At 48.3% G+C, this 141,858-nt stretch overlaps 4 protein-coding genes across 24 annotated transcripts; 2 read left to right on the top strand and 2 right to left on the bottom strand.

Moving 5' to 3' along the window:
* Positions 1-75: 75 nt before the first annotated feature.
* Pif1 (PIF1 5'-to-3' DNA helicase) lies at positions 76-9,395 on the bottom strand. Of its 10 annotated transcripts, XR_015626877.1 has the most exons (14): positions 9,266-9,395; positions 8,145-8,942; positions 7,414-7,546; positions 7,207-7,332; positions 6,943-7,096; positions 6,725-6,839; positions 6,494-6,600; positions 5,804-5,896; positions 4,409-4,581; positions 4,017-4,123; positions 2,961-3,048; positions 2,713-2,858; positions 1,579-1,770; positions 76-1,402 (listed from the first exon to the last, which is right to left on the bottom strand). XR_015626877.1 is itself a non-coding variant. In XM_087563236.1 (13 exons), exons 2-13 carry the CDS (start codon positions 8,688-8,690, stop codon positions 1,343-1,345), a joined length of 1,914 nt encoding a protein of 637 aa, XP_087419362.1. In that variant the 5' UTR covers positions 8,691-8,970; positions 9,266-9,395; the 3' UTR covers positions 76-1,342. The 10 variants fall into 10 exon arrangements, 5 of the variants coding, with proteins under 5 accessions (XP_087419362.1, XP_087419360.1, NP_001037718.1 ...); XR_015626876.1 differs by having other exon boundaries at positions 8,145-9,395; XR_015626880.1 differs by lacking the exon at positions 5,804-5,896 and having other exon boundaries at positions 8,145-8,970.
* Positions 9,396-15,180: 5,785 nt separating this feature from the next.
* On the top strand, positions 15,181-46,522 carry Plekho2 (pleckstrin homology domain containing O2). Of its 2 annotated transcripts, none has more exons than XM_087562105.1 (6): positions 15,181-15,297; positions 21,133-21,282; positions 29,516-29,632; positions 34,883-34,987; positions 37,239-37,337; positions 38,096-38,375. In XM_087562105.1, exons 1-6 carry the CDS (start codon positions 15,286-15,288, stop codon positions 38,279-38,281), a joined length of 669 nt encoding a protein of 222 aa, XP_087418231.1. In that variant the 5' UTR covers positions 15,181-15,285; the 3' UTR covers positions 38,282-38,375.
* Positions 46,523-77,718: 31,196 nt separating this feature from the next.
* Positions 77,719-102,699, top strand: Ankdd1a (ankyrin repeat and death domain containing 1A). 9 transcript variants are annotated; one of them, XM_087560026.1, is made up of 15 exons: positions 77,719-77,960; positions 81,333-81,436; positions 83,359-83,457; positions 84,925-85,023; positions 87,162-87,266; positions 87,958-88,056; positions 88,991-89,089; positions 89,583-89,681; positions 90,008-90,106; positions 94,199-94,294; positions 95,092-95,190; positions 95,510-95,605; positions 96,116-96,320; positions 97,400-97,531; positions 98,308-102,515. In XM_087560026.1, exons 1-15 carry the CDS (start codon positions 77,927-77,929, stop codon positions 98,367-98,369), a joined length of 1,527 nt encoding a protein of 508 aa, XP_087416152.1. In that variant the 5' UTR covers positions 77,719-77,926; the 3' UTR covers positions 98,370-102,515.
* An 8,876-nt stretch (positions 102,700-111,575) lies between these two features.
* Spg21 (SPG21 abhydrolase domain containing, maspardin) lies at positions 111,576-140,580 on the bottom strand. Of its 3 annotated transcripts, NM_001413543.2 has the most exon segments (9): positions 111,576-112,194; positions 114,504-114,644; positions 117,327-117,434; positions 118,931-119,039; positions 124,311-124,456; positions 126,976-127,056; positions 133,373-133,534; positions 136,343-136,429; positions 140,387-140,580. In NM_001413543.2, coding segments are annotated over 8 exon segments (927 nt in total). In that variant the 5' UTR covers positions 136,406-136,429; positions 140,387-140,580; the 3' UTR covers positions 111,576-112,077.
* Between the last annotated feature and the right edge of the window lie 1,278 nt (positions 140,581-141,858).

Genomic DNA, 141,858 nt, shown 5'->3' with positions numbered 1-141,858 from the left:
CTGGGTCCTTGAGGTGGTTGGACAAGCACCTCTGTGCATCCCCTCAGTGAGGGAGAGACCAGGCAGGAGGCACAGTGACACAGTTCACAGTTTTATTTGGCCCTAATAAATACAACAGGGAACATCCATTTCTAAACATGGCCTCTCCCCTACAAAGGGCACAGTTTGCAGTGTCTGTTCTCAGTCAGGCTCAGGATGATGTTTACGTGGGGCTGTGTTAGGCTGAGCTCAGCTGTGAAGATAATTAAACTTCTATCTTGGGCTTGTGTCTGGCCTGAATCCCCTCTAGGCTCCTGCTGTAGTTTGGATGGTTTTCCTTATAGGTTTATGTGCTGGAAGCTTAGTCCCTAGTGTAGCAGTGTTAGGATGATGTAACCCTTAAGAAATGGATTGCGGGTTGTAGAGATGGCTCAGTGGTTAAGAGCACTGACTGCTTTTCCAGAGGACCTGAGTTCAAATCCCAGCAACCACATGGTGGCTCACAACCATCTGTAATGGAATCTGCTGCCCTCTTCTGGTGTGTCTGAAGACAACTACAGTGTACTTATATATAATAAATAAATCTTTAAAAAAAAAAGAGATGGATTGCATGGAGGGGGTCTTGCCCTCATGAATGGATAAATGCCGCTCCCCAGAATCACTGTCTCCCGCTGCCTGTCTCATACGATCCTGCTGCACATGTCCCTGCCATGTACTGCCAGCTACCGTCCAACCCCAGCAAAGCTGGGCGTAGGCCGGTTCCACATGTTTAGTCTTCTAGAACTGTGAGCTTATTGTACAAATAAATCACTTTTACATAAAGTGCCCAGCCTTATATATTTTGTTATAATAACGAAAGGAAAATTACTACCCCAGTAGCAAGTTTGCTCACCTGGGATAAGTGCCTGATAACAAGCCCTATGACCTGAATTTAACCCCCAGAACACACATGGGGAAGAGAAAACTAACTTCCTCAAGTTGTCCTCTGACCTTCACATGTGCACTGTGCTGTGCATGCACATGCACACAAGACAAACACATGCAGTGTAATAAGACAGGCTGCTGAAGCACCTGCCCGCACTGCCTCTCTCCAGTCTGCAGCTAAGAACTCTGTGACTGTCCCAGCCTCTGTGGAGAGCTTTGTCCTCTGATAACCATTACCATTTCTAGTTTCTGACCCTGGAAGTCATTTCTCCAGGAGAACAGGTAAAATCGAGGCTAAGCTAGTTAAGTAGATAGGAGACTGTGTCCCTTAACCCTACCAGAGGCTGAATGAGGGAAGAAACAGGGGCCTCTTCCCAGTTGATTCCTAGGGCCTTGACCCATGAAAGAACTAGAAGCTTGTCTTCTCTTTCAGCCGAGGTCAGAGGTTTGGGTCCATGTTCTCCAGATCTGAGCTTGCCTCCTCATCGTCTTGCGACTCCTAGGTCAGAACCAGAAAGCCAGTCACAGGTTTGTGCCAATCCCCAGGGCCACAGCCTGGGGACCAACACCTCTTTCCTTCTGCCTCCACCAGAAAGGAATCAGTAAAGATTCACTGCTAGGCCTCCTTCTCAGCCTGCCCACACCCAGGAGGGCCCTCTTTAGGTGACTTCTTACCAGACTGAGGCCCCTGCCCTGCCGCAGGGTGGCATAGAATTGCAGCACTCGGGAGTCGCATCGAACCACAGTGGGGTCGAAGTCTAGCACACGTAGACCCTGGAGGCTACGGGCCCGGGAGAGGGCCACATAGGCTTGACCACTGGCGAACACACGGCCCAGAGAGATCTCTACACAGTCCAGAGACATGCCCTGGGTGATGGAGGAAGAGTTAAAGCCAATTTTGCCTGAAGTCCCTTACATTCAAATGACTTTCACCAACCCAGCTACTGTGCCTGGATGGCCTCATCAACCTAGAGTCTTTTTTTAAAGATTTATTTATTTATTACATATACAGTGTTCTGCCTGCATGTATGCCTACCAGGACTGTAGAGGGCACTAGATCTGATTATAGATGGTTATAAACCACCATATGGTTGCTGGGAATTGAACTCAGAACCTCTGGAAGATGAGCCAGTGCTCTTAACCACTAAGCCATCTCTCCAGCCCCTATCCAGAGCCTTAAACATAGGAGAGCTTAAGGGGCAGACAGAGAAAGCTCAGACAATGGTCAGACGGGTGCAGGGCTAAATCTGTACAGAGCTAAACTCTGCCTCTCCACTAGCTGTGACACCTGGGAAGCTTTCTCAGCACCTTTGTTTTCTGCCTGTGAATTGCTAACTCTTCAGTTATATCTACGCCTGGTATGGTTGTTACAGAGATTAACCTGTTCTGGTCATGGTCAGGAAATGGCAGAGGAGGGTCTAGAAAGGGAGAGAAGAATGTGGACCAAGAGGTATGCTAAAGAAAAGTTTAGGGGATTGGGGATTTAGCTCAGTGGTAGAGTGCTTGCCTAGCAACCGCAAGGCCCTGGGTTCAGTCCCCAGCTCCGGGGGAAAAAAAAAGAGAGAGAAAGAAAAGAAAAGTATAGGGCTGGGGGTGGAGCCTGACTGGTAGCATGCCTAACAGGCAGGAAGCCCTGGGTTCAGATTGAATGGAAGCATCCACATAACCCAGGCGGGTGCATACTTGTAATAACAGCAGGAGATCAAGGCCAGCGTCCTCCACAGCTACATGATGAGTTTGAGGCCAGCCTGGCTCAGCATTGCCTGCCCACTCTGTCCTATTGTGCTCACCCCTGCACTGGATAGTCACCTGGCTTTTGTGGATGGACATTGCCCAGGCTAGCTGTAGGGGAAGCTGCTGCCGGCTGAGGTACTGGCCCCCAGTGACCTGTACTGTCCAGCGGTCGGTGCGGATGACCTCAGTGATGCCACACAGGAACCGTACCCGGGGAAGCCCTGAGGAAGGCATGGAGAAGTCCCACCTTTTAGCAAGCCTACAGCTTGTCCTGCTGTGAAATGAACCCAAGCAGCATGACCTCTCCCTTCAACATCACTCACCTCTTCCTTCTGACTCAAACCCGACTACCACCCCTCGGGCACCATTCACCAGGCCCCGAGACACTGCTAAGTTCTTCACCAGCATGACCTGCAGAGGAGGAAGTGCAGGGATGAAGAGGGACCCTCCCTGGGCCTGACTCCTCTAGCACTTAGGGTTCAGAGAGAGGATGGGGGAGTCTTAGCACAAGACCTCTGTGACAAGATACATTATTTTCCTGGAAATATCTTGGCCTTATCTTGTGTCAAAGGGGCTTAGGAGTCATCAAATTGCCCAGAGAGAAGGTGATAAAACCAGGAGGGTAACCTGCATCACAGGACTTTGAAAAGAGTTAGACCTAGCTGGGTTTGGTGGACATGTTTTCTATCCCAGCACTCAGGAAGCAGAGAGGCAGGTGGATCTCCAGAGTTCAAGGCCACCCTAGTCAACAAGTTCCAGGCCAGCTGGGTCTACATAGTTATCTTGTTTTTAAAAAGGGGGGTAGGGAATTAAGGGATTATGCCTGCCTTGGAAGACCACAAAATTTGAGGAATGACACTAGCGTCTGCCACGCCTCTTTCAACCACAATGCTTGCATTTCCCACATGTGCCCAGTGGACCCTGAGGAGAGTCTTACCATTCTTGGCCATGCCCACAGAGGAGGAGCCAGAAGCTGCCCATCTATAAGGAATACTACTATTGGGGTAGTATACCTCATATCATGAGGGATATTACCATGGGGAGACATTTCACCTAAGGACTGAGCTTCAGTAAGGAAGAGACTTGTCCAAAGTGGAATCGCTTGACAGGGCTCTTGATGTTAAAAGAAGATAAGAGGGTGGAAGAAGACAGGAAAGGGGGTGGGGAGTGGTCACAGTAGGTCTCAACTATCAAGGGACCTTGGTAGAGTGTTTTCTTTTTTTCTTTTTTTTTTTTTTTTTTTTTTTTTCGGAGCTGGGGACCGAACCCAGGGCCTTGCGCATGCTAGGCAAGCACTCTACCACTGAGCCAAATCCCCAACCCCTGGTAGAGTGTTAATAGTCAGGGATTTCCCCACCCCACCCCCGTTTCCCACTCACTTGAGCCCCCAGCTTTAACTGAAGGACACGGCCTACAGGGCACTGAGCATCCAGGGTCCGGCTTAGCTCAGGGTCACTGTCTATAGCCTCAAAGCTGTGTACATCACCTGGAAAAGGAAGAGTGAGAAAACATGTTATACATTGACTTGTGGCTCAGTTTCCACAAATGTATTAGATCAAGATGGTTGTGGGGGATGGACTGGGGACAGCTCAGGTCTAGCCAGGGCCTTGGAATCAGCCCACTACAGCCTTTGGGTAATAGTTTCATCTGTGAATGTACACAGAGCTTGGGCCCGGTTTTCCAGGGATGTGGGGTGGGGTTGGAGGGGAGGGTCACACCTGTCTGATGGCCCCTCCCAGCTGGTTTTGTCCAACCCAAGCATTGTATTCACCTGGTAGTTCCTTCAGCCGCTTCTCATTGGTAAGGGCCACATCATCCTGATGGGTGCACAGTCTCGTGGCTATAATTCCATCTCGTCCCACCTTATGGGCAGCTGTGGCCCTGAGCTGGCGGGTCACTTCATCTGAACATCTGTGGGGGCTTCAGTGTCAGACCAGAGATCCCCTGGACACCAGAAAAGGTGGGGACAGTATGGCCTGCTGCATAGGCCAAGTCTTGGAGCCCAAAAGGGGCACCAATGTAAGATTTGCTGCTACCCAGCCCCTAGCCAGTCTGCTTGTCCCTAGGTGTGAACAGTGAGCATGGGGACAGGGTGCTGGACTCTGAATACAGGTGGACCTGCTGCTGTGTCTGCCCCGAGGAACCCACAGTGTTCCTGAGGAAGCAGTATATCATGAGTGACCCCAGGCCAGAGGTTTGCAGGCCTCAGTAGGATGCTGGTGTTGATACACTGGAATACTGACTATCCCGTCATCAGATCCGCCTTTTAGCCATCTGCCTACTGCTTTTACTGCAATAGCTAGCCTGAGTATTTTTTTTCTTCTTTTTTCTTTTTCTCGTGTGTGTGTGTGTGTGTGTGTGTGTGTGTGTGTTTGCGCGCATGTGTGTGCACGTCTCTTTTTTTTTGTATTATTTTTTTTATTAGATATATGTCTTTACTTACATTTCAAATGTTATTCCCTTTCCTGGTTTCCTGTCCATAAGCTCCCTATCCCTCCTCTTCCCCCTCCCCCATATGGGTGTTCCCCCCATCTATCCCCCTTACTGCCCCCACCATTCCCCTGCACTAAGGGTCCAATGTTGGCAGGATCAAGGGCTTCCCCTTCCACTGGTGCCCCAACAAGGCTATTCTCTGCTACCTATGCAGTTGGAGTCCTGGGTCAGTCCATGTCTAGTTTTTCAGTAGTGGTTTAGTCCCTGGAAGCTCTGGTTGGTTGGCATTGTTGTTCTTATGGGGTTGCAAACTCCTTCAACTCTTTCAGTCCTTCCTCTAAGTCCCCCAAAGGGGGTCCTGTTCTCAGTTCAGTGGTTTGCTGCTAGCATTGACCTCTGTATTGGACATGCTCTGGCTGTGTCTCTCAGGAGAGATCTATATCCGGTCCCTTTCAGCATGCATTTTTTAGCACGAGCACTTCTACAAGCTAGAAGTCAACTTCCTCAGTTTCCTTTAGCCTTTGTTTTTGTTTTTCGAGACAGATTCTCACTATGTAGCCCTAGTTGTCCTGGAACTCACTATGTAGACCAGGTTGGCCTTGAACTCACAGAGATCCACTTGCCTTCAGAGTGTTGATTTAAAGTCATGTGCCTCTATACCTGGCACTTTTTACCTTTTTTATTTCTTTGTTTTTTGAGACAGAGTCTCTTACTGAATTTGGAGCTTACTCACCAGGCCAGCGAACTCAAGAATTCTCCTGTTTTGACTTCCCTAGCACAGGGGTTTACAGGTATCTGCTGTCAACTTCAACTTTTCACACAGGCACTGGGGAATCCAAACATAGGTTCTCAGGCTTCTGTAATAAGCACTTTCCTGACTCAACTGTCTCTCCAGCCAGCTAGCCTGTGTTTCAATGTGAGGTATGCTGTAAGGAGTGTTTGGTGTTGGTTTCTTTGAGATAGTGTCTTCTTCTTCTTCTTCTTTTTTTTTTTTTTCGGAGCTGGGGAAATAGTGTCTTCTTAAACTGCCCAGGATGGCCTCAAGCTCACTATCCTCCACCTCAGCCTCTTGAGTCCTGTGGTTGCAATTGAGTGCCACAATGCCCAGTGCCATAACGTATATTGATTGATTGATTGGTGTTATAACATTCTTGACTACATTCTATCCTAAGTTGTCCCAAACTTGTTTTCCTGTACAAACTGCTCATTCCCAAGGACAAACAAGCATCTCTCCCTCTTCCCTGAACTAGGTATGGTTACCAAAAGCCTGTAAATCCTAGGACTGATGAGATACGGGTAAGAGGATCAGGAGTTCAAGGCCATACTGCAAATTCTCGACCAGCCTCAGCTATATGAAGCCTGCCACCCACAAACATAACAATACAGACTCGTGCATGCATCCTTATCCCATTCCAGTACCCACCTGCCTAATCTCACAGCCTTCAGGAGAGAGATGAAGGTCTGGTCTGCTTGCCTCCACACCTCAGTCAGCTCCAGAGTCACTGGTACACACTTCCTCCAGCTCTTGGCCTGGTGGGGAAAGGGTAGGGGTGAGTTGGGTAATCAGAGAAGACTCCCCCACAAGCATAGGATCAGAATCAGGGTGTAAGTCCCTCCTCACAAGCACAGGTCAGGGTTAGGATGTGACCAGTACCTGAAAGCAGAATCGAGGATGCTGGGAACCTTTGGTCACTGGCGGCAACTGTAGGAAGTCCCCACAGATAATAAGCTGGATCCCTCCAAATGGTTTCTTCTGTTGCCGGACAGCTCTGGATGGGAGCAAGGAGTGCTTTAGAGATAGATGCTGGGTGGGCAAACCCCTTGGGGAAAATAACCAGACTCAGACCTCATGCCCTTGCTCTACGTACTGACCTGGCCACAGCTTCCAACTTGTCAAAGAAGTCTGCCTCTACCATGGAGATCTCATCAATGACCAAACGCTGGCAGTTCAGCCAGCCCTGCCGCACACCAGGCCGATGGGCCAGAGCCACACACTGGGCCAGGGGAGCCTGGCCTGAACCGATGCCTAGGAGTGACACTATTCAGTCTGTGCTGAAACCCCGGCGCCCCCTCCCCCCATCTCTCCTTCCACAAGTCTGGCGTGCTCTTAACCCAAGCCCAGGGGTTCACACTTACCTGCAAAGGCATGAAGGGTGGTGCCCCCAATGTGGCAGGCTGCCACCCCAGTGCTGGCAGTGGCCACAGTGCCAGTAGGAGGCAGGGAACCCAGGATATGTTTCAGCAGGTAGGACTTCCCTGTCCCTGGTGGGTAGACAAAGTCAGAGCTGCCTGCTCCCCGGTGCCACCCTAGAGCTACCCACCACGCCATTCTTTCTCTATTACCTGCACTCCCGGTAAAGAATATGCTCTGGCCTTTCAGAACCATCCGCAGCACAGCGGCCTGCTCTTCGGAAAGCTTCGGTTTGCTGGAGGGCATGCGTAGCTTCTTCACAGGCAGGGGCCACCTTGGAGCTTCCTGGGAGGAACAGGGCTGTGTCAGAACCTCCTGCCATGTTGCTTGGTCTGTATGCATTGCAAAACAGCCCTTTGCTTTGTTCTAGGCTTCACTTGGAACTTTGAGCAGGTCTGGGTCATCTGAAGACAGTCCCAACGGATACTAGCCTCCACTTCTGGCTTTTCACCCGTTCAATGCCAGGCGTCTTAGACTGGCGACCACACCTGATTGCATCTAAAAGCTTTGTCAGACTCTCCTGACGGGTTTTCTCCTCAGGTGATTGGATTATTGCCTGTTCCTGACCCGCTCCGTTCCAAAAGCTCCTCTCTTCTGGGACTCTAATACTCTTTCTTCCTTCCTAAGTTTCCTTGCCTGGTCTTCTCTGCCACTATCTCTTTGGATATGGCCTGGATGCTATTTTCCTGTTCTCAGCTTATCTAAAGAATTACTGGAGGGGAAGCATGGGTGATTTACAGCTCATCATCACCGTTCTCAAATGATGGGCATTTCAGATCACCAGCTGTCTCCTTAATACTGCTGACTATCTTCCCCCAACCTCGGACCTCCTGGGTTTCCTTGATCCTCAATAAAAGCTCTCCACTCCCTTTCTGGTCCTCACCATACTAGGCTGGGATTCCATTGGCCGCTTTTCCAGCGCTGAGTCTGGAGCCTTGGTGGCCGCAGCACGGCGCAGTTCCTCCGGCTGCACTGGACTGATCGTGACAAAGTCTCGGGGCCGCGGACCGAGCAATTGCGCACGGGCAGAGGCGGGTCCCGGCCCAGGGGCGACCGCCAGCTTCAGGCGCAGGGTGCGCAGGAAGCGGCGCAAGCGCTCCGGGGGACAGTCAGAGAGCAGCAGTTGCACTGAGCCAGCCCGGGGCACGCCATCGGCCGGGAGTCGCAAAGTGCTGCGCCCAACTGCGGCGAAGCGGGTGAAGAGGCGCACGGCGCGCAGTGGGAAACAGCGTGGCCGCCCTTCGGGTCCGGGTGCCTGCAGTCGCAGCATCAACTCGCGGCGTTCATTCCGACCTAGGCTCAGCTCTGCGGCGCGCAGAGCCTGGCGCTTGCGAGGTTGCCCTCCAGGACTCAGCTCCTCTACGGCTACCCGGCACCGCAGCTCGGTGTCATCACATTCATCGGTCGCCACCTCAGTGCTAGAAGGCATCTCCAATGCCTCTGCAGGCGTTCAGGGACCGAAGCACACAAGTCACAGAAAATCGGGGTGTAATAGGCAGTATGGCTGCCGTGACAGAAAATCCTGTCCAGATCACTTAGGGTCAAGCAGGTTGTCACTGGTAACAGGAGGTGCCACCAAGATATTCCAAGCACTCTAGAGCGAGGAGAAACGTCCTCTGCTGTAGCTCTCGGAGAGGTGGAAGGTGGCATTAACTGCACTTAGGACTGACGAGCAACTGTCCTGCAATGGCCACATTAGAAAGGTGTTCCTGAACAGAAAAAAAAAAAAAAAAAAAAAAAAAAAAAGACCCACCCAGGCCAACACCGGACTCATCAGGGACTTCTACCCAGGAAGCAGAACAATAACCACACGTTGGGCGATGGGAAGGAGACTGGCTGGAGGTGAAAACAGGCTGAGACAGGCACACCCCCTTCATAAACCAATTAGTAGGTATCAGGGTCAGTGTGATTCCAGTGCTTTGGAAAGGGTGAATTCTTAGGGAATGTATGGAACCTCCGGGCCCAGGAATCCATTGTCCCTCCGTCTGACCCACGAATCAGTACCTCTCCCAGCGAGGATCACTAAAATAGTCACGTTCTTTGCCTCCCACCTCAAGGATCCGACAGACTCACTGGTTGCTTTCGGATGAAAAGGCAGATCTGAACCGGCCGGCAGCAAAGCCAAGGCACTAAGAACTTTCAAATACTAGGAATAAAAAAATTACCCAATCACCGGCCTGGTCTTTAAATTCTCTAGCCAATCAGGGACAGGAGCGGGGGCGTGTCCAGAGGCGGGCGTTTCTTCGGCGTTCCAACAGTTAACCAGAACCAGCCTTTTTGTGTTGGGGGAGCGTGCGTTTTAGAGTTCCACGTGTGGGCGTGGCGGGGTAGGGAAGGGGCTGCGGTTCCAAGGCTCGTGGTGTACTGTCGCCGAGGCGGTTCTGAAGATTTGAGAACCGTTTTATTTACACGGCCTGCTTTTCTCACACCCACCACCGCCACCTGGCTGTGCTTAGCCTTGGGGAGAAACTACCTAGTCCTTTGCACACCCTGTTCCCACCCACAGAACCATTGTCTCCTGTTCAGGTCATTCCCTGGGCCAGCCATGTCCGCTTCCCTGTTCCCTTATTTATTTATTTTTCCCCTTCTCTTCCCCCCTAAGAATTATTCTATACATTTGTCTCTTTTACCGTGCTGAGACCAGTGTCAGATGTCCAGTTGTTATAAAGGAAGCCAGTGAGTCCTTGTTCTCAGGGAATTCTTACTCCTCTTGTTGCTTTGATTGCGCAGAGAATGTATTTTTTTTCAGCTGGGGCCTTGTTACCTTGTGTAGGCTGGTCTTAAATTCCTGGCCTTAAGGGATCCTCCTTCAGCCTCCTAAATAGCTGTGACTACAGGCACCTGACAAGATCCAGCTTTGGAAACTTATTTTTAATTATTATTTTTCCTTCACTGAAGTTTGAAATTACATAGCTGGAAGGGATCTTCTGGGTGGGTCGAGTCACCTCATTTTACAGATAATGATAGCCACTACAGACTAAATCCTCTTCTTTCTTTCTTTCTTCCTTCCTTCCTTCCTTCCTTCCTTCTCCCCCTCCTCCCTCTATGACATTATGTGTCCAAGGCTGACCTCAAATATCTCTAGGTTCTACTTACAGGATATAACATTGAGTTTCTGATCTTTCTGCGTCCACCTAATGTTATAATTCTATGCATCTAGCACTGTGGCCAGTCAGTTATGAGGACCAGAGTGACAATTCTCAAACTCAGTATTCAAAATAAGAATTATAAAGAATTTTTAAGAATTATTTACCTTATGTGTATGAATGTTCTGCATGCACGTGTATCACTTGTGTGCCTGTTGAATCCCTTGAAGCCAAGGCTTGTGAACCACCATGTGGATTCTGGGACTTGAAGGTTCTCTGCAAGACCCACATGTGCTCTTTACTGCTGAGTCATATCTCTAACCCTGAAAGTGTTCCCATTGGAACTGGAAAAAGAATGGCTCAGAGATTAAGAGAATTAGCTCTTAGCTATTATAGTGTCCCACAATCTTCTGTTCCAGGAGGTTCAACACCTTCTGGTACACATTCAAACATGTGGGCAAGACTCGCTTGAACATATAGATGTGTGTGCATATGCATATGTATTTAAATAAATATTAAAAATTTAAAAACTTTTCACCATCGGGGCTTAGCAGTTAAGAGCACTGACTGCCCTTCCAGATGTCCTGAGTTTAAATCCCAGCAATCACATGGTTGCTCACAACCATCTGTAATGGGATATAATGTCCTCTTCTGGTTCATCTGAAGACAGCTACAGTGTACTCACAACATTAAATAAATAATTTAAAAAAGAGCTAAGTTTAAAAAAATCTTTCACCACCTCACATAAAAACTATGTACTCACTGAGATAAAAATTTGTAATTCTTTATTCTCAGACCATGGTACCCTAACATTTTATTATGAAAATATTGAAGGAAATACAGTGCAGAAAGGTTAAAAGAATTTTACAGTAGGGCCCAAGTGATTGTTCAGTAGTTAAAGGCACCTACCTACAACCAAGTCTGACAACCTAAATTTGATCCTACATACCCATTTTGGTGAATGGATAGAATCAACTCTCCCAAGTTGTCCTCTATTAGTACCTTCTCTCTCTCTCTCTCTCTCTCTCTCTCTCTCTCTCTCTCTCTCTCTCTCTCTCACACACACACACACACACACACACACACACACACACACACACGTTTTGTTTGTTTTGTTTTGTTTTTCAACAGGATTTCTCTGTGTAGCCTTGGCTGTTATGGAATTCACTCTGTAAGCTAGCCTGGCCTGGAACTCTTCTTTTGGGTTTTTGAGGCAGGGTCTTCCTAAACAGTTCAGGCTGGCCTAGGAAATGCTATGATACAGCCCAGGTGGCCTTATACTAGCAACTCTCCTGCCTATGCCTCCTAAGGGCTGGGAATGCAGGATGCCAACATACCTGGTTGTGGGGTGTGTGTGTGTGTGTGTGTGTGTGTGTGTGTGTGTGTGTGTGAAATTTTGGAGTTTTTTATTTTAATGATTAGACTGATTCATTTTATTTTGTGTGTGGGTGATTTGCCGGCATGTATGAATGTGCACCATGTGTCTGCCAAGGTCAGAAGAGGGCATTGGATCATCTAGAACTAGCTACAGATGGTTATGAACCACCTGATGGGTACTTAGAATGGAATCCAGGTCCTCTGTAAGAGTCATCTCTCAGGCAGTGATTGTACGTACCTTTAATCCTAGCACTCTGGACAGCAGAGGCAGACGGATCTCAGAGGCCAGCCTGGTCTTCTTCCAGGTAGCCAGGGCAACACAGAGAAACTGTCTTTAAAAAACAAAAACAAAAACAAAAACAAACAAACAAACAAAAAAACAAGCCATCTCTCCAGTTTAAGCATCTAAATTTTCTGACTTATATTTTAATTTATTTTAAATAAGCACGTGGGCAAGGAACTCTAAACTACAGAGTGGTGGTACTATTTGATATTATTCGAATGTGTTAGATATTTTTCCCACCTAAGTTTTTGTAAGAGCAACAACAGTGAGTTCTTGTAGGAAAAGAAACTCAGAGCTCAACTTGGCCACTCTGGTGTTTCAATGTTTCTTGGATTTTGCCGTCCTGCCCGGCGCCCTACCTCTGGCGTTCTTTCATTTCGATTGGCAGATGCAGAGGGGCGGAGCCAGAGTGAGTCCCCACATCTGCCATCCAACTTCCTTTTTTTGCTGCCGGGTTGTGTGCATACGCAATTCTCTGCTTGCTGCTGCCGCTTTAAAGCTGCTTTTGAACTTCTTTTTCTAAATCCAAATCCCAGATTGGAGGCAGACATTTGGAGGGAAGGGTTTCTTATAAAAATTTTCTCTTGTAGAACTCTTTCCTGGTCTGACCCGTTCTCTCCTCCTGAAAGGCCCCAATGCATTCTAAAGAAGTAACTGTAACTTTATAGCAAAGGGCGGAATCATGTGTTACTAAAGGGAGCCACGCCTCTCCACCTTAGGATCCTCTCTCCCCAAGCTTTTGCCTTCCTTCTTCTGCAATCTGATTCTTGCAAAGAAAGTGTGGTTAGAAGAGATGAAGGAGGAAAGGTTTTATGATTTCCTAGCTTCCAGAACACAAGTCAGGCCTCTCATCTCCAAACTTCCTCACGCTGAGGTAGAAGCCAGCCAGGCCACAATGTGACACCCACACCCCCACACATAAACACTCCCAAACAGTAGGACCTCACCTCAAACCGTTTCCTTACCTTGCTTGCTGCTCACTCCCCCCTCTCCCTCCCTCACCTTCTCTCTGCTGCCCCCGCCATTTACGGGTCCAGTTGAATACCTACATCCTACCTTTGATTCCCTCCTCACCTACTGCTAAAACTTTATCGTCTTCCAAAACCTATAGAGTGTATTAATGTCCTCCATTCTCATGCCATACCCCCTGGTTAGCATTCTGTCACCTTGTCTTAGTTAGGGTTTTACTGCTGTGAACAGACACCAGGACCAAGGTGTTACAACATTTATAAGGACAACATTTAATTGGGGCTGGCTTGCAAGTTCAGAGTTTCAGTCCAGCATCATCAAAGCAGGAACATGGCAGCAGCATCCAGTCAGGCACGGTGGGTGCAGGACGAGCTGAGAGTTCTACATCTTCATCTGAAAGCTGCTAGCAGACTACTGACATCCAGGCAGCTAGGATGAGGGTCTTAAAGCCCACGCCCACAGAGACACACCTACTCCCACAAGGCCACACCTCACATAGTGCCACTCCCTGGGCCAAGCAAATTCAAACCATGACACACCTCTACCCTAAATCACAGCAATGGACAACTAGTTACCTGGAGTCCTGGCTTCTACTCTCATTATAAACCATTCTCCAAACAGCAAGAAATGGGGTTTGTTTGCTTGGTGGTTTGGTGGTTTGGTTGTTTGGTTGGTTTTTAGAGACAGGGTTTCTCTGAGTATCCCTGGCTGTCCTGGAACTCAATCTATAGACCAGGCTGGCCTCAAACTCAGAAATCTTCCTGCCTTTGCCTCCTGAGCTCTCAGATTAAAGATGTGGTACAAGTGGAATTTTATTTTGGGTCGTTCATCTTCCTGTCCAAGGAAATCTAAGCAGGATTGAAATCTTGGAGGAAACTTATGCAACCTTGTGGCCCTGGCACATTGTTTTCTATATCCTTCAAAAAATGAATTATTTTATGTGTATGAGTGTTTTTCCTGCAGGTATGTCCATGCACCACTGGAGTTACACACAGTCGTGAGCCACGATGTGGGTGCTGAGAATCAAAGCCGGGTCCTCTGGAAGAGCAGCCAGTGTTCCTAACCAATAGGCCATCTCACAACCCCTCTCCACCCTTTAGGTGTAAGGACCTGGTCCAGGCACGAGGGGCAGTGTGTTCCACCCTTTTCCATGTTGAACTGAAAAGGACTCAGGAGCCCAAAGGCCAGCAGAGGGCAGTGAAAGAGAAGTTTGGTCAACTGGAGTAGCTGAGGCTATGACAGCCAGAGTCAAAACAGGTCCTCATTAATCCATCCCACAAGCACAAAATTCTGGGTGCTGTGCCATGCAGCACACCTGCCTAGGAAAGGTCGTGCGTGTGCATGCGTGTATGGTGCTGGAGGTTAGGATGCGACAGCCAACCCTCCGAGCCTGTTTCTCCAAAATAAAAATGAAAAGTACATGGTAGACCTTAAAGGCTTTCTCCACTCTCCAGCAACATGGTCAGGGCCGAAAGGAGTTAGGGTGATGGAGTCGGCTCATAACATGAGAACCAGAGAGGGGTTGAACGAGGGAAAGGAGAGCCAAAATCAGACCCTCTATAAAGGAACCGAGTCCAGAGTCTGATTCTGGTCATACATTCCAAGCTCATGGCTCAGACCCTCCCTGAAGTTCCACAGACCAAAGACCATCGCCACTATTCCGACCTGGGGAAAGAAAGAGGACGAACCTCTTTGTGCACTCATTTCTGAACTGCCCTGGCAGCCAGATCCAGGCCCACTGAGTTAGGCAACCTCAAAGGCATCAGCTACCCACCGCCTCCCGGGCTTGCTTGGTCAGCCGCGCCCCCGCCCCGCCCCCGCCCTACCCCACCCCGCCAGCATCCCTCTGCTCAGCCTCTGGGCCGGAAGCCCCCTCCCTCTCCGTATCCCCCACCTCCCTAGTCTCTACCCCCTCCCAGTCCCTCTCCCTGCTTTGGTCCGGGAAACCTCTCTCCGCCCTCTTCCTGCTAATTCAGCTCCGCCCAGGTTCTTCCGTCCATTCCCGGAGCTCAAGACCCGCCCCGCCCAGGATCCACCCCGGCCCCGCCCCTGCACCCCCACCCGGCCACGCTCCTTACCGAACTGCGGGCGGGGGCTTGGAGGCCGCTGCTCCCCTCCCCGGCCCCGCCCCCAGCCCCCGGAAGCCCCTCCCCGGTCCCAGCCCCGCCCCCGAAGTTTCTTGGGCCCCGGGCGCCCGGCGGGACAGAAGACAGCAAGCCGCCGCCCGGCTGCGCGTAGATGGAGCAAGCGGAGCCCGCGCAACGCGGGCAGCAGTAAGCGGCGAAGCCGCCGGACCTCACAAACTCGCCATGGAGGAAGAGGTGAGGGCGAGGGTTGGGCCAGACGGAACAAGAGTGCTGGGCTCAGATCCTGCCCGCCCTACTTCCACGGGTCTCTCTGCACAGTCCTTCCCTTCCTTCAAGCAGAACCTGGACCGATGGGGTAGGGACGGGTTGGAGGTCTCGTCTGCATCTCGCCAACAGCATCCTCAGTTTTTCTCACCAACTGGAAACAGTGCCTGTCATGGTTCCCATTGGATTGATGGGGAGACTGAGGCTCTGGAGAGTTGGGTGACTTGCTGAAAGTAGACTGGGTTGCTGTGCCTGAATCCCGTTACACCCTTTCTTGGCTTTCTTTGCCTGCTTCGGCCAGGTCTGCTTCTGAGGGGTGTGTTAGGGAAGGGAAGTTTTTCAGGGTCCTGGGCCACTGTCTCAAGGAATCTGAGATTGTAACGGAGCCTGGTGGCAGGAACGAAGAAATTGCTTTTGTCTTCCTTGTGTATATATCTCAGAGTCCCCGGTGCTCTTGAACTGTGTCTATTCGAGGATGTTAGTTGAAGGGTCAGGTCAACTGAGTCTCCCAGTAGCAAGGGCTGGATCAGCAACGCCCCTTGAGCCTCCTCTGCCCCCTGCATACAAACTAAATTCTGGCAGCATTCTGATTATCCAAGGATCCAGTATACAGCAGTCACTTACTGCATGAGTAGAAAGAAGACGTTCTTATCCCATGAAGGGTGGGGAAGAAAGATGAAGCCTTCCCTCCTGGAGCCACCCAGACCAGCTGGGGAGCCTTCAGTGAGGTCAGCCATTCTTATTCCTGTCAGTGTTCACATGCGTATTTCCTGGAGCCACTGCAAGGCTGTCCGTTCTCTCTAGGCTAGACCCTGAGTTTCTGTGGGGTGGTAGATAAGTCACTTCCCCTCTCAGCCTGTGTTTCCTCTTCTATAAAACACAGGGCCTAGCCTCCTCCCCTAGACCTCATTGTGGTCCCTGCACCCAGAGTGGGTATAGGTAGGGGGCAAAGTCAGGCCACTATGTTTTGCCTTGGTTTCTTTTCTTGCTGTCACGGGTGGGGCGGCTGCCTGCCCTCAGTTCCACTCCTGCAATGGCTGTGCTCTCTGTCCACGGCCCCTCCCCGTGCTCCCAGAGGATGTGGATCAGGATTACTCCAGCTCCTGATCTGCTCTGGTCCCCAGTTATAGGAAGTTCTCCTGGGGCTTCCTGGGCTCAGTGAAGGCAGCCCTGTACTCCCTCTGCTCCCTAATCTCTAACATGGCTACTTTGTGACTCCCAGACACCAAAAGTATCTGGGTCATTAGAATCTTGTCCATGTTACTTCCTCCCTGGAACTCCCAGGTCTCACCCACACAGTCAGGGGCTCTCTGTGCCGGTCTTCTCTTTGATACCTCTGACTCTTGTTGCTTCCTGCTTATAGAGTTCCCGTGTTCGCCTGTGCCTCTGTGTCCATCCGTCTCTAAAACACATCTTAATTATGGTCACTTATCTGCCCTTGACCTCAGGCTACCTCATCTCCCTTTCACGTAATTGTCTTCAGCCTTCCTCCTTTGCACTTCCTGGATGCCAGCCACCCCGGGGCCAGCCTCCCTTAGCCTCTGTATAGGATGTAGGATGGTGGTCCCTGTCGGGCTTTGAGAAGAGCTAGTTTGGGTTCGAGCATCTGCCTATCTGTGTTTTCTGATCCTCATTTTCCAGTTCTAAAATGAGAAGGGGAATCTAGAAATTTGATAATGTGTATACAAAAGTTCTGAAAACCAAACACATCAATGGAGGTGTTACTGCTGCCTGTGGAGTAAGGTTGGAAACCTTAGCTCTGCCTCATTGCCCTCTCAAAGCCATGCCTTTCCTTGACTAGACTGCCTACTGTCCTCCTCACCTTTACTGAGACAGGCACGGCAGTGGGCTAAATTCTTGTTCTTTCTGTTGTGCCTTTTCTTTCTGTAGTAAAGGAGTTAAGAATGTGAAGTCTTTTTTTTTTTATTTTTTTATATGCATGGGTGTTTTGCCTGTATCCGTGTCTGTGAACCACTTGCCTGTGGAGACTAGAAGAGGGCATCAAATAGCCTGGAACTGGAGTTAACCATGTTTGTGAGCTGCTGTGTAGGTGCCAGAAATTGAACCCAGGTCCTCTGGAAGAGTAGCTAGTGCGCCTAAATCTGAGCCAGCTCTCATGGGAATAGGAAGTCTTTGGTCTGTTTTTGCCTTTAGTTCTCCACAAACACCTACCTTCCTAAAGAGCTTCTTCACCAACCCCAGGCCCTTGCCCCAGCAGAAAGCTAGGATGAGGGAATTCTTCAGGGTCAGAACCATGAACTTCCCAACAGACAAGAGCCCCCTCAAGTGGGGAATAGCCACCTAGCCCTCTGAAGCTTCTCACAGGCAGACTTTGTTCTTTCTGTCTTCATTAGCCTGGAAGATCCCTTGAGGCAGGACCTGAATTATTTCTTCTCTCTGTATTTTTTTTTTTTTTTTTATCTGAGATCAAGTCTCACTATATAGTCCAGGCTGGTGGCCTAGTACTCCCCATATAGACCACACTGGCCTTGAACTCAGAGAGTTGGCTTCTGTTGGCTTCTGTCTGTTGTAACTCTGTTGTAGCTTTTCATCTAATCATTTCCTACACAAGGTCAGCATGACCTGTCTCCTTTCCCCCTTGCTTTTTAAAAGAACAGCCCCGAGACACTCCCGTGTCAGGCCTACAGAGCCAGGCTGATGCCATTGGGTACTTCAGGAGCTGCTTGCCCTGAGGTAGGCTGGAGAAGGCTCGCTGAGGATGACTGGGAGGGGAACAGAAACAGTGGTCAGCTGGTCAATAAGAAGAGAGGAGCTGGAGAAACTGGGCTGAGCAAGACAAAACCTCCCCTGTGAACCCTGCCAAGGGGAGGGGTGCCTTGTTAAAACTTACTGGGGTGTAGCCAGACCCCTGGTGGGAGGAGGTCTAAGGGGTGGAGACTGAGTTGGGTGGAGGAGAGTGGAGGCAAGGAGGACGCTGGCGTTTAGCCAGGCCTCCCATAGGATAGCTAGGTCTTGCTTTCCATCTTCTGCAGTGCCCTCCTGCCCAGTCCCTTCCTGGTTCCACCCATCCATGCAGACCTTAGACTAGCTTCCCTAGCTTCACTAGGCCCTGTGGTGCATTCCTAGAGTTTGAAGGTGACAGCAATCAAGGCCTATGTCCCAGCTGTGGCCCCTAGAGCTTCCAGCTGATGTAATGTTTTGCATGTCAGGCAGTGGAAGTGGCAGGTAGGGGAGATCTTAGGGATATGAGGTCCTTTTAAAACTACGGGGTGGGGGGTTGGACTCCTTGGAATCAGAAGAGGAACTTGGAGCTTAGAGGTGGGAACCGTGAGCAGCAGCTTTGTTCAGGAGACCTGAGAACTGAGGGCTTAGGAGGTGACCAGCCGTGCTGGCATTGCTGGTGTTGCTGGTAGAAGTGTTTGTGTATGGGCATAAAGGCTCCTATTCCATAGTTTTCCCCTTCCAGTCCTGGACCCTGTGATAGCCTGCCCGGGTTGCTGAGAGATTAGGTTCCTGGGCATCTCATAGCCTCTGGGAGCCTAGCACATCCCTATCTCTAGGGAGAGGCAATTGGGTCTATGACTAAATGAGAGAACTACCGTGTTCCTGTCAAAGAGCCCTGAAGTCCCTTCCCTCTTCCCCTGGTAGGGTAGCTCTAACTGTCCTGCATCCTCACTTCCTCATTCCTGCATCCAGGAAGGTCATTTGGAACCAGCCCACTTCCCCATTTCTCTCGTCATCCACAAGTTAGAGCGAAGATTAGAAGAGACATTCCACGTTCCTGGAGATCTGAGGCCAGCAGCTCTAGCTCGGCTGCTCTCCATCTAAACTGAGAACCGCCAGATCTGGAGAGAAGGTCCCTGAGACTCCAAGGAGGGCGGGCAGTAACAGGCAGTGACAGCAGTAACAGGAGTGACAGCTGCCAATTACCAAGCTCAAGGTATCCTAGGAACTGCTCACACGCCTTGTCCTCATTTAGTAACAAGCATGGATCAAGTCCTTGCCGGTGTGCCAGGCACAGTCTAGGCCGTGGGACAGCAGTTCACAACAAAACCCCCCACCCTCAGGGAGCCCTATATATACTTGATTGTAGTCAAAAGGCAGAGAAGCAAGATGGATCCCTATTCCTTACAGGAACTGTTAGCATCTCCATCACCCAGTGAGCAAACTGAGACATAGAAAGAGGTGATGTCATTTGCCTCCGGCTCCAAAGCCTATGGTCCCAGTGAAGCAGAATGTGTTCCAGGAGACAGAAAGGCCACAGCAAGAAGCGGGCTGGATTATTACTGCCATGACAGAAGAGCCAGGCCCTGCCCAGCTCCTGACAGATCACCACACTTACGTCTGCCTGGGCTTGTCCTTCCAAAGACATCTGTGGCCACAGGGTATCTCTGGGGAGAGGCGTGCCTCTTAACTGGGGCCCCTTTTTGGAGCTCTATGTAAATTATAACGTAGCTGAAATTAGTCAGTGTTGATTTCCTCCTCATGTCTTCTAGATTCTGATGCTGTCTTGATCCTTTCTCCACCACCCTCTTCCCTCTCAGTGCCCCAGTACCTGTAAGTTTGGCATGGTGGTTAGCAAATAGGGCATATTTAAATTTTCGTTTGTACACAGATGTCCTCAGCTCTCATTAGGTATTAGAGAAGAAGGTTAAGTGCTTAGTACTCAGGTGAATCTGACCCCATCTCATAGGCATGCAGACATGTATACCCTACACCCAGCCACCTGAGCAGGTCATGGATGGGGCATGAGATGTGAGTGACAGGCCCTGAGACTGCAATGCAGCCCCCTTGTACAGAATGGTTTGAACTCAATTCCTATACCAGCCTGTGATGGAAGAGACCGTTCTCCGAGCACTCAACAGAGGAAGTAGCCACTCCACAGCATGGGGATGAGATCTGAGGAGTCCCCACTTCAGGAGAGGGAGCTGGATTGGGTTTTCAGGGAAGTCTAGGGTCGGGGGCGGGAGGGTAGGGAATCCTGTTGTTGCCTTACAGCCTGCCTGGTTTCTCCTATCCTCACAGGCCTTGCTTAAACATTCTCTATTCCGGGAGGTCTTTCTTGGCCACCGAACCACAGACCAGGTTCCTAGTGTCCTCTTACACACCAGTGCCTGCTTGTGTCCTTTTCTTAATTTTTTTGATTGCACTTATGTGCATGGAGGGGTACAAGCATGTGTGTACATGTGCGTATAGGGAAATCAGAAGACAGGTTATGGGAGTTTGTTTTCTTTGTCCACCATGTTTGTCCATCGAACTCAGATCGTTAGGTTTGGTGGCAAGGACCATTTCTGGATGAGGTACACTTCTGTCCCTTCTTCATAGCTTTTGCAGTAGTTAATGTGTGCATTTCTGGGTATTTACCCATTTAGCTGCCCTGTCTTTCCCGATGTGTACTCTATGAGGGTAGGTTGCGTCGCTTTTGTTCTCCTGTGACATGTGACATCACTTGGGCTCAATTCATTTGTTAACCGGTTTAATAAACACCGGGAGGCACAGGAGTGGGAAGAAAATGGGTTCAGAGAGACCTGCTTTGAATTTTGGTTCTGTCTTTCTAGCAGCGTGACATCTTTTTTTTTTTTTCTCGAGTTTCAGTTTACTGTGACTTGTGGCTTTAATAGCGATTGTAAAAGTTAAGAGAAACCATGAGTGAAATACAGTACAGTGGCTCAGTGTAAGGGGGAGGTTGCTACTGTTACTGTTCTGTTTTTTAAATACCTGCTTTGAAGGTTCCTGGGGAAATGTCACGTAGGCTGCCGCACTAGATGCATTCCCCATATGGTCTGCGGACCGTTTGGCTTCATGGCGACAGCCCTCACGATACGTTCTGGTGCTGTCTTACAGAGTATAAAGGAGGGGACCGAGAAACCTCGTGGAGCACGGACTGCAGACAAGGCTGGCTGGATCAAGAAGAGCAGTGGGGGGCTTCTGAGTTTGTGGAAAGACCGCTACTTGCTTCTCTGCCAAGCCCAGCTGCTGGTCTACGAGAATGAGGTGAGGACTTGCTTGGCTCTGAGAGCAGCAGTCAAGTGAGGCAGGCGGGCCAGCAGGAGCCCCTAAGACTGGGGCTGGAAGGCTCGCTCACCGTTGTTGTTTGTTTATTTGGTTGCTTGTGTGTTTGTTTTAAACAGGGTCTAACTATGGGTAGCCTTGGCTAACCTGGAACTTGCTCTGCAGACTAGGCTGACTGGCTACAAAACAGAGACTCACCTGCCTCTGTTTCCTGAGTGCTAGAATTAAAGGCGTGCACTACCACACTGGCCCCCACTTCACTGGCATGCTGTGCCACCCTGGGCAAGTGTCTCATCTCCTCTGGTCTCTATGTGTAGTAGTGGGGATGATACTTCTAGGGGCAAAGTTAGGGTTCCTGGGTAAGGGTTCTGTGCCAGCCATGTATAGCATTTGAGTCTCCTCAACTACTTACCTGTGTACTGGAACTTCCTGTTTTGGGCCAAGGTTTCATAGATGAAGTATGTGAGCAAACTGAAAGTGTTCCAATCAGCATTGGCACTAAACATACCAACTAACCCTCACAGAGACCCACTTGCTTCTGTCTCCTGAGTGCCAAGACTGAAGGTGTACACCACCATGATGGGGCCTATGTTACATTTTAAAGAAAGGATTGGTAAGGGTTGGGGGCAGGGAGGTGGGGATGGTGGTAGTGACTTCACCTTCTCACAGAGAGTGGAGGGCTTGATCTAGAGGTAAGCCCAGTACTCTTTCCACCAAGAGACAGCAGCGAGTAAACTTCAAATTTTACTTTTGGTTGAAAAATTTTAAATGTTAATTACATAATGGGAGTGGTAATGCTCACCTTTAATCCCAGTACTTGCAGAGGCAGGAGGATATCTGTGATCAGAGTTTTTTATCCGACTTTGGAATTGCCAGAGTGCCTTCAGCTTTTCCCTTTTAATAAACAAGTGTTATTAAACACTTGTTTGTGCAAGAGTTCGTCTGTGAGTGCTCGTATGTGCCAAGGCACGTGTGTGGAGGTTGGAAGACAGCCTTGGGTATCAGTCCTCACCCTCTCCTTGTTTGGGGCAGGCTGTCTCTCTGTGTACTCGAGGCTGGCTGGACCACGAGCCTCCTGGGGGCTTTCCCATCTCGCTTCCCATCTCACAGTAGAAATGCTGGGTTTACGTGACCCTGTATCCTGCTTTCTATGTGGGTTCTGGGGCTGTGGACTCAGCATGTCAGGCAGTGTAGCCTGTGCTTTTCCTCGTCAAGCCGTCACCCCAGCCCCAGTCAACACTTCTGCTGTCCCCATGCCTCCCACAATCCTCACACCTTCCCACTTAGATTCTCGCCCCCCCTCCCACTTTCAACAGACTTTGGACAACTAAGAACAGTAAAATTGCCAATTTTACACCTATAATCCCAACACTCAGAAGGCTAAGACAGGAGGATTGCTCTGAGTTGGAGCCCAATCTTGACTATAGTGTAAGACCTGGTCTCAAAAACAAAAAACAAAAAACAAAAACAAAAACAAAAAAAGCTAAAATTGTTAGTTAAGGAAGCATCAGAAATGCTGAAGACTTGGAGGGAGGGTGGCTTTTCCTCTTGGTACTGGGGTTCAGGCTGCCAGAGGGCCCACCCACTGAGAATGCGATGATATTGTCTGCCTTTGGCAGATGGAATCTGTGAATGGAAGGGGCTTGCATCTTGCCTATCGACCCCTCTCAGTCCCGTTAAGGCAGCTTGGCAAATTCCTGAGTGCCTTGGGCCCAGAAAGCCTATAAACCCCCCATCTAAGGGTTTCAAGGAGTTGCCTTTGAAAAGCATCTTGCTTCGGGGCTGGAGAGATGGCTCAGTGGTTAAGACAGTTTTTCCAGAGGTCCTGAGTTCAAATCCCAGCAACCACATGTTGGCTCACAATCATCTGTAATGAGATCTGATGCCCTCTTCTGGTGTGTCTGAAGATACTTATATATAATAAATAAATCTTTAAGAAAGAAAAAAGAAGGGGCTGGGGATTTAGCTCAGTGGTAGAGTGCTTACCTAGGAAGCGCAAGGCCCTGGGTTCGGTCCCCAGCTCCGAAAAAAAGAACCAAAAAAAAAAAAAGAAAGAAAGAAAAAAGAAAAAAGAAAAGCACCTTACTTGTCCTAGGTGAGTCCCCAGGAGTCAGGACAACAGAGATGCTGTGGGAGAACAGCAAGGAATGGCAATGTGCAGACAGCCACCCAGATGTTCTGTACTTACCAAATTAGGATGTGCCATAGCTGGGAAAGCGGCAGCCAAGGGATATTTTTATTAGAGAAAAAGTGTGTATGTGTGTGAGTGTGTGCGAGATGTGGCTTTTTCCGGTGCCAGCTGCCGTAGGAGTTGAGTGACTGGCTCTCAGCTGTCAACCCACCAGGCACTGCCGTCCATGTCCTAGACTGCCTCTCCACATCTGGCCGCAGCTGGGAACCAGGGAGGGTTTCACATTCCCTAAACATGAAAATTCCAAATCACACTTTAAAAAAAATTGTATTAAAAACTTAACTGTTCCAAGAACCTAGTACCCAGGGATGGGAGCTTGGCCCTGGAGAAGGAATTGAGGACTGCTTATTGGTTCAATTCCTCTTTCTAATGTGAGGATTGAGGCAAGTGCAGACGATGGCTCTTGGCTGTCTCTTTGGTGTTCCAAAGAATGCTGCCCCCGCCCAGTGCCTCCCGCTTTATCCTTTCCTCTGAACTGCAGAAGGCCCCGGGATGATTCAGCACTTGGAGTGTTGAGTTGTCCCAAGCCAGACAGCCCTGGGGAGCTGGGTGGTAAAGATGGACTGAATGTGTTCCTAAGAGAGTACCTTTGGCTGATCCACTGGGGAAGCCTGCAGATGGGTGGTGCCAGTGCTGTAGCTTCTCTTGGAAGCCCAGGAAGACTTCGGAGGTCTTACTCTAGGCTGGGCACCATTCTGGCAGCCTGGTCCTATGTACTATTTTTTTAAAGGCAGGGTTTGTGTAGCTGGAATTGGCCACTAGCGGAGGATGTCCTTGAATTTCTAATTCTCCTGCCTCCCCCTCCCAAGTGCTGGGATCAGAGGTGTGTGATGCTGTGCCAGCTAGTTGTTATGTCAGCTTGACAGAGGCTAGAGCCATTTTGGAAGAAGGAACCACATTGAGAAAATGCTGCCACCAGACTAGCCTATGGACACGCTTGCAGTTCATTTTCTTGCTTGATTACTGATGTGGCTGAGGTCATCCCTCAGTGGGTGGTGCCACCCAGGGCTGGTAGCCCTGGATGCTATGGAAGAGCTGAGTAAACCATGGGGAGCCAGCCAGGAAGCGGCGGTCCACCGTGGCCTCTATCAGCTCCTATGTCCAGCTTCTTATTCCTACCTGACATCCCTGAACGATGGACTTCACGTTGTAAGATGAAGCCAACCCTTTTCCCCCCAAGTTGCTTTGGGTCACGGTGTTTATCACATGATAAACTAAGATAGCTGCCTAGCTTGGTGACCTGAATTCAGTCCTCAGGACTCACAGAAGGAGAGAAGTGACTCAAGTCATCAGCCCTTAAGGTGGCCAGCATGCCTGGTTTGTGTGGTGTTGAGGATTAAACCCAGGGCTTTGTATATTCTAAGCAAGTGTTCCAAGCACTAGAGTTGTAGCCCTAGTCCTTGTATTCCTCTCTTGAGACCTACTTCCTGGAGAGTGCCATTCGGGGAGCCTAAAGGAGACAAACACACTGAGAATAGGGTAGAACCGTCCAGGCACGAGATAGGACTCTGCTCTCTTGTGTCGGGGCTCAGTGTTCCTGGCATCTAACATGGTATTTGTACCTAGTGGTTTTATAGATGTTCTCATTCCCCCAACAGTGGGTAAGACACAAGAGCACTAAGGTACTAAGGTTTGGAGGATCATGGAAGGTAGCAGGGAGCTTCTCACAATAGAACTGTCTCAGAATAGAATATTTCTGCTGTGTATGTTTCATAAAAGAACCTGGACAGGATTGAGCCTCAGGGGTCAAAAGAGAAGTGTGCAAGCAAACATGGGAAATGACACCTGATGGGGCCAAGATAGAGAGGTCAGACCACCCTGGCCATGTAAATCAGTGGTTAATTACCTTAGCCATATAACCATCTGTCCTGAAAAGTACTGAGGTCTGGGCCAGCCTCACCCCAACATTGATCATGATGTTACCTGGGTGTATGGATTCTCATAAGTCTTTTTATCTTATTTATTTACTTGTGGGGTGGAGGGACATATGCCATACTTCAACTGTGGCAGTTGAAGGACAAATTGGGGACCCTCTTCTTCTGTGGGTCCTGGGGACTGAGCTCAGGCTATCAAGCTTGGAAGCTAGCACATCTACCCATTAAGCCATCTCGCTGGCTCCCTGCTGTCCTCTTTAATTCCTTTTTTAAAAGATCTATTTATTTTATGTGTGTGAGTCACTGTCTTCAGACACACCAGAAGAGGGCATCAGATCCCATTACAGATGGTTGTGAGCCACCATGTGGGTGCTGGGATTTGAACTCAGGACCTCTGGAAGATCAGTCAGTGCTCTTAACCACTGAGCCAACTCTCGAGCCCTCCTTTGTGATTCTTATGTATTTAAGTGTACACACACACACACGCACACACACACACAATTTTACTTTGATCACACCTCTCCCTTCCCCCATTATCTGTATATCTCTTTCTTCCTCAGAAGTCCCTCCTTTAGCCAGGAAGGGGTGGCGAACATCTGTAATCTCAGCACTCAGCAGGCAGATCTCCATAAGTTTGAGCCAGCCTGGTCTACAGAACAAGTTCCAGGACAGCCAAGGCTACACAAGCACTCTGTCTCAAAGCAACAACAACAACAACAACAACAACAACAACAACAACAACAACAACAACAAAAGACCTTCATTTACTTCCATGTTTATGTGGAGTTTGTTTGTTTTTGTTATGAGACAGCATCTCACTGTGTAGTTCTGGCTGTTCTGGAACTCACTATGTAGACCAGACTGGCCTTGAACTCAGAGATTCACCTGCCCCTACCTTACAAATGCTGGGACTAAAGGCATATGCCACCACTGCCCAGCAGAATAAATCTCAACAACAGCAGCAGCAACAACAACAGCAACAGCAGCAGCAACAACAACAGCAACAACAACAGCAACAACAGCAGCAACAGCGTCTTGCCAAAGACCATGCTGGGGAAGTCAGGTCCTGGTTGGGAATTTACTACAATTGTTTTGCTAAATGGACATGTTGTCAAACTGCCTTTTAAATATATGTTTATGATCCACAGTTAAGTGCTGCTCTCAGCCTTGGTCAGGGATTTTCTGTTTACAGTGGCACATGTTAATGCAGAGTCAACACTGATGAAGTGTTGAGAATAAGAAACTGTTGAGTGCTCAACCGGAAACAGGGCATCTGTGTCCATCCCTTGAAGGCTCAGAGAACATCATGGAAGTGAAAGAATGTAGGAGGGAGAGAATGAAGGAGTGCTATGAAACACTGACTTCTGGACATGATCCGACTGTCGCAGCCACAAACTCACAGCAGCAGTGCCTACCGGGCCCACCAGCGTTCTGTCATGGATGGGATAGGCATCATAGGCCCCACCGAACCCTGAGGAGCTAGGCTGGGCAGGGAGAATTCATATTCCCGGGTGGTGTAGCTATTGTTAATATATTCTTGCTCAAGTAAATAACACCCTACTATGGCCATGTAAACAACCCTAGTTAAATGTAGTGGGACACATGTATACATGTATACACACACAAAACATACTGGATATGGTGGCACACGCCTTTAGTTTCGTCACTTGAGAGGGGCAGAGGCAGGAGGATCCCTGAGTTTGAGACCAGCCTGATCTATACACCGAGTACCAAGCCAGCCATGGCTACACACAGAGACCCTATCTCGAAAAACAAAAAAGAAATCACGAATTGTGCATGAATTTTTTTATGTGCATGAATGTTTTGCCTACATGTCCACATGTTCATGCCTGATGTCTGTGGAGTTCAGAGGTCATCAAATCTCCTGGAACTGAATTAAGGTTGGTTGGGAGCCACCATATAGATGCTGGGAACTAAACCCAGGTTCTCTGCAAGAGCAACAATTGTTCTTAACCTCTGAGCCATGTCCGATTTATAACACCCGGTGTGAATTCTCGTCTATAGAGCAGGCTTCACATGCAGTCAGAAAGAAGTCATACCCATAGCAGCCATAACACTGTTACACCAGTGAGCACGTCTTGCCTGGCAGACAGATGTATAGCTTGCAGGTTCATAGCTGGAGAAGACCATTGATGGCTGTTTTCTCCCAGCGGCCCACATAACACCTTCTAGCACAATGGGAACTAGCCAGCTTCACGCTCGGTTCCATGATTTCTCTGTCCTCCAGCCAGAGTGTTTCGTGTCTTTAACAGGTTTGGATATTCTTAAAAGCTTTGAGACTGCTGGGATTGAGTATTCTGGCATAAAGCCATGGTTCTCAGGGGTTTACTTATACCAGGGTCTCCTGGAGTGATAGTTAAAATGCACATTGTCCCCAGCACTCTGGGAAGCAGAGGCAGGTAGATCTCTGTGAGTGCAAGGCTGGTCTGGCCTACAGAGCAAGTTCCAAGACAGCCGTGGCTACATGGAGAAACTTGAAAAAAAAAATCACACTGTCAAAGTCCATGCTCCCCAAGTTTGTGATTGGTGCTCACAAAGTTGCATTTTTAGCAAGTTATCAAGTGGCACTAACGCACCAGCAGATCCTTTTGTAGACGTTCGGTGACTCTGGTGATCAATGATAGGGTACCTCGGGGGCATGAGAGCACCAGACCCTATACTGGGAGGGTCATCGGCACAGAGCCACCAATTAAGAAGGCATCAATCAGGGGATTGGGGATTTAGCTCAGTGGTAGAGCACTTGCCTAGCAAGCACAAGGCCCTGGGTTCGGTCCCCAGCTCCGAAAAAAAGAAAAGGAAAAAAAAAAAAAAAAAAAAGAAGGCATCAATCAGCCCTGTGTGCACTCTTTCAATCTCATTGCTTAGGGAGCCAGCCTAGTTTACATAGCAAATTTCAGGCCATCTAGGGACACACACACACACACACACACACACACACACACACACACACACACACATACACACACACACACACACACACACACACACACTTCTGCTTCCCAGGAAGTTGTACCAACTGGGTCATCTCCAGAAGAGGAACCAGTTGACCACTATTAAGGGAGAGAGATTATTCTAGGCAGCTTGCCAGAGAGGTATCCTACACCCCAAACCTTCTAGGGTCAGGGTTGGCAGACAGGAAGTATAGAAGGCAGCCTGGTGTGGTGTGACAAAGGTTTTCCTGGGGAGACAAAACGCACTCATCTATCCACCCCAGATAGGGAACCCAATGGCAGAGCAAAGTACGGATACCAGCAAAGTCCAGCTTGGTTAGTTTTATTGGGGTTACTTACAGGCATATGGGTGAGAGGTTATTTACAGAGGCAGAAATGGCTCAAAGACAGCTGAGTTACCAAAGCCGTCCCAGCATTGGCAACAGCTCCCAAAGCTGGAACCTGGAGCACACAGCACAGCCAATAGGAGGCAGCTCAGCAGGTTGGAGAGTGTCTAAACCTAAATCTGGTCAGTTTCAGGGAGTTCTTGAAGCTGGCTTGTTGTTATTTACCTCCCCGAAGAATGGAATGCTTTGATCTGGGAGGAGTTGACCCCCAGACATTGTGTGGCCACTAACCTGCATAGTGAAGGAGCTGGAGAGGCAAGCTGACAGGGGGATGCTCTTATGCTCTGGCCTTCAGCCTGGGGTGAGGGGCCCCTCTGCCTAGCTCGCAGTCAGGAAGGGGAGCTGTCAAGTGAGGGAGCCAGCTCAGGATCACTGGGCTGAAGATGGGGCATGTGAGCCCATGTGTGTCTGGTTCATACACTTCATGGGAAGCTCTTCTCACCGTGTTTCATGACATCTGTATTCTCTGCCTGGCCACTGACCCTGCACAGACCCTCAGGCATCCTTTTCTTTCTATATCTGCTTCTGGTCTCAGACACTGGATACAACCCTTAGGCACAAACCCACTTCCATTTTGTATCCTATCTCTTACCAGGATGGTAAACTCTGTGGACACTTGCCAGCTAGCACACACTGACTGACACCATTTCCGTGCCGGGATCTGAATACCACATCTTGGTAATGCAATGTTCTTGCTGAGTAGGATCAGAGTCTGGAATGCATATTCAATGATTGAGGTTCTCAGTGGGACTGGCTCTCACCAGCTCACTCCTTTTGTATCTCTTTCCCCAGGACGAGCAGAAATGTGTAGAGACGGTGGAACTTGGGAGCTATGAGAAGTGCCAGGACATCCGTACTGTCCTCAAGCGGAAACACCGATTTATCCTGCTTCGATCCCCAGGGAACAAGGTAAGGGCGATTGTGAAGGCTGCCTCTCTCGAAGCCAGGACCTGCTGGGGAAAAGGCAGGCTAGGCTCAGATGGAGGACAGCTATGAATGAGGTCTCTACCTCACCAGGCTTTCCGGACCCTGACGGAGTCTGGAGCAGAGGCAAGAAGAGTATGGCATCCCCTGCATCCCACCCTCCAGGCTCTCTGGGGCCCAGAGCTTGGAGGCTAAGCTTCCCTCTCTTTGTGATTTCCTTCCTTTCCCGAGACTCTGTCCCTTGGGTGCAGGTGAAGTTTGCTGTTTGTACCACTTACAATTTTATGTGTCTGAGTGTTTGCCTGCACACCACAAGTGTGCCTGGTGCCTGCGGAGGCCAGGTCAGATCCCCTGGATCTGGAGTTACAGATGATTGTGAGCTACCCTGTGGGTGCTGGGAATCAAACCCGGGTCTTCTGCAAGAGCAGCCAGTGTTCTTTTTCCACTGAGCATCTCTCCAGCTCCTGTACCACTTTTCCCTGGAGGAAGTCAGTCAGCTGGGTGTTGACACGTGCAGTTTCGTGGCTGTCAGGAGGGAGTGCAGATGTGACCCTGGTCAAAGTGCACAGTAGCAGCTCCTGCCACACCTCACTCGAACCTCTCCACATTGTGGGGAGCCTATCGAAGGGAAGCTTCAGCGAAGAAGCTGGGTGAGGGGAACAAGCCTGGTCTGGGCCTACTGGAACCATGCTGTTTCTCTCCTAGTTTTGAAGTTAGGAGCTAGTCTCCAGTGGTGCCTGTGGTCCTAGGTGCTGGAAGAGATTACAGCGCTGTAATCCTTAGTCCATGCTACCCAAGTGTATATGTCACCAAGACAGGAGCACGAGGCTGAGCCCAGGTTCATCTGACATCTGTGGCTCAGCGTACTTTGAGGACAAGAGAATGGTCTGTCTTTCGGACCCTGCAAACCTTTCCTTATCCGAGAGACCTGCTGCCCCTCTGAGCAGGTACAAAGTATGCATCTGTGTTTGAGAGGCACAAAGTACATCGAACACAAAGGTCAGTGCCTTTGTCTGCCATGCATATGTGCAGATATCACTTGCTATGCCAGGGTCATTGTGTGTGTGTGTGTGTGTGTGTGTGTGTGTGTGTGTGTGTGTGTGTGTGTGTGTGATGCGGATGTGGGGTGACAAGAGACGTTGTTTCTTTGTCCTCTACCCATGTCACCTACTTTGCCAGCTCTGAGAATCAGCTAGTGGTGTGCTAGGTGGGTCACCCAGCTTGGGTGGGACAATCCCTTCAGAGAAGTCTGTTTATACAGCTGCCCTCTCAGCTTCTGTGGTCACAGCTCTCTCCCCTTCCACACCCCCCCCCCCCCACACACACCCTCTAGCCCATCCTAGAGTTGAGATTGGTTCTGGGTGACTGGAAACATGGGCTAGAGCCAGTGGTGATGGCGACAGAGACGAAAGATACAACCAGGCTCCTGCTCAAGGGCCCTTGACCCTCCTCATACCACACCAGAGTGGGGCTCCCAGAGGTCCTGCAAATCCTCCGCCTGTGCCTGCTTTTCCCATCGCCCTGGGTGTTCCCCAACTTCCTTGTGGCCTCTAGCTGGCCAGGAGGTCATGTGACCCTGGCTGTCTGGTCCTGAGGCTGCCTTTTTTTCTCTCTAATCAAATAAACAAAGACTCCAGTGTCTTGTGTGCCCTACTCCCCCCTGCTGCTACATCCCCACGCCCCTGTCCATGAGGTCACAGACAGTGGCTGCCAGGAAGCAGGGTGGCCACTGCTGGGCCCTGCTGCCCTGCTGGTCTCAGCCAGCTTGGCCCTTTCCTCTTTCCGGCCTCCTCTTCCCCTCCCCCCTTTTCCTCTCTGCCTTTCTGCCCTTCCCCCTTTCCCAGGCATTGGCAGCCCGTTCTACAGTCATTCTTATTACCATGGGTTCTCCTGCTAAGCCTGTGTTCTTAGAGCTTCTGTAGAGAGCTTGTGGCAAGGAGCTGTAGCCTGAGCCCACCAGACATAGCCTCTTGGTGTTTATTCTAATTGCTCTTGTGACGGTCATCCCTGTGGAATGCCCAGCTCATTGAGGAAGGATTACACAGACGTTATAGTAGAACTGGATCCCCATGACCTTGTGTTCTCGAATCCTGGTGAACCCATTGGTCAGTCCAGTAGGTTTTTTCCAAGGCCATATCTCTCCCAGGGAGCCAATGCCCTTAACTGCAGCCTGTGGCTGGTGGACCGGGCCAGGAGGGAAGGGGAAACTGAATCCAGTGGTTCTGTTCTCAGCCCTTTGAGCCCAGAGTTGTGAAGAGAGAACTCAGCACCTGAGGCTTCTCTGTCCAATCCTGCAGCTACTGACTTCCACTGTGTGTTTCTCAGCTCCAAAATGCCAGTCTGTATCAAGGAGGGGGCCCCACTGACTCGGAACCCCTAACAGGTGCAACTTCAGGGCTGGCCTAGCCACCTAGCACATCATAGGACTGAGTGGTCTATGTAGCCCTCTAGTATGTAGTTTGGTCTCTCCCTGAGCTCCTGCAGCCCTGAAGGCCAAGAGGAAGTTGCCAAGGTGCCCTAGGGTTTTTGACTTAACTGCAGATCTGCTGCCAGGATCTAATTTAGCCTGATCATGCAAATGAGCATTTGGCTATGGCTGGCATGGAGGGGACCTGGGGTCCTGTATGAGGAGGAGGTAGTGCTGCCAGCAGGAAGTTATATAATGAGGATGCTAAGGGGGCCGGGCCAGCGCACTGTACTACGGTATTACATAACTGACTGGTGGAATGGCAGGAGGCGCTATCTAATACTGAGGTGGGGGATGGGCAAGCTGGCCACACCAGCAGAGAGCTAGGGCTTCTTGAGGTCAGAGAATAGGCAGTGGCCCAGGAACGGAGTAAGGGAAGTAACGTAGGGCCAGTTCATTCATGTATCGTCTCATTCACCCACTAACTAATTATTGAACACCTACTATGTGCCTTACTTTTCATCATGCTTAATTGCTTCATAGTAAAACATGTTATCCCATTTTACAGATCAGAAAAGTAAGACTGTGCAGGCGAAGGCTGGGTTACTATGCACTATGCACACTCATTCTGGTCAGCTCCAGACTTAGTTCTTTAGGTACTTTTTTTTCTTTTTAAAGACAGTCTAATATTTACAAGCTGACATCAAACTTCTGATTCTACATCCCAACAGCTGGGATTTCAGGCATGCGCAGTAGCACCTGGACTGTGTGGTGCTGGGGGTTGAAGGCAGGGCTTGGTGCTTGCTCTGCAAGTTCTCTACCAATCACTAAGCTACATCCCCAGCCCTAGAGAAATCTTTTGAAAACAATTTTGTTGCTGGGGAGATGGCTCAGTGGTAAAGTGCTTTCTATGGGGTGCACAATAATTCAGATGCCCCATAAGCCTGTAAACCAGGTGGGTGTGATGCTCTGCTTGTAATCCCACTGCATGGGAGGCAGAGACATGGAATCCCCACAGCAAGCCAGTTAGCCAAATCAGCCAAATCGTCCAGCTCTGAATTCTATAAGAGACCCCTGTACATAAGAATGAACAAGGAAGACACTGGATCTCAGGCCTCAAATCAACCTTTTATACACATACACACACACACACACACACACACACAGACATATACAGACACACACACTGACACACATAGACACAGACACACACACACAGAGGCACACACACAGACACACAGACATATACAGACACACACACTGACACACATAGACACAGACACACACACACACACAGACATATACAGACACACACACTGACACACATAGACAGACACACACACACAGACATATACAGACACACACACTGACACACATAGACACAGACACACACACACAGACACACACACACAGAGGCACACACACAGACACACAGAGACATATACAGACACACACACAGACACACATAGACACAGACACACACACACACGCAGACACACATAGACAGACACACACAGACACATACACACACAGATACACACAGACACACATAGATACACAGAGACACACAGACACACACATACACACAATTCAACACCCATGTGAGCATGCAGTACACATACCATGTATGAAAGAAAATAGTAAGAACTGTCTATGATCAAACATGCTGACTGAAACAAAACAAAACAAAACAAAACAAAACAAAACAAAACAAAACAAAACAAAACAAAACAGGGTCTCACTATGTAGCTGGCCTGGAATCTATGTAGACCAGAGTGGCTTCAAACTCAGAGATCTGCCCACCTCTGTCTCTACCTTTTGAGTGCTGGAGGTATAGACATGCTCTACCATTCCCGACCAAAATTTCCCAATTTTTTTTTGAGCAAATAGTTTTGAGCAATAGTTTGAGGCATTAAATTCACTCTTAAGGTCATTCCATCTCTACCACCTTTCTTCAGAAGTCTTTTTTTTTTTTTTTTTTTTTTTTTGGTTCTTTTTTTCGGAGCTGGGGACCGAACCCAGGGCCTTGCGCTTCCCAGGCAAGCGCTCTACCACTGAGCTAAATCCCCAACCCCAAATGTAAGAGTTTTTTTTTTTTTTTTTTTTTTTTTTTTGGTTCTTTTTTTCGGAGCTAAATCCCCAGCCCCTCAGAAGTCTTAAAACTTATGAAACTGGGTTGGGGATTTAGCTCAGTGGTAGAGCGCTTGCCTAGCAAGCGTAAGGCCCTGGGTTCAGTCCCCAGCTCCGGAAAAAACAAAAAAAAAACCAAAAAACTTATGAAACTGCAACCAAAATCCATTAATCCTGGGTCCTGTTGTTCTTCCAGTCCCGGGCACCCAGGCAGTCCCCACTCTACCTTCTGGCTCTGGTTATGGCTTTTCTAAGTGTTGTAAGTGCACACACTGTGTGTGTGTGTGTGTGTGTGTGTGTGTGTGTGTGTGTGTGTGTGTGAGAGAGAGAGAGAGAGAGAGAGAGAGAGAGAGAGAGAGAGAAAGAGAGAGAGGTATGTGTGGTGTCAGTCTCAGGCTTCTTGGAATTTTATTTCACCTCACATGGTTTTATTTATTTATCTGATCCTGAGACAGAGTCTTATGAAGCAGGACCATACCAGAACTCTTTCTACAGAGCAAGGCTGATTCCCCCCAAACCCCCGGAAGCTGCCGGCTGGAGGGTGCCCTTTCTTGATGTATGCCCTCCCCACTTAAGCCCAATAGCAGAATGCTCTGGGGCATTTAACTACACTTTGGAATCTGGGTTGGGATGCTTCCCAAAGACCCCAAATGTCAGTCCTAAAAATATCTGCCATCCACCCCACCTGTCTCTCACAGGTCAGTGACATCAAATTCCAGGCCTCCAGTGGGGAAGAAAAGGAATCCTGGATCAAAGCTCTCAATGAAGGGATCAACCGAGGCAAGAACAAGGCTTTTGATGAGGTATGGGGTGTGGTCTCTGCTTGGTTCTTTGTTTTCCTCCGACCCAGCAGTCTAGGAGAAGACTGTGCCTACCTCTCTCCAGACTACCCTTCAGTTCTGTCATCGCTTCAAACACAGGGACATACTTCATTTAATCTCCCAAAAGACCTTCAAAGTGGGTACTAGTGTCCAGTTTCTACCAGTGAAACCGAGGCGTGAGTAAATGAAGTGACTTTTTTTTTTTTAAAGATGGTCTCACTGTGTAGCCCCTGAAAAGCTGAGGCAGGATATTTTCTTGTGTATTCTGGCCTGAAACTCACTGTGTAGCCAAGGATGACCTTGAACTTTTTTTTTTTCTTTTCCGGAGCTGAGGACCGAACCCAGGGCCTTGCGCCTGCTAGGCAAGCACTCTACCACTGAGCTAAATCCCCAGCCCATGACCTTGAACTTCTAATTTGCCTGTTTCTGCCTCCCAAGTGCTAGGATTACAAGCCTATGCCACCAAGCCTGGTTTTACGAGGTGCTGTAGGTTGAAGCAGGAATTCCTACCTGCTAGACAAGCGCTGTACCAGCTGAGCCACATTCCCATCCCTTAAGTAATTTTGTTTTAAATTAAAAAGCACACGGGCTGGGAGCATATCTGTGGTAGAGCATCTGGTCTTGGGCTCAGTCACCCACACTGACGGGGAGCAGAACGCATGCAGGGAGTGGGTAGACTATCCCTGGCTGCACTACATATCGTTTCAGGGCAGCCTCAGTGGGTAAACAGTAGCAGTGTGGCAGTCTCGAGCCAGGAGAGCTGGGGGTGAGCTTAGTGCCCATGAGTGGCACACACACACACACACACACACACACACACACACACACACACACACACCGATTTTTGAGACAGTATTCCTCTGTATAGCCCCAGACTGTCCTGGAAACTCACTCTGTAAACCGGGCTAGCCTTGTACTCAGAGATCCCCTGCCTCCACCTCCCAAGTGCTGGGGTTACAGGTCTGTGCCATCACTGTCCAGCCCATGAGCTCCTTTGTCCGTTTGCCTACAAAGCCCAGGCCATTCAGGGTTTCCCTGGCTGTCTACAATGACCTTCCATTCCTGAGGCTCCTGTGCTCTAGTAGTAACTATGGCAATACTGACTTTAAAAAGTGAGGCTTGAAATGATGTCCTGTGGGCTAGGGTCTTCTAGGAAAGACCTGCCTTTGACATCATGGGTCCATAGCTGTTTGGGTTCAAATGTATTTTAAGGACAACTTGAATGGCGGGAGATGAGACTTGAGTGGAGCCTCCTTCCTCAGCAGGTCTCCTGGCTTCTACCGTGAGTCCTGCATTCACCAGAGTCACTGAATCACTTTATGGGAAAAGTTCCTATGTGGGAGAAGACATGTGGTCCACATCATGGATGCTAGAGCGGCCACAGAAGCCATGGCCTCATAGGCAGTTTTGGCAGGTTCCCTCTCCTCCTCTGTGAGTCATAGGAACAGGCTGTTCTAGAGTTCAGAGTCCAGCTCTCCCATGTATTGAGACCACCTTTCCTGACTTTGCATACAGATGCATGCTATCCTCCACAGAGTCAGGCCCAGCCATAGAGGCCCTGCCCTTTTCTGGCCTGGACACGGCCTTGGGAGAGTAAGTGAAGTCAGGGCAAGACTTAGTGCACTCTAGGTACCAGAGGAGCATGATCTGGCACCCCCCTCTTGCTTCACTGCTCTAGCTGAGCCCCAGAGACCTCAGGGCTGCTCATCTTTGGGCAGGAAGACTGAGCTGAAGAGAATAGCTGCAGACAATGAGGATGCTTCATACTCAGTAGAGAGAGCACCCATGACAGTGCAGACAGAGAGGGGAGCAGAGGGAGCACCTATGATGGGGCAGACAGAGAGGAGCAGAGGGAGCACCTATGCCAGTGTGGACAGAGAGGAGCAGAGGGAGCACTTATGCCAGTGTGGACAGAGAGGAGCAGAGGGAGCACCTATGCCTGTGTGGACAGAGAGAGGAGCAGAGGGAGCACCTATGCCAGTGCAGACAGAGAGAGGAGCAGAGGGAGCACCCATGCCAGTGTGGACAGAGAGAGGAGTAGAGGGAGCACCTATGCCAGCATAGACAGAGTGAAGCAGAGGTCCCCCATATGGAGGCACATGGAGTGGTGAGGTGCTGCCCCTGCTGAGTGAGGATGTGAGATGCAAACCTTGACTCTGAGTTTGGGCACAGTGGGTATTTCCTACTCTTCTAAGATCTGGCAGGAACTCACCTGCTTCTAACTCCTTCCCAGGTAAAAGTAGACAAGACCTGTGCCCTAGAGCATGTGACACGGAACCGGGTACGTGGGGGCCAGCGGCGACGGCCACCAACAAGAATCCACTTAAAGGAGGTAAGGCTTTCCCTCAGCTTCAGTAATAGGAAGTCAGTTGAGCCTGAGATTCCAGGCCCTCGGGGAAGTCATCAACACTCAGAGCTAACCTGGAGTTGGGACTTGCTAAGTGGTATGTGTGTAGGAAGAGCAATAGAGATGTCTGGGCCCTTTCTCATTTGTGGTTCACATGGGCACCTTGAACAGCAGAGAAACAGGCTTGGGTAGAGATCAGCTTCCAGCAGGAAAATGTTCCTCCTCATTAGGTGTGATTAGTTCGATATTAGAACAACTCCAGGAGATCGGGGCTGGAGGGACCATAGAGGAGTTGACAGATGGGAGTGAGAGGGACTCTTGCTGGAGGAATTGGTGTGAGCTGAGGCACCAGGCAGAACAGTTTAGGTGTGCGAGGGGCTCAGTTGGCTTGTGGATTAGGCCGGGAATGAAGCAGGAGGAGTTATGGAGCCTACGATGCAGGGTTAGGGATGTGATTGAAGAAATGTTTTAGGGATCAGCTCGAGGTCTTAGTAGGGCGGATTTGGGTTGAAAGAGGGTTCAGGATTCTGAAATGAAGGAAGAAGGATCCCAGACTCTGAAAGGGATGAGAACTGGATGGTAACACACAGTAGGAAGCAAAAGATGTCACGGGCTGCGCACAGGCAGTTTGGAGAAGGTAAGTGAAGGGGCAAGAGATAAGGAGAAACCTCTAAAAGACTGGTGGAACTGATGAGAGAGACTTTAAGGGCCAGGAAAAATCCTCAGCAAATAAAACATTTCAGGGCTTCCAGCAATGGCTACAGCAAAAGAGAAAGCTTTTTCAAAGGAGAGGTCTGGTGGCCAGGACAGAGTTCTTCAAGCAGTGCAAGGAGAGACAAATGGACTTGAGGCAACTTGGGGTTAGGCCTCAGGGGCATCAATACAGGACCTGGTGCCACAGTAGCAAGGGAAGAACTGAGGTGTGGTAAGTGGTCATACTTGTAGCATACTTTCAAAGGAGTCAGTTTTGGGTTTTCATGGGGTACAGAGCCTCAGGGACTCCCAAAGTAGGGATCATAGGCAGGAAGAACACAGGATCTTTGGAAGGTTTGTTCTTGGTATTAGACAGCCTGTTATCTGTCAGCTGAGAGAGGAGTCACAGAGAGATACTGAGAAAGGGTTTCCAAGGGGAGGATGTGGGGAGGGTGAAGTCCAGCCTTGGAGAAGAGATATTCTGTGGGAACTTAGGGAGGGACCTGCCTATGTATCTGTTTCAGATGTTGGGTAGACCATGTGGTGTACGTAAAAGGGCATGAGGGTCTCAGCCAGGACTCCACTCACCCCACCCTGTAACTATCTGAAGGACCTTGGAAGAGGCTTCTTGCATAGCCCTACTTCATGACCTCTGAGGCTCCCTGGAAAAGTCCCCATACTGTGAGGAAGGTCCAAGAATCAGGCAGAGTCAAGGGTGAAAGACTGTCCAGAGGTCTCTAGGCAAGCAGAAGTAGGTGAAGTAGGCAATTTGGGAGAACCTATATATAGCCATCCAAAATGACATCTGGATACTACTCCCACACCAGGTAGCCAGTGCGGCTTCCGATGGGCTTTCACGGCTGGACCTGGATGTCCCAGACAGTGGACAGCCAGTGTTTGCTCCTCTCAGTGACATCAGTGAAGACCAGCCCCAGGAGCCACCTCAGGCTCTCATGCCTCCTGTCAAGCCTTCCCCAGTACCAGAGACCTCTGGAGCTGAGGACAGCCAGGAGACTCCTGCAGGAGAGAGAGCCCTAACCCCTCTCTCAGAAAGCTCTGAGGCCAATTCTGAGAGCCAAGAGGATGCCGAGACCCTAGCAAAGGAGGACAGTGACTTTAAGAGGCTCCCGGACAGCGCATTGTCTGAGAAACTAAAGGTGAGCTGGGAGAACCCCAGCCCAGAGGAGCCTTCTGTTTCCGAGAGGGCACAGTTGTCCTCTTCAGAGACTCCAGAGGCCGCCCCCAGGGAGAGTAAAAAGCCCCCTGCACCCCCTCCCAAGATCCTGTCGGAGAAGATGAAGGCCTGTATGAGTGGGATGGGTGATTCTGGTCCATCCCAGAGTTCCGAGGGCCCTGAGACCACATCTCCAGGCCCCACACAGGTGTCTGTGAATGGTGTGGATGATGGTCCTGAGACTGCCTCACAGGCTGTGGGCACCGCTGGACCTGCCCCAGAGGACGCAGCAGCATCCCCAGAAGTGCCCTCCTGGGGCTTGCCATCCCAGTTTCATCCTCGCTCCTCTTCCCTTGGGGACCTACTCAGAGAAAGCCCTCAGCATCCACGACTGCCCAAGGAAAAGTTGTACCGGGCCCAGCTGGAAGTGAAGGTGGCTTCGAAACAGACAGAGAAATTGTTGAATCAGGTGCTGGGCAGTGAGCCGCCACCTGTGTGTGCCGAGTCATTGCTCAGCCAGGCTGTGGAGCAACTGAGGCAGGCCACCCAGGTCCTGCAGGAAATGAGGGATTTGGAAGAGCTGAACCAAGAAAGCCCTGGGCTAGTGCAGAAACGGAAGGAGCTGGTGACCCTCTACAGGAGAAGTGCACCCTAGGCCTGCCAAGCCCCAGGCACAAACTCACCTACCCCCCAAGTACCCTCATCTGTCACTGCCCAACCTTGTTATGAAATGAGCTACAGCTCAGGTTGTAGATGCACCACTGGGTACATCGAGTTTGGCCAGGACTTGGTGCTCCTGATATCTTTTCTACTCTGCCCCGGCCTGGGGCTACCTCTCCGGCTCCCTGTTCTGGCCTCTTCTCTAGGCTCTGGCATGGGATGGAGCATAGTCCTGTGGCCTATGTGGTTGTTGCAGACTGCCCCAGGGCTCTGGCACTGCGCTTGGAGTTTCCAGGATGGCACGAATCTGTTCTCACCCCCGACAGTTTATATTCCTGACTTCCGGGTGGAGCATGGCTGAGCTGCCCGAGGTGCCCATCTTCTGGTCTTCAGGCGGCTTCCGCTTCCCTCCAGCCATGCCTACGTATGAGTAGCTGTCAGGGCCTTGGGTCCAGGCTGTAGTGAAATGTGAAATCTATCAGCTGAGTGAAATGTGGCCTTTAGCTGGAGCCTAAAAACGGATAAGGGTCTGGATGAAGGAGCTATTTACTCTGGTTTGTTTTCCTCTCTGCAAACCGAGAGTCTTCTCTGCAACATCCCCACCCCTTTGGAGAGCTCTGAGTAGATCAGCTCAGATCTCAAGGCTTCCAAGGGGGAAGAGGAACTCAGGCTTTCTGGTACAGTCTCTGCTCCTGGGCCAGCTTCTGTCCAGCCTTGCACATTCTTTTTGGTTCTTTTTTTCGGAGCTGGGGACCGAACCCAGGGCCTTGCGCTTCCTAGGTAAGTGCTCTACCACTGAGCTAAATCCCCAGCCCCAGCCTTGCACATTCTTGAAGATGAAAACCCTACAGTGGCCTGTGTTAACTTCTGAAAAACCTGTATGAAATTATCATTAATCAACCCTTAGAGGCCCCACCCCCTACCGCTGCCTTCTGTGCCTCCCAGATGGGATTTATCTGAGTCTCTGTGGTTCTTCCTCAGCTGGAATAGCTCTGATAGTCACCCCTTTTCTTCACATGCTGGAGTCTGTGACTACAATCCACCTATCAGGCCCCTGGTGGGCCACCACTCCCTAGAGAGAAGAGGAGTGTTTTCTCTTCCCTCCTTTCATCCCCTCCTCCCTTCCCCATCGCCTCTGGCTCTCTGAGCTACCCTGAGTCTCCAACACATTCAGCAGCCAGCAGGAATGAGTCTGGAACCTGGCTGGGGGAGTGAGCCCTCCATAGGATCTGCCCCAAGGATGCATGTGCACTTTGTTTACTGGAAGAGAAAGGAGGGTCACAGCAACTCGATGATCTTTTCACTCACCCTGTTCCCAGCCACCAGCTGTGCCCACCAAGGCCTGCCAACCAGTGCGGGTTGATGCCTTCATTACTGTACTTTCCCTTCTAGCTATGAGCAGTAGGCTGGGGCAGAGTAAACAGCAGTGTCTTGACTCATGACCCCCCCCACACACACATACACACACACACACACACATACACACACACATACACACACACGCATACACATACACACATACACACACACATACACACATGCATACACATACACACACATACACACACATACACACACACGCATACACATACACACACACGCATACACATACACACATACACACATACACACATACACACATGCATACACATACACACACATACACACACACATACACATACACACATACACACACATACACATACACACTCATACACATACACACACATACACATGCACACACATATACACACACACATACACACACACTGTCAGCCTCCCTGGGCTCCTATGCCAGCCGCCTTTTCCTCCTGTATAAGAGCAAGATTGTCCTCAGGTGTCCAGCCCTGATCCCCTGCCATCTTCCCTTGGGAACAATCGTCCTCTACAGCAACCAGGATGCTGTACCTCTGCCAGGTCACCTGCTTCCAGGAATTAGATTCTGTCTGTGCTGTCAAGTGACAGTCGGGCAAGTACTTCTGGGGTTGCTGCCTTACTGGCCAATGCCGTTGGTTCCCATGCTGGTGGGGTAGAGTAGGGTGGGGACCGCACAGGATTGCTTCCCTGCCCTCATGGGGGAGGCATCCAGTGCCTTCTGCTTATGATCCATCTTTCTTGGAATTTGGCAATAAATCTCATTTAATGACACTTCTCTGCCCCAAGCCTGTATGTTGCTATGGGAGCTAGCCTGAAGCTGGACTCCAGGGAGTAGAGGGCTTGTGGCAGTTGGCCAATGGTATCACAGGCTTTCCCAACTCAGTTCCAGAAAGGCGGTTATCATGGTCCTTTAAAAATATAAGAGGCCATCAGACCTCATTACAGATGGTTGTGAGCCACCATGTAGTTGTGGGATTTGAACTCAGGACCTCTGGAAGAGCAGTCAATGCTCTTAACTACTGAGCCACCTCTCCAGACCTACCATGGTCCTTTAAATACTTAAATATGTACTAAAAAAAAAAGTCAATCTAGGCTGGGCAGTAGTGGTGCACGGCTTTAATCTTAGCACTTGGGAGGCAGAGGCAGGTGGATCTCTTGAGTTCCAGGCCAGCCTGGATTTGGAATACACAGAGGTAACAATAGCAAATGTAAAGTCAGTATATTTGTCGGGGTTCTTTCTTTCTTTCCTTCTTTTTCTGTTTTTGTTTGTTTCTTTCTTTCAAGACAGGGTCTCACCATGTAGTCCTCATTGTCATAGAACTTATATAGAACTGTAGACACAGAGAATGATATAGACCAGGGTGGGTTCAAACTCACAGAGGTCTACCTCTGTCTCCCAAGTTGTGGAATTAAAGGCATGCACCATTACACCCAGTACTTATTTATTTATTTATTTTTTTACTATGTAGCCTTAGCTGGCCACAAATTCATAGCCTCCAGAGTGTTGGAATTAAAGGCATGGGCCACCACTGCCCAGCGTTTTTGTGGTTTTGTTATTTTTGTTATGTTTGAAACAGAGTTTCACTATGTAGCCCTGGCTGGACTGGAACTTCCTATGTAGACCATGCTAGCCTGAAATTCAGAGATCTACTATCTTCATCCCCATTTTTAATTTGAGGCAGGCAGCATCTTGATATAAAGCACAAACTGGCTTAAACTCTGGATCCTCTTGCCTCAGTCTTCCCAGCACTAAGAATATAGATATGTACAACTGTTGTAACCCCTTAGGCTTTAAAATTAACTCAGCCTGACTATATGTATATATATATATTTATATGAGTGCACTGTCACTATCTTCAGATACACAGAAGAGGGCATCGGATCCCATTACAGATGGTTGTGAGCCACCATGTGGTTGCTGGGAATTGAACTCAGGACCTCTGGAAGAACAGTCAGTGTTCTTAATGGCTGAGCCTTCTCTCTAGCCCTCAGCCTGACCTTTAACTCTAGCTTAAGATGAATTTAAAGCCCTGGTTCTAATGTGTCCACTTCAGAAGTGCTGGGGTTACAAAAATGTGTGCCTAGATGACAGCTGGCCTTCTCCTGTTCGTAATAAACCTCTTTTGAGTTTGGGCTTTTGTCATGATTAAGCTGGAGCCTGGTGTGGTGGTGGCATATAACTTTGACCCCAGCACTTGGGAGGCAAAAGCAGGCAGATCTCTGAGTTTGAGGCTAGCCTGGTCTACAGAGTGAGAAACCCTGTCTCAAACAAACAAAAAGAGAAAGAAAAGAAATTCCCATCTGGAAGACTACATGGGTCCTAACAGTTTTTCTCAGGGTATCCCGTCTGGAGATCCAGATCCTTGACATCTTGTGCCTCAGTGAAGATGTTCTTGCTGGGGATTGAACCCATGGCCTTGAACGTGCTGTGAGTATTCTTCTCACCGTGGAGCTCCTCCTCCAACGTCAGTGTTTATTGTAATCACCTGAGCAACAAGTCTGATTTTTATTTTCTGCTGTGTGATGTTCTCCTTTGATTGTTTTGTTTCTTTCCTTTTGTAAGTAACAAGTACTCTAGGAGGATCAGAAGACCAAGCTTAGTGTGTTGTATTTCACTGCAGGGTCCCCCAGTGTCTGCTGTCAATGCTTGCTGAACAGATGTTTACATCAGTGATTCCAAAATGGTGGTTCCAGCAGTTTACCTGTCAGAGATTGGGCCTGGTTAGGGGTGAACCTGGCCCACTGCCATCATAGCCCCATTGACAGGAATGCTCAGAAAAGCCCTGGATGGACTAGAGCTCAGGTCAGGCTGTCAGGATGTAAGACCCTCCCAGGAACTTGTCTGTGAGGCTCAACTTTAAGGGAGAATCTCCTTTTCTTCACCCACAAAAGGAGACTGCTGTGATCTCCCCCTTGTGTGGGAAAGCACCACTGAGCTTGCCAAAGGTTGGCTCCTGTCTTCCTCTGTGAGCCCTCTGCACAGGCCCTGTGGCCAACATAACAGGAAGCACCTGACCTGGGATATGTGAACTGTGGCCATGACCCTTATGAATTTCCCTGCCACCAGCCTGGCATGTGACAGCCGCATTTATAGGAGAGGAGTCTCCTTACTGGTAGGAGTCTCTATTTAACCCTGACCCAGGAACCAGCTTACTGGGATATGTTGGTGACCAGCAACGGGCTAAGGAAGGATGTGGTAAGAACTTTCTTTCCCTCTGGTCTTGGGGCTGGAGGCCTGTGCAGAAAAGGTGAACCTTCCTGTAAGAGCACACTCTGCAGTCACCCCAGGCGTCTAAAGACCTGTGGGTAGCTGGGCAAACCATGACTCTGTTGCTTTCACATAAAACCCAGCAACAAGACAAGGTCCTGGTGAACAGGGGCACTCTGTCCTCTCTCTGTGTCAACTCATGCTTGGTCTCTGAAAGCACCCTGTGTGTCTGGGGCCACTGTGCTTTTGTCTTTCCCTCTCTCATGGGCTGTCAAAAAAAAAAAAAAAAAAAAAAAAACAACAACAGCAAAAAACCCAAAAAAACGAAAAATTCAATCTAGCCAAGGGCCGTGGTGACACACATCTTTAATCCTAGCATTTGGGTTGCAGAGACAGGTGGATCTCTGAGTTTGAGGTCAGCCTGGTCTACAGAACTAGTTCTAGGACAGCCAGGACTATACAAACTCTCTCAAAAAACCAAAAGACAAACAAGCAAACAAACCCCCAAAAGAAAGCAAAAAACAAACAAACAAACAAACAAACAAACAAAAACCCCCTCAGGATTCTGGAGGAAGCAAAGTTTAAAGAGAAAATAACAACAAAACAAAAAAAAAAACAAAAACAAAAACAAAAACAAAAAACAACAAAAAAAACCCAACAAATTTAGCTTTGGAAGTGAATGTACCTGGATTCAACCCCTAGGAATGGGTAGAGGATCTGGTTCAACCACACGGAGCTTGCCTAGTAAAATTGAAGCACTCATTCCGTCCTTGGCACTAAATAAAACCCAGCCGGTGGCATACTCTCTAATCCCAGTGCTCAGGAGGTGAGGACAGGGATCGGGACAAACTGCCTCCGTTCAAGGCAGAGCCTCTATTCCTCCTACTTGTGATGTGGGCTGATTCTGTGGGGTGCTGTGTCTACTACGGGGTGCTTAATAGACACAGCACTGTAGCGTCACAGAGAACCTGTGTTTGCTGAGCCTACTGAGTTGTTCTTGTCATAGAAACGTACTCGTCATGGAAACCTCATGAGAAAGACAGCATTCAGCCTGCTTCACGGCTTATGAGATGAAGAATTTGCCTAGGAGACCAAAGTTACTATTAGGGCCAAGGGATATGATTCTCTGGGAGCACACAGTCTGGGCCTACAACTGAGGGCTTCTTTCTAACTCTCTACAGGGACTGTGCTTCAGGTGGATGTTCAGCCCAGACATTTGGGCTTGGGCCATCCCCGTTTTCCACATCTGGAGGATGCCCTAAGGCCCCGCCTGGCTCTTCACCAGCAGGCCACGGGCAGAGTGTGCTGCGGGCTCGTAGGGCCTTCCCTTATAAGGGCAACAACTTAGCTGTGATGAAACCTCATGGTCTCCCAGCTGGGTGGGCGGGGGAAGGGAAGTGACTGAGGCTCCAAGGGCTACAGCTGTGAGCTGTGAGCCTCTGCAGGAACTCACCCACAAGCCTCTCTGGTCCCCATCCCGTGTCAGCTGCTCAGAGTGGGGCTTTCCAGAAAGTCCCACTGGTTGGACTGGGGAGGAAAGAAGGGTCCAGGCATGGCTGGGAGGCTGGGAGTGGGAGGGAGGATTGGCTCAGAGAAGGAACAGACTATAAACTGAAATGAAGTAACAGAACCTCTCTGGAAGCAGAAAGGTGGGGTCTGGACCCCAGGTTTTAGCCTGGATGGCTGCAGCCCACTGATGGCTGGCTAAACCCTCTGAATGCCTGGAGAAGGGCTCAGGGAAGCTCCTAGGCAGGGAAGGGGTGGTACTGGCCAGTTAGTTGACAGTGTCCCCCTGTATTGCTCCTGAAGTTCATGTCCCCAGCATTGGCCAGCCCACTGTCCAGCTGAGAAACCAATCATGGAATTGCAGGATATGCAGATTGATAAGCATCTCTGAGACCCGCCAGTCTCAACCACCAGTTTTAGATGAGGAAGTAACAGCTCAGGAGGACCCAAACCTGCTTATCTGTTTTGCTTAAAAATGTGTGTGGTATGTGTGTATATTTGGCTTTTCTTTGGTTTCTTATTAAAAGTTCCTTTTAAAGAAATCACAAACCAGAACAGGGCGTGGTGGCACATTCCTGTAATCTCAGCACTTGGGGGATAGTGGCAAGGGATTCAAGAGTATAACGTCACCCCCAGCTATCTGCCGAGTTCGAGGCAATATGAAACCCAGTCTCAAAAAAAAAAGGAAGAAAGAAAGACAGGAAAGAAAGAAAGAAAGAAAGAAAGAAAGAAAGAAAGAAAGAAAGAAAGAAAGAAAGAAAAGGAAAAGAAACAAGAAAGGTAAAAATTATCTGCAAGTAGGTTAGGGGTGTGAGTCAGTAGGGGGAGGCCCACCTAGCATGTAAAAGACCCTGGGTTTGATTCCAGCACACACACACGCACACACACACACACACACAGAGAGAGAGAGAGAGAGAGAGAGAGAGAGAGAGAGAGAGAGAGAGAGAAGAATTCCCAGCTCAATAGCTGCATAGACACGAAAGCTCTTCCACTCTCAGCTCTAGTTAGGTGTGAGATCGGTGTTTCCTTGGAGACCACATCTGGGGGGGGGGGTGTCAACACTGTCATGAGGCCACATCCCAAGGGAGAACTGTATGTGACAGAGTATGCCACTGACAGCAGTGTTCATAAGCTTCGTGGCCTGGGCTAGCTGCTCAGCCCCTCTGAGTCTGTCCCATCTCTCAGGAAGGAAGTTTTGACGATCATTTTGGTAGAATATGGAGCCCAGAGGCTGTCATATAGTAAGGACTTAGTAAATGGGTAACACATCTGTTCTGTACCAGCACCAGTATGTAGACGCCAAGTACATGAAAATGGGGCCTTAGGGCATGTGGCTCCCTGCCTCTCAGGAGACAGCAAGCACACTGGGGCAAGCTCTTCATTATTAGATGGTCAAGTCCTATATAGCAGGCAGATGTCTCCAGCTGCTTTGGGTCAGGGAACAGGATGTGGCTTCATGGAGGAGGTGGCCTTTATCTGGGATTTGTAAGATGACTAAGAGTTTACCAAACACGAGTGAGGGAGGACATCTGAGGCAGATGAACAGAGGATAAATTTTTCTAGACCCACAGTGAATTCATTATGAAGTATCCTTCCTCTCCTAAGGGATGGAGAAGAAACAGAAGATGAGGTAGGGGGAGGCATTGACGGTTAAGGTATCTATCCACCCAGAGTGCTTGGACTTCATTCTTGAAGGTGTGGAGGGGAGCAAGTAAAGGCTGAGGGGGGAACCTGGGCAGAAGGATCCCTGTTAGGAGGCAGGCCTAATGGAACAGGGGTGGGGAACCTCAGTGGTAGGGACACCTGGGGAGTAGCGTGGAGGGATAGGTTCTCTTAGGAGGCAGAATTGGGCTCAGGGGACTTAAACGCTCCATGGATGTAGAAAGGATTGATTCTTTTTTTTCTGGGATAGAGACTCTGTGGGGAAAGCAAAGTACAAGAAGGATGGTCACAGGGAGGGGTCTGGTGGCACCAGAATTGGACTAGGCAGAGCCAACAGTCCCAACAGGAACAGCATACTGAGTTTCATATGTTACTTCCAACTAGCTACAGTGTGATTGGCAAGAAGCTACTGAGTCAGGAGAGTTCTTCCAAGAGTGCCCCTTGACTCTTGGGGAACTAAGCCAAGTGTGTGTCTCTCCTGTACAAATTCAGTCTTCTCATGCCACCCAACTCACTCAGAGGACAAAGGTATTCAACCTGACGACCTAAGTGTGATCCTGGGAACCCACGTGGCGGGAAGAGAGGTTGTTCTCTGTTCCCCGTACATGTGCACTCTAAGTAAATAAATAGGGGCTAGAGTGATGGTCCTTCAGTGGTTGAGAGTATATGCTGCTTCAGCAGAGGACCTGAGTTCAGTTCCCAGCATCCACATCAGGCAGCTCATAACCACCTGTACCAGGGGCTCCAGGGGCTCTGGTACCTCTGGCCTCCTGGGGCTCTGTACTTACATGCACAGACCCACACGGAGAAACATTCAGACACATTATTAAATGTAATACAAACCCTTTAAATAGCTAAAAGAGGGGGGTATACAGAACAGGGTAACCTATACTTGTAATCCCAGCACTGGGGAAGCAGAGGCAGGAAGACCCCTGGGGTTTGCTGGCCAGCCAGCCTAGCTGTAATGCATTGAATAGCCTACAACCTCTGGCCTAAAATGTCAGCAATGCTGATGTTGAGAACTATGACCTACATGGACAATCTATAGTCTCTTTACCATAACTGGACAGATTGTAAAGAGAAAGGCTTGGCTTGTCACTATGAACAGGCAAGACTGTCCCCCCGCAGGCTATGATGTCAGGATCATTCATCAGTCACTCGGACCATTAATCTGCGCTTCTGTCAGATTTGTCCCAGCTTGGCTGGCTCCTGCCTTCACACAAAAGCAAAGAGGCTTTGTTTCCTTTCTTCCTCTGGCCTCCATGCACGCAGGCACAGACGCACACGGACACACACATGCACTTTATTTCTAGGAGTCTAAGAAGATTTTTAAAGGATACAGGCATTTCTTTGCCCACTGGCTACCCCATAGCTGTTAGTATCAGGAAAGCCCTATAATACAGTGTGCAGAGCAGAGCAAGTCAAGCTGTGGTCAACCTTAGGTCCATGTCCCACTCTGTCCACAAGCTGGCCCAAATAGCCAAGTGACCTCTGTGGCCCTGACTTTGCAGAGGGCAAAGCTGAGGTGGCTTTGCCCAAGCAAGGCCAACCCTTCTGACATCTTCCTCCATGAGGCCTTCTAGCCAAGTCAGCATTCTGGAACCACCCACCTCCGTTTCCTCTTTGTCTGTGGCCTTGGGTCTTAAAGGAAGCTGGCCTGCCCTGTTCCATGCAGCCAGAGTCCCCAGGGATTGACTTGGCACTGAAGTGTGCTGTCTTGTAGACTAGCGGCTGTATTAACGAAATGGTCCAGGTGCTGGGGTGGTTCCTACTCTCAGGGAGCAAGGACATCCCAAGTCAAATAGCCCTTGTTCTTCCCTGAGAGGAATTCAGCTCAAAATCACCCGTCAGGCCTGAGCCAGTGGACAGTGGCTCTGAGAGACAGGTCTCCGTGTGCTCTAGACTTTTTCTGGAGCCCCAGGGGGATCCTAGAGTTGGTTATCCTTTTTTAAATGTCTAATGGGCCTTCCAGTGCTGTGATCTTTGACAAGTTATCTAATCACTCCAGTCCTGGTCTCCTTTCTGGTTTTTGGTTTGAGAAAAAAAGCATCCAAGCGACATCTGACCTACTCCTGCACAGAGCTGGCAAGGGGCCTTCAGGAAGCAGAGATTCTTTTGCCACCGCACAGTTTTTATTATTATTATTATTATTATTATTATTATTATTATTATTATTATTATTATTATATTTTTCCAAGATAGGGTTTCTTGTGTGTAGGCCTGGCTATCCTGAAACTCTTTCTGTAAACCAGGCTGGCCTTGAACTCACAGAGACCTACCTGCCTCTGCCTCCTGAATGCTAGGATTAAGGAATGTGCGGCCATGGCCCAGGCATGCCTCTGTATCATCAAAGCCCGCCCCAGGAGAGCCTGTCCCACCCGGGCTGCCTGGGAGTCTCTGTCAGTCACAGAAAGTCCATAAACCGCAGATGGAGCATAGCTGGTAAGTGTTCGTCTGGCATGCACAAGTCCTTGGGCTCTGTTTCTAGCACCATATGGTGCAAGCCCTGTGGTCCCAGTGCTCGCTCGGGAGGTGGAAAAACTGATGAGACAAAGCATTGGGCAGGACCTCAGAAGCCTGCAGTATAGGGCTCCGAATGAGACACGGTGGGGTAGAGCACAGTGGTAAATACTTGCTTCACAAGAGGGAGTCCCCGGAGGTGGGTGGTCTCTGGGTTCAGTCCTAACACCAGGGGAAGGGGTGGGGAAGAAAGAAAGAAACAAAGTCAAGGAGAAAAAAAGCATCCAAGCTACATGTTACAAATGGAGAGACCAGGGCAGGGTCTGGGCTCCGGCCACACAGGGGCCGGTGGAGGGTACCGGCTGCATTCACCCCTCTCCATCAGAACACTAGCCCAGTCCTACCAGTTGTAGACATCAGCCGACTGTTTCCCTCCATCCAGGCCTGGAATCGGGAAACAAGGGACAGGAATTGCTTTCCTGACACCCCCTCGCAGGCCTTGGCTTCCTGAAATACAGCTGTGGCAGCAGCTTCGGGATTTGGCAGGACACCTAGCATTCATTTAAGAAAACAATCTCTGACGGGGTTGGGGATTTACCTCAGTGGTAGAGCGCTTGCCTAGCAAACGCAAGGCCCTGGGTTCAGTCCCCAGCTTCCAAAAAAGAAAAAAAAAAAAAAAAAAAAAAAAAAAAAAAAAAAAAAAAAGAAAAAAGAAAACAATCTCTGGGGCCGGGGATTCGGCTCAGCTGGGAGGGTGCTCGCCCCTGACGCCCTACCTTGGATATGATAACCCAGCGCAGCATAGAGCTAGGAGTGGTGACTCAGGTCCTGTAATGCCAGCACTCATGGAGTTCAATGTCATTGTTGGCTGTGTAGCAAGTTGGAGGCCAGTGTGAGACCTTGTCTTGAAAGATAAAAAAAAAGAAAGAAAACAACAGAGCCCTGGGTCACAGGGCGCTCCTGAAACACTGGGCAACCTCTGGCAGGGCCTGGTGATTTCTGTGACTACCTGGAGGAGAGCTAATGAACTTTCTGAAAGCTATGGAAATGCAGACGTGCTGTTAGCTTCCCAAAAAGACAGATCTCTCCGGGCCTCTGGGCCTGCCCCATGGTAAACTAGCAATTGCAGAAAGATGGACGGGGCTGGCTGGCAGCACAGGGGCCACACCCCACCCAAGTGTGTCAGCTGCAAGCATCAGTGTCAAGTGCAAAAAGACCCTGCTGGGTTTGGATTGCTGCAAGGAAACACAGGCCCAGAGGTGATGAGAGATCTCCCAACAGTTAAACAGCACATAGTAGAGCAGAGCGAGGAACCGAGGCCTCTGGCTCTGCCTTGAGTGCTGCGTCCACCCTTCCAGAACAGAGCTTTCATCTCACGGTGCCTCCAGAGCTCCACCGTGGTTGCCAAGACAAAGTGTGCAAATCACACCTAAAGCAGAAGCAAGCCTGGTGCTTGCTTCCTCAGTCCACTTCCTGTTTGGAGTTCAGTGTAGTCACTTCCAGCTCTTAACCCAGATCAAGAGACTCTCCCTCCAAGGGCATGTCTTGGTGTGTGATTTAGGGAAGGAGTAAGACTGCATATGTGGCAGAACCTACCGGTTATGCGGCCTTCCCCATCTGCCTGAAATCTCACCACTAAGGCTACTCCTCAGTATCATTTCTCCCTTGGATTCCTGAGACTCGAGACACGTTGTGTAGCAATGAGCTGTGAAAATGATTCACAGTTTATGAGATACTTGCCCAGCTAATTAGGAGGGGGCTGTTTTTGTTTCAAGATAGTCTCAAACTTACCATATAGCCGAGAATGACCTCAAAGTACCGCTCTTCCTGCCTCTGCTTGTCCAGTGCACCCATTATGCTGAACTGTAGATCAGTCCTAGGGTTTCCTGCATGGTAGACAAGCACTTTATCAGCTGAATTGCGTTCCCCATCCCCAAACAGGCTTTTTAAGATGTGTTTACAGCTGGGTATGCTAGCTCGTGTCTATAGTCTCAGAACTTGGGAGTAAGAGGTGGGAGGGTCAGTTAGCTCAGAGTCATCCTCTACTATGGAGAAGAGCTTGGGCTTCACGTGAATTAGACTTAGATTCCTTTTTGAAAAGTTTTGCCAGGCGTGATGGTGAAAATATTTAATCCTAACACTGGAGAGACAGAGGCAGGTGGATCACTGGTGAGTTCAAAGCCAACCCAGTCTACATAGAGAGTTCCAGGCCAGCCAGGACTACACAGTAAGACCCAGTCTCCAATAAAAATAAATAAAATAGTTTAGTCTTCCTGCTGTGTTTGGGATCAGGCACAGACATCTGATCGTGTTACGTTGTCTCTTACTACATTACAGTCTAACAGTCTAGCCCTAAAAATTAACACGTACTTAATGCTGTTCTGATGCATGTATATAATATATATTACATATATATGATGCAATGATCAGATCAGTAATTAACTTTTTTCTTTCTTAAAATTTATTTTATGTGTATGAGTGTTTTGCCTGTATCCATTTAAGTCATCTCACTATGCTGCAGAATGCCAGAACCTCTAAGCACTTTTTTTTTTGTTAGTGCTGTAGTGCTGTAATAAAATAAAAAATTTTATTATTTTTTTTCCCGGAGCTGAGGACCAAACCCAGGGCCTTGAGCTTGCTAGGCAAGCACTCTACCACTGAGCTAAATCCCCAACCCCAAATTGGGTATTTCTTATTTACATTTCAAATGTTATTCCCTTTCCCCGTTTTCTGTCCATCAGCCCCCTAACCTCTCCCTTCTATATGGGTGTTCCCCTCCTCATCCTTCCCCCATTACCGCCCTCCCTCCAACAATCCCCTACACTGGGGGTCCAACCTTGGCAGGACCAAGGGCTTCCCCTTCCACTGGTGACCCTACTAGGCTATTCATTGCTACATATGCAGTTGGAGCCCAGGGTCAGTCTATGTATAGTCTTTGGGTAGTGGCTTAGTCCCTGGAAGCTCTGGTTGGTTGACATTGTTCTTATGGGGTCACAAGCCCCTTCAGCTCTTTCAGTCCTCTCTCTGATTCCTCCAACGGGGGTCACATTCTCAGTTCAGTGGTTTGCTGCTGGCATTCGTCTGTATTTGACATGTTCTGTCTGTGTCTCTCAGGAGAGATCTACATCTGGTTCCTGTCAGCCTGCACTTCTTAGCTTCATCCATCTTATGAGTTTTGGTGGCTGTATATGTATGGGCCACATGTGGGGCAGGCTCTGAATGGCCATTCCTTCAGTTTCTGCTCTAAACTTTGCCTCCCTGTCCCCTCCTATGGATATTTTTGTTCCCCTTTTAAAGAAGGAGTGAAGCATCCGCATTTTGGTCCTTCTTGAGTTTCATGTGTTCTGTGCATCTAGGGTAATTCAAGCATTTGGGCTAATACCCACTTATCAATGAGTGCATACCATGTGTGTTTTTCTGTGATTGGGTTACCTCACTCAGGATGATATTTTCTAGTTCATTCCATTTGCCTATGAATTTCATGAAGTCATTGTTCTTGATAGCTGAGTAGTATTCCATTGTGTAGATGTACCACATTTTCTGTATCCATTCCTCTGTTGAAGGGCATCTGGGATCTTTCCAGCTTCTGGCTATTATAAATAAGGCTGCTATGAACATAGTGGAGCATATGTCTTTGCTATATGTTGGAGCATTTTGTATATGCCCAGGAGAGGTATAGCTGGGTCCTCAGGGAGTACCATGTCCAATTTTCTGAGGAACCTCCAGACTGATTACCAGAGTGGTTGTACCACCAACAATGGAGGAGTGTTCCTCTTTCTCCACATCCTCGCCAGCATCTGCTGTCACCTGAGTTTTTGATCTTCACCATTCTGACTGGTGTGAGGTGGAATCTCAGGGTTGTTTTGATTTGTATTTCCCTTATGACTAAGGATGCTGAACATTTCTTTAGGTGCTTCTCAGCCATTCATTCGATATTTCTCAGCTGAGAATTCTTTGTTTAACTTTGTACCCCAGTTTATAATATTTGGCTCTCTGGAGTCTAACTTCTTGAGTTCTTTGTATATTTGGGATATTAACCCTCTAGTAGTTATAAGATTGGTAAAGATCTTTTCCCAATCTGTTGGTTGCTGTTTTGTCCTAGTGACAGTGTCTTTTGCCTTACAGAAGCTTTGCAGCTTTATGAGGTCCCATTTGTTGATTCTTGATCTTAGAGCATAAGCCATTGGTGTTCTGTTCAGGAAATTTTCTCTAGTGCCCATGTGTTCGAGACTTCCCCACTTTTTCTTCTATTAGTTTGAGTGTATCTGGTTTGATGTGGAGGTCCTTGATCCACTTGGACTTAAGCTTTGTACAGGGCGATAAGAATGGATCGATTTGCATTCTTCTACATACTGACCTCCAGTTGAACCAGCACCATTTGTTGAAAATGCTATCTTTTTTCCATTGGATGGTTGGCTCCTTTGTCAAAAATCAAGTGACCATAGGTGTGTGGGTTCATTTCTGGGTCTTCAATTCTATTCCACTGGTCTATCTGCCTGTCTCTGTACCAATACCATGCAGTTTTTATCACTACTTCTCTGTAATACTGCCTCTAAGTACTTTTATATGGCTAACCATCATCTCTGACTTTTCTTTTCCCAGCTCTGAGAATCTTATCAACTGGTTTGTGTGTGTGTGTGTGTGTGTGTGTGTGTGTGTGTGTGTGTGTGTGTTTTACAAAGCAACAATTTACTTTTGTTGTGATAAAAAAAAGTCACATTTTACAGATAAAATGTAGAACCCTGAAATACTGACACATTCTCTTATTGTGCACAATGCTGAGGTTCTCTTACGATTTTTAACGTATGAGTGTGTATTTTTAACGTATATGTATGTGTTTATGTCTGTGTGGATAGACACCCACACAGTCTGGAAGAATGTGTCAGAGCCCCTAAAACTAGAACTTAAAACAGCTGTGAGTTGTCAAACATGAGTGCTGGGACTCAAACTCAGGTCCCCTGGAAGAGCATTATGTGTCCTGGGCCATCTCTCCAGCCTCTAGGAAGTCAAGTGTTTTTTTGAAACAGGGTTTTTCTGAGTAGTCTTGGCTGTCCTGGAACTAGCCTCAAATTCAGAGATCTGCCTACCTCTGCCTCTGAAGTGCTAGGACTAAAGGCATGTGCCACCACTGTCCAGCTTTAAAAATCAACTTTTTAAAATTTTATTTTTATTACTGTTTTGTTTTGCTTTGTTTGTTTTCAGATAGGGTCTCTCTGTGTAACCCTGGCTGTTCTGGATCTCACTCTGTAGACCAGGCTGGCCTTGAACTCACAGAGATCTACCTGTGTCTGCCTCCCAATTGCTGGGATTAAAGGCATGCGCCACCACTGTTATGTGTATGTGTGTGTCCATGTCCAGGTAGAGGTCCGAGGTCTTCAATCCCTTGGAGCTGGAGTTATCTGCAGTTGTGACACATCCCATGTAAATTCTGTGACCTGAACTGGTCCATCTCGCCAGCATGAGATCAATTAAAAAAAATTAGGGCCAGACAAGATAGTGCATCCACTTGAATCCCAGCACTCAGGAGGCAGCAACAGGGGGATCTCTATGAGTTCAAGGTCAATCTGATCTGCCTAGAGAGTCCCCAGCCATCCAGGGCTATCTAGAGGTTTCCTATCCGAAAACATCAATTTTTAAATGACACTTTATGTATTTGTGTGGATGGGTGGGCGGGCACCACTGTCCAGCTTTAAAAATCAACTTTTTAAAATTTTATTTTTATCACTGTTTTGTCTTGCTCTGTTTGTTTTCAGATAGAGGTACGTGTGGACGTTAGAGGACAGTTTTTGAGAATCAATTCTCATCTCCTTCCATGTGGGTCTAGGGATGGCTTTTGTCATCAGACCTTTACGCACTTAGCTATTTGGAGGGCTCTAAGACCAACTGTTTTAGCTTTCGATATGAGACAGGTGACTGTTGCCTTTCCGTATTTGACTTGTCTCACTTGACATGATCTCACCCAGTTCTCTTGCTTTTCTCGCTGATGTCTTGAGGTATGTCTTGTATACGTATACATAGTGTGCTTGTCTGTGTGTGCATTTATGTAGGCCAGAGGTTCACTTTGGGTCCTTTCTATCATTCTTCACATTAACTGGGTCTTAAACTGACCCCAAAGCTCACTGATTGGCTAGCTTAGATGACTGCTGATCCCTGGAGATCTTGTCGTCATCTACCAACACTGGGATATGGGTCACGCCTCGGCAAATGACTTTTTTCTCCCCATGGGTCACTGGGGATAAGCAGAGGTCCTCAAGTTTGCATAGTAAGCCCTTTACCCACAGAACCACCTATCCAGGCCTCACGGCCTCCAATTCTGTCTGTGGGGCCACAGATTACAGAACTTCATTTATTTATTTATTTTTTCTTTTTCTGTTTTTCGGAGCTGGGGACTGAACCCAGGGCCTTGCGCTTTCTAGGCAAGCAAGCGCTCTACCGCTGAGCTAAATCCCCAACCACGATTGATTTTTTTTTTTTAATGGTCAGATTGTGTATATGTGTCTGACTTCACTGTCTCCTTCCATCCAAGGACATCTGGTTAATTCTGTACCTTGGATCCTGTGAATAACAGTCGTCATGGAGGTGCATCGTGGGAGGACAGCTGAATCCTCCTCGTTGCGCTCCCCCCTTCCTTTCCTCTGGATACGTAGCTAGCAGTGAGAGAGCCGGATCATATGATGACTCTGTTTTTAGTTCTTGAGGAACTTCCGTGCTGCTTTCCATAGTGACTACACTAATTTCCATTTCCACCGACAGAGTATGAGAGTTCCCCTTTCTGACATCTCATTTGTTATTTATTTAGTTTGGTGATAGCCATTCTATCTGGTGTGAGATGATTCCTCATTGTGGTTGAACTACTTTGGTCCTCTTAACGTCAGCGAAAGGTAGGGTAGCAATTTCGACACGTCCATGGGACAAATGAGGTCACCGAGGGAGGCAGAGGACTCGCTAATCAGAGCCCGAACTTAAACGTAGGTCTTCCTGCTCTCTTTGTCACGGAGGACATAGCAGGCAGGTTTGGGTAGGAAAGCGGAAGGGCTGACAGGGACAAGTTCTGGAGGACAGAGCTCGGCCAAAGAGCAGCATGGGTCCCTGTGGTCTTGGGGGGGTCTGGCAAGAGGCAAAAGTAGCTTGTCAGCTAGGAGGATCCAGAGGGGTAAGAGCCTTTCCTCCAGGCTCCGGCTGTCCTCTGTGCTCTGAAAATGCCATCTCTGTTGCCCAGCTAGGAGAGCAGGGAGGCTCATTACTCTGTTAGCACTGGCTGAGTCAGGGCCTCACAAATGTGTTCCTCATGTGACTTGAGATGAGTCAAGAGGGGAAGTGGTGGGAGGGGATTCCCAGGATACAGGCAGCTGAGGGCCTGGGGGAAGGAGGCCTAGAGATGGGCTGGAGGCTGGCCCTCTGTAGTACAGCCCGCACTATCCCTTGGTTGGTGGGCCAGTGCGGGGACTATGAGCAGCTTGGAAGTGTTAACTCCCCTGATGGGCAGCTTCAGTATGTGAGCGACTGGAAGCCTCTGGTTATGGGGAAAGACCTGGCTCGGGGCCAAACAGCATAACCGCAGCAAAAGCCCAGGCTTGGGCACGTGGGCCCCATTTCCTGAGATGTCCTGTTTGCTAGGTATTTATTTGTGTAGAAACCCAATCAGACACTGCATTTGATATACTTATATATAAAATAATTTATGGGGCTGACAGGATGGCCCAGCAGGTAAAGACATTTGCCACTAAGCCTGCAACCTGGGTTTGCTCCCATGGTGCAAAGAGAGAATGGAATACCTCAACTTGTCTTCTGACCTCCACATCCTGCATGCCCACCTCCACCATAAAAATAAATAAATCCATAAAAACATGGTAGAAGCCAGCCATGGTGGCCCAAGCCTGTAATCTAAGCACTTGGGGAGTGAAGGGAAAAGGATTAGGAATTCAAAGTAATTCTCAGCCTCATAGTGAGTTTGAGGCCAGTTTGGGATATGTAAGAACCTGCCTAACAGCAGTGGTAGTGAACACCTCCAATCCCAGTGCTTGGGAGGCAGAGGCAGGCTGGTCTCTGAGTCTGGGGCCAGCCTGGTCTACAGAGTGAGTTCCAGGATAGCCAGGACTACACGGAGAAACTCTGTCTCAAAACAGTAACTTGTTTGGATTATGTAGCTCAGTGGTAGAGAACTTACTTACCGCATAAGATCCTGGGTTTGAACCCTAGAATTCCCTCCAAAAAGAAAGCCCCCACTAGTAATTGTTTGACGACCACATTTTATTTTATTTTATTTATTTTTCTTTTTGAGATAGGGTCTCACTACATAGATCCAGGTGCCTCCCGAGTGTTGGAATTGAAGGTGTGTGTTACCATGCTCGACTTGTTAAAATGATTTTTACTCTGTGCATGTGGGTGTGTTGCCTCTATGTATGTCTGTGAACTATACATGCCTTGTGTCCACAGATGTCAGCAGAGGGCGTGGGATCAATGGAGCTGTCATTGTGGACAGCTGAGAGCTACCATGTGAGTCCTGGGACTAGAACCTGGACCCTCTGAAAGAGCAGCCAATTTCTTAGCCACCGAGCTATCTCTCCAGCAGCCCGTCCCCCCTTCCCCATTAAAAAAAATTGTCTTAAATATTTTTTATTACACGTATGTGTTTGCCTGTGTATTGGACATGTGAGTTCAACACCCTTGGGGGCCAGAAGTAGGATTCCCTGGAACTGGGGTTAACAGGCAGTGATGAGCCGCCTGGCACTGATGCTGGGAACTGAACTCATGTCCTCTGCAAGTCTAGGAAGCACTGTTGGGCACTAGGCTGTCGCAGCTCAGGTCCTGATTTTCTTAAAGGCCATTTTCTAGTCATCGGAGCTGAGCTGGTTACTTACGTTAGTGGAGTGCGGTTCAGCTCTGAGACACCATCACCGTCCAATGAGCAATCCACAGCTCTCCAACTGCCTGCTGCTAACGGTCCATTACGAGCCTTCCCTTCCCGTAAGCACCAACACTGTTTAACTTCACTTCAGAACAGCCCGGAGCCCTCTCATGCTTTTCTTCATACACATGCACAGTCACCATGAAACAATGTCCAAAGAGGAAGAGTTAAAGGAAACGGGAAATGTTGGCCAGAAAAGAGGCTGACATTTTAGCACTGTGGGGGAGAGAACATAAGACAGTCCCCACCCTAATCCTTGTACCGTAACTTGCTTAAAACTCACCATACAGCAGAGGCTGGCCTTGAACTCATGGTAATCCTGCTATTTCAGCCTGAATCTCAGAGTATTGGGATTAAAGACATGAGTTGCTATGTTCGGAAGAGGGATGTGAGGTTGGAAATGAGAACACCTGGAGAATTTCCAGATGACCTGCTTCATCCTATGCTACCTGTGCCTCTCTGGGTCCTGGGTCCTCCCTCTACTGCCTATCCCACTATCAAAAAAGGGGGTGAGGAGTGGTGGTGGTGGTGGGCACAAAGCGACTGGTTGAAGATTTTGGTGGAGGTACCTTTGTTAGTCTTGGTCTCCTCAGATGGGAACAGGGAGCAAAGATGTACGTTCCTGTTGGCATGGGCTAAGCGATGTCGTCACTGAGGAAACATTTATGATCGGAGGCCACAGCAGCCATTTGTTTACTGACACTGAGTGCCTGTAGCCAGGGACACAGTGAGACTGGCTTCTCCTCCAGGAGTTCTGTGCCTGTTTTTAAACTGTCAGTCAAGTTCAGATTGGAACTGGGTATGGTGGTCCAGGCCTGTAATCCCAGTACTCAGGAGGCTGAGGCAGGAGGATTAGGAGTTCATCCTTGGCTACATAACAAGTTTGAGGCTAGCCTAGGCTACCTGAGACTTTGTCTCCAAAAGGAAGAAGGAAGGAAGGAAAGAAGAAAGGAAAGAAGGAAGGAAAAACCCAGATGATCACTCCTTTTGAGGCTCAGTTTACCGTCTGATGAATGGGGCCACAGGCTGTACTAGTGAAGATTTGAAGATTAGGTAAAGTTCTATGTGAAGAAACTCAGGGTCAGACGTTTCCATAGAATTTCTCTTTTCCTTTTCTTTAGACAGGGCCTCATTATGTAGTCCTAGATGGCCTACAACACAACATGTAGATTAGGCTAGCTCAAATGCTTAGAGAGCCTTTGCCTCGACCTCCCATGTGTGTCATCACAAAAGGAAGATAGAGCTCCTTCCTGCGGTTTCCTCCTGACAGGCAAGACACTTCCTGGAGGCTCCTCTTGTGTCGAGCCTTGGAATGAGTGTGTCTGCTATCTCCAGTGGCCTGCCCCTCGGGGTGACCCAAGACTGCAGGCTCAGAAGGTCAGGTTCTGGTTGAACCCTGAGTCTTCTTTCAAATCCCTGGGGCCCAGAAGTGGCTTGCTGCCAGTTTCAATGTTCAGCACCATGCAACTGGATTTCTGACCAGTCTTCGAGACTGGTGTGGGAGGCCCAGAGCTGAACTGCCTCTTCAGAGAGGCCCAGTGTCTGAATCTTGCCCTTGGTGACACAGACAATGAGCAAAGTTGAAACTAAGCCTGAGAAAAGACTAGGAACTGGGACCCTAAACAAGGAGCTCAAACTGAGAGAGGAAGGGGCACCCACAGAGGACAGGCTTGGTGCCCTACCCCCTTTCAGAGCCAAGTCTGGGTACTCGTACTTTCAACCCTACGAACTTAGCCTTTTCCCCCCACTGTGCACCTCAGGCCAGCAACTAGGTCTGACTCTTACTGTGAGCCCTGGGCTTGCATTACCAAGGATGACCTACCCTCACATGCAGGTGACCATGTGTAAGAGCCACTGTGCACAGCAGCCACAGGCCCAGGCAGGATTGCATGCGCTGCCTCTGACTGGATGGATTCTTAGCACCACTGTGGAGCGATAACCACTTCTTCATCATTTTCCGGCTGCTTCGCTTCCTGAATTATTATCCATTCAATATCTTCCCTTACAGCAATCCCTTTGAAGTGACCTAAGTGGGACCCAGTATGCATTCCTGTGATCCCTACAGCCTCAGCACCTGAGCATTCATAGGGCTGCACCAAGAGGATTGTGGGAAGTTCAAAACCAGCTTGGGCTACACAATGAAACTCTTTAAAATGATGAAGAAGAAGAAGAAATAAATAAAAATAATGACAATGACAATAATAAATAATAAATAAAAATAATAAAGGACCATCCAGGATGGCACATGACACACATGCACTCTCAGCACTCTAAGAAGTAGAGTTAGGAGAATCATGAGTTCAAGGCCAGCCCCAGCTACATGAGATCCTTTGCCCCCAAAACAAAATTTGGGTAGGCAAGAGAGCATATTGGGGTGAAGGTCCCTGCTGCCAAGCCTGACAACCAGAGTTGGATCTCAAGACCCACAAGGTGGGAGGAGAGAATCAACTTCCACAAGTTGTCCTCTGGCTTCCACACATAAGTGCTTGTGCACACACAAGTGCACAAGATACCTGAGTCTTCAAAAATAAAGATCTTAGTCTATAACCCCGACTGTAAAATCTTTGGTTGAAGGGTTGGGGATTTAGCTCAGTGGTAGAGTGCTTGCCTAGCAAGCACAAGGCCCTGGGTTCCGTCCTCAGCTCTGAAAAAAAAAAGTCTTTGGTTGATGGACTGATGTTTTTCTGATCAACATTTGGATTCATGTATGGCTCACCACAGACTTGCTTTGTGGATCCTACTGTTTTGAAACAGAGTATCATGTAGTCGAGGCTAGCCTTAAACTCACTCCCGGCGTGGTCCATGTTTTGGGAAATGAGTGGAGAGATTGTGTGACCTTGGGAATGTTACTCAGACTCTCTGCACTGAACTTTCATCTACACAATGCAACCCTCTCTTCTCCGTCTGTGGCGGGGTAACAGTGATTCTGAGCACACACAGCTTGTCCATGGCGGCCATCCTCCTGCCTCAGGCTCCTGTAACTGTCCCTGCAGGTGTGACTGGTGGCCAGTCTCAGTCCTCTTCCTAACCACAGAGAGCCACTGTGTTCCTCTGAGGGCCTACAGGCTTGCCTGGCAGGAGGTGAGCTCTCCTTTGCTCCTGTGCCCAGGTCTACCAGTCTCAAGGGAAGTGCTTCCTCGTGTGCCCCCTAAATCCTCGGCTGCAGCTGCAACGGCAGCTTCTGTCCCTGTGTTTTGTCCTCACTGGACCTGGGATTGGGTAAAGGCGTTTTCTCTGAAGGGTTGGGTTGGATCTGGTTCTGACACTGGTACTATCGTGCTGGGTGCCCTTGATCAAGTCAACAGCCCCTCTCTGGACATGATTCTCTCATAGGTAAAATGAAGAGGCAGCTTTATGAAATCGGCCCATCTCCCACTTCCTCTCCCTCCCTGCAGAGACAGGGGGTCAGGGTAGGGCTTGAGCTTTTTCCTATTGCGCTAATGGTTTCTGTTTCTCTTCCGGTTGAGGATGGGAAACTAGATCTGGATGGGCTGGAGAGGAAGTTGCTGCCGGGGGCAGGAGCCTGCCTGCCAGGGAGCCCTCTCTGTCTGGAAACCCCCTCTTTGTCTCTTCCTCAGACCACTAGACTGAAGAGTCTAGGTGTTTCCAAGGATGGTTGAGGAGGGAACATGCCTGTGTCTCCAACCCCAGGCAACGTTCTGCATCCAAACCGCTCTCACAGAAGCAGAAACTGAGCCCCAGAGAAGTCTGACCAGGTTAGGTCATGCAGTGCCTTGGCAGTAGTTTGGAGTAAGAACTTGGAGTCCTAACCCCACTCAGGGGAGGCTGTCCTGCCTGCCACCACCTCCTGAATGGCAAAGGGAGAGCATGGTGGCTCTGAAAATTTCTCTGACTCTTAACAGGAAGTGTGGGTTCTTCACTCTGAGTTGACAACCACAGCAGCTACACACACACATACATATACCTTCCTTTGTGCACAACTGCAAGCACATACGCAGAGCAAGCTGTTTGCTCTCCTTAGTGAGCAAACATACCATAGATGGAAACATAGCTGAAGCTCCCCCTGGCTCCAGATGCCCAGCTGAGGTTTATACTCTGTGCCCTCTGACCCACATCACATTTCATGGTAGAGAATGGACTTCAGGAGAGGAAGTGAAACCAGGACACTAGGCGCGCCTCTCCTGGGTTGTCACAGCTTAGCAAAAGTCCCCACACACCATCCCTGTGGCTGGTACCCATCAGTCCTGTAATCTGGGGGAAAACCTTATTCTCCAACAGGACAGACTGACAAGAATAACACCCCCCACCCCAGGACCACTTGGAGTGACACACTCATGACCACTTACTCAGTGCCGGACACTGCCTTTGAGCCATCTGATAAGAGAAGCCAAAGAAATGGGGGCTTGCCTGCAGAGGCTTAGCATGTAAATTACAAAGTCTAGGTTAGAACCTGGGGTTTAATCCCAGCACTCAGGAGGCAGAGGCAGGAGGATCTCTGAGTTTGAGACCAGCCTGGTCTACAGAGCAAGTTTCAGGACAGCCAGAGCTAGCTATACAGAGAAACACTGCTTGGAAAAACAACCAAATGAGAAAGAAAGAGAGAAAGAAAGAAAGGGAGGGAGGGAGGGAGAGAGGGAGGGAGGGAGGGAGGGAGGGAGGGAGGAAAGAAAGAAAGAAAGAAATGAAAGAGAAAACAAAAGGAAAAAAAGAACCTGGGGTCTGGTACACTCATCTTTACAGTAAAGCAGCTGATTGGAGCAGTGCCATTCTGGGAGCCTACAAAAAACAGGCAGCAGGCAGGGAGCAGGGGCTTGGAAGTCTTGGTGGCTGTGAGTAAAGCTTCCCGGATGAGATGACACTGGACACTGCTTTAAGACTGAATGGGATCGGGCTGGGGTGTGGCTCAGCTGGCAGAGTGCTCACACAGCTTGCAGGAAGCCCTGAGTTCAATTCCTGTAAATTATACTGCACGATGGGACATATCTGCAAGTCCCTGCACTGAGGAAGTCAGCCTCAGCTACAAAATCAGTTTAAGGTCAGCCTGGGCTACTTTAAGAGAAAGCTTTCCTTGAGATCTCTGGGATGAGGCTGGGGTTTTTGGGTATCCTAGACAGTCCTAAAGGAGGGGTATGTGGTTCTGTCTGCCCCATGTCCTAGAAACCTCTCAAAGATGAGCTGTTGCAGGTGCCTAGGCCAAGATCATGTGGCTAGGAGCAGCCTTCAGCAGTGGGAAGGAGAGGGAGGAGGGAGCTAGGAGGAAAGATGCTTGCTCTAGGAGACTCAGGCTCCTGGTAGAGATGATGGTGCAGCCACCAGGCCTAGCTTCTGAGACCACAGTGTCCTCCTCTGGTCCAGTTCCCCCCCGACCCCCTACTGACTTTGGGTCCTACCCACCCTACTCACCCCTCCTTCAAGGCAGGGAAGAACTTTGTTCTTTACTAGCTAAGGTGCCAAACTCAGTCTCTCCCTGCAGAGCTGGAGGGACAAAGATGGCCGCACCAGCAGTGAATGTAAAAACCACAGTCTGTGTCCTCACTGCTCTAAGCAAGCTGGATAGCCACCAGCATCAGGCCTGGGTGGTCCTAGTGATTGGCAGTACCTGGATGTGTGCCTTAGCTGCAAGGGAGGCTGGCAAGGGAGTGTATTGGACATAGTTTATCTCCAGGGTAGAAATCGGATTCTTCCATGAATTGAGGATTCTCCACACCTAGGAAGAACTTTCTGTTTCCATTATGTTACCTCATAGGGACGTTGGCAAGAATTAAATTGTATAATCCATATAAACATGGTTTGCAAAGTACTGAGTATAAAAAAGATGTTTAGGGGACTGGAGAGATGACTTTCTTAGGAAAATGCTTGCTATGCAAGCATGAGGACTTGAGTTTGGATCTCCAAGACCTTACATAAAAAAACTAGTTGTGGTGACATGTGCCAGCAACTCCTAGGCTGGTAGGGGCAAAGAAAGGCAGATAAAGGAGTTTGTTGACCAGCCCTTCTAGCTAAATCAGTGAGCTGTGGTTTTAGTAAGACAAAGCAAGACAAAAAATAACAACAAAAAACCCTGTCTCAGGAAGATGCCTTATTTTGACCTCTGACCTCCACATGCACAAGTAGACACATCTACATGCAAACATGTATGTGTATATGTATATGTATATGTATATGTATATGTATATGTATATGTATATGTATATGTATATGTATATGTATATGTATATGTATATGTATATGTATATGTATATGTATATGTATATGTATATGTATATGTATATGTATATGTATATGTATATGTATATGTATATGTATATGTATATGTATATGTATATGTATGCCATGCACATGCACATGCACTTACACACACACAGCGCGCTTAGTAAACGCAAGTCATTTGCTTGCCAGTAATCTCATTTGGGAGGTGCAAGTAGGAAGATGAATTTGAGGATAACCTGAGCTATGGGGCAAGACATAAACTCTTCCCTCCACATGGGCAAGAAGTAGATCTGGTTTTGTTCTCCGCCTTATCTCAGTTCTGGCAAGGGTGCCTGACACACAGCAGAAACTCCACCTAGCCCTTCTGGGTTTTGTTTGTTGGCTTTTATGTTTTTGAGCCAGAGTCTCATGTAGCCCAGGCTGGCTCCAGCTTTCCTCTGTTCTCTCTTTTGTTGCACTGGCTGTGAGCTTAGTGGTTTCTGAAGAGGAGACAGATGCTGCTGCATAACCCAGAGGCCCACAACGTAGTTTACTGCCTGTTTATTGCGTGGTCTCTGAGTCACCTCTCATCCTCAGCCCAGGTACGTTAGCTGGCTCAAAAATGTGTGAAACTGGTTGCAAAATAGCAAAATGGCTTCAGCCTTCAAGCTGAGCAGGAAACAGCTGGTCAAGCCTGCCCTGGGAGATCCATGGGGAGATATGCTAGGGAGAAAGGAAGGGGAGAAAACTTTCCTTTTCCTTCAATGGGGATGACTTTCTTCATTTCCTATATCCATGAAATAACGTGTGTGTGTGTGTGTGTGTGTGTGTGTGTGTGTGTGTGTGTGTGTCTAAAGGACAGTGTCAGATACCTTCAATTGCTCTGTTGTTGTTTTAAAGATTTATTCTTATTTATTTACTTATAGTTCTTAGTGCGAGTACACTGTCACTGTCTTCAGACACACCAGAAGAGGGCATCAGATCCCATTACAGATGGTTGTGAGCCACCATGGGGTTGCTGGGCATTGAATTCAGGACCTTTGGAAGAGCAGTCAGTGCTCTTAACCGCTGAGCCATCTCTCCAGCTCAAGTTGTTTTTAAATGTATCTGGAGCTAAAGAGATGGCTTCCAGAGGATCCCAGTTCAATTCCACTCACATGACAGTTCACGCCTGTCTTTAACTCCAGTTCCAGGGCTTCTGACACCTCACACAGATATACATGCAGGCAAAACATTACCAAACACAAAAATGAATAAAAAATAAAAAGATTTACATTTATTTATCTGCGTGAGTGGAGGCAGATCATGATGTTTATAGGGAGCTCAGAGAAGAACTAGCAGGAGTCTGGGAATCAAACTCAGGTGTCAGTGGTAAGCATGCCACACTCCCTTACCCACGGAGTCGTTTCATTGGCCCTCTCTACCTCATTTTGAGACAAGGCCTCTCCTATATCTGGAGTTCACCAGTTCAATTAAATTGGCTACCCTGCAAGCTCCAGAGATCTATCAGCCTGTTGCCTTCTTCCCAGCAGGAGATTACAGTCATATACCATAGCACCTGGCTTTTATGTGGGTGCTGGGCATTGAACCCAGGTCCTTTGCTTTAAGTAGCAAGCACTGGACTGACTGAGCCACCTCCCCAGCCCCAGACACGCTGCTTATGAACAACTGCCACAGTCACAGGGCCTTTCCACAAGGGGAGCAACTGTAGGGAGCTGACCTGAGTCACCAGCTGCTAGACCCATAGGCTGGCACAAGGCTTCGTGAGGAAGTCAGGCTGTCCTGAGAGATGAGCCTGGCCTTTGCCTACCTCAGCGGCTCCTCGAGGAGAGGGGAAGAACAGAACACAGGAGGGACAAAATAGTCCTTGGATCCTGAGCCTGTTCACCATGGCAGCTTGAAAGGCGGCTGCCTGGCTCATGTTAGCCACCGTGCAGGCTCAGGTGGCTGGAGTTGCTGTCCTGACTGAGTTTGGAGGATGGGAAAAGAGGAGACTACTTGGCTGCTTTGACCGACTCCTAGCATACCTCTTAAGGTAGAAATGGCTTCTTCCATGTTTTAGACAATGGGGCCTGAAGGACAGTTACCGTCTCTATTGCTGTGCTCCTCTGTTGTGAGACTCGGGCTGAGGCACCAACAGAAAAGCTTTTGCTCAATGGTGGGACAGGAGGCAGCTTCCCAGAGAAGGTGACATCTGAGCCAGCCTCTAAACAATGTGCTGGGTTTAAAGCTTTTGAGGAGGGAGGGGACAGGGTCAGGTGACCTGAGGAACTGTGCTGGTACAGGAGGTGTGGCCCTGTGTGGCAGGTTCAGAGTGCCAGGTAACTCGAGGTGGCCAGGAGGGGCGGGCTGGGAGCTAGGAGGCCTTGCTTGCTAACCTTGGGTCACAAAAAGAAAAATCATGTTTCTCTGAATATTCACGAGGTGTGCTCTCCCCTGTTCTTTCCCCCATCTTCCTTTTCTCTGCCTTCCCCTTTCCTCTTCAATCCACTTAGAAAAATGTACTTCTACTTCCCTTTAATACACACACACACTCACACACATACACACTCACACATATACACACATACACACACTCACACACATATACATACATACACAGGCTCACACATATATACACACACATACACACTCACACACATACACACTCACACATATACACACTCACACACATACACACTCACACATACACATACATACACAGGCTCACACATATACACACACACATACACATTCAAACACATACACACACATATACACACATATACACACTCACACATAAACATACATATACAGGCTCACACATATACACACACATACACACTCAAACACATACACACTCACACATATAAACACATACACACTCACACATATACATACATACACAGGCTCACACATATACACACACATACACACACACACACTCAAACACATACACACTCACACACACACTCAAACACATACACACTCACACATATACATACATACACAGGCTCACACATATACACACACATACACACTCAAACACATACACACTCACACATATACACACATACACACATACACATACACACTCACACATATACACACATACACACACACTCACACATATACATACATACACAGGCTCACACATATACGCACACATATACACACACATACACACTCACAAGCATATACACACACACACATGATTGTATATAACTACATAAAATCTAGAAAGTCATAAGAGAGAAACCAGGGCTGGAGAGATTGCTCAATGGTTAAGAGCACTCACTGCCCTTGCAGAGAACCAGCATCCACATAGGGTGGCTCATAACTTCCTGTAACTCCAGGTCCAGGGGATCTGATGCCCTCTCAGGCATCCTTAGGTACTTGCATACATGTGATGTGTGTGTGTGTGTGTGTGCGCGCGCACACACACACACACACACACCACACAAACCTATAATATTTATCTTTCTGAAACTGACTTAATTACCTAATATTCCATTTGTGTTCATTTTCCTGGAAGGACTATAGCTTAATTTTTCTATTTTATATATTTGCCACATTTTGTTCATTTTCCTTATCCATTCCTTTGGTCTTGGACAATTAAATCAGTTCTGTAACTTAGCTATTATCCATGATCTCCAACACCCTTGAGACAAAGACCTGCTATAGAGATCAGACTGGCTTAAAACTCAAGACTCAGCTTGCCTCAGCCTCCAGAGGGCTAGGATTACATGCACGTGCCACTATAGCTGTTTCTCGTGCCACTAAATAAAACTTTCCTTCTTTCTTTCTTCCTTGATGTATTTATGTACCTATTTAGTGTGTGTGTGTATGTGTGTGTGTGTGTGTGTGTGAGAGAGAGAGAGAGAGAGACAGACAGACAGACAGACAGACAGAGACAGAGAGACAGAGAGACAGAGAGACAGAGAGACAGACAGGACAGAGACAGGGAGACAGAGAGGACATAACTTGTGGGAATAACTTTTCTCCTCCATAGTAAGGCTTGGTACCTTTTGCCTGATGAACCATCTTGATGGCCCTTCTTGTGCTGTTGCTGATCAGTGGCCAACAGCAAACCCAGAGGCCTTCCTGCAAGCTTCATCTATACAGGAGAGATGATAGCCACCTCTCTCCAGTTGTGTCTCCCTGGATGACATCTCAGGAGTTCTCAGAGAGCTCAAGCTTGAGCGCTTTGCATTCTCCCTCCTGGGCTGACAACATGTGTGCTAACCTCCCAGGGGCCTAAATGACAAGGCAGACACAGGGGAGGATGGATGATGACTCAGGGCTCAGGCAAGTTGGGCCTTATCACTTCCCAGCCTGTGGCCCCAGACAAGATACAGAGCTCCCTGGAGTCTCAGTGTTCTGCATCTGCAGGTAGAGATGAGGTAAGTAGCTGGTCTGTGCATGCGCTCCAGGCAAGGCTTCCCGTTAACAATATAGAGAAGACCTACGAGGGCCTCTAATGTGCTGGACACTGCCAGAGGTCATGGGACTGGCCAAAGTCACATACAGATGAGCGGCCACGCTCATCGTGCCCTCAATTTACTCTCATTTATTTCCTTGGTTTTTTGTTTTTAAGATTTATTTATTTATTTTGTGTATTTGAGTACACTATACTGTCTTCGGACACACCACAGGAGGGCATCGGATCCCATTGCAGATGGTTGTGAGCCACCATGTGGTTGCTGGGAATTGAACTCAGGACCTCTGGAAGGGCAGTCAGAGCTCTTAACCACTGAGCCATCTCTCCAGCCCCCTCACTTGGGTTTTTTGTTGTTCCATTTTTGAGACAGAGTCTCCTGTAGCCCAGGCTGGCCTCAACTTGCTGTGCACCTGAGGATGTCATTGAACTGATCCTTCTGCCTCCAGTTTCCAAGCACTGAGATTATAGGCTTGTGTTACCATGCTCAGTTTATACAGGCCGAGGGCTCTAACTCAGGCTATTGTGGATGCTAGGCAAGCACTCTGCCAACTGAACTACATCCTTATGTAGTTTTTTTTTTAAATCGTGTTATTATGTGCATGTGTGTGTGTGTGCATGTGTGCGCGCGCGCGTGTGTGTATGTGTGTGCGTGTGTGCGCGTGTGCATGTATCTGCATGTGTGTGCGTGTATGTGTGTGTGCATGTGTGCATGCGTATGTGTGTCTGTGTACTCGACTCTTGTTGTACATTTGGAGGTACTTGAAGAGCTCCAGTGAGTTCTATTTTCTACCATATGAGTCCTGGGCATGGAAGCCAGGTGGTCAGGCTTGGTGGCAAGCGCCTTTCCTCACTCAGCTGTCTCACCTGCTCCTTATTTCCTTCTGAGTCTTATTAAATAGCTCAGGCCAGCCTTAAACTCAGGAGTCCCTGACCTAGGCCTCATGAGTAATGACATCACAGGTGTGTGCCATCCCACCAGACTCCAGCACCTTCTGTGCAGGCACCAGCAGAGGAGCCAGCAGGCCTGTGAGGATGGGTTGTGCAGAGCAGAACGCAGAGCCAGTTCTGGGAAAGAGCTGGGTGGCAGTGCTTTTATCAATGGAGACCAGGCCCTGCCAACCGGAAGGCACTGCTGACGTAAAGGCAGGGTCTCGGGCCTTGGGAATCCAGCCAGGGTGCCCTCTTCAGGCTGCTATAGAGGAAAGGCCTTTAAAATGGGGCTCTGAAAGATCACATCCAACAGGAGAGGCAAGGGCTGCCCAGCACCTTGAGGATGCTGGGCTGGACCACCTGTGAGCAGGTCCTTCATATAAGGCTCTGGAGGAAGTGGAACAGGAGGCTGGTCACACTCAGCCGACCCATAGACCTAGGCTAGAGGGCATGGGTTTGGGAGTTCAGAAGCAGGACACGAGTGCAGTAGCCGTCTTCCTGGGGCAGCCTCTGGGGATCAGGTATAGGTTCTTTTCTTAGTACCCAGCGGGCTAAGTCCATGTCCATCCCAGACTAGAAGCAGAAGGCAGCCAGCTACAAGTAGAGGCAACCGTGGCTCAGGACAGCATGCTTTCCTGGAAGGGCTGGTGCATTTGCAGACCTGCCAGGGAGAGAGGTCTGGAGTACACAGTCCTCAGTAATGGACCTGTGCATGCACAAGCTTCAGAGAAAGAGGACACGACTGCTGGACCAGGTGGATATAAGGACGACAGTTCTGTCAGCAGACCTTAAGTCTCAAAGCCACCCTTGCCTCCTGTCGCCAACCCACAGCAAATCCTGTTGACTCCACCTCCACACCAGCTCCTACTTATTCCTTCACATTTCCCTCTGAGCCCCCACTGTGCCTCCTGGGGCACCCCAGCACCTCCACCCTGCCCCCCCTGTTTTCTACCCTTCTTCCTACTGTGTGTCCTTACCCTGGCAAACCCTAAGTCATTTGTTTTAAAAGATTTATTTGTTTCATGTGTATGAGTGTTTTGCAGGCGTGCATGTCTGTGTACACATGTGTTCTTGGTGCACAGAGAGATCAGACCCCTGGAACTGGAGTTATGGATGTGTGTGAGCCTCTGCTCAGCTATCACAGCCATCAGAAGAGCAGCAAGTGCCCTTTCCTGGGGAGCCATCTCTCCAGCTCTTGCTTGTTTGTTTTTATGTTTTTACTTCTTTTTATTTTATTTTATTTTTCTGAGACAGGGTTTCTCTGTGTGGCCCTAACTGTCCTTAAACTCTTTGTAGACCAGGCTGGCCTTGAACTTACAGAGACCCAGCTGCCTCTGCATCCCAAGTGCTAAAGGCATGGGCCACAACGATCAGTCAGTTTGTTTCTTTTTGATTCAAGGCCTGGCTATGTCAGAGACAGGATGACCTTGACCTTCTGACCCTCCAGCCTCCATCTGCTAAGCACTAGATTGCAGGTGCACACAAAGAGAAAGTTCAATGCCAATCTATTTTACCTATCTGGTTCTAGCTCAAAAATTAAACAAACAAAAAACCCATCCAGATATGGTGGCTCGTGCATTTAATCCTAGCTCTAAGGAGTGGGTGGCAGGTGGATCTCAGTTTGAGGTCAGCCTGGTCTACAGAGTGAATTCCAGGACAGCCACAGTTGTATATAGAGACTGTTAAGGGGGTGGGGGCGGGGGTGAGCAAAGAAAGAAAGAAAGAAAGAAAGAAAGAGAGAGAGAGAGAGAGAGAGAAAGAAAGAAAGAGAGAAAAGAAGAATGAAAGAAAGACTCCTCCAACACTCCCTGCACTGAATTCAGTCTCTGACCTTTCTACCCCAGCAAGCACAGATCACCCCTTTCTCTTTAATGGTCTTTCAGCATTGCTGGGGTGGCTGCCCCTCTTTTGATTTGGATGTGCTCACTCTGTTGATGCACCCTTGGATTGTTTCCAGTTCTTTGCTGCAGTTAAAAAAAACAAAACAAAACAAAACAAAAAAACAAAGAGAACAAAACATCCCTTCCCCCACACACCTGTAGAGACACAGATTCCTTTTCTTTTTCTCTTTTAAAATTTTAATTAGTATTCTGCCTGCACGTATATCTGTGTGAGGGTGTCAGATCTCCTGGAACTGGAATTGCAGACAGTAGTGAACTGACGTGTGGGCGCTGGGATTTGAACTTTGGTCCTTTGGAAGAGCAGCCAATGGTCTTATCCAGTGAGCCATCTCTCCAGCCCTAAGACACAAATTCTTAGAGAGAGTTGTCATTAAAGTGTATGCACTTTTAATTTTTATTTTTGCGGGGATGGGGATGGAGCCTACAGCCTTCAGCAAAAAGACTACCATCAGGCTGAGTCCCCCACGTTGCTGTTTTCACTTGTACATTACAAAAAAATATTTTTTTTCTGTCAGCATCTGTTTGTCTGTTTCAGGACCTGGCACTGGTTTCCTAAGGTCGTTGGTGTTTACAGACTTATTTCTCTCTGATTAGGTTCAGCACAATTTGGTTGAATCTTACGAGGCCGAGTGACCAAAAAGCAACTTGGGAAAGAACACAAGGATGACTCAGCTACCGCCTCTGTGAAGAAAAGGTCATCTAGGGTGGGGATCCTACTGCTGAGATCCTGCTGATGGGAGGCAGTGAGGGCTGCAAACCAGTCCTATCTCCCAGATACCACACACCAGGAGCCTCCAGAGAAGAGCTGAGGGGTTTGGAGCGGTTGGGAAGGCCTCCTTGGAGTTCTGTCTCAGCTTTGCACTGGCTAAGAACACTTTCTCAAACACTGGGTCACTGAATTCTCATAACAGCTTTAGGAATGGTCTTAGTTAGGGCTTTTATTGCTGTGATGACACCTAAAAGCAACAAGGGAAGGAAAGGCTATGTTTGGCTTAGAACGGGAGCTCATACAGGGCAGGAACCTGAAGGCAGGAGTTGGTGCAGAGGGTTTGGAGGGATGTTGCTTAATGGCTTGCTCAGCCCGATTACTTGTAGAACCCAGGACCATGAGCCCAAGGGTGTCCGCACCCACAGTGGGCTGGGCCCTTCCACATCAATCACTAATTAAGAAAATGCCCTACAGGCTTGCCTACAGCCCGGTCATTAGAGGCGTTTTCTCCATTGAGGCTCTCTCCTCTCCAATGACTCTAACTTGTGTCAAGTTGGCATGAAACTAGGTAGTATATGTATTATTATTATCAAGATTTTTTAGTTTTAAAAATTTTAAAGTTATATCTGTGAGTGTTTGCCTGCATATATGTATGTGTACCGTGTGCATGCTTGGTTTTCATGGGAACTACAAGAGGGTGTTGAACCCCTTGGAAATGGAATTACAAACAGTTAGGAGACCTCATGGTTCCTGGGAACTGAACCTGGGTCTTCTGCAAGAGCAGTTAGTGCTCTTAACCACTACACCAGGGCAGTCAAGTCCTAATTTATTTTTATTTTAAGTTATGTACATGTGTCTATGTCAGCCCGTCCGTTTTCTAGGCAAACATCTCTTTCCTTCTTGCTTTTAGAGGTTCATTCGGAGTCAGGCATGGTAGTGCAGGTCTGTAATCCTAGCCACTCAAGAGGATCATGAGCCACTCAAGCCTGTCTGGGCTACAGAGTGAGTTTGAGGCCAGCCTTAGTAATTTAGTGAGATAGTGAGTTCCGGTCTCAAACATATATATCAGGCACTGGACAAGGTAGAGGCAGGAGGCCCAGATATTCAAGGTCATTCTCAGCTATATAGCCAGATGGAGGTCAGCCATGTGAAACTCCATCTAAGGAAGGAAGGAAGGAAGGAAGGAAGGAAGGAAGGAAGGAAGGAAGGAAGGAAGGAAGAAAGGAAGAAAGAAAGGAAGAAAGAAAGGAAGAAAGAAAGAAAATCAGGGCTGAAACGAAGTTAGGTGTAAGGTGAAATCCTGGGTTCAGCTACCACACTCACAGAACCCACACCTGTAATCCCAGGTCTGTTTCGCTCAAAGGTGGAAGTAGGAGGATCGTTGAGACTTAACTACAGATTGAGATAAAGGTCAGCCTGGACTGCATGAGGCTCTGTTTAAAAGATAGAGCCAGGGGTTGGGGATTTGGCTCAGTGGTAGAGCGCTTGCCTAGCAAGCACAAGGCCCTGGGTTCGGTCCCCAGCTCCGAAAAATAGAAAAGAGAAAAAAAAAAAAAAAAAAAAAGATAGAGCCACCAGGTAAAGATGCTTGCTGCCAAGCCAGAAGACCTGTATTTAATCCCCAAGGCACATGTAGTAAAAGGAACAGAGTTCCTGCAAGTTGTCCTCTGGACTCCACTGGTGTCCTTCCCCAGTAGATCCAGCTCACTGGCTGGATCCAGTGGGTTAGGTTAGACTACAGCCTGCATCCCACAGCTTGTCCCTGTGGCCTAAGTCACTTGTCTTAGTGTTGAGGACAGATCCGTGTGCGCACACTCACACACATTACGGTACCGGCAAGCTGCACCGCTTTGCTGACTTTGGCTCCCCCGTGTGTCGAGGACCGGAGCTTCACCGGGCCTAGCAGGTTCTGCCTCGCTGCCTAGGAGTTCTGGGGGAGGAAAAAAAAAAACCAACCCAGAATCCAATTGCTGCCAGCTGCTCTGGTTTGGATCGCGCACAAAAGTTCATGCTTTTATGTGGTGCTGGAGATGGAAGCCAAGGATTTGTGAATGGTAGACAAGAATTCTACAACCGAGATATTCTTCAGCTGCTTTTATATTTTTGAAAGGTAGAATACAGCGTTTATGTAAACAGTCTAATTGAAGGCCGCAGAAACAGTCACTTTGTTGGGGGGAGCGGGGCCACCTCTGGATTATAAGGTTGGGCACTCCTTATTGGCACTGATCTCACGCGGTTGTGGATACAGCTGGGAAGAGTGTGACTAAAGAAGGCTTGAGACTGGAGGTGGACTTGGTAGTCACTGGCTCTGGGAATTATGTCAGTGCGCTGGAAAGGATACAGGGGGATTCTCCCAGGGATGTCTCAGGGATATGCGCACGCTCGCACATCGCCATGTCTTTCGGCTTTGAGCTGAGATGGTCATGGCCTGAGGCCACTGTGGGTCAACAGTGTCCTCTGCTGGGAAATAAACTGGGTGTAGATTGAAAGAAGATGAGAATAAGCCGGAAGCCGCCTCTTTATTCACCTATTTATCTGTCATTACAGCGAAGGGCGACACTCTTTAGAAAGACCTACACAGTTAAATCCTATCTCCAAAACAAAACAGAGACTGAACTCAAACCTGTAGATATTCCTACATCATAAACAATAGAATTAACATTCCAAAGTATCAAGGATTCCTGGTATGTACAATTGAATTCTAGTCCTTGGGAGGTTGAGACAGGGGTGTGTGGGAAGTGTGGGGGTGGGAGATCTGGAGTTCGAGTCAGCCTGGGCTTCCTAGAGGAATATTATCTCAAAAAAATAAAAAGCCAGGGAGTGACACACGCTTTAATCAGCACTCAGGAGGCAGAGGCAGGCGGTTCTCCGAGTTCAAGGTCAGCCTGGTCTACACTGTGAGTTCCAGGACACCCAGGGTTATACAGAGAGACCCTGTCTCAAAAATTAATTAATTAAAAAATAAAATAGGGGTGGGATTAGCTCAGTCAGTAGAGTACTTGCCCAGTGTGCAGGAAGATGGCTCTGATCCCCAGCACCACACACACTGGGCATTGGGGTCAACACCTGTAATCTCAGCACTTAGTGGGTAGAGGCAGGAAGATCAGGAGTTCAAGGTTATCCTCAGGTTGTGTAGGGAGTTTGAGGTCAGCATGAGCTACAGGAGACCCTGTCTCAAAAACAAAAACAAAAACGAAAAATAAAAACACCCTCCCCCAAAACAGTAACAACAAACAAAACCCAACAGCAAACATATGGAGGGCGCACCTTCTGATGGAACACCACGTCTGTAAAAGCTTCCCAAACACCCACCAAGTCTTGTGATTAGGCCACCAAATTAAGGAGCATGTAGGAGACAGGAACGCAGCAAGTGACACTGTGGAGAATTGGCAGCATCTAGATGGTGGAGTGTGGGAATGGCTACAGGACAGACAACAGAGAGGATGGGGTGGGGGTGGGGTGGAGGTGGAGGTGGGGGGAGGGGTGGGATTCCTAGATTAAAGGAGAAGCAAGGGGTGAGGATACCGCTCCATGGAAGAGCATTTGACCACCATGTGTGGGAGACCTGAGTTCAATCTGAAGCGTTCAGGGTAGGCTGGTGGGAAAAAAGCCAAAGGACATTGTGATAAACCAGGCAAAGAAAGGCAAATGCATGTGTTTCCTTTTATGTATAAGATACAAAGTTGATTTTAAAGCAGAGACAAAGAATGTGGTCCTGCAGCCTAGAGAGACCATGGAAAGGGAGGTATGAGAGAAGACCGTTAATGGGCACAGAGCTGCAGTTTGATAGGGGGATTTATTTATTTATTTATTTATTTATCCACTTATTGATAGATTTATTATTAACAATAAACAAAGGAGGGAAAATTTTTTTTGTTTCTTTTTAGTATTAAATTACAGGAAAATAAGCCCAAAGCATGGGTCTAGTGTGATTTGACTGTCATGGAATTATAAGATTGTGATCATGCTCTAATAATTAAAGGCTACATCCATGTGGAGAAGTGGAGGATGTTGGTGACACAGTTAACACTGGGAATTGACCCTTCAGCTAGTCTCCAAAAAGAATGACAGGGAATGAGCCTGCTGAGGGGAAAGGGTTGGGACAGCATTCTGCCCAGAAAGGAATAGCAGTTTTTTAGACCCTTAGGCAGCACGGAGGGTGGTTCATTTTGCTGGAGGAATTTTTACAATGTTAATTTCATTAATTTGTTTAGCTTTCATTTATTTTACTTCCTTCGGGTTAAAAAGTCTTTCCCCTCCTTTCTGCCAGTCCGGGATTCCAGAATGCCAGCCTTAGGCTGTTGCCCCTAGCAGAGCACTCTCGCTGGGACAGCTGCACCTTCTGCTCTGGCATCTGGCACTGCTTAGCCTTCTCCGCGTTTCTGTTTGATTGCGTTTGGTTTTGGCCAATCTAAGTAATGTAATTGATATCTTATTTTTGTTGTAACCCGATTTTTCTGATCGTGAATAAATCTTTTGTCCTATGTCTGTAGGCTTGGTGAGGTAGTGGGGGTCTGAAGTGTCCAAAGTGGGAGGGCCTGTTGAGGCATCAAGGTTGGGAGGGTCCCAGGGGAGCTGCGTGCAGGGGACCTGGGGCAGCTTGAAGGCACAGATCGGGGGTGGAAGCTGCGGGTACTCGGGTCGGATTCACAGATGGGTTGAGAGCAAGCAAGAGCTACAGAGAGCTACCGAATTACCCCCCCCCACACACACACACACACACCCGCCCCTCCACCCGCTCTGCGCGCTCCCGGTTCTGAGCTCTCCTCGCCCTGGCAACTAAGCATCTAGCAAGGGCGCAGCGCGGAACAGCAGCATGGAGGAGGAGCTGTCTTGGGAGACCCACGGCTGTAAGTCCCGGTGCTGCGGGCGGGGGATTGTGAGGGCGGGAAGAACGGAGCCTGGTGGGAGGATGCCAGGTTCACAGAGGGCGACCCAAGGAGAGGCTGGCTCTTGGCCTGGCCACCTCTGTCTCGGTTTTTTCTGTGGCTCCCGGGGAGAAAAAACAAAACAAAGAGAAAAACAGAAGAATGTCGCACAGGTGTAGGGCGCAGTGGCTGCACATCTGGGACTCAGGGTGTCCTGAACACGACAAGGCGGGAGTGACAGCGATCCTTGTTAATAACTTGCTTTGTGAGGCACGCCTTAAAGCAGGTCAGGTCAGTCTTCTACCCTTGCCACCATCTGGGTCGGCCCTACTGCCATCTCCATTTTTTTTTTTTTCCCAGATGAGAAAGCCAAGGGTCAGGGTGAGGTCACGTGACTGTATATTGGTAGAAGTGCTGAAATCAGGAATAGGAGCGCACACAGCTTGGTGGGTAGAATGTTTGTGTAATATGCCCAAGGCCTTGGGTGCCGTCGCAAGCACCATGTAAAACCAGGCATGGTGGCACACATCTGTAATCCTAGCACTGGGGAAGTAGAGGCAGGAGGATCAGGAATTCAACATCATCTTCCCTCCTTGGCTAACCAAGGAATCCAAGGCCACCTGGGCTACAAGGGACCCTGTCAGCTGCCACCTCCACCCCCAAAACAAACACTTAAAGATACCAGTTCACCCAGAATAAAATGGGGGGTAGACACCATATCAAAGGAGGAACCAGGATCTAGGAAAGAGGTGCTGTGGTCAGCCCTAGCCCTGAGTGAGGCAAGGAGCTCTGGAGCCTCTTTTAGGACGAACTCAGAAACAGGATCTCTAGATGTGTGGGCGGCATACACGTAGCTTCCCACGCCGCTCTCCTGGGAGACCTTAGACTCCTGCCTGGGAGAGGGAAGAGGACTGAGCCATGACCTCCGTTGAGAAGTCTTAGTCTGCTGCCCAGGCCACTGAACCCAGGCGTGCTTTCTCAAATCCCCATAGACCTGCCCACTGGATTTCAAACTGCTGTAGCCAGCTGCTGCCATCCACCCAGATGAGTGAGAAATGGGTCCTGGGCTCCCTTAAGCCTAAGTAGGGCTTTAACATTTTTTTTGTTTCATTATTTATTTTATTTATTTTTTTTTTGAGACAGATTCTCACAGTGTATTCCTGGGGGGTGTCTTCGAATTCACTGTGTAGACCAGTTCGTAGATCTCCCTCCAAGTGTTGGGATTAAAGGCATGGGCCTTGCTTTGTTATTTTTACGTATTTATGTGTGTGTGTGTGTGTGTGTGTGTGTGTGTGTGTGTGTGTGTGTGTGTGCTCGCGCATGCGTGCTTTCTTATGTGTACCTGAAGAAACCAGAAGAGGGCGTCAGATCCCCTAGACCTTAGTTATAGGCAGTTACCAATCACCAGATGTGGGTGCTGGTAACCACACTCAAGTTCTCTGTAAGAGCAGCAACTGTACTTAAGTACCACGCCACCTCCAGGTCATCCCCTCAGCCCCACCTTTTTATGAGACAGGTCTCATGTAGCTCACATTGGATTTCAACTTGCTGATGCTGTCCTTGAACTCCTGGCCCTCCTTCATCTCCTGAGCATGCACCACTACACCTAGCAAGGTGCCGATTCTTTCAGAGAGGTCACAGAGTTCTGCTGGGGTCAAAGGATCCTTAAGGATTCTCCCAGCCGAAGGAAGAGCAGGGAACTTAAGGGGGTGTGGTTCTGAGCAGAGGAACCAACGCTCACACAATCTCAGGGGTCAGAGAGCCTGGTGTGCATTGCTGAGGCTGGAGATGTGTGGGGCGAGCAGCATGGACAGGCCAGGTATCATTCTAACTCTGTCACTTCAGTGTATGCTCTCCCTGCCCAGACACTGACCATCTGTCCCTGGATGCACAAAGGACGAGGCTCGTGTGTGGAGGGAAGGGAACAACTTTCAGGAGTTGATTCTCTCCTTCTACCTTGCTTTTGAGGCAGCATCTCCCTTGCAGTTTCTGTCAAACTGTGGTGCATGCTCTGGATTGGCTGACCTGCAAGCTTCTGGGCAGTTCTTCTCTTTCTGCCTCCTAACTGATGCCAGAATTACAGATGCACTCCACTGCAACTGATGCCAGAATTACAGATACACTCCACTGCAACTGATGCCAGAATTACAGTTGCACTCCACTGCAATTGGCTCTTCACATGAGCCCTGGGAATTGAACTCATGTTGTCAGGCTTGCATGCCAACACCTTCACTTTTACTGAACCATCTCGACCTTCTTTTACATTAATTATTCTATCTATCTATCTATCTATCTATCTATCTATCTATCTATCTATCATCTATCTATCTATCTATCTATATCTATCTATCTATATTTGCGTGTGTGTCTGTATGTCTGTGTCTGTGTTTGCATGCGCGCGCGTATGCAGGCACTCGTGATGTGCCTGTGGAGGTCACAGGCTAACTTTTGGGAGTCAGTTCTTTCTCTCCACTATGTGGGTCTTGGGAATTGAGTTTGGGCTGTCGTCAGCTTTGGTAGCAAATGTCTTTACCAAAGGAGCCATCTCATACTCTCCCCCCACTCCTTTTTATAGATTTTTTTTTTTGCATGAGTGTCCATGTCTGTGTGTGAATAAGTGCATGGGTGGGTGCCTCAGAGGCCAGAAGGAAGTGTCGATCCCCTGAAGCTAGAGTGATGGGCAGAGGTAAGCCTTCCAAGATGGCTGCCGAGATCTGAACTCTGAGCGCCTGGAGGAGCTGTAGTGCCCTTAACTTTTGACCCGTCTTTTAAAGTACATTTTTATTTATTGCCTTTGTGTATAGGAAGGTATGTTTGTACCAGAGTGTTCATGTAGATGTCAGAGGGCAACTTGCAGAAGAAAATTTTCTCCTTTCTACTGTGCAGGTCCGGGGTATCAAACTCAGGGGCCAGGCTTGGCAGCAAGCATTTACTCTCTGACCTGCCTAGACAGTCCACTCTTTTCTTTTTAAATTGAGTTCGAGGGATCTGAGCCCAGTTGCTCAGATGTCACATTTACAAGGTACTTTCCCTAAGCCATCCTCCCTGTGCCCTGAAGATGCTTTGAAAGGGACAGAGAATACAGAGAAGGGAACCTGCTAGTCGGGCAGACGTGAAGGTGAAAGGGTTAAATTAAGGGGCAAGGAGAAAAGAGGGGGAGAAATGAGAAGGTCTAAAAATGGGAGGCTCCACCTCTGATCTCCCTCAGGGTGGCACATTAAATCCACACTGTCATCTAACCTGGGTTAAGTCAAAAGTGGTCAAAGGTTGGGAATGATCCAACCATTGCCAAACCATACCTAAGAGTGTGGGGGTCCCTTCCTCTTATCCCAACCCCTACCCCTTTCTCCTCAGTGCTTCCCCTGGAGAGACAGCTCCATGAGGCCTCACGAAACAATCAGGTGGGGAAGATGAAGGAGCTGCTTGGGAAGAGGGTTAACATCAGGGCTAGAAACCACGTGAGTATGACCGAATGACTGACCGTACACCCCATGGGACAAGTCTGTGCCAGAGGAGGTGTGTTTGCGTGCACTGACTTGTGGGAAGGCCCATGCTGGGTCCATTGCCTGAACTGGTCTGAGGGTCAGGATTCCAGGCCAGGCTTTGGCAGTTCCAGAGCTCGGGCTATGAATCTGTGTGGCCCATCTGGAAGGCACATCTACAAGACAAAGGTGGAGCGGTGCAGTGGGCAGGGTTCTGGGGACCATGAGGGACCAGGCTCCAGACTCCAGAGAGTGTGTGTGAGGCAGTTCGGCTCTCTTAACCCCAGCTGACCCCACTGTGTGTGAAAAGCTGAGGAGGCACAGGCCCATCATGGTAGTCTGGTAGTCAGGCAGAGGAGCAGTAGGGCCCATGGTCTTGCTGGGGAAGAGGATAGAGGAAGGAGCATGTCTTCTAAGTGGACGTTAAGACAGGCCCAGATATCCAGAGGGTGGCCCCGCTCTGACTCGGAGCTTCTGGCTCTGAGGGACTTCTTGGATGATGCACTAGGTCTCGATTAGCAGGCATAGAGTGCATCCTTGATGGTTGCAGAGGCTGCACCGTCCGGGGTGATGCAGCATGGCGGACTTCAGTCTTCAGAGCCAGCCTGGGGGTGTAGGGATAATAGCAAGAGTTATGAGTGTGTCTTCAGGGTTCTGGTTTTCAGAGCGTCCCAGCTGCTCAGTGGCCATCATTCAGGTCTGAAGAGATGTGGGGAGAAGGAAGTACTGACCCTGTGTATAGGTCAAGGGAGGTGCAATGGGGCAGAGACAGGTTACTTAAGGTCATGCAGCATGTGACTGGTGACCAAAGCTTTGGTCTCAGCTCCCGGACAAGTAAGTACCTGCAGGGAAGCATGGCCTTGTGGGATGACAGTGCTTTGTCTGTCCATCCATCCACTCATCCATCCATCCATCCATCCATCCATCCATCCATCCATCCGTTATTCATCTTTTCACTAGTTATATTGGCTTACACACTTATTGGTGTCCTCATCCTTTGATTCAATGTATTCACAAATTGGCTCATTTATTTATTCATTCATTCATCATTCATTCATTCATTCACTAAGGTTACCCTGTGCTAGGTGCTGGGAACAGAGCAGAACCCATGGAATCTGGTGGGGTAGCAAAGACAGCAAACCAATGACCTCATTCCCACTGTGATGAACTGTCCTGTAAGCACAGGGAGGGGTCCAAGGGCTTTGTCCCACCTGGAGATATCCCAGAAAGCTTCCACAGAGTGAGGTGGAACCTGTTGTTTTAGGTAGAGGGGATGGTGTGGCAGAAGCTCTGAAGAAGGAAAGGTCACAGAGATTACACAGAAAAGTAGACTTTCTGTTTGCGACTCTCATGAGCTGAGGGGGCAGAGACTCCACAGATGGAGGCTGGTGGCCCAGTATGCTCACATGGACTGAGGGCCAGAAACCAGAATGAGCTCCCAGGGTGGTGGAGAGTGAGCCAGTCGGCCAGGCTGTGTCAGCTCACTGTGAAGGAAGAACCAGACATGCTGTTTCCCTTGGGGACTTTGAGAGCTGTCTTAGATCACATGTGGCTTCCTAGTAGGAAGAAAGGTTTGGAGCTGGAAACCATCTGGCCCCTCTGAGAAGCAATGGCGGGTGGGGGTCAGTGCCAGGCCACACTGAGTCTTGTAGGTCCAAGAGCAGTGGGAAGAAGCTGTGAAGAGTCTCAGGCAGGGACAGATGGGCCCAGTCAGTGTGTCTTATGATTTGTACCATGTCAGGGAGACGGGACCCCAAGAAGGGCTGGGTCCCCAGCCAGCTGGTCACCATAGCCACCAACGGTCCTTCTTCCCTGCAGGCCAGCTGTCTTGGTAGGGAGGGCGCTGGGGGCAGGCCAAGCAGTCGGGCATAGTGACAATTTTCTTCTTCTCCTGGCAGGTGGGCAGAGTGGCCCTACACTGGGCTGCAGGTGGTGGGCACGAGCAGGCTGTGCGGCTGCTCCTGGAGCACGGGGCTGCTGTGGATGACGTGGACTCGGTAGGGTGTGTGTGTGTGTGTGTGTGTGTGTGTGAGAGAGAGAGAAAGAGAGAGAGAGAGAGAGAGAGAGAGAGAGAGAGAGAGAGAGAGAGAGAGAGAGAGACTAGAGAGAAGGTCTCAGGGAGCCCAAGCTGGTTCAAGGCTGACCTTGAACTCGTGTTCCTTCTGATTCCATTCCCTGAGAGTTCTAAAGAGCTAGGACCACAGGTGTTACCACTATGCACAGTTTATGAAGTGCTGGGGATTGCAACCAGGGCCTCATGCATACTAGGTAAGCACTTTCCCAACTCCATTACATGCCTAGTCCCCAAACTAAACGTCAACTAAATATCCAAATAAATAAATAATTAAAGAAACCACTGGATGTGTGTCACACACCTTTTTTTTTTTTGGTTCTTTTTTTTTGGAGCTGGGGACCGAATCCAGGGCCTTGCGCTTCCTAGGTAAGCGCTCTACCACTGAGCTAAATCCCCAGCCCCCTGTCACACACCTTTAATCTCAATGTCTAGGAGGCAGAGGCCAATGATCTCTGTACGTTTGAAGCCAGCCTGGTTTATGTAGCACGTTCCAGATCATCCAGGGCTGTATAGTGAGACCCTGTCTCAAAGTAAGCCAACAAGCAAGGGCAGGTGATAACTTGGTGGGTGAAGGTGGGTGCTGTGCAAGCCTGGGAACTTAAATTCAACCATTCGGTCCTCGGAAGCCATAGAAGTGTGGTAGAACAGAGCTAAGGGCAAGGCTCTCTCACCTCCACATGGGCTCCACTGTGTGCACACTCGATATAAGCTGCACGTAGTAACACACATCCTTGATTTCAGCATTTCAGAGGTTCAGACAGGAGGATCAGGAGGTCAAAGTCATCCTTAGCCATGCTGGAGGCCAGCCTGGGCTATGTATGTACCTATCTCAAACAAAACAAAGCAAAATAAAAAAATTCAAACAAACTTGGGGTCTGTTCTCGCCAAACATTTTCTTTTTCAGAGGTCCCACTATTGAAGTGGCAGTAAGAATCGATGTCACCTGTTTTATATTTAGGTTCTATCTAGCAAAAGTTTCCGATAGTCTATCAGCCTCTGGTTTAATAACAGCAAACCTGGGGCTGCAGAGATGGCTTGGCGTTTTAGAGTACTTGTTGCTCTTACAGAGGAACAGGTTTGATCCCTAGAACCCACACTGTGGCTCACAACCATCTATAAATCCAGTTCTGAGGGATCTGATTCCTTCTTCTAACCTCCTCTGGTGCCAGGCATGTACATGGTCCACGTATACAGGCAAAACCTTCATACATGTAAAACAATATAAATAAATCTGCTTAAAATACCAGCAAAAATTTCTGGTTTTTAAGTGTCTAAAGCTTGGGGCTCTCTGAACTGATCTGTACCTATAGATGAATGGTTTGGCCATGTGGTCACAGCCACGCCTCTGCCTCCTCCCTTTCTCCTCACCACCCTGTGTCCTCTCCCCCAGTTTGGAATGACCGCACTCCTCCTGTCTGCCTGGTTCGGCCACCTGCAGATTGTGCAGATCCTGGTCAATGCTGGGGCCAGGGTCCACTGGGAAAGCAAGGTAAGGCCTCAGGCAGTAGCCCCAACCCCTCTGCCTTCACTCTTCACCTGTTTCCCACCTACTTCTGCCTTTGGTGGTTTGCCTAGCCTTCTGGAACCTTCACTCCCACTGAGCTGAGCCCCCCCTAGGCTGGAGACAGGTCAGGGGTGTTTTTATCAGGCAACTCTCTCTCATCTGGTTGTTGTATCCCTCCCTGCTGTGGGTGGAAAGTCTCCACTGTCTGCCAGCTGTTTTCAATATTCACAGCTGGGATGTTAGGAAGGTGAGCTGAGGCAGGAGGTCTTCCTGAGGTCTCCTGTCAGGCTCTGCCTTTCTCATTCTCAGGGTGGCCAGAAGGAAGGTTCAGAATCCTGGATACCAATTCTCAGATCTTGGGTAGTTACTTTAACACCCAAGCTTGTTTCCCATTTGGAAAGGAGGGTTGGAAAGGAGGGTGTACTTACGTACCTCTAAGTAATGGGAGAAGTGAGATCAGTCGTGGGCATAGAATTTCAGACTGGATGAATGCTAGCTCTTTAGGGATCCGGCTTCCTTTAGTACTTGGTGTGTGACTTAAGGGAGCAGAGTCTCACAAATCTGGGTGCTTGGAATCCCCTCCACTGGGATTCATTAGCCCAGGCTGTCCCTGAACTGCTCATAGCTGAGGATGATCCAGCCTCCACCATCTGAGTTCAGGAATTACGCATGCATACCACCACACCTTGTTTGTTCTGTGCTGGGGATGGAACCCAGGGCTTGTGCACGCTAAGCTATCAGTCTATCTACTGAGCCTTATCCCCAAATTGGTTTCCTTTTATGGTGCCAAAAGATGTCTATATTCTAATCTCAGACCCGTGAACTCACAGGTCTAATAGGACAAAAGGAATTTTACAAATGAGATTGTAGATCTTGAAGTGGGAAGGTTTTGTCCCCCCTGGGTTATCCTCTCGGGCCCCTTGTGATCACAGGAGATCACGTGGGAGAGAAGGGCTAACGAAAGATGCTGAAGCCGGAAGTTCAGTCCCAGCCCCCACACGGAGCCAGTGTGTAACTCCAGCAAGCCTAGCCAAACCTTCTCTCTGAGGCCTTGGAAGAAATGTGCCCCCACTCACCCATTTTAGGAATCCTGTGAACCACCGTGTGGGTGATGGAAACCTGGGACCCAGAGCAACAAGTGTTCTTAAATGCTGGCTCTAAAACATATTTTTTAAAAAGACAAACTGCACTTCAGGGATGGAAGTCCTGGGTCATTAGTCCTTTGTAAGTCTGCCCCATTTAAATACCACTCAGGAAATTAAATATTACTCAAGAGACCTCTCTCTTCCTACCCCCCTCCCTCTCAAAGGCTTCTTGTCTCCAGATCCTGCACAGCACATCTGGCCTTTATTCTCCCTGTGAGATTGGGAGGTCAGTTTTAGCAATCTTACACCGAGCACTCATTCATGGCTTCATGTTTTGTTCATGTGTGTGTGCTCTAGTGTGCGCCTGCATGAGTTTACATGCAAAACCTATGTTTAGGTACCCTAAGAGGCCAGAGGACATCAGATCCTTTGGAATTGGAGCTAGAAGCAGGTGTAAGCCTTTGACGTGCTAGGGACTGAACCAGGTCGTCTGGAGAAGCACCCTGCCCTTGACTGCTGATCCATCTCTCCAGCTCTGTCACTTCATTTGCAGCAGTACGAAGGAGGCTGGGGCCTAGAATTCTCACACAGTTGCTCAGAAGGATGTTCTTGTGCTGTGTGATCTCACCTTACAGTTTGGAATCTTTTCTTTTTCCTGTTTATAAAATGTTTCCTAGTTAGGCATGATAGAGAAAAACTTTGGGAGGCTTGGGAAGCTGAGGCAGGAGGATCTCTGTGAGTTTGAGGCCAGCCTGGTCTACAGAGTGAGTTCTAGGCCAGCTACAGATGTGTGCACACTTCCCCTGTGCTCTACATGGAGGTGGTCTGTGCACAAATGCAGACTCAGAGAGGTAAAGGTAACTGAATGGCCCCAAACCAGAGCTGAGGAGCGTGGAGCCAGGCATCCTGGCTGCTGGCTGTCTCACCGGGTCATGCCTAGCTCTGTTCATCATGGACAGCATGGTTGCCATGGAGAGCTGTGTGCTGGGTGACAGGTAGTGTATGAGACTCCAGGGGTCCCCTTGGGCTTGTTTCCAGGATGGTTTGACCTTACTACACTGTGCTGCTCAGAAAGGCCACATGCCAGTGCTAGCCTTCATCATGGAAGACCTGGAGGATGTGGCCTTGGACCATGCAGACAAGGTAAGATCCATGCAAAGCTCTCATTCAACTCTTCCACCGGCTAGGACTTACTGAGTATACCCTACTAGTTGGTGCACTGCCGACAGATTCTATTGGCTCAGGCTCTGCACATCTGGAGTGCATTCTTCGATCAGCTAGAAAAACCGTACTCTACCTTGAGTGTCCCTAGAGGGAACCTGAGGGTTCCTGAATGGGCGGGATGGAAACAGAACATGGTTGGCTCTCATTCCCATCAAGGACTAAACAGGCCAGAGAAAGGAACCTGTTGTTTGCTTCCTGGAGATGGGTTCATTTAGGGAAGGAGAGATTTAGAGTCATTGGAAAGGAGTGGAAAACATCCTTGGAACTTTAAGGGCAGGAAAGAACTCCGAAGGTGTGATTTCTGGTGGACCAGAATCATGAGAGGGAAAGCCAAAGGGGCTGGGAGGGTCCCTGTGGAGTTCTGTCTCAAACCTGAGGATTTCGTCTTTAGGTGGCAGGCAGCAGGGCTCTGAAGGGCTGCAGTAGAAGGGGGAGCTTCTCCCAACAAAGGGGCTGTTGTTCAGAAGCTGAGGCTAGGTAAGAGGTGGCAGGGGGAATGGGGTGGGGAGAGGCAGGTACAAGTACAGAGAGAGGGGAAAGCAGAGGATGGGGTCACGGTAGGCGTGGGCTCTGGTATGAGGAGGCTCATTGTCCCTCGTCTTCCGGCCAGCTGGGAAGAACAGCGTTTCACAGAGCTGCTGAACATGGACAGCTGGATGCTCTGGACTTCCTCGTGGGTTCTGGCTGTGACCACAGTGTCAAGGACAAGGTACAGTGACTGAGAGTAACACTAAAACTCTTGACCAGGCTGCAGCAGCCCTGAGCCTTCTTAGTCCCGGCATCTCTGAGACCCTACTCCTTATCTCTGTTTTCAGATTCTTTGTTATGTGTGTGTGTTGTTTTCCCTGAGTATGTGTATGCCGTGGCATGCCTGGTGCCCTCAGAAGTCAGAAGAGGGTGTCAGATGGCTGTGAGGCTAATGTAGGTGCTGGGAATTGAACCTAGGCACTCTGGAAGAGCAACAAGTACCCTTAAAACTGAGTCATCTCTCCAGCCTCCTAACGCCTACTTCTGACTTGAGTTCTGATAGAGGGAAAGGCCCCAAAAGACCAGAATGTGTCATGTGTCTGATTTCTTCCAGTGCACGTGAGTCAGCTGGTAGGGTATAAGATACCCAGGATGAATTTTCTTCTCTTTTTCTTTCTTTCTCTCCTCCCTCCTCGTTCTTCCTTTGAGATAGTCTCATGTAGTCCAGGCTGGCTTCAAGCTCAGTGTGTACCTGAAATCGACCTGGAACTTTTCACCCTCCCACCCCCCATCTCCCAAGTACTGGATTTATAGTTAGCACTGCCACGCATGGTGTATGTACTCCTGGGGATTGAACCCAGGACCTTGTGCACGCTAGGCAATCACTCTACCCACTGAGCTACCCTTATTGAACCTGCCTTGAATCATAAGGAACAAGAGTGTATGTGGGGGGACACCAGGCCTTGAGAATGCTCCTGGTTGTGGCCTTGGTAGTACACAGGCATGATGCTTGCTCTGTAATCCTGGACATGTCACTCTGGGCCTGAACTTCTGTGCCTGTAAAATGAAGTGGCAGGGGGTGGGCAGGCAGCTCTGGTAGGGATTCTCTGACACACTGACATACATATTCGGGGACCCTGTGTCTGTGAGCCCTTTGAACAGTCTTCTTCCGGCAGGACGGGAACACGGCCCTGCACCTGGCTGCCAGCCAGGGTCACATGGATGTGCTACAGAGACTTGTGGACATTGGGCTAGACCTGGAGGAACAGAACACAGTGAGTCACCTTCTGGGGATATGCACAGATAGATGAGATGTTCTCTGTCTTTGAGGAGGCCCCAATCCGTGGTGCAGTGCGACTTCATCTTGGAAGTGACCTGGAGCAAGAAGCTGAGGGCATTTTCTCACAGCTACCAGGAGGTGGTGAGCAGAAGCCCAGAGATCTGACTGAGTAGGGAGTTGGATAGGCTGGATTGTCAAAACATGAGAAATTGCCACCATCCAGATGGTCAGGAGTGATTTTCTGTCCTAGGAGGGACTAGACTAGTGAGGGAGAGGTGACTTAAGGGACAAGGAGTGCATGGACAGAGGTGTTGATGACAGTCAGCCTGGTATATACATTCCAGTGAGACCATCAGTGTGGGCTCAGGTAACCCTCACTCTTGTTCTCACTAGTAGGTGGTTGAGAGCTCAAATGGCCAGAACAGAGCCATGTGCCCTTCATAGACTTGGCTTCAGCTTCTCCAGTCTCCATTCTTTCCCCGTTTCAGGAGGGCCTGACTGCTCTGCATGCAGCCGCTGAAGGGATCCATGCGGACTGTGTGGTGTTTCTCCTCAGTGCTGGGAGCAATGTGAATGCCCTCACCCAGGTAGCCAGCCCTCCTGAGACTGATGGCTTCCCTGCCCCAAGCTACTGAGTCACAGTTATAAATAGCTAGTTCCTAAATGTTCTGTGAGCGGAAGCTTTAAGGCAGTCAACCTGGGTCTTGGTCTTGGTTTCCTCGTGGCTCAGCTATGCGGCCTAGCAAAAGTCAATGTGGTAAAGCCACAGTGAGCTCTTTGCAGATCACAAGGCCTGGGCAAATCACAGATTTCTCCTGCCATGAGACTTGAATGGCATATGAATCCCAAGCTGCCCCGTCACGCCCACATGAGAGAGCCTTGGAAAATTGCCCTGATGCATGTTTCTCTCCAGAAAGGGCTGAGCTGCTTCCACTACGCAGCCCGCAGTGGCTCCGAGGACATGTCCCGAGCACTTGTCAAGGCAGGAGGGCGCACAGATGTGGCTGACAAGGTAAGTGTTGGGCCTGGATTGGAAGGATCCACACAGCAGTGTTCTGAAGCTGTATTAATTAAGCACAGGAGGGAGAGCTAGGCACTTCAGTCCTGTGGGCTGCGGGGTTGGGGTGGGGCAGGGACTAAGGGAAAAGTGGCATGTCCTGTTCTGATCTTTTGTCAGGAGCAGGGTTGAAACCAAGCTTGGCCACCCTCCCAGCCGAATTCACTACAATTGGCAGACCCAGCCACTTAGTTATATTCTCTCTTTATCGTGTGTGTGTGTGTGTGTGTGTGTGTGTGTGTGTGTGTGAAAGAGAGAGAGTGTGTGTGAGTGTGTGTGTGAGAGTGTGTGTGAGAGTGTGTGTGTGAGTGTGTGTGTGTGAAAGAGAGTGTGTGTGTGAGAGTGTGTGTGTGAGTATGTGTGTGTGAGAGAGAGTGTGTGTGAGTGAGAGTGTGTGTGTGAGTGTGTGTGTGTGAGAGAGAGTGTGTGTGAGTGAGAGTGTGTGTGTGAGTGTGTGTGAGTGAGAGTGTGTGAGTGTGTGTGAGTGTGTGTGTGAGAGAGTGTGTGAGTGTGTGAGTGTGTGTGAGTGTGTGTGAGTGAGAGTGTGTGTGAGTGTGTGAGTGTGTGAGTGTGTGAGTGTGTGAGTGTGTGTGAGAGAGTGTGTGTGAGTGTGTGTGAGAGAGAGAATGTGTGTGTGAGTGAGAGTGTGTGTGAGTGTGTGAGTGAGTGTGTGAGTGTGTGTGAGAGAGTGTGTGTGTGTGAAAGGTGAGAGAGAGAGAGAGAGAGAGAGAGAGAGGGAGAGAGAGATCCTGGCCTTGAGCTCTGGCACTGCCTATCACTTGCAAACTGACTTCACTAAGCCTGTTTTCATATCTGTAGGATTTATTATCACTATGTAAATAAGGAGATACAGATCTCCAAAATATACCTCTCTCCCTCCCTCTGTCTCTCTCTGTGTCTCTCTCCCTCCCTCTGTCTCTCTCCCTCCCTCTGTCTCTCTCTCGGTCTCTCTCTGTGTCTCTCTCCCTCCCTCTGTCTCTCCCTGTCTCTCTCCCTCCCTCTGTCTCTCCTTGTCTTTCTCCCTCCCTGTCTCTGTCTCTCTGTGTTCACAAGTAGAGGTCAGAGAATAACAGATAGGAATCGGTTCTCTCCTTCCACTGTGAGTGTGGTTCCTGGGATCAGGTCTTCAAGCAGCAAGCATCTTACCCACTGAGCCATCTTACTGACCCAAAAGCTTATATATATATATATATATATATATATTCCCCCCCCCCCCCCCCCGGAGCTGGGGACCGAACCCAGGGCCTTGCGCTTGCTAGGCAAGCGCTCTACCACTGAGCTAAATCCCCAACCCACTGTAAATATTTTTAAATTAGAAGTAAAGAAGTCCTTTCCCCTTCCCTCCTTTCCTTTGAAACAGGCTTGATTTGTGTCCCTGACTGGCCTGGTATTCATTATATAGACGAAAAACATACAATTTTTTTTGTTTTGTTTTTATTTTTTGAGACAGGGTTTCTGTGTGTAGCCTTGGCTGTCCTGGAACTTGCTCTGTAGACCAGGCTGGCCTCAAACTCAGAGATCCACTTGACTCTTCCTTCCACATGCTGGGATTAAAGATGTGTGCCACCACAGGCTAGCTAAAAATATGAATTTTAAGTGGTTGTAAAAACAGCCTGGCACATTCCAGTGTTGGTTTTCTAGGGCTTGGGGATCAAGAATGCCTTTCTCCCTATATTCAAATTAATTGTATTCTGCCGTTTTAACAAGTTAACATTTTTTTTTCTTTTCTTTTTTTTTTTGGAGCTGGGGACCGAACCCAGGGCCTTGCGCTTCTTAGGTAAGCGCTCTACCACTGAGCTAAATCCCCAGCCCCCATTTTTTTTTTCTTTTAAGACAGTGTCTTGGGGTTGGGGATTTAGCTCAGTGGTAGAGCGCTTGCCTAGGAAGCGCAAGGCCCTGGGTTCGGTCCCCAGCTCCGGGGGAAAAAAAAAAAAAAAAAAAAAGACAGTGTCTTGCTATGTAGGCCAAGCTGTCCTCAAGCTCACAAAGACCCTCCTGCCTCCCTCCCAAGTGGTGGAGTCAAAGGTGTGCACCACCACATCTGGCATGAAAACTTTTCTTTGTTCCCTCCCAGATGTTTCCCCAAATGCACAGTGGTACTTTTACCCAAGATTCTAAGCTAAGGCAGTTCCTTGGGAAAGGAGATACTCGAAGCTTTTGGCTATGAAGATCTCAGAGTTCTGACTCCAGTCTAGACGCTCTACCCACGGGTGTCAGGCGTTGCTCACAGGTCATCCGATTACCCTTGATTACTGATGGCTGTGCTTTGGTGACCAGTTTACACTTCTCTTTTAAAAATCCATGTATTTATTGCCAGGCAGAGGTGATTCATGCCTTTAATTCCAGCACTCGGGAGGCAGAGGCAGGCAGATCTTTGTGAGTTTGAGGCTAGCCTGGTCTACAGAGCAGGACCGTCGAGGCTACACAAAGAAACCCTATCTAGAAAGACCAAAAACAACAAAAATCTTTCTCTATTATTATTACATGTGTTCAGAGTACACATGTCTCTCCCCCCACTGTGGGTTCTGGGGATCCAAAATATATGTCTTCCAATACATGCCTGTTTGGCTGTCACTGTGAACAGGGCATCTTTTAAGTGGTGTTTTATGGGCTGAAGGTAGGGCACACGCCTTTAATCCCAGTACTCGGGAGGCAGAGGCAGGCGGATCTCTGGGAGTTTGAGGCCAGCCTGGTCAGAGTGCATTCCAGGCCAGCCAGGGCTACATAGTGAGACCCTGCCTCAAACATAAACTAACACGCTAACAAGCGGAGGCTGAAGAGATGGTTCAGCAGTAAAGCCCACTTGCTGCTTCAGAGGATCCAGGCTCTGTTTCCAGAACCCGTGTCTAGTGGCTCACGACCTTTGCTGAGAACTCCAGCTCCGGGGCTGGTATACCCTGGCCTCCACAGGCACCTGCACGAACCTCGATTCTCACACGGACAGACATGCAAGCACATGAGTTAAAAAGAATAAATCTTTAAAATAAGTAAATTAGGCTGGAGATTGGTTCAGTGGTTAGGAGCACTGTTGTTCTTGGAGAGGACCCAAGTTTGAGTCCCAGTACTCACGTGGTGGCCCGTAACCATCTGTAACCCTAGTTCCAGGGGTTCTGACACCTGCTTCTGATGTTCACTAGGTCAGGCACGCACATGTTGCACAGACATACATGCAGGCAAAATATTCATACACATAAACATAAACAAATCCAAGACAATAACATTAATTATTTAAAACAATAATTATTTAATTAATTATTTGAAATACTGATACACCGAATGACAGTCGTTGGTCTTTACATGTTATGTCCTATAACCTTTTGATGTTCAATATATAAGTATATATTTTATTATGTGTGTAGGTCTACAGCCTACACCTCACTGGCTTGGTACTACTGCATAGCATGGGTGTCACTGCCCCCTAGAGAGGCGGGTGCTGTGGCCCCTTCACATTGTTATTGGTCAGGAGGCCACGGTGTTCCTCAGCCCTGAACAAGGCCTTAGATAAGTGTTGACTTGTTTAAGGTCTCCTTTAGGTGCCTGACCATTCTCGTTCATTCATTCATTCCTCATTCATTCATTCATTCATTCATTCATTCATCATACATACATCACTGTGGTAAGGCACCTCCCCAGGCACCTCCTAGCTTGGGTTGTGAATTGAGACGCAGTCCCTCACAAGGACACAAACCTTCTTGTGTGGTTCTTAGATCACTATGCAGATTTAATGCAATAGAGAATCAGAAGCTGGTGTTGCTACAAGGAGCCTTAGCAACTGTCACTTGTCAGATAGGAGTAGCAGAGGAGGGTGGAGCAGAGCAAAAAGACAGGTCAAGGTTAAGCCGTGTATGCATACTCAAGGCTCTCTAACCAGCACGAAGACTGTCACCCTCAGTCAGGCCTGCAGTTCCAGGCACTGTGGCAGTGCCTGCCTCTGGTCACCTCTATTGTTTGAGAGACCACAGTGGCCAGACTGACCCCACCGTACCTTCAATCTGCAGTCCTGGAGGAGGGGGCAAGTGACTGATCTGTGTGTCTGTCCCACAGCAGGGCACCACTCCTATGCACCTTGCTGTGAAGCACAACTTCCCTGGCCTTGTTCAGCTCCTCATAGAAGCCCACAGTGATCTGGATGCAATGGACATTGTGAGTGACTGCAAAAGCCATTCAGACCCGGGGTTCTCCCAGCATGCCCTAGAGTTGAGAAATTAATTTCCCTATTTAGCTTTCCAAGGTTGTTGGTTTAATTTTATTCGTGTGTGTGTGTGTGTGTGTGTGTGTGTGTGCATGTGAGTGTGAGTGTCTGTGTGAGTGTGTGCTCCCTATGTGCAGGTGCCCTGGGAGGCCAGAGGAGGAGAAAGTCTCCTGGAGCTGGAGTTATAGGCAGTTGTGGGCCATCTGATGTGGGCTCTTCTGCCACGAACAGTGCTTGCTCTAAACCACTGGGCCACCTCTCCAGCCTGTATTGTATTGTATTGTATTGTATTGTATTGTATTGTATTGTATTGTATTGTATTATATTGTATTTATTTGCTTTAAAGATTTATTTATTTATTATATATAAGTACACTGTGGCTGTCTTCAGACACACCAGAAGAGGACATCAGATTTCATTATAGATGGTTGTGAGCCACCATGTGGCTGCTGGGAATTGAACTCAGGACCTCTGGAAGAGCAGTCACTGCTCTTAACCCCTGAGCCACTTCTCCAGCTTCTAATTTATTTGTTTGTTTGTTTATTCATGTGTTTATTTTTGAGACAGAGTCTCTGTGTAGTCCTGGCTGTCCTGGAACCTACTATGTAGACTAGACTGGCCTTGAACTCACAGAGATCTGTGATCCCTGCCTCTGCCTCCCGAGTGCCAGGATTAAAAGCATTGCGGCTGCGCCTGGTTCCCCCTAAGCTTTTTGTACGCTTTGCTTTCCCCCTCTTCTTTTCTCCAGAGGCAGCAGACTCCCCTCCACCTTGCCGCCGAGCACGCCTGGCAGGATGTAGCAGAGATGCTCCTCATTGCTGGAGCCGACTTAAGCCTGAGAGATAAGGTACCTGTGCTCTAAGCAGCCCCTCTTTCAAGCTGTGAGGCTTCCTCCATTGACAGGCGTGATGCCAGGGCCAGTAATAATAAATACAAATAAATATAATAGTAACACTGCGATGATGATGATGATGATGATGATGATGATGATGATGATGATGATGATTCCACATCTATACCATGCAGCCCAGGAAACCTTTCTGTTTCTCAATGTGGACCACTGGAAGCACTTCCTTAGGGCAGGAGGTTTTGTAGTGAGTCCAGAGGCAGCCCTGCCCTGCCCTACTCCCACCCTGTACAAGCCTCCCTCTGCCTTTTCTTTGCAGCAAGGGAAAACAGCCCTGGCAGTGGCTGCCCGTAGCAACCACATCAGCCTGGTGGACATGATCATAAAAGCTGATCGTTTCTACCGATGGGAGAAGGTACTACCTCCATTGATCTCTCCAGTCTTGGCTGTGCATGGAACCTCAACCTATCTCTAAGTGGGTGGTCATCTCTGCCTGGGGTACCATCAAGAGTATGAGGAACCCGATAGGCAAGCATCCAGCCACACTGAGATAAGGCAGACTTGCGTCTGTGCTGGTAGGATCCTGGCCAGGGAATAAATTGGTTTGAATACATCAACTTCATGGTGATAAAGAAATGGCGTGAGAGCAGAGAGGTCTCGGCTGGAGGCTTCCTGGAGGAGGTGGCACAGTAGTGCTCTTTTGTCTGTGGCAATGGGTTGAAAGTCAGGGAGGTGCGTTCTAGCGGGAGGAACAGCGTGAGTGAGTTGGGGTCCAGTTGTCAAGGCAAGGCACAGTTAGGTGGGGTGGCAGACATGAAGTCACAGACTCGTGCTGATTCAGTTCCCCGGGCTCGGTAACACCTGTATCATGAGGAGGAGCTTCAGGCCCCAGACGGCTCTTGCATTTTCGGGATCTGCCCCACAGGACCACCTTTCATGCAGGGATGACAGTGACCTCTCTAGGAAGAACTTAACCTTTAAGCAAGACCATCGGCAGGAGACGCAGCAGCTCCGCTCCGTGCTTTGGCGACTGGCCTCCCGGTATCTGAGGCCCAATGAGTGGAAAAAACTGGCCTATTCCTGGCAGTTCACAGAGGCTCATGTCTGTGCCATTGAGCAACAGTGGACAGGTACTGCATTACCCTGCCCTGCCCGCGGGCAGCCAGTGGTTGTGGGCATGTGAGGTGAATTCCGTGTTTTGTGCTGCTGGAGAAAGAAGCTTGTGTGAGCCACAGCCCAGCTCCACTCTACTTCCAAAGCTCTTCGGGCTTCTTGCACAGGCTCTGCCTCCCTATTCTACCTTCCTTTTTGACCTTGAATTTTGCAGAATCAGCTGGAACCATACCCACACTCAGCTAACGCCACTCCCCATGTGGGGGAGGCAGGGGAAGAGAGAGAGATGACTGTTGTCACTCATAATATCAGTTTAGACATTTTGGTACAAAGAAACAGAAATAAAGCAAGCTATGCTGGGGCAATGACTCAGTGTGTGTGCGTGCGTGCCTGTGTGTGTGTGTGTATGTGTGTGTGTGGGGGGGTATGTGGGTGTGTGATGTATATGAATGTGTGTGCACGTGCATATGGTGTGTGCACCTGTGCCCTTGCATGTGGAGGCTCGAGAGGGGCACTGAGAGTCCTGCTTCATCACTCTTCCTGTCACAATGAAGCTGGAGCTTGCTGGGTTTTGTCTAGGCTGCTGGCTGACAAACCCTAGTGATGCTTCTTTCTCCACACATCCCACACTCCCAGAACTGAGGTTACAGGCGCACAGAGGTGTGCCCAGCTTTTACATGAGTGTTGTGGGTGTGAGGGCAAGTCCTCACATTTGCACACCGGGTGATCTTGCCCACAGAATCATTGCCCCAGCACCATACGCTTTGTTTTGATTTCTTTTTGTTCCTTTGTACCAGTTAAAGATGATGCATATGACTGGGTATCCTAGTACCTTGAGGAATAAGCTCTCTCTTTTTTTTTTTTAAGTCACATAGGCAGGTAGATACCTCAGAGAAAACCTAAGGCTATGGAACAGCCTGAGACGCCAGTCACCAAGCCCCTCAATCTGAGAAGCTGTGCCCTAACCTCCAACCCAGGCCACCTAGAGCAGAGAGAAGGGTGTCTTTCCAGCTGGGTGTATTCAGGATGCAGTAGAGGGCAGCGTACACATGCTCTGGGAAGATGCCAAGGCGACCTCTCCTCTCATCCTCTACAGGAACTAGGAGCTACCAGGAGCATGGTCACCGGATGCTGCTCATCTGGCTGCATGGTGTGGCCACAGCTGGGAAGAACCCCAGCAAAGCACTGTTCGAGGACCTCATGGCCATTGGCAGGAGAGACTTGGCAGGTAAGCAAGGCCCGGCTGCCATGCTTGGACCCTCAAAGCGCTGCTCAGACCAGAGCCCTGTGTAGCTGGTCGTGGGCAAACTGAAAAAGACTGGTCCTTACTCATCAGTGTCTTTGAGTAGGTTAGCCCTGTAATTGTGCCAGCAAACCCTGTGCCCTTCACAGCCACCAAAGCCACCAATGACACTATAATCATTAACTCCCTGGCTGTCCCTGCCTTCTAGTTGGAGTAAGGCTGAAAGTCTTGGGACTTCTTTTTCACAGACATTAGGAGAGATGAGCCCCAAACTGGCTTAAACATTGAGTCGAGCCTTCTGAAGCCAGCTCAAGATACTTAACTATTCTAATCCTAAATGACTAATGTGGGACTCCTATAGTGTCTTGGGACTTTCAGACAAGCAGGATCAAAGGTGGTGGAACTGATCCCCCATTAAAGGCAAGCTGGCTTATGAAAAATCCTTAAGCAGCGGACTTATCCATCAACATGGACAGCTTCAGGGTGGCTACCCGGCAGTTCCTGGAAGCCACGGAGGTTATGTTGGCTATGAAGCAACAGGCAAAATAGTTCTTGCTGTGAGCTGGGATCTGAACTCAGGTTCTCTGCAAGAGCAACACATGTTCTCAACTACAGAGCCATCTCTCCAACCTTCCCAAATAATCTGAAGAATAGCAGTGTGTCTTCTCTTAGCACGAAACTCACAGGAAATTAGGACACAAACCAACCCAGGGAGGAAGGGCAGATGCAACTCTAGGTAACAGGGGCCTTGCGTTCTACAGAAAGCACCAGGAAGATGGCAAACGGTGAGCCCACGGCCCCCAGGAGGTGTACAGTCATGTGAGCTTCTGGAACGCCTGGAGACTACCTGCACGGAAGAGGATGTCTATAAGGGCTTTCCGGGCAGCCTCTGCACACAGACCTCCAGCTGCCGCTACCGAACATGGAGCCCAGCAGGAAATGCCAGCACTTTTTGAAGGATGGGCCGTGGGTCTATTCTAGGTTTTCTGGGTCATCGTGTCCCAGGAGTGTGGCCCTTCTTTCTAGCTCTCGACTTATTTTGTTGTGTTCGTGAGGGTGCATATGTATGTGCCTGTGTCACGGGCGTGTGGAGGCCAGAGGATGCTTGGTGGGGTATTCCTCCCCAGGCACTGTCCATCTTGGGGTTTTCTTTTTGTTGTTGTTGTTTGAAACAGTCTGTCTGTATGTTCCCAGCAGTCATGGAATACCTTGTGTTTTTGAGGCAAGGCCTCTCATTGGCTTAACTAGTCTGACTGGCCAGTGAGCCCAGTGACCCTCCTGCTTTGTCTCTCTGTGCCCCGGTTTTGATGTGGGTTCTGAGGATCAAACTCAGTTCCTCAGGTTGCATGGCCAATGCTGTACCAACTGAGCTCTTCTCCCCAAGCCTCTCCGCTCATTCTCACCACCAGCCATCACCGTAGAGCATCGGGAAGCACCCCTGAGGTCTGTACAGCCAGGGAGGAAAAACAGCTTACCCAGGTCATTCCACAATTCAAGCTACGTCAAACCAGCAGCCCTCCAACCCCAGCCTGCAGGAAGGGCCTCATTCATTCAAACTGGACAGTCCTTAACTCATCAAGGACAACTCAGTGCTCCCTAGGGCTAGGCAGACAGGAGCTGCCCAGCTGATTCCACAGCTGTTTGCATTTAGTGCATTTGTATAATCGAGAGCCCAGGAGGCAGGCGCTCTGCTGCTCTTCCCTCTGATCAGGAAATTGGATATATGATGGGATATATAACTTTTTAAGTGTTTCTTTGGTCTTTTTTATCTTGAAGTCACTTCAGACTTACAAAAAAGATTGCAAAATAGAACTGAGAATGTTCAAGTGTTCTGCACACAGCCTCTCTAACTCTTGCATAACTACTGTGTGGATTTGTAAACCCAGGAAGTTAGAGGTGGGAGAGGTGGCTCGGTGGTTGAGAGCATTGTTCTTGCAGAGGACTCTGAGATCAGTTCCCTGCACCCATATGGCAGCTTAGAGCTATTCATAGCCCTCACCCTAGGTGATCTGACACTCTCTTCTGGCCTCCAATGTTACTGCTTGTACGTGGTGGTGGTGGTGGTGGTGGTGGTGGTGGTGGTGTGTGTGTGTGTGTGTGTGTGTGTGTGTGTGTGTGTGTGTGTGTGTGCAAACATTCATATATAAAAAAACTTTTCTAAAATTTAGGAAATTAGCAGTTTATAAACTACTCATTAATCTCAAACCATATTCAAATTTTGTCAATGTTCTGTCACCTCTTAGGATCACAGATTACATTTAGACATTTGTGTTGCTATTCTGTTTCTTTGGTGCTGACATATGCTAAATACCGCTATACCACCGAGTTTACAACTTCAGTCTTTGCTTTTGCTTTAGATAGGGTCTCTCCAGGTAGCCCACACAGGCCTCAAACTTGAGATTTTCCCACTCTAGCCTCCCAAATATGGAGATTATAAGACATACACGACCAAACACCCCTGGCGTAACTTTTACCCATTTATTGAGTGTGTCACACCTGTGGAGGTCAAAGGATAACTTGGCAGAGTTAATTCTCTCCCTTGACCTTGTGGGTCCTGGGGTTGGAGTCAGGTCATCAGACACGAGGGCACTTTCACCCACTGAGTTGTCTGCTGGGCCCCTCCTCCCTCTCATAAAAGATTTTAGATTTAAAATGTTTCTTTTCTGTCTGTTTTGCATGCTTGTATATATGCACACCATGTAAATGGTTGGTACCCTAAGAGGTCAGAAGAGGCATCAGATTCTCTGAAACTGGGGTTCCAGAGCTCATGAACCAGTGTGGGTTTTAGGAACAGAACCCAGGTCCTCTGCAGGAGCAACAAAGTATCCTTAACTGCTGTGCCATCTCTCAGCCCTCGTCTTAGTCCCAACAAGAGGGCTCTGGGACAGCATGCCCAGTTAAACATGCTGAATCGTCAGGATAGTTCCTAGCTGCACATCCAGGATGGACCCACTGGCCATTGTGGCTACGGAGCAGTAGGTATGGCCGGGAACTGAATTCTCAGTTTTATCTAAGTTTTTGTCTTCCCCCAACCCCTGAGACAGAGTCTCTCTGTGTAGCCCTGGCTATCTTAGAACTCTCTGTGTAGACCAGGTTGGTCTCTAACTCACAGAGAACTGCCTGCTTCTGCCTCCGGAATGCTGGGATTAAAGGTGTGTGCCACCACTGTACAGCCCATGTTATTTAGTTTTAACTATTGAAAAAAATAGTGGTAGTTTTGTTTTTCCATTTTTTTTCTTTTTTTTTTCGGAGCTGGGGACCGAACCCAGGGCCTTGCGCTTGCTAGGCAAGCGCTCTACCACTGAGCTAAATCCCCAACCCCGTTTTTCCATTTTTTAATAGTACTGGGGTTCATGATAGGCATGAATTGTACTTATACCCCAATTTATCTGAATTTTAAGCAAGCAAATGGCAAGCTTCCTGGACAGCAGAGCTAGACTGCAGCTTTACTCTGAAGTGTCAGGCAAGCACAGCTCGTGTGTGTGTGTGTGTGTGTGTGTGTGTGTGTGTGTGTGTGTGCACCAGTAGGAAAATGTGGTTCCAGGGGCTGTGACTCCGGAAGTGTGGTTGTCTACCATGAGTCAGACGCTGTGAGACAACCTACTAGTGGTCGCCAGAGGGACTGCGGTCTCAGGAGGACACAGCTCAGAAGAGCAGCACAGTTCTCCGCTGGGCAGGAGACAGAATGGAAGCAGGTGGACCTGGAAGAGGCTTTGGTCGTCGCAGGTGGCTGTTCCTCCCCCCTGGTCTAGTCGCCACTTTCTTTCCTGTCCTCCCCACCTTCCTCCCTTCCTTCCTTATTTTAATCTAACAGTCCCTCTTTCCTTCCATCCGTCCCTCCCTCCCTCCATTTCTCGCAGACTTATTTCCATACTGTGTTATATACAGGGGTATACAGATATACTTTTTTTTAGACAAGGTCTCATTACATAGCTCTTGCTGGCCCTGAACTTGCTGTATAAACCAGGCTGGCTTCAAACTTGGGAAGAAGCTTTGTGCCTTCGCTTCCCAAGTGCTGGGATCACAGCTATGTATGCACCACAGCACCTGTCCAACACAAACATACAATCTAGGCTGTTAAAATACAATCTAGACTCCTGTCCCACTAAACACACAGAAAAACCGTTAGCTCTTCCAGGTTTGAGGCTGGGTCTCCCCAGATTGGTGCCAAAAAAGAACCATCTCTTCATGGCATAAGAAACAGCTGAGCCAGCAGCATTCCCAGGACCCAAGGGGAGGAGAGAAGAAAGAAATAACTGGAGGGTGGTGGGATTCTAGCCCAACTTCCAGAAGGCCTGACTGGCTCTAGACCTCTGGGATGGGAGTAAGTCTGGACCCATAGTTGGAGCTAGGTCCAATGTCCGTGTTCCCTTAGAACCCATGGACCTTGGATGCTCTCTTACTGAGTGGGCGCTGGTGTCAGAAGCTGGCACTGTCCGTGCAGTGAGGTGCTGCTCCGGGGCCTGCCATACGGTTGTGGTTGCTGTTGAACTCTAACTTTTCTTTTTAAGTGGGCAACCTCACAGTTGCTGCTCCAGACCCAGCTGGTGCCCCGTGGGCTGACTGCTCCCCTCCCTTGCTCCTCATTGCCTGACAGTGCAGCCTCTCAGGCCACACACTGAGCTGCAAGGTTCAGGCCAGGGCACAGAGGCGCAGGTGTGCAGCCCAGTGTGACAGTCAACTGCAGCCGAAGATGCCGATGCAAGGAGCCTTCCCAGCCTGCACGGTACACAGGAGGTCTTCCTGTTGTCCCAAACAGGGACCTTGTCTCCCTATGTAGCCCAAGTTGGTCTCAAACTCTCTTTTGTCCTGCAGCAATCCCTGGGTGCTGCAATTACAGGGGTCACCCACTCACCTTGCCTGAAGTTCTTTATCTCCATGGCACTTCCAAACGTTTATAACTTTTTTCCCAAATAAAACAACCAATTGTCTTCTAGAGATTGTTAAAATAAAAACTGCTTTGTCTGCACAACGGAATAGTACATGGTGGTGAAACAGAGACTACGTATTGTTATGGAAGGAGCTTCAAGATCAATTCAGTGAAAAAGAAATCAAGTTATGGATCAATGTGTAACTGCTTACTGCTCGACAACAGAAAGTGTCTTTTTATCTGTAGATGTTTTTATAAATAAAAGCTAGAAGAAAGCTCAGAAGCCATGGTGCCCTTGAGGGAAGAGCCTATGCAATAAGGAGAAGGTGAGTGTCTTAGTCAGGGTTTACTGCTGTGAACAGACACCATGACCAAGTCAACTCTTCTAAGGAGAACATTTAATTGGGGCTGGCTTACAGGTTCAGAGGTTCAGTCCATTATCACCGAGGCAGGAGCATGGCAGCATCCAGGCAGGCAAGGTGCAGGAGGAGCTGAGAGTGGTACATCTGAAGGCTGCTAGCAGAATACTGGCTTCCAGGCAGCTAGGATGAGGGTCTTAAACCCCACACCTGCAGTGACACACCTACTTCAGCAGGGCCACACCTTCTGATAGTGCCACTCTCTGGATGGAGCATATATAAGCCATAACAGTGGGAGAAAGAATTCTTTTTTTTTTTTCCTTTTCTTTTTTTCAGAGCTGGGGACTGAACCCAGGGCCTTGCGCTTGCTAGGCAAGTGCTCTACCACTGAGCTAAATCCCCAACCCTGGAGAAAGAATTCTTAATAGAATTATGCACTGCTTTAGCTTCCAAAATGTACAGGTGCATAAAAGAATATGGAATATGGAAATTCTGGAAAAGGTTAAATGATGAATGGTATGGAGACCTGAAGTTGCCAGGGGTTGACAAGGAGGGTTGAGGAGATGGCACCCAGGGCAGGGTTGGGACAGTGAGGCTGTTCTTTATGGTGATAGTGGATGTGTGACATTGAACGGTACTCAGAACCCATAAGGCATGCCACACTGCGAGCCCTGAACTTAAGTTAATAATAATGTTTCAGTATGAGCGGGGACTGTGGCTCAGTTAGTAGAGTGCTGGCTTAGCAGTCATGAAGCCCTGAGTTCTATCCCTGGCTCTGTATAAAACAGGCATGGTGACATGGTCGGTAACATAATGAGTTTGAGGTCATATTGAGCTATTTGAGAGCCTGTCTCAAAAACAATGGAAGAAAGGCAGAAAGAGAGAAGAGTCTATGTTGGTTCATCAATTGTGATATATCCCACTGATGCAAACTACTGAAGGACAAATGGGGGTAGAGAAAGATAAACAGGAACTCGGCTTTCTTAATCAAAATCTCTCAAAACAGCTTGGGAGCTGGAGTGGTGGCGACAGTTATGAATGCTTGCTGCCCTTTAGGGGACCAGGGTTCAGTTCCAGCAGCTCCAGAGGATCCGAAGTGTCTGCTCTCTGGGGGTACCTGCTCTCGTGTGCACACATCTGCCCACAGACACATAATTAAAAGTAACCCAAATCTATAAAAGTAAACCTAAGAGTTATAAAGAGAGAGGCTCTAAAGCCAGCCAGTTGGGTCAGAAATGATGTCACACACCTGTAGTCCCACCTCCTTGGGAAGCCGAGGCCAGAGGCTTACCTGAGCCCACATGCTGCAGTTTGTGTCTGTGTGGGACACAGCTGAGGCCACTGTAAGAGCGCAAGTGTTGATGGCTTGATGATGGCTTGGTCCCAGCTGATGGCACTTGGGGATGGCACTTAGGAACCACTAGTGGTGTGGTCTAATAAAAGTTACATCACTAGGTGCACGCCCTTGGAAGACGTGAGGATCCTGGGACTCTTCCTTCCTCTCTCTGCTCCCAGCTGTCTCGAGGTAAACAGCTCTCTCCCACACACCTTCCCAGTAAAACTCTGCCCCACCACAGGGCTGAAGCAACCGGAACCAGAGATACCCAGAGATACGGACTGAAACTGTGAGCTGAAATCTTTTCTCCTGTTTCATGTGTTTTGTCATAGTAAAAGTGACAAGTCTAACCTGGGCAACATAGTAAGACCCTGTCTGAGAAAAACCAAGCCAGAAACTGCCCTTGGTTATGCACAGCTATGGTCCCAGATACTCGGGAGGTTGGGCCACAGATCACTGATGCCTAGGAGTCTCTGGTCAGTCTGAGCAAGTGAGAGACCTATTTCAGGTCAATGCGCCTATTTTATTTATATTGCGTGGGAGTGAGATGATAGATCTGGATACATCTTATTAAACGAGTTATTTATTTACTTATTTATTGAGACAGAGGTTCTTAAGGTCTGTATCTATCCTGTAATGGGTGGACGGAAAGAGAGATGGATGTCTCTGTCTCAGGGAAGGTGGGATGGGAGTATCCTAGATACCCACAGAGGGTTAGAGGTGGGGGTAGGGAGGGACAGATGGGGCTAAGAGTGTCTGAGGTCCGTGCAAGGCCATGGGGGTGGGGAGGCAGGTTCGTCTGAGAACCCTGTGCCTGGAACACAGGAGGTGAAAGGAGAGGAAAGGAGTGGGGTTGCTGAGAGTGTGCTAGGCGTTCCTCTCCCACTCCATAATTGGAAACTCGGCAGGGCACAGAGGTGTACGCCTACAGTCCCAGCACTTGAGAGGCAGAGGAGGCTAGAGGATCTGGAGTTTCGGGTCAATGTAGAATACATAATAAGACTCTGACTCAAAACAAAACAAACAAATAAACAAAAAACCCCAAGGGCTTAGGATGTGCCTCAATGGTGCACTTGTCCATGGCACACAAGCCCCTGGGCTCGCTCCTCAATGCCACAAAATAAATTTAAAAGTTGATGTCTCACACAAACTAAATGGGATGGAGGAAGGGAGGGAGTGTGAGTGGGCCTGCTGCCTTGCACCTTATGCCTTCTTCTCTGAGAGCACTTCTCAGGGTGAGTCGTCCCCCAGTCAGCACCCCTGCCCCCAGCCAGCCCCCAGCCAGTCCCCACCCAGCCCCCCAGCCAGTCCCCACCCAGCCCCCCAGCCAGTCCCCACCCAGCCCCCCCAGCCAGCTCCCGCCCCCAGCCAGCCCCCGCCCCCAGCCAGCCCCCAGCCAGCCCCCAGCCAGTCCTCCCCCAGCCCCCCAGCCAGCCCCCAGCCAGCCCCCCGCCCCCAGCCAGCCCCCAGCCAGCCCCCGCCCCCAGCCAGTCCCAGGAATGGACTGCTGTTGTTACTGCGCCTGCTATTAAGACACATGGAAGCTGAATGGAGACTCTTAGTCAGCTGGCGAGGAGACAAGCTTGAATGATCTCTGATCTGCAGTGAAGGCTGTGAAGCGGCTCGGGGCAGCAGGGTTAGGAAGCTGACTGGCTGGAAAGGGGAAAACTGGCTCTGCCCAGGTAGAACTTGTGGGTAATTCTGCAGCCACCTCTGCTTGTAGTTCACGTTGGTGAAGTTCAGGGTCCCTTTGTGTCAGGCTTTGGTTCCTCCAGGCTGTTGAGCTCCCACTAGGTCAGGTCCTTGGATGCTCTGCCTATGACCTGAAAATTCGTCTTGCAGGATCTTGAGGGAAATTTCCTGTCTCTCCTGGGAAGCAAATGTTAATCTGCCTCTGAGTATAGGTTGCTAACTGTTCTTCCTTCCTTCCTTCCTTCCTCTTTCTTCCTTCCTCTCTCTCTTTTCTTCCTTCCTCTCTTTTCTTCCTTCCTCTCTTTTCTTCCTTCCTCTCTCTCCTTTCTTCCTTCCTTTTTCCTTCCTTCCTCTTTCTTTCTTCCTCCCCTTCTTCTTTCCTTTTTTATTTCTTCCTTTCTCTCCTTCCTTTCCTTTCTTTCTTCCTCTTCTTCCTTTCTTTCTTCCTTCCCTCCTTCTTCCCTTCTTCCCCTTTTTTCTTCCTCTTCCTTTCTTTCTTTCTCTCCTTTCTTTCTTTCTTTCTTTCTTTCTCTCCTTTCTTTCTCTTCTTTCTTTCTTTCTTCCTTTCTTTCTTTCTTTCTTTCTTTCTTTCTTTCTTTCTTTCTTTCTGTTGTTCTTGTCTTGTTTTTCAAGTTAGGGTTTCTCTGTGTAGCCCTGGCTGTCCTGGAACTCACTCTACAGATCAGACTCACCTCTGCCTCCCGAGTGCTAGGAGTAAAGATATTTGTCACCACCACCCGGTGGCTTCTTGTTTTAAAACATTTATTTAAGTCTTCTCTGACTGGGTTTGTACCTCAGTGGTAAAGTGTTTGCCTCGAATGTGCAAAGGCCCTGGCTTCTATCAGCTCTGGAGGGGAAAAAAAATCTAATGTATGTACGTACGATGCAGATACATCACCACACATACAATACAAAACATACATGTATTTTCAAAATATATGCAAGAACAGAATGTACTCGATCAAGTATACGCTATATATTTATATACTTATAGTTGGATGTCTTTCTCCTGTGGGTCTCAAGATAGATAATTTATGGAGGGTGGGAACAATCTTGAGGGTCACATCATATACTGAAGTACAGCCATATACCTCGTTGAATAGGTATAGGACTAGCTATGACTGAGGTTGCTTTTAAAAGTTCTCTCCTCTGCAATTTTTAGTAAACAGTAAAAGCCATGCTTAAAATTGTAGTTTTTAACTTTTAACTTTTTTTATGTGTATGGGTGTTTTGCCTGGACGTATGTCTGTTTACCATTTATGTGTAGTGCCCACAAAGGCTAGAAGAGGGCTTTGGCTCTTCTGGGATGGAGTTAAGGTTATGCACTGTCCTTTGGATGCTGGGAACTGAACCCTGGTCCTCTGGAAGAGCAGCCAGCTCTCTTAACAGCTGAGCCATCTCTCTAGTCGCAGAGCTCTATTTTAGAACTCAGAAAATGGTCTTATTTCCACAACACTATTTCACAATGTTCCAGCTGGTTTCTCCAGCAAGCGACAAGATCAGACTAGTGTGTGGATGGCACGGAGGCTGGCAGAGGGTGGGGTCTGGGAGAGCCAGTGAGGGGCCACTGTAGTAGTCTGGGCAGGAAGTACCAAGTCCTGGCCTGTGGCAGGCAGGATTGGGCTCTGTAAGATGGATGGCAGATCTGTTAGTCTGGGGATGTGGTAGGTGTGGAAATGTGTTGCTTAGACAGCTCTCCAAGAAAGGCCTTCAGCCTGCTGGTGTAGGGTGCAGTGGGCATAGCCAGCTCCCATTGTCAGTCCACTCAGAGTCTGTCCCTACTTCACCTAGGACCATGCCCCACTGTGGTAGCCTATATCAGGACCAGAGCGAGCCAGGTGGCAGAAGACTTAGCTACCTCAGTCCAGAGGGATCACCAGCCCCAAAGCTTCCTGTCGGCTGGGCAGGGCCTGCTTCAGAGTCCAGCATCTCCTCCCATCTTGTGCACCAAGTTTTAACTTAGCATTGGCTTCTCTCTGAGCCTCGCAGGCCTAAGTGTGGGTGGCCTGGCTGAGAGTTTCAGAGGCTCCGTGATGTCTGGGAGAAGAGGCGGGGGCAGCTTTGACAGACTGGTTGAGGAGTGGTTGTAGTTTTGCCTGGTGGAGTCTGAGGCTCAGTAGAAAGCAAATCTCAAAGACAGGCCTGAAAACAATTGTAAGTCTGCAACCAAATCAGTCAGGACCGGAAATGGCAGCTTGCAGTCACCCAGTGGAGGAGTAGGTAGGAAAGGTTTTTCGGGAGAGTGAACTCACTCAGGGAGGATTTGGAAAGAAGGCACAGGACCCACCCTACAGCTACTGTATCTTCTGGCTCTGTAATGGATGCTCACAGCAGCTGTGTGGTTGGGAAATCAAAGCACAGAGAAACTGTGAGGTCTGCCTGGAGCCTTAGGTGCAACCAATTAAAATGCCAAGCCCTGCCTTCACTGCTTACAAATGCTCCCTAGCTCACAAGAGGGCTCAAACCACAAGAGGAATGTCACATTGGCATACTGGCTGTACTGGTCCTGAAGGAGCAGTGTACCTAAGCAAAGTACCTGGAACTCCCTTGTAAGACCAGTGTGACTAGAGCTGTGGTTGGGCAAAAGTCTGAGACAGACAGAGTTCCAACTCTTTGGCATTTGTTAGTGATAATCAAAGGTGAGACCCCCAGCTCCCGTGGTGATGCACACTTGGGATCTGGAGAATTGGAGCTTTTCTCCTTGTAACCAGAACTTTTATCCAACTGAATGTAATTGTCACCTCAGAGGCTAGTTAGTCCTGGAAGCTTCTAGTTTCTGTAAAATCTAATCTAGGCCTAAAATGTTTTCTGCCTCTGAGACTTAATGATGAGTAAGCTGACACTCTCTAGTTCTTTCTGAGCTCTGGCTGGCTGGTTCGACTGAGCTGTTCTGCCTCAAACTCCTCTCCAAGCTGACTGATTCAATCTGGCTTTTCTCGCCTTCTTCTGAATTGCTTTGCTTGGCCTCATACTTCGACAATACGCTGTAATTTTCTAGCTCCTTCTTGGTCTCTGGCTTGTTCTGTCTTCATCTGTGTCTAGCTTACTCTCTGTAACCTGTCTCTGTACAACTGTCCTAGTAAAAGTGCCTCCTTTTTTCCCCCTCCTTTTCTCTCTGCACTGCTCTCTGTTAAGTAGCTTCCCTTTCTTCTCTCTTTTCCTAAGAGTTGGGCAGATCCTATTCTGTCAACTCTTTCTCTGATTCATCACTTTGTCTACCACTCAATTAGACATCACTTTCCAACACAGGTGCTTCCTTCTACAAACTTACTTCATTGTTTGGATTAAAGGCGTGTACTAAAGTTGAGTGGGGGATTAAAGGGATGAGCTAAGGGCTGAGCCACTCAACTAGAAACACAGTCTCGGGGTTCCCAGTGTGATGTGATCGAATATCCAAACATCTCTTGCCAATTCTTTCATGTGTTTGGTCCACCAGATGTCAAGTTGATGGATCACAGCTCCAGCCGTGATCCATGCATAAAGAGAGGTGGTGCATTTATGGCCAAGGGAGGGGGTTTCTCTCCAGACATTCTTAGGTTTCAGAGTTACAGCGAGGCCAGAAAGGCACTGTTCCACAGTGACCCAACATACTGTAGGTGGAGGAGCCATGCAACCTGAGTTTCCTGCTCTGCACTGCTAGCAGCAGGCACCATGGGTGAGCTGGAAGAATGGTGAGAGCTGCCTGGAGATAGCCCCTGGTTTTGGCACCAAAGCTACAGGCTGTGGCATGTCCCTCTCAGAATCCCCTGGTTCTGTGGACAGTACCCTCCACTCCCCTCTGCACCACATTGCCAGCTCCCAACCACATCCTCAGTTGGTGTCAATGACTCTGCTGAGTCTATCTAATGGGCCATCTAATGCGGTGGTGAGCTTCTAGGGTTCTACAGATGGTGATGTGCACGGACTTCAGACCTCTAATGCAGTCCAAATTCAGAAGGTAGTTTTCCTCTCAAGATGGCTCCTGGCTACAGCACACTGGAGATCTTTGGGAGTTGAGGGAATTCCTTTTCCAAAGCTGGATCACTGCTGATTTCAGAGCTCCTCCTATAGATTGAGGCTATCAGTCTGCGAGGGCCAGGGAACTGTAATAGCAAGCTCTCTATCCCTGTGTGTGTAGTGTGGGGATGGGGTGGGGTAGATTCAGCCAGATGGTAGACGGTACTGTTTCTCTTGATGTTGTCGAAGATCTCTGGGGTTCAGAGGACCCCACTAAGCTCCTGATGAATCCCAGAGTCACCTGCAGTCACCCACCTCAGTATATAAACCTGTTGCCTTGAAGTAGCCAAGAGCCTTGGTTTCTATTTAAGGAGGGGTTTCACTGTGGATCTGGAACTCACCATGTAGACTAAGCTGGCCCCATGATCACAGACATCTTCCTGCTTCTGCTGTGCTAAAGATCAAAAGTATGAACCACCATGCCAGCTTATTTAAAATGTATTGTGTGTATGAATGAGCATGGACATGTGTTGGCACACATGGTGAGGCAGAGGACAATGTGTAGACATATTCTCTCATTGTGAGTTCTGGGGTTGAAGACAGGTCATCAGGCTGGTGTGACAAGGGCTTCTGCCTGCTGAACCATCTTGCTGGCCCACAATCTGTTTTACGATTATAGTTAAGGTGGTAATTTTTTCTAGCTTTATATCGATAACTTCCCATGGCTGTTAATTTTTCCAAAATGTTGATTATAGCTTTCTAATGTGTGTGTAGATCATATAAACTTTCTAACACGTGGACTGAATAAAATCTCTTACATATAGATATTTCAACCATCAAATACCCTCTTTGTTATCGAAGACACACCTGTATGTGTGGGCAGAGGCCAGAGGATGCCCTGCAGCCAGTATTGAGGTTACAATATCAGTGTGTGTGGACACTCATGACATTGTACATGGGCACTGGGCTATCTGAGGTTACAGGCCTGCGTGGACACTCATGACATTGTACATGGGCACTGGGCTATCTGAGGTTACAGGCCTGTGCACATACTCTTGACGTTGTACATGGGCACTGGGCTATCTGAGGTTACAGGCCTGCACGCATACTCTTTTTTTTTTTTTCTTTTTTTCGGAGCTGGGGACCGAACCCAGGGCCTTGCGTTTGCTAGGCAAGTGCTCTACCACTGAACTAAATCCCCAACCCCCTGCACGCATACTCTTGATGTTGTACATGGGCATTGGGCTATCTGAGGTTACAGGCCTGCGCGCACACTCTTGACGTTGTACACGGGCACTGGGTGATCTGAAGTCCTCATGCTTGTTCACTGAGCCATCTCCCAGCTTCTCAAATACCCCACCTTATCTCTTGAAAGTATACACAGAAACGCTATCGAATCAAAACAGCTTCATGGTCATCCAGGGAAGGAAGGTGTGTGGAAAGTGAGGGCTATACAGAGTCTGGAAGGTTTCTATGTTGGATGAAGAGCTGGAGACAGGTTATTATTTTCTCCATTAAATACATTAAAATGTATTCTCCATATGTATAAAAACATCTCTATCAGGTGATCTTTCAGGCTAACATCTGTCATCCTAGCACTTGGGAGAGGGAGGCAGGAGGATAAGGAGCTCTAGGCTAGCCTTGGCTCATAATGAGTTCAAGGCCAGCCTATCCTAAATAAGACTCTAACAAGCCCCATTTGTGGGAAGATGAAAAGTGTGTGGCAGTCAGCAGGTAACAGCCAGCTGTGCCTCACTAGAGCAATGGAGCAGCTCACCTCACATCGCACTGGCCAGCAGCCCAGAGGGGCAGCAACACTCAACACAGGAGCCGCTCGCTGAAATTCAATTTTTATTCCAAATGTAATGTCTAGAAATACAACAGCTAATACTCAAAATGGTGTGCTCAACTGGAAACTAAAAGAGCTGCTGTGTAGGGAGTGGCCAGCAAGCTGCCAGCCTCGATACTCTGGTTATGCTCAAGAAAACATAAAAATGACCGTGTTCCTCTTCCAACCCGGAGGTGCAGCAGTCTTACAAAGCAGGAAAAGAAAAATGTCACATGACCGACCCCAAGCCTTCGAGATGAACACAGTGTGGAGAAGACTTTTGGTAGCAAAATTTTCACAATTCTTAAAATGGGAGTCTTTAAAAGTTCTTCAAATTCAAAAGTTTAAAGCAAAAATAAACGTGGAGAGGGGACAGTCACACTGGCCTAGAAGGGCTGACGCCTGTCATGAGATTGACAATCAGTCCTACTTCCAGAAGAGTGAGAACCAGTGTGCCCGACGGACCTGAACTGATTGTGCAGGAGCAGGGTGGCTCGCTGTTGGGCCCTTCTATGGCTCCTCCTGGCTGAGGTCGAGCTGGCCCTTCTGCACGTCCAGCTCCTCTGCACTGACCACCGACGGGTCGATGGCAGCGTACTTGGTTCCATGGAACTGCAGCAAATGTATCTGGAAAGAGCAGATGGCTTTGGTTATTAGGGCTTTGTTTTATGGTGCTGGGATTGAAGCAAGGCTTCAGAGTTCCATACAAGGGCTCCACCACCGTGCGGCCCCCATCCCAGTGCTGAATCTTTCTGAAATCACAGAGGCCAGAGAGCAGCACTGGTGTCACTCCTTAGGGCTCCTGCCCCCTTCAGTGAGTACTGTCTTCTTGTTCACCAGAACAGGGCATCGGGTCCCTGTTACTGATGGTTGTGAGCCCCCTTAGGGCTCCTTTAAGAAGTCACAACTTACTTGGCGTGTGTATGTGTGGAAGGCAGAGAGGCTGTGGAGCTAACTGTGTCCTCTGAAGTGTCCTGCACTGAACTGGTTGTCGGCTTTGGTGGCAGTTCTTTCACTCGCTGAGCCATCATGGCCCTCCACCTGGCCTTGGAGACAGTCTCTCAGTGGCATCAAGCTTGGCAAGTGGGATAGGCTGGCAGGCTAGCCGGCCCCAGGGTCTGCCTGTCTGTCCCTCCCCGGGCTATGCCATCACACCCGCTTTGGATGGTGTGAACTGAGGTCAGGCCTTCCTCGTCACATAGCAAACAAACACTTTACCACTGAAGAATACCCAGCACCTTCATTTGTCAACGACTGTCACAGAGCAGAAGGTGTAGTGTGCCAGTAACAAGCATGGTGGGAGAATTTACACTAGAGAAAAGCCAGCAAAGAAACAACATGGGTCTCACTATGTAGCTCAGACTGGCCTTGAACTTAGAGCAATCCCGTGTCAGCTCAAAGTGCTATGATTGTAAGTGTTCACCACTGTGCTGACCAAAGAATCGCTGGGACCATTGCCCTCAAACTGTTGTGTCAAAGCAGCTTCTCCTGCCAAGTGTTCATGGACACTGCCCTCCACCCACATTAACTCCCATGTTTGTGCATATGTGCATTTGAGGGCGCATGTGTGTGGGCTCGTGTGTGGGCTCATGTGTATGTGCGTGTAGAGACCCATGGTTGATCACTCTTCATCTTAATCATCGAGGAAGGCAGGTATCAATCAAATCCAGAGCTCTCTAACATGGTCAATCCTTTGTTTAAAAATGTAGAGGGCTGGAGAGATGACTCAGAGGCTAAGAGCACTGACTGCTCTTCCAGAAGTCCTGAGTTCAATTCCCAGCAACCAAAAAATGTGTAGAGGAGATTTGCCTACACACATAGGCCTATGCATCATATGCATATAGTGTGCACTTGGAGGCCAGAAGAAGATGCTGGATTCCCTGGATCTAGAATTTCATTTTGAGCTGCCAAGTGGGAGCTGGGAACTGAACCTAGGTCTCTGGAAGAGCAGCCCGTGCTCTTAGCTGTGTTGAGCCATCTCTCCAGCCCCCTGATAGTCAGCTTGCTCTCGGGAGTCCTCGGAGTCCACCTTCCCAGCCTAGAGGCTCAGCAGGCATTTATGTGACTCTGGGCGTCTGAACTACAGTTCTCATTCTTGCACAGCCCCATCTTTGCAGCCCTTCATAAACCTTTTTTTCTTTTCTTAAAAGTTTTTTGCATGTTTTGCTCACGTGTGCCTGGTGCCTGTAGAGGTTGAAGGTGCCGGATCTCTTGGAATTGGGGTTACAGGTGGTAGTAAGCCATCATGTGCGTGTTGGGAATCAAACCTAATCCTGTGCACAGAAGCACCTGCTCTTAATCACGAAGCCATCTGGCCAGCCCTTCATACACATCTTTTTTTTTTTTCCTTCGGAGCTGGGGACCGAACCCAGGGCTTTGCGCTTCCTAGGTAAGCGCTCTACCACTGAGCTAAATCCCCAACCCCCTTCATACACATCTTAAACAGCCCAATGACGCTCCAACTGTGGACATTCAGTGCGGTCTTTCCAGTCTTCGCTACTGTGGCTAACGGCATGATGGGCGTCTCTGGGCATCGGTTTCTCTATGGTTAGGACTGCCTCCTTAGAATCTACTTCTGCAGTAGTGGAGAGCCTTAAAGATGAGGCTCGCTCACTGGGAAGGCGCCTGATGCTTCTTGCCAGATTATCAAGGCAGCCACTTGTCACCCCATCTAGTAATCTCTTGAGAAAATGAGGTGTTTTACTTTTGCCATTAGTGTGCAATCAGATCAAGAAGTCATTTTCTGAGACTTGGAGGGCTCCATTTGGATGTGGTGTCTTGCTCTGGCTGCATTCCCTGTCTCCAGGAGGCAAGGGCCACCATACTAAGGGCCACTTGCACCACAGTGTGTGATGCAGGGCTGATCTAGTGGAGCACCGTTAAGGAGCACTAGGGGTCTCTAAAGCTCACATGTTCTGGGCCCAGGCTGGACTTACCTGCACATAAAGATTGACCTCTGCACTCCTGCACAGATAGGGGAAATTGCCTCCTGTCTTAAGGTGAGCTCTCCGGGCATTAGGGTACAGTTTGTACATTTCTTCCTTGGCTTCCATTGACAGTGCACTCTGGTCAAACACCTTTGAAGACACACAAGGCTGAAATCTCAGGCATTCTTAGTTCAGTACAAAAGTGTCACCCCATGTTCCTGAGTGCCAGAAATTGCCTCCTACTGCTGTTCCTGGTCATGTCCAACTCCAATCAGAGAGGCTGGGCGTGCAGCTGTGTGGTACAATGCTTGCCTAGCATGTGCAAGCCCCCCCCCCCATCCCCATCTGGAAAGTAAAATTCTAATTCCAACTCCTTAAGACCTCAGCTGTAGATCTGTTGCCAAATGTCTCTTGCCTCTCATATGTAGCCAGTTAATGAAATATTAATAGTAAGTAATCACAAGAATGCCAACTTCAAAAACAATGAAATCCTGGTCTAGAGAGATGGCTCAGAGCTAAGAGCACTGGCTGCTCTTCTGGAGGACTCTGGTTAGGGTCCCAGCACCCACAGGGCAGCCCACAACTGCCTGTAACTCTAGTTCCAGGGGAATCAACGCCCTCATCTGGCCCCATGGCCAGATGGTGCACTTACATACACACAGGCAAAACCATCCATATAAAGTAAAACAATCTTTTTAAAAAAAGACTAAAGGCAGAAGTTCAGACTCTTTCTGGGAGGAGGTGTTCTGGAAGCTGAGCACACGTGGCTTTGGACATCTTTCAGATGCTCTGAGGCATGCATACAAAATAATTTTTGAAAATATTTTAAAGATAAGTATATGTGTATTTTGTGTGTATATGCATGCATATATGTGTGTATGTGGAAGCTAGGGGTCAACCTCAGATATCTCTCGATGGCCTGGAACTCACAAAGCAGGCTAGACTGGCAGGTCAGCCAACCAGGAGCCTGCCTGTGTGCGCCTCTCCAAGGGTGGTATTACAGGGACGCGCCCCATGCCTGGTGTTTATTGTTTGTTCGTTTGTTTTAATGCAGGTTCTGGGGCTGGAGAAATGGTTCAGCTATTAAAGGCTGGACTCAAATCCAAAATATCAGAATGTTAAGTAAACCAGAACCCTGTGTATTATTGGGGGAAATGTAAAATGATACAGCCATTGGAAGACACTGTGTCAATTCCTCAGAAAGTTTAAAGTAGAATTACAGGTGTGCCACTATGGGTGTGGGTAGCCGAGGAGACCAGAGGAGGACACTGGGTCTTCTGGAGCTAGAATTATGGACAGTTGTGGGGAGCCATGTAGGTGCTGGGAACAGAACCTGCATCCTCTACAGAGCAGGAACTGCTCAACTAATGAGCTATCTCTGCAGTCCAAATCCCAATATCTAAAAAGCGAAGACTCTGATGCTTTTACACCATGTTAACTGACACATCCGCAACAGCCAAACATCTGGGTTGGAAACAGCCTAGATGTCAAGGAGATGTACAATGTATGTAATAGTATCATTCAGCCTTAAGATAATGATATTCAGACACATTGTGGGGCCAGTGAATCTTTGTTTTCATTTAGAGGTGTTTTGCCTGCATGAATGTCTGTGTACCACCTGCATGCAGGCCAGAAAAGGACAGCGGAACTTCTGAACCATAGTTAAAAATGATTGTGGGGGCTGGGGATTTAGCTCAGTGGTAGAGCGCTTACCTAGGAAGTGCAAGGCCCTGGGTTCGGTCCCTAGCTCCGAAAAAAAGAACCAAAAAAAAAAAAAAAAAAAAAAAAAAAAGATTGTGAAGCCGGGCAGTGGGGGCACACACCTTTAATCCCAGCACTTGGGAGGCAGAGGCAGGTGGATCTCTGAGTTTGAGGCCAGTCTATAGATCCAGTTCCAAGACAGCCAGGGCTACACAGAGAAACCCTGTCTTGAGGAGATACACACACACACACACACACACACACACACACACAGAGTTGTGATCTGCCATGCCATGTGGGCAACTGGACTAGAACCCAGGGTCTGTAGAAGAACAATCTCTTTTATAACCAGCGAGCCACCTTTGCAGAATGAATCTTAAACAAAACCAACAATTTATTTTTAATTATGTGTGTTTCTTTGTGTGGGTATGTGCATGTGAAATCACTAGACCTTTAGAGCACCTGTTGGTGAGAAAACAAAATGCTCCAACCCAAGGGCTGGAGGTGTCTGGCTGAGTGGCAGAGTGCCTGTCTAGCACAAGAGAAGTATGGGTTCTGCTCCCAGCACCCTAAACACCTCCCCCCATGCTTACTTAATTTGACTTTATTTACATGTTGGTATTTGGCCTGTGTGAATATCAGCATGCCACCTATATGCTGATACCTGAGGAGGCCAGGAAGGATGAGATCCTGTGGAAGTGGAGTTACCGATGATTATGAACCACCACAGAGGTGCTGGGGAACAAACCTGGGTTCTATGCAAGAACAGCCAGTGCTCTTAACCACCAAATCATCAACTCTCCAGACTCTATTCTTTAACTTTTGGTGGGGGAGAGCTGAGGTAGTCTATACCCCTGGCTAGCCTAGAACTTGCTATGTAACCAGGTTGTCTCCAACTTCAGCATCTTCCTGCCTCTCTGCCTCTGCAGTGCTGGGATCACGGCATTCACCAGCACCTAGGACAAGAGTGTCTGTCACTCTTGTCAGCAAAAACCCAGGATGAGCAGTAGGTTACTGTGAAACTGAAAAGGCCAAGGTGTATTTGAAGAAGCATGGTTAATGTCCAAATAATTATATCTTGGCTATATATTTATAATGGCAAGTACCTGTATTATTTCAAGAGAAACTTACATCCATGATGGTGACAGGGATATCCCGAATTTTATGAGGTTCCACATAGGAATTTTGACAATTGAGAGTTAGTCTTGAAGCCAGTTCACTTTGACCCAAACTCTCCAGCTGCAGGAAGAGACAGAGATGCAGGTAAGAGTTTGCAGGAATTTTGTTTCCGTGCATACAGAGGGATGTGATGTTGGGGATGTGTGTGATGGAAAACCCACCAATGAGAAAACACAATGTATCTGAGAGACTGCGATCGGGGACTCTTGGGCAGTGGCCTTTACTATTGTGGCACCTAAGTCAGGCCCTATAAATGCCATGGGGTCTTCTCACTGCCTGTTCAATGCAGGTACACCCTAACTTATGTGCCACGAAGGTGACAAGTCAGCATGTAGGACCTCAGGGACCTTCTGCCCGGGGTTCTGAAATGCCAGAGTGCAGACTTGTTTGTCACATTGACCTGAATGGTTCAGGAGGGAGGGCAGGTAAACACTGATCCTGGCTGGGCATGGTGGCACATGCCTGCAGCCCAACACTCTGGAAGTGAAGCCTGAGGCCACCACATACCTCCTCTCTCAAGAGACAAAACCTCTCCCCGCCCAAAAGGAGCCAGATTCTCAGATGCCCATCAATTCTAGATGCACTGTCTAGCGTGAGGCCGTGGAAGCTTTTGTTCTTGGAGACAGTTTTGCTGTATATCTAGGTTGGCCTCAAGGGGGAGACCCTGCTGCTTCAGCCTCCCAAGTACTGAGACTATGGGTATACGTACCATAGACAGGCAAAAAAATTAACTTTTAAATAAAATTTAATTTTATGTTTAAAATGCAGGTGTCTGTGAGGCCCGCTGAGGGTGATGGATCCCCTGAAGCTAGAATTTCAGGTGGTTGTGAGTTGCCTGACATGGGTTCTGAGAAGTCAATTTGAGTCTTCTGCAAGGGCAGTTCAGACCTTTAACCATCTCTCCAGCCGATAAGCTGGTGCCCTCAGTGACCAGAATATTGATTTCCCACAGCGGGTGTTACCACCAAAGGTGGTGCTGAGAACCAAACTCACATCTTCTAGAACAAAAACAGTGCTCTCAACTACTGAGTCATCTCTCTAGTCTCTTAGATTAATTAACTAGTTGTTTTTTTTTGTTTTTTTTTGTTTTTTTTTTTTTGTTTTTTTCCGGGGCTGGGGACCGAACTCAGGACCTTGTGCCTCCCAGGCAAGCGCTCTACCACTGAGCCAAATCCCCAACCCCTGTTTTTGTTTTTTAAGATGGGTTTCTCTGTGTAGCCCTGGCTGTCCTGGAACTCACTCTGTAGACCAGATTGGCTTTGAGCTCACAGAGATCTTCCTACCTCTGCCTCCCAAGTGCCAGGTTCCTGGGTTTAGGCCCCAGCAAGCATCACTCTGCTTTCTAAGTTGCTGTTGGGTTTGAATGTGCAGCAGCTGCTGGGAGATCTTGATGCAGCTAAGCCCTGACCAGAAGAAGCAGAGTCTGTCTGAAGTACTACAGTTAATACAGAGGACGGCTTCACAAAGACCTCCCCTGAGCACACCACAGATGATGGACCCCCTTTACACGTGCACGGAAACCCCAGTGGAAGTGCCTACAGTGTCACCGTTCTTACCCTGTCCACCATGAAATCGATGGCATCAGCCATCATCGGGTCCACTGGGCCAGAGGAAAAGTTCCCCAGAACTATTTTCTTGAGCATAAACGCTGGCATCAGCCAGAAGCTGCAAAACAAGGACAGAGGCTGGTGACTGACACAGAAAAGGAGAGTGATCTTTAGCACTGAAGAAGCTCCATCACAGCAGGACGCCTGGAATCCAGAGGAAGGCTGAACAACCAGCCTGAGTTACACAGTGAGTCTGAAGCTTGTGTGTGTGTGTGTGTGTGTGTGTGTGTGTGTGTGTGTGTGTGTGAGAGAGAGAGAGAGAGAGAGAGAGAGAGAGAGAGAGAGAGAGAGAGAGGCACGCGCGGGGGGGGGGGGGGGGATGATGACTGAAAAAGAAAAAAAATCCCAAGAATTCTTCAAGTAGGTTTACAGATAAATGAATGCTTAAATAAAATGGAACTGATCATTAAACTAGAGGTCTTTAGGTTTACAAGACTTGGGTAATCTTAGCAGTGACATATATATATCTTGAATCTATTCGCAAAGCTAAAAATATGTTTGGGTCTGTTAATAAACAAGTTTTCTTAAACTGTGTGCATGTAGAGAAACAGTTTAGGGTTGCTTTGTTCTTGACCTGAACCCAAAAGTGAGGTCACCATGAGTGAAGATTGGAACTAGCATGTAATTCTATATAAGCAAGATTACAGAAAGGAATTGCGCTGCATTCTGATGAAGACATCATAAAATCATAAAATATAGCTTACTGAAAAGAACTGTCTAAATTTGGCTGTTTCTGTAAAGTTTGTTTTAAACTATAACTCTGTTGTTACTGTTTGGCTGCGACTAGAGAGCCTGGCTGCGGGAACTTGCTGTACAGAGTAGCCAGCCTTGCTTCTTGCTCCACAGCTAACACATGGTCTGATGATCTGCATTTCAAGGAAGGAAGCAGGAAACATGAGCGAAACGCAAAGAAAGGCACAACTATGAAGTAAGTACGAAGACATTCTGTGGTGAGGGAAGTTAAAAACAGAATTTGTTTTCTAAAAAGGATTTGTTTGGGAGAATAATAAATTGTTCATCCTGAAGTAGAATGGTTAGATTGCTCCAAATGGTACAAGAAAGGCAAGGAAACACCACAGCGAGTAACAGAAAGCTTGTGAAGGAAAACCTGAAAGAGGAAACCGAGATTAAGGAAGCTGGGCAGTTGGGCCAGGCAGCTGCTTCCCCTCTGGCCAGGCCTGTGGAGGTCTCGGGTGTTGGACATTTACAACATGGCTTGCTTAACTGACAGAATAACAACCTTCCCCACAGAAAGACTTCCTTCCAAGGAGTAATTCACTCTATCTTTGCGGTGTATTGACTGTACATGCCGTTACCAGGAGATGAAGGAACACTGACTGATCAGGCGAGGCAGGAGGGACCAGTAGATCCCCAGTGGCTAACAACACCCATTCCGATGATGAGACTATACCGGGACACAACCGATGGGGAATGCCTCCCCGGGAGCATTACTGGACATGAATGCTATCAGGCTTTAGGAAGTGCTGAAGGGTTTCCCAAACAAGAGACTCAACCAGATCGGGAGCAACAACAAAATGCCAAAGATCCACTTCAGGTCCTAGAGAGGACAGATCAGTGCTGACCGTGAGGTAACACAACATGTGGCATGTGCATATTTAAAGCAGAATAAGGGCTACAATGTGGCTTGGTTGGTAGAGTGCTTGCCTAGCATGCAAAAAGCCTTGGGGTTCAATCTCCAAGACTGCATAAATTCGGTATAGTGGTTCACACCTATAATCCCAACACTCGAGAGGACCGGGACTTTTAGGTCACACGCAGACAGCTGGAAGCCAGCCTAGAAAACATGGAACCCAAAACAAAAACCCAACAAAACAGAGCTGGGGAGATGGGTCAAAGGGTAAAGTGCTTGCCCTTCAAGCGTGAGGGCTGGAGTTCACATCTGTAGTGCCTGAGTCAATGCCGGGAGTGTGTGGGAGGTCAAGGCAGGGGATTCCCCGGGTAAGGTGGCAGCTTCTAGACTCTGCCTCTATCTGAGACAATGATGGTGGAAGATATTAGATACCAATCTCTGCCTCTGAACACATGACTGCCCCCCTCCACACCCCCATAAAAATCAGAATAAGAGAGATCTATAAAGGATTGAGGGAGCATTTGTACAAACTTGTTCTGGGGGAAATGATGTCACCTTTATGGTGTTTAATAACACACAGCAACTGCAGGAGGAGGGAGCCAGACACAGGCTGCCTCCTTGCTGGCTGCTGTATTAGACTGGAGGAAAAGCTCTCTCCAAGCACTGAGGTGCCTGAGGCAAGGGACTGGCACACCTGGGCCAAGGCGGAGGAACAGCAGAATAGAGCGCTCTAATGTGAAGGTACGAGGGCTGGAAGGAAGACTGGGAGGTTCACAGACACAGAAAGACTCAAAGAACTTACGACACTATACAACTGCCCATAGGAGTCCTGGGTAAATCTGACAGGCAACAATGACTTGATTTCCTGCTGGATATTAGTACTATTTGTTCAGAACTGAAATATTAGGTAGCCAGGACAAAAAAATAACACTTTACAGACTACTTACTCTTCTGATGAGAGGCTTGGAAAGGCAGAGGCCATCCTTTTGTAACCTTCAGAATGCAACTCTGGAAGTCAGCCCAAAGCATAGGTTCTTATAGATGCTAAAGTGCCTATTTCCCTTCAGGGACAAGATCGCCCACCTACCTATCCCACATGCTCAAGTAACCTTTCCACCAGGACAGCTCAGGACAAAGGTCCAGCTGAACAACCTGAAGTCACCGAAACAGGTAACAACAGCCCTGGGATGGGGGCAGACAGGGCTCAGAGCAAGACAAAGTTTAATTCTCAGATAGAACTGCCGTAAAAGAAGGGGCAAAGATCCTCAACTCATCACCCTTGGAGAGAAGGGTCAAGCCTCGTGTCTTTTTGTAACTAGACTTAGTCATTTTATGTGTAAGTGGTTTATCTGCGTGTATGTCTGTGCACCACATGCTTGTACTAGCTGGGCATAATGGAATGAGCCTTTAATACTGGCAGATGTCTGAGTTTAGTGAGATCAAAAAAAAAAAGGAAAATTTTTAATATCTATAAATATAAAATCCTGCCAGACTCCACATAACATCAGAACTCAAAAGACACCTTCGACTGAGTATCAAGGTCTAAGGGAATAGACTTGGGGAGAACCTGCTCTCCTAATGCCGTTCATTTGCTGACAACTACTGCTCTTGGAGATTACAGGGACCCCCTTCACAGTTCCAGGAGAAAACAATCCCAAGAACTATTTGCACGTAAGTGGCAGGACAGAGAAGTAACTGGATTATTTAGCCAACACTGGGCACAACCTGCCTTGTGCTAAACCATAGACACACACACAACTCACCTACTCACGGTCTGCTTTGTCCTAAATACTGTACTTCTCAACCTTCCTAATGCGCCAACCTTTAGTACAGTTCATGTTGTAAATGAAATAAAAATTATGAAATTCATTCCATTGCTACTTCACAGCTGTAATTCTGCTACTGTTATGAATTATAACCCAAAAATTTTTGGAGATAATAGGTTTGTCAAAAAGGTCATGACCCACAATCCTACAGGCAAGGATGCATTTGTTGGTATTTAAACAAGTTCAGGCGGCATCTAACTAGATATGGGATAAGTGACTGTTTTTGTTTTCTCCCTTTGCAGAATTTGGAACCCAAATAATGGGTTTAAGGTAAAACCTCTGTATGAGGTTTTTGTTTTTGTGGTTTGAGACAGTCTCGTCTTGTCTGTTATCTTAACTAGCCTCAAACGTCTGACAATTTCTCCTCCACTGTTCTTAGAGCTGGGACGACAGGCTCATGTCACCACAGCTTGCTTCTACCATGAGGCTTTTAAGTGACATTTAAGTCTAGAAAGAATGAAGTCCCGAGGGCTGAGGCTGGAGTTCACTGTCTGAATACTTGCCTGGCAGGCACCAAAGCCTTAGGACAAACTCTGCGTATGTTCCCTCCTATATCCTCTCCTTCTTAAAGAGGAAGAGGAAATTACCCAGCTATTCTACTGGCTAGTCCCAGTGCGAGCTATGAGTTACCTCTGCACTGAATTGTACTACTCTTGCTCCCAAATGATGTCTCTGACACCAGGCTCCCAAGCAGAACTGTCTATAGACCATTCATTCAGCTCTCTGGGCCTCTCTGATCAGACTTGCTGGGCATGTGGAAAGGCAATGAGCAGGATGTAAAGTGAATAAGTCAAAAAAAAAAAAAGATTACAAGAAACCCAGAGACAGAGCAATGGCTCAGAAGACACAAAATGCCATCTAGGAAGTTAGTTTTAGCCAAGGAAAAGCAGGTTGTTAATATCTTGCAGTTACTAGTGGGTGCTCAAAGCATCCCTAGGTGATCATAATCTACTGTCATGGCTACCAGAAGGATAACCTACTAGTTAGAAAGCTGGTCTATAAAGCAAGGTGAAGGCTGCTAGGGTTGGTCACAACTCAGTTCTAACTAGATCTCTGGCTCCTCAAATTGATTTATCTCGATATAAACCTTCACATATTGATAAAGAAAGATCTAAAGAACAGGACTCTCTCTCTCTCTCTGCGTGTGTGTGTGTGTGTGTGTGTGTGTGTGTGTGTGTGTGTGTGTGTGAGAGAGAGAGAGAGAGAGAGAGAGAGAGAGAGATGCCAGAGGACACAGCTGTCGTCCTGTATCACTCTTTGCCTTATTCTCTTGAAACAGGGTTTCTTACTGTTTTTAGGTTAGGCTGTCTGGCTAGCAATCTTTCTGTTTCCACCCCTACCGGACCTGGCAGTGGGGCTACAACCTCAAACATCAGGACTCACACCTGAGGTGTCCTGACATGGCTCATAGTCACACAAAGATTCAAAATAAAATGTTAAAATCAATGAAAGGATGGTTGAGAGGAGCCTGGTACTTACTGGTTGCTACTAAAGCAATTCTACTACGTAAATCTTTCTGAAGAACAGGACATCGAGTGTCATGATCACACCATTATGAACTAAGTGTTCTTGTCTTTCCACTGGTGATCACCCCTCAGGGCAATAACCCAGAAAGGAAGGAAAGCAAACTGTATGATTTATAGCAGAGCATAACAGAATATTGGGGAAACCCACAGGAAACTGTGTCAATTTAGAGAGATGATCTTACAAGATAAGCAGGACAGGACAACATGTTACTGTAGCAACAACATCTGTTACTGTAGCAACATCTGTTACTGTATCATGACTACATGCCAACCCAACTGAGTAAAGACTTGAATGTGGCATTCACAGCATTTTCTTCTAGTCAACCTCCTATTCCCACTGCATCAAAATCCCCTCAAAGCCTACATTTAAAGATGTACATCCTTACCTGTTTGCAGTCCATGTTTGGTTGAAGATAGACGTGTCACTGAAGGCATTGCACAGGATCAGAGAGTGCACTCTGGGAGACTTGTGAGTGTATTCAGCAAATTTCTGAGCCAAAAAGCCTCCCAAAGATGCCCCAAACAGATGGACCTAATTACAAATAAACATAAGGCAGATCCTAAAATACTGAGTTGCTTCATTTGCTGTTAATCACAGAATATGTCATCAAATGTCTACAGCAGTTATAAATTTAACAAATATTTTATTTAAATAAATATATTTACCCCATCAAGAAAACAATCTAGGGGGGTTGGGGATTTAGCTCAGTGGTAGAGCGCTTGCCTAGGAAGTGCAAGGCCCTGGGTTCGGTCCCCAGCTCCGAAAAAAAGGACCAAAAAAAAAGAAAACAATCTAGGGGTTGGGAATTTAGCTCAGTGGTAGAGCGCTGGCCTAGCAAGCGCAAGGCCCTGGGTTTGGTCCTCAGCTCTGGGAAAAAAAAAAAAAGCAAAGAAAACAATCTACTAGAGAGTTAAAACCATGACTCAGCAGTTCAGAGTGCTTGCTTCAGGCATGAGGATCAGGATTTGTATCCCAACAGATATGTGAGAGCTGGTGTTCTGAACATACCTGGAGTCCCTGACCCTGCCTCAGGGGAATGACAGAAACACTTAACATCCTCTGCTGACCTCTGAAGTACATGCATCTGTGCATATACACACACAAGTAAGTAAAGAGAACAAACCCCTCCGGAAACAAATCTGGGTATGGTTGTGGGGAGTGGAGGTGAACGAATGGGTACCACTGCTATAGCACTGCCACGCCAAGGACCCATGGGGATGGCAAATCCTCCCTCTGGACCAAATATAAGTGTTGACAAGAAACTGACCTTCAGCGTTTTATCCATCAGTGTGTGCACACTATCAAGCACAGCTTCCTCCTCTGGGATGACTGCTCCCCTCTACCTCTCACCTCCTCATTCAGTTGCATTATAGTAAATAATTTAAAACCTGCCTCCTTGCTCAAGGTGTACAATAAATTCACTGATAAACTGCAGGTGCATCTGCATCAGAGTGCAAAGCCCACCAGAGCCCAGCTTTTCCCTACTCAGGTCTGACCTTCCTTCACTCCCTGTCACCCGAGTCAGGTTTCTAGGATATAGCTACATGGTTTGCAGGGAGTGATGGCTCATGCCTCTAACTCTCCCAGCATTTGGGAGGTAGAAGATCCAGAGTTCAAGATCATAGTTGACTACATAGTGAGCTTGAGACCAGCCTGGGCTACACACACACACACACACACACACACACACACACACACACACACATATACACATTCACTCTGATCTAATACTCTGGAAACCAAAACCTTTTTGAAGACATAATTTTGATAAAGTCTCAGATTTAATAGCACTTTGGATTTTCAGATCGGGGACATTCAGCTGGTAAAATGTATGCAACGAGCCCAAGATTTGAGATGTATATCTAGCATTTGAGACAGGGATACTCAACCTGTGCTGACCCACACTGCAATGGAAAGAAGGGCCACATCATATATCATTATACTGGGGTGAAATGTTCAAAGCAGATAAGGTCATAGAAACATGACAGATTTGGTTGCAGGGCTAAGGGGAAAATGGGGAATTACTGCATCATGGGAAAAAGTATGTGTTATGTGTAGATGCAAGCGCAGATGTCATGGCCCGCTCGTGGGGGTCACAGGATGTAGGAGGCCCCGAGGTCCTTGTGCTCACAGATAAGCACTAGGGAAACCAGGAATGTTAGGCACACAGGGCTGTCTCTTCAAAGGCAGAGATATATAACCTGTTTCCGCCCAGGAGGCTGGAGGGTAGTTAGTAGCCTAGTGACTTCCGTGCTACCTGTATGACCATACCAGACCCTTAAGATATTACACGTAGTCAATCTACAGAACCCATCTTTATAGATGATGTCACAGGTAGTTTATGAAGAGTTTCGATGTAGTCTGCCTTACACAATATTGGGCACACAGGATGAGCTGATTATCCCCAGGAAACTTTTAATTGTGCTGTGCTTAAATAAACTGCCGTGTGAGACTACAGTGGCTACCGGGCTGTGTTGAGCTAACTGCTCCTCATCTTCCTGAGACTGTTCGTTGGCCTTGGTGGTCACAGAAGCCTTCCACGACTGGCGTTAATGTTCAACTGACAGCACAGCCACCCACAGCCAGGGGCTCTCTTCATCTGTCCGGGGTCCCTGGGATGGCTTGGTGGCCAGTTCCTTTACAGTGCCTTTACCGTCTTATTGACCCAATAAATTTCCTTTTTGGGATGGTGGGGAAAAAAATGCTCTGAAGTTGACAGTGTTGACAGCTACAACTTTATCTGGAAATCTAACACATGTGCCTACTTTATTTATTTATTTATTTATTTATTTATTTATTTATTTATTTATTTATTTTGTTTTTTTTTTTTTTTCGGAGCTGGGGGCCGAACCCAGGGCCTTGCGCTTCCTAGGTAAGCGCTCTACCACTGAGCTAAATCCCCAGCCCCACATGTGCCTACTTTAAAACGGTACATTGTGTGCTTTGTGAATTCTATCACAGTAAAGCTATTTATTAAAAAATAAGACAACCTTAACCTTTTACAGCAGTCACACTCCAATCACACTCTAAGTCATTGGTTTACTACTCACTTTATCCAACTGTAAGTGGTCTAAAAGTTTTCTGAATCCATCACAGAATTCAAGATGGTCCCAATAAACTGGATACTGCAACTGAAATAAAAATTTTACTTTATGTTAAACATTTAAAATGCACGGCCTATTTGAATGGTTCAGGATCACATAACACTTCCCACTGCCCAAGCTTTGTTTCTTACTTGAGTTTGTGAAAATAACATTTTAAATTTTATTTTTTTAAAGATTAATCTCGGGGCTGGAGAGATGGCTCAGCGGTTAAGAGCACCCGACTGCTCTTCCAGAGGTCATGAGTTCAATTTCCAGCAACCACATGGTGGCTCACAACCATCTGTAAAGAGATCCGATGCCCTCTTCTGGTGTATCTGAAGACAGCTACAGTGTACTTATATATAATAAATAAAATAAATCTTTAAAAAAAAAATTAATCTCGCTGGGTGGTAGTGCACACCTTTAATCCCAGCACTTGAGGGGCAGAGGCAGAGGATCTCCAATTCTGAGGCCAGCCTGGTCCAGAGAGGAAGTCCCAGGACAGCCAGGTCTATACAAAGAAACTCTTGTCACAAAACAAAACAAACTCCTTATGTGTCTGTGTTTGAAAGCCATATGCGTGCGGGTGCCAATGGAGAGCAGAAGAGGTGTCAGACCCCCTGGGGTTGCAGTTTTGGATGATTATGAGCTGCCATGTTGTTTCTGAGAATTAAACCTGGGTCCTCTGGAGAGCAGCCAGTGCTCCTAACCTCTGACCCATTGATGCGGCTCCATACAACAATTTCAATCCGCATCGATCTCCGTTCCAAATAGTCTGAGGGCCAAGGGCACCTACTGCAGAGATCATCAGGTAAACAAGCCCAGTTTCATTCTGAACTCAGACCATGAGGTTCAGAGAGCCAGGAGAGCCAGAAATAAAATGCTTTCTCATGAAGACACTCTCCATTCCCTTTTAGTAGCATTTAAGGAATTGCTCAATAAAATGGCCCTTTGCAATCTTCGTCTTTCTGTACTTTCACTTACAATACAAATAAAGTATGACAGCTAAGAAGCCGTCTGCTAATGTCACTGGCAAGTATAAGTGACAAGCTCATTTTCTAGGGACCGAGACTTTTCTCCTAAGAATTTCTCTATGTGTGTGTCTCTGAGTGTGTTTTGTGTGACTATATGTTTCTCTGTGTATGTATGTCTCACGTGTTTGTGTGTCTTGTGTAGCTGTATGTCTCTGTGTGTGTGTGGTCTCTGTGTATGTGTGTCTTTTGTGTCTATATGTCTCTCTCTCTCTCTCTCTCTCTCTCTCTCTCTCTCTGTGTGTGTGTGTGTGTGTGTGTGTGTGTGTGTGTGTTGCTACAGATGGGACTCGGTGCCTGTGTGTTCAAGCAAGCCATCTTCAGCCTCCTCATTAAAAAATACCTATATATCTCTATATATCTACCTGGCAGTCTCATTTTGTTGTTTAAAGCCCTCAGATTTATATTGCCATTGAAGAAAAAAATCACTGGGATAGATACTGCTGTTGATTTGATGTATTTTATTATAAAATTCTATTCATGATAAGGCTTCTGGAACATGATGTAGGTGTTACCATAAAAGAAAAGGGAATGTATTTAATAAGGCTTTAATTTGAAAGTCTTCACACTAAGCTCAAGGCATGACCCAGTGGTAGACCATGTGCTCAGAGTACACAGGCTCTGAGTTTAATCCCTAAGACCAAACAGAACAAACCAAAATCAATACCACATACTGGCGACAACGCTGTACACGATGCAACACTGCCCCACCCCCACTCCCAATTAAATCTAGGTAAATCTGAGTAAATCTGAATAAAATCAGTAGACTTTAGCTAACATCCTGCAGGGCTGGAGAGATGGCTTAGCGGTTAAGAGCACTTGCTGTTCTTTCAGAGGCCCCAAGTTTGATTTCCAATATCCACACTGGGCAGCTCACAATTGACACATGGACACAAAGACACAGGAGACATATACACCCAAAGACCACATATACAGAGACATACAGACACACAAGACACACAGAGAGACACACATGGAGAAATTCTTTGGAGAAAAATCTCAGTCCCTAGAAATGAGCTTGTCACTTGTGAGTCCAGTTACAGGAACTCCTCTGACAAGCTGTGTTGCTCCTGCTCATGCTCTCTCCCTTGTGCTCGCTCTCTCTCGCTCTCTCTTTCAAAATAATAAAATAAATATTAAAAAAATAAATAGTATGTTAGCATCAAATTTACACTAACATCACATCTCAGGAGACAGAATTTATTAACATGGGTTTGCATGGGGAAACATGCAGTAAAGTATGGTGAATGGACAGAAATCTATAATATATGAATACCTCAAACATCACTTTGTGGCTGTTAAGGAGAAATTTGTTTAAAATCAAAAGTGGGCTATGGATGTGGCTCTGTAAGTGAAGTATGTGGGCACACCCATGAAGACCCAAGTTTGGATTCTCAGCACCCAGGTCAAAACTGGTAGGTGGTGTATGTCCGTAACTCCAGTGTTGGGCTTTTTTGGGGGGAGGGGGTAGTAACCAGATCCCCAAAATTCGCTGGCTAGTCTCTCTGAATGGTGAGCTCCAGCTTTGGTAAAAGACTATCTTAAAATACAGGGTAGAGAGGCTGGCAAATGGCGCAGCAGGTGGAGAAGCCTTGTACAGAGAGGGCGTTGTCCACTGAGCTAGCTTGCCAGCCTGCTAACCTACCAAAGAGTGACAGTTTTGAATACACTACTGACTTTTTCTGCATTCACCTGATGGCTAAAGAAATGGGATCAGAGGGCTGCAGAAATGGCTCAGTAGAGGACCACCAAGCCTGAAGACTGGAGTTTGATTCCTAGGATCCGCATGCAAGTTGTCCTCTGACGTCTATACAACAAACATACCAACCAAACAAACAACAAATGTAAAAAAGAACCCTGCAGGATATGGTGACATATTCCTTGGATTCCATCACTGAGGATGCAGAAGCAGGTGGATCTGTGACTTTGAGGTCAGCCTGGTACCCAAGATCCAGAATAACCAGAGCTACAGAGAACTTGTCTCAAAAAAAAAAAACAAAAAACAAAAAAAAAGCTGGGTTTGGTGGCACACGCCTCTCAGGAGGCAGAGGCAGAGGAGGCAGAGGCAGAGGCAGAGGCAGAGGCAGAGGCAGAGGCAGAGGCAGAGGCAGAGGCAGAGGCAGAGGCAGAGGCAGAGGCAGAGGCAGAGGCAGAGGCAGAGGCAGAGGCAGAGGCAGAGGCAGAGGCAGAGGCAGAGGCAGAGGCAGAGGCAGAGGCAGAGGCAGAGGCAGAGGCAGAGGCAGAGGCAGAGGCAGAGGCAGAGGCAGAGGCAGAGGCAGAGGCAGAGGCAGAGGCAGAGGCAGAGGCAGAGGCAGAGGCAGAGGCAGAGGCAGAGGCAGAGGCAGAGGCAGAGGCAGAGGCAGAGGCAGAGGCAGAGGCAGAGGCAGAGGCAGAGGCAGAGGCAGAGGCAGAGGCAGAGGCAGAGGCAGAGGCAGAGGCAGAGGCAGAGGCAGAGGCAGAGGCAGAGGCAGAGGCAGAGGCAGAGGCAGAGGCAGAGGCAGAGGCAGAGGCAGAGGCAGAGGCAGAGGCAGAGGCAGAGGCAGAGGCAGAGGCAGAGGCAGAGGCAGAGGCAGAGGCAGAGGCAGAGGCAGAGGCAGAGGCAGAGGCAGAGGCAGAGGCAGAGGCAGAGGCAGAGGCAGAGGCAGAGGCAGAGGCAGAGGCAGAGGCAGAGGCAGAGGCAGAGGCAGAGGCAGAGGCAGAGGCAGAGGCAGAGGCAGAGGCAGAGGCAGAGGCAGAGGCAGAGGCAGAGGCAGAGGCAGAGGCAGAGGCAGAGGCAGAGGCAGAGGCAGAGGCAGAGGCAGAGGCAGAGGCAGAGGCAGAGGCAGAGGCAGAGGCAGAGGCAGAGGCAGAGGCAGAGGCAGAGGCAGAGGCAGAGGCAGAGGCAGAGGCAGAGGCAGAGGCAGAGGCAGAGGCAGAGGCAGAGGCAGAGGCAGAGGCAGAGGCAGAGGCAGAGGCAGAGGCAGAGGCAGAGGCAGAGGCAGAGGCAGAGGCAGAGGCAGAGGCAGAGGCAGAGGCAGAGGCAGAGGCAGAGGCAGAGGCAGAGGCAGAGGCAGAGGCAGAGGCAGAGGCAGAGGCAGAGGCAGAGGCAGAGGCAGAGGCAGAGGCAGAGGCAGAGGCAGAGGCAGAGGCAGAGGCAGAGGCAGAGGCAGAGGCAGAGGCAGAGGCAGAGGCAGAGGCAGAGGCAGAGGCAGAGGCAGAGGCAGAGGCAGAGGCAGAGGCAGAGGCAGAGGCAGAGGCAGAGGCAGAGGCAGAGGCAGAGGCAGAGGCAGAGGCAGAGGCAGAGGCAGAGGCAGAGGCAGAGGCAGAGGCAGAGGCAGAGGCAGAGGCAGAGGCAGAGGCAGAGGCAGAGGCAGAGGCAGAGGCAGAGGCAGAGGCAGAGGCAGAGGCAGAGGCAGAGGCAGAGGCAGAGGCAGAGGCAGAGGCAGAGGCAGAGGCAGAGGCAGAGGCAGAGGCAGAGGCAGAGGCAGAGGCAGAGGCAGAGGCAGAGGCAGAGGCAGAGGCAGAGGCAGAGGCAGAGGCAGAGGCAGAGGCAGAGGCAGAGGCAGAGGCAGAGGCAGAGGCAGAGGCAGAGGCAGAGGCAGAGGCAGAGGCAGAGGCAGAGGCAGAGGCAGAGGCAGAGGCAGAGGCAGAGGCAGAGGCAGAGGCAGAGGCAGAGGCAGAGGCAGAGGCAGAGGCAGAGGCAGAGGCAGAGGCAGAGGCAGAGGCAGAGGCAGAGGCAGAGGCAGAGGCAGAAAGTAGATCTGAGTTTGAGGTCGGCCTGGTATACAGAGTGAGTTCCAGCACAGAAGATCAGACAGAGATAAGGCCTCTGAGGCCTGTCAGCCTGAGGCAAGAAGCCCAGCAGTATTTGCTTTCCAGAGGGCCGATTCTGAAAGGCAGCTCAGGTTCTGCCCAAGGCTGCGGAGGCCCGGGGTGCTCACTCTCCTGGAGTGCTGTGTGTGAAGGATGACTGAATACCCAGGACACAGGAGGATTAGCCGAAGAGATTCTTTCTCTGTCAGATGAAGACAGAGAGAAGGCCTGGAGGCAGTGGTGATGCCAACTGTTCTCCTAAGAAAAGGGCTGTCAGGAGAAGAGGAGTTGTCTGCTGGGACCTCTGATGTGGAACCCAGTTTCCTTCTCTGATGTTAACACTGCTTGTCAACTCTGAAGACTTGAGGCTCACCCTGGAGGCTGGCCTCTTTGAATGGCCATGAGGGGTTATCTACATTAGGCTGAGGTGGGAAGACCTTACCTGACTGTGTGCAGCACCATTCCATGGACTGGGGTCAGAGGTCAGAGAGTGAACATAAAAAGGAGAAAGTGAACTGAGCACCCGCATTCTCTCTCCGCCTCCATCTGCCTCAAGCCCCTGCAGCCGTGACATCTCTGCCACGGTGATCTGTGCCCTTGAACTGTGAGCCAATGAACTCTTCCCTCCTCACATTGCTTCTGTCACATGTTCTGTCCCTGCAATATTCAGAGTCGCTAATTCCCCTCCCAACACAGGAGACAGTGACTGACATGAATTACAACAGCAGCCCACAGGGAGCATGGGACATTACACTGCAGTCCCAGAAGCCACTGCAGCTCACATTTACAAGCTTTTGTTGTGCAAACCTAGTTCCTTAATTTAAAACTATAGATTAAATAAAAACGGCTACAGCCAATTACTAGAGGAATTAGAGCAAGGTTTAGAGTTAGCTGGTTGCAGGTAGAGAGCATGAGAAGGAGGAGCCGTGAGGAGAGGTGCCAGGGGCACATGCAAAGAGAAACAGCAGACACTTGGGAACAGCAAGTACCACCACTTGGAGGTAGCTAGGCCAGCAGTTACAAAAGTAGGTTAGAAGGTAGCCCCCAGTAATTGTCACAGCCAAATAAAATGACCATTGTTTGAGCCTCATTTATTTGTAAGCTGGTCAGGGATGAGCTTAAATTGATTGCACTACAAACCTTTATCACAAGCCACAGAATCTTCCCATAAACACTTCAGCTTAAAGAAATTCGGAAGGACAGTGGGACACTAGATCAAGTCTTAAGCCTGTTAAGAAATACTCAGAAATCAAAGCCTTTTTTGATGACACCTTGAGGATACTTTAAAAGAAACCCAGGGCAGGCTACATGGCTTAGTGGGATGGAGCCATTTATACTAAGCATACACTTACTGGTGTAGAGCTCTCAAACAGCCATGGGTTTGAGGCACCACAAGAAAACTAAAGGCACCCTGACTGAGAAATGAAACGGGAAAACACAATCTTACTTCAAATAACAAGTTCCCATTACTATAGTTAGTCAGAAACAGAAAGACAAAGCCTCAGGAATCTGAGATTCAGTGCTGAAGAAGCCATACTTACAGCTATAACCCGGTAACCCCATCCAGTCAAAGCCAAAATCTGCTGGAAAAACACATCTGCAGTTCCACTGACGGGAGGAAGAAAGATGAGAGGACACCTGATGCTTCTGGGGCCAGCATCATAGAGTGACCAGATCTTACTGTCATCATCATCCACAATTATCTGGAGGAAAGATTAAAAGGGGAGAAAGGAACATCTTGTGTGTGGGTTTGAAGGTGCTGGTTTGCAACAGCCATTGTCAATTGTAATAGACCTGTCCTGTTTGTTACAGGATGAGTACCCACAATAGGCCGCTCTGGTTTCCCTTCCCTTAGTGCACTTCATAAACTTCCAAAGAACAGACTTTCAACCATTTAACTGTTTTTAATTGTTCTGTTTTCATCTTGACTGTCCATATAGAATAATGGGAAATCTGTTCTGTTTAGCAGTAAACAGTAAACTCTGCATGGTGTTTTATATTTTCCATGCAGGAGGGAGAGTATGTGTGTATGTGCGTGCATGCGTGCATGTACATAAGAGTAGTTTGCAGTCATTCTTGAGTGCTGGCCCAGCAGGGTCAGAGACTGAACAGGGCACGAAAGAAGGAACTGGGAGTCTGGCTATGGAGAGCTAGGCAGACCCCGGATGCTTCAGAATCCAATGTGAAGCAAATCTGAGAGGGAGGGGATTTCACTGACAGATGAAGGACCAGGTAAGTATATGTGTTCGTCACCGGCTCAGGAAATGCTTCAAACAATTCACTTGAGGATGGGACGTGGGAGAAAGTAAATTGTTTTTAGGAAGGGGACGTGGAGGAGGCTGTCAGAAGCCTTTGTCATTTAGTGTTCTTAGCTTGACGGGGAAGAAAGAACATCAAAGGAGGCAAGCGCTTCACACAAATCCGATGCAGCCTAGTTGTTATTTTACTTCCCTGCACCAACGCCTGCCAGTTCAAATCAATAGTTATCTTTCTTCTCCCCGAGTGCTCTCAGCTAGCAGGACTGTGGACTCCACAATGTCCCTCTGTGGGTAGCAATTGACTAACCAGGGTCATTGCTGTCACCAAGAGCTGACAAATGGAGCAAAGCAAGGTCCAGGGGATTTAAATAATCTCTGTTGGGCCTTCCTGATGGATGAAAACACACATTTCATGTTTGGACCTTTGTGTTGTGTTCTTTGTTTTGATTCCTATGTTATCTTTTCCCTGTGATTGTGGATTGTTTAAAATTAAAAAAAAAAAAAAGCAACCAATCAAATCCAATGACCTTTTCAGCCTACACAACAAATCCCAAGTCTTGTAAAACCATGTGAGAAAGCACAAGTCTCAATTTTAACCGACTTGGGAGGAAAACAACACAAACACCAGGTTCTGAAACAGTAGCTTATACACATATACTCTGAAACAGCATGTGAACTGACAGAGGCATTCTGAACACACACCGTAAATAACCAAAGGTATTCAACTTCCTCTGGGTCCTCTGAATGCCAGCCAGACTCATCAGAACTTCGTCAGAACACAGTATCTGCTTGACAACTTTTGTTTTTGTTTTATTCAAGAACAGGGCTTCTCTGTGCAGCCCTGACTGTCCTGGAACTTAAAACCAAAGCACTGTAAAATTTCAAGCAAATGTATCATGAAAGACAAGTGGGGGGGGGGGTAACCTATCAATGAAGTGACTTATAAGACTATTTAGGTCAGCTTGCGGGTCTTGGGGCTGAGTGAAGGATCCTACTGAGGAAGTGAATCTATCAAGAGTTCATGGGAGTTACCTGAAAGGCTGAGGGAGAGGGACCCTACTTCAATGCTGACAAGTTTCCTGGGAAGCAAAAAGTAAAAGGTGTGCCCTTTATAAGCAGCCCAGTTAGTCTGACTTTGAAACCAGAATACTTTGACTCTTAAGCCAAAGTCTAGTAGGCAATATAATCGCTAATATGCTAGTTAACTCCACAGACCTCAGGTTTCTTGTCCATAGGACACACCTTGTCAAACTATCGGGAGCATTAAGATACCTGGGGAGTTTCTCAACGGTGCCAGGGCTGTTAGCAGGAAGTCTCTGCCTGGGCAAACTAGCTCAGATTTCTATATAAACTCACACTTGCGCCATACTCTCTCAGCTATCTGCTTTGCTAAAATGACTATAACAGACAGCACTGATGATCCTGACATCACAGAATCCAACACTGCTGCAGGGCACCAGCAAAGACTCCCTCTATGATAGGAATGCTCTTTGTGTAGGATTAACACGGGGCTCACAGTCAACAGCAGTTTCAACTGAACAGCTGAGGGTTTACATACACCCTAAGCAGATGGGCTCCGGAGGATGACTAGGGTTGAGTAAGTATGCATCTACGGTGTTTGGGTGAGAGTGGTCCTCAGAGGCTCATGTATTTGAATACTTGAGCCTCAGTTGGTGGAACTGTTTGGGGAGGATTAGAAGGTGTGTCTTAGGGGAGGTGATGTGTGACTGGGGATGGGCTTTGAGATTTTAAAAGATTCCCAGTACTTCTTTCTTTACCTCGTGCCTGCTGATCAGGAGGATCTCAGCCACTGCTCCAGCACCGTGCTTGCCTACAATGCTCTGCCACACTCGTCACAGAGTCTAACTAACCCTCTAAAACTGTAAGCCCCAAATAAACTTTGATAAGTTGCCTTGGTCATGGTTTTAAGAAAGTAGTTAAGAAAGTGTCACTGCAGAGAGTTCTATGAAGCTTAAATTTCAGGAACGGAAACGGAGATGACTATACTGTCTACATTTTACTACATTATCCAAGGTTGAGTATATAAGAGGAATTACAAATAAGAAAATCTTCATACACCAAAGCTGGCTGCATGTGACAGGGAACGGGTAACCTTTACACTCTGTAACATCTATTCACAGTATTTGGCAATAACCTTCACTCTCATACAATACCTGGTTTAGAAGCTTAGCTTCTAAACCACATCCAAGTATCAGCTTTTGTGACTGTGAACTGCAGTAAAATCGTACTTACCTTTTTGAGGGGAACGGTACTTCTAAACCAATTATAATCTGGAGAGACTTTAATCTCTCCCATGATGAGCAGAAACAGAGGTTAACCCTGAAATAAAAGCAGATGGCGGTCTCACAGAAGGAATTCTCATTACATCTGACCTCAATGCAGAGGCTGGTCTAGCTGTACCAACAATACTTTCACCAAAGAAACAGGGTTGTTTGCCTCATCCATACAGACTTAAACTAGAGAGGACAACAGGACGGATCCCTTTAGTAGCTCCACAAGAGGACTCAGGTCTTGCAGAATTAAAGAAACACATTGGATACAGAATACTCTTTTTCACCCCATCCTACTTAGGAGACTCTGAACTCTTTTGACAGCACCTGAAGAATCAATCCATTTTAATAAACTTCCCATATGCTTATAGGACATATATGACAAAGGGGTTAGTAAGCTTGTTTCCAGATGATTCACAACATGCCAAAATCTAACTTTAATTCACATGTAGCTAATACCCAAAAAGGGTGTGTGTGTGTCGGGGGAGAGGGAGGAGCAAACATGCCGTTTCCACTGATGTGATTAACAGGTACAAAAGCTGAGAGGTAGCTAGGTATGGCAGAGCATTTGCCTGACATGCTCAAAGCCCTGGGTTCAATCCTCAGTGCTGGAAAGTTACACAGACGTCTCTGAAACACCTATGATATAAATGTAAATATGCTGTAACTTATGACAAAAATGTTTGTCTCTAGAGAAAAAAAGTATGTCTTTTAGTTTGGGGGGGTGTGTTTTGTAGTTTGGTGGTTTTTGTTTTTTTGAGATGTGGTTTCTCTGTGCGGCCCTGGGCTGTCCTAGGACTCATTCAGTGAACCACACTGGCCTCAAACTCGGAGATCCACTTGCCTCTGCCAACTGCAGGGATTAACGGTGTTCAGCACTTTTGTGACCTTAGGTTAAGTCAGCCACCTCTGAGCTTGTTTCCTTTCTGTGGGTTTCATCTTTGTTTCACTAAAGCCTAGAATGGTTTGGCAGTCAGCCCACCTGGTCTGCTGACTACAGGATGACTAACTCCCGAAGAGACTGGACCAGGCCCTCCGAGAATCAAGTTTCCTCTGGGCCGTGAACTGGCTTTCCTCCTGTGCTCACACACCCATTACAGGAACCTGAAATGAAGGTCCCTGGTGCAGGTTCTTTTTGTCGAGAGGCACTTCCACCCGCCCACTAGGAAGGGCTCACATACTTGCCTTGCATGGTGTCCTCCTACTTCCAGGGCAGGACTAGACCCCCTAGCAGGGTTGAGTTTGAGAGTCCAGAACTTAATTCTAGGCTGACTTTTAATTTCCACTTTAGAAAAAGCTCAGGGCTGGCAAGGGTCAGAGGCTTCTAAACCCAATGAGACACTTCCTCATTCATTGGTCCTCCTTCAGGGACCCAACACTGGGCTGCTGCCTTTAAGCATCACTAAACTGAACTTCAAGCACACGGAGGCAGTCTAACATTAAACTCTAACTACAGTACTGATAGGATACCGGTCTCTTAGCTCAAAGCAAAGGAGATGCTTTAAGAGAGCGTTGTTAAAATTGTAAATTGTTTTAAAACATCAAGAAAATCACCACCAATCTTATGCTGAAACCAGTGTGCACAGATGTGATTGTGAACACTAAAACAAAGAACACAATCCTTTATCTATTTTATCTAAAATATTAACATGTTTAAAAATATCTAAGCCATCTAAACTATTTCTCTTAACACATCTTTCACTATTTAAAATTGCTTTATATGATAGCTTCATACATTTATGTAATACATTTTAGTTACTTTAACTCTCCTGTCTCCCTTAAGTTATTACTTTAGAATGAAAGCCACTGCCAGAACATACAGTTAATCCTAGAATATTTTATATTAGGACAGACTTGAAATACCACCACAGCATCTGTACAGTTCCAACTGGAAACATTTTCTAGAATGTCTGCAAGAGGGAATATCAAATACAGGCTAAACAGCCGGGTGTGGGGATACATATCTTTTTTTTTTTTTTTTTTTTTTTTTTTGGTTCTTTTTTTCGGAGCTGGGCCTTCAGAGGCTGACAGCTAGCTCTCTGTGAGTTCAAGGCCATCCTGGTCTACATAGTGAGTCCCAGGTCAGCCAGAGCTATACAGCAATAGTAAGACCCTGTTTCAAACACACAAAACTAAAACATCAATCAATTTGTTAAAGTTTACCTCTAGGATCAAACAACTTAAAAATCATTCATAGTTTTGGAATCAGCTGCCACTCAAAACCAAACTACAGTACAAACACACAGGCAGGCAAACAAAGGAGTTACCCACTTCTTTCCCACAGCAGCAGAAGGGTAGTCCTTACCAAGTCTTCAGTATAATTCACAAGCACCTCAGTACTGAACACATTGTAACTAAGCTCCATAGATAAGAGATTCTGCACAGCTGTGAGGACACTTTTGCAAGGACAGGTGGGTCTAACACTTGTGCTAGTTTAGTGCTGAGGAAAGGCGAGACAGTTACCAAATGTTGCGTAGGACCAGCTGATGGCTATGAAGAAAAACATTCCCCCGCCGCAAAGCTAAAGCAGCTGTGAAGGGTATGAAAAGGAAAGTTTGTTCTAGCTCTCTTTCATCCACTTAAGCCGGATGCTTTCCCAAGTCACAAGAGAAACATTCTAAAAAGTCTGTGGCCCAGAAAGTTAGCTGAGATTGAGATCAAACTGGTCAGGATCAAAAAAGAAACATAGGCAGGGAGTTCAGGGCAGATTTGATTTCTCGTGACTCTGTTCTTTACAAAAACAAAAGCACCTGTTCAGGCTAGTGAGGAAAGAGCCTGCAACACCCTTTAATCAAGGAAAACCCTCCACCTAGGCTAAGGACACTCAGTTCTTTCTGGACCTTGTGTTGCTGGACAATAAATTTGCTAGTTGTGAGCATGTACTTGTCCTTCAGAGTTTCAACAGAACCTGCAGTTTATAGTTGAGGAAATTATCTTTACAAATGTTTAACACATGGTCAGTCACATATTGCTGGTCCTCTCAATGTATAGTTGGCTTGTATAGGGACAATCTGTGATTGTTAATACAACCAATAAAAAAGTATTAGAACTTGAGAGTCTCTAGGTGACCCAGCTATGATTCTGTGTTGGAGAATGCTCACCATGAGCTTTTACCACTGACCTACAGCTAAGGCCCTGCAGCAGGCCCTTTACTACAGATCTTCACGCTTCACCACACCTGTATGTATTAAATAGCTATCTTTCGAAGATTTCTCCAGGAACCTATCCACTTCTCTCTAAATGTCAGGAGAGGAGAAGCTGCCTGCATGGCAACTTTCTCTCTGACACCTCGTTTCAAGGTCCTGGTGTAAAAGCTTTTTGAAAATTCATACATCACTATTAGACGACTTCCCGATTTGCAGAATCCTTGCAAAAAAGAGAAGCTGGACCACTGCAGATGGAGACAAAGCAACGTCATCAGCACCTAATTTCTAACTCCCTGGGAAAAGAAGAAAAAAGGGTCATTCGCTCTCCCAGCTACATTCTTCATGACTCACTAACAGGCCTCACACCTAGTCTGAGGTAGGATCTCCAAAACAACTCTACTCGCAGCCCCTTAAAAGTTGACTGAAACCAAGGGGTTGGGGATTTAGCTCAGTGGTAGAGCGCTTGCCTAGAAAGCGCAAGGCCTTGGGTTCAGTCCCCAGCTCCGAAAAAAAGAAAAAAAAAAGTTGACTGAAACCAAAATGTTCCTGAGTTTCTGCCCCGCAGCCGCAGGATAGGTGGCTCAAGAAAATGAGGATGTCTGACTAAGGATTTTGTGCTCCAATCGCTATAGGGGCCGCCCTGGTTCCACTAGTTCAAGCACACCAAACATCTGCAATGAACAGAAGGCTGGACACACAGGCGCACACGCACACACAGAGATATGGATCACGTGCATGGTCACACGGACCGGCCCACTCGTGAACTCTGCTCATAAGTCACGCATGCTCCATACACGCCCACCTACAACCCTACACAGACCACACACCCACAGTCCTGCTTTCCAGGGCCTGCCCCTCACCTGCCGTGGCCGCTCCCGCGTCCCTTTCTTTCCAGCCTAGACGGCTCTTCGCCCCTATTTGGGCGCAGCGGATGTAGTCGGGGGGGGGGGCGTGGGTGGGACGGGCGGCTGCAGAGCAGAGGCCCCTTGGGAGCAGCGGGCAGAGGGGGCGCGCGGCCGAGCAGCCAGAGGCCGCCGCCTCCCAAGTCTAGAACGGGCAGCTCCCCAGGCGCGCCTCCCGCTTCCGGGTTCCGAGGAGGCGGGACCAGATGGCGAGGAAGGGGCGGGGCTCTGACGGTTACTATGGCGACGGGGATGGCTGGGGAGGCCCGGTGGTTCGGAGACTTCTTGCAGTGTACTAGAGGGCTGCGGAGGCTGTGAATAAGGGTCAGTCCTAGGTCACTTCTGATAGAAGCACCGAGGAGGAAGCCATGGTAGTGAAAGTCGGGGCTGTAGACCATGGGGATCTGCTTCTGCCTTTAGTTTTTAGGCGTCTTTATGCTTTTGGGAGGTGGGAGACACCTTTGGGCCACAGCTTTGGTGAATGGGCCTTGACATAGTCTTTTTTTAAAATTAGTATATATTAGTTCATTACAATGGCTTAATTAGGATATTTTGATACCTATATAAAGCATTTTGATCATTACCCTCTGTTAATCTCTGCCTCCCATTCCCCGTTTCCCCTCAGCTCCCCAACTGCAAATGCTTTCTCAGCAAAATGTTTTTTTGTACAGTCACCCTCCTCTGACCTCCTTCTGAAACCCTGTCTCCTTTTGTGACTTTGTGCTGATGTTGAGGGGACATGCTCAGCACTGGCTTGCCCTCTTTCATCAGGCATAGTCTAATCACTATTCTTAGGAGAGAGGTGGCAGATGCCACAACACCTTTCAGTAATTGTTAACAGTTTTGCTCTGAAATAACATATAATAATATTAAGTGGCCTGTAAATCTTGTTTGAAAAATTGTAAGCCTCCTAGAGCAAGATGCTAATGTTTTAGGGAGAACTTTAAAAATATATTTTTATCAGTATTACTTTTAATTGTATGTGTTTGTGGGAGTGTATGTGGTGCACATGAGTATAAGGAGGGCAGACAAGGGAAGTGGATCCCCTAGAGCTGGTGTTACAAGCATTTGTGAGCTGCCCAACATGGATGCAAAAGCAGTATGTACTCTTAATCTCTGACCTGAATTTTAATCATCCCCTAGATTTTAATCATCCCCCACCCGTATGTGTGTGTGTGTGTGTGTGTGTCTGTGTGTGTGTCTGTGTCTGTGTGTGTGCATTGGTGCCTGCTGAGGTCAGTTTTGGATCCCCTGGAGTTGAAACTGCAAATGTAATGAGCTGGCTTGCATCCTGTGAACTCAACTTTGGTCCTCTGGAAGAGCAGTAAGTTTGTTAACCACCAAACCATCTCTCCAGTCCTAGAGAACACAAACAAAAACAACAGCGACTCAAAAATCAAAACCACTGATCTATGGATCAGGAGCCTTAG

Source organism: Rattus norvegicus, chromosome 8, assembly GCF_021556685.1.
Source record: "Rattus norvegicus strain SHRSP/BbbUtx chromosome 8, alternate assembly SHRSP_T2T, whole genome shotgun sequence".
NCBI classification, from domain to species: domain Eukaryota; kingdom Metazoa; phylum Chordata; class Mammalia; order Rodentia; family Muridae; genus Rattus; species Rattus norvegicus.
Note: the sequence above shows the minus strand (reverse complement) of the source record. Positions and strands in the feature narration are given on the sequence as shown.

What these genes read in the sequence shown, in the direction of transcription:
- Pif1 (XM_087563232.1), bottom strand. Translation starts at nt 8,690, where the DNA reads ATGCCTTCTAGCACTGAGGTGGCGACCGATGAATGTGATGACACCGAG. An exon ending in ATCCTCGATTCTGCTTTCAG is followed by an intron (nt 6,601 to 6,724) that starts GTACTGGTCACA and finishes TTTCCCCACCAG; the next exon opens with GCCAAGAGCTGGAGGAAGTG. An exon ending in GTTTGAGTCAGAAGGAAGAG is followed by an intron (nt 2,859 to 2,960) that starts GTGAGTGATGTT and finishes TGCCTTCCTCAG; the next exon opens with GGCTTCCCCGGGTACGGTTC.
- Plekho2 (XM_087562105.1), top strand. An exon ending in TTCGATCCCCAGGGAACAAG is followed by an intron (nt 29,633 to 34,882) that starts GTAAGGGCGATT and finishes TGTCTCTCACAG; the next exon opens with GTCAGTGACATCAAATTCCA. An exon ending in CAAGAATCCACTTAAAGGAG is followed by an intron (nt 37,338 to 38,095) that starts GTAAGGCTTTCC and finishes AAAACATTTCAG; the next exon opens with GGCTTCCAGCAATGGCTACA.
- Ankdd1a (XM_087560026.1), top strand. Translation starts at nt 77,927, where the DNA reads ATGGAGGAGGAGCTGTCTTGGGAGACCCACGGCT. An exon ending in ACCACAGTGTCAAGGACAAG is followed by an intron (nt 88,057 to 88,990) that starts GTACAGTGACTG and finishes TTCTTCCGGCAG; the next exon opens with GACGGGAACACGGCCCTGCA. An exon ending in ATGTGAATGCCCTCACCCAG is followed by an intron (nt 89,682 to 90,007) that starts GTAGCCAGCCCT and finishes GTTTCTCTCCAG; the next exon opens with AAAGGGCTGAGCTGCTTCCA.